Source organism: Zosterops lateralis, assembly GCF_965231275.1.
Source record: "Zosterops lateralis genome assembly, chromosome: 8".
NCBI classification, from domain to species: Eukaryota; Metazoa; Chordata; class Aves; order Passeriformes; family Zosteropidae; genus Zosterops; species Zosterops lateralis.
Window position 1 is genome coordinate 18,266,067 of NC_139768.1, and position 111,036 is coordinate 18,377,102.

The window sequence follows — 111,036 nt, forward strand, 5'->3', positions numbered from 1 at the left end:
GTTCACATAGATTCATATGACATGTTGCATATGTTTATGTCAGTCCATCTGATGGGGTAGAAACCAATGGGGAAGTTGTGACTACACAGAAAAAAAATGGGAATTCTCTGGTGAGCCTCAGCATGGCAGAGACTCTTCTCAGAAGTCGTAAAAGACTTCTGCAGCCTGCTAATTATACACTAGCCAAATCTTATTACAAACAAGTAATAAGTATAGGCACGTTTGTTGGTTTTGCTAATGACATTAATGTCCTTCTTGATGATTTGCAGATCTCCGAGGCCAGAGACTCAATTTGTACTGATGTATCTCTCACTCTGGTGAAGTCTAGGAAACGCTGTATGTTTGATAGCTTTTTACCATCTATCTTTAGACAATCCAAGGTCTGTTTTCTGTGCAGTAGTTTGAGCTGCTTCTTCTGCTGTATAGCACAGGCATTCAGAATTCTACTTAGATAGTGGATCTGTGTATTATTTTCTGGTATTTAAGTGATGGTATGTAGAATTACGTATTATTCTTAAAGGGAACTTATGCTTTTACTCCTCCACAATTTCCTTATCTCCCTCAGGAAAATGGCTGTGACACTGAATTCTGCTGTGTAGATTCATTTATCTTCCCCCTGTGGAGTCCCAGAGAGTTCAGATATCCCAGTTAAAACCACAGACTTTACAATTTAGGGTAAATCACCATGGGGTAAGGGACTGACTTGGAGCTGGTTAGTACACATGCTGAAGAATTACCAGGATTTGCCAGGCAAAGAGAAGCAAAGGTTTTTCTCTTCTCTTCTCTCTATCCACATACTTCTGTGACTGATTTGTTTTGAGTTTCCAGTGTCTGTTTGCACAGACCTGATCATTGGTCCCACTGCCCTTCTCCACTTCCTGTCTGAGAACAAATGGAGACAGTCAGCAGCAGCAATCTCACATCCTTTCGTATGAAAACCACTGAACACAATTTGTCCCGCCAGGGAAATCTGCACTTTAAGTATGTGAGTAATCCACTGACTTCATAGGAATATCTCTGGATGTTTTTTGTCAGCCTGCTCTCAATGGCTGCAGTGACAGAAGGACATTGCCCTGAGCACAGTCTTGCATGCTGCAGGCGAGTGCCAGGAGCTCTCTGTAGACACTGCTGGCCCGTGCTGCAATTTGGGGATCCCTGCTGTGCTGGGACAGCGAGCTCCTGCCCCCAGCTTTCCATCCCGCCATTCCTAGCATTACACATCCCTGGGAATACACTCAGAAACTACAGATGAGGTCATTCCCAAGAGTCTGCTTAGGTATTTGGGGCCCTTGACACTGAGAGGAGCTAAAATCTTATACTCTATGAATGGTTTTTAAAGGGAAAGTGGAACTGTTTTTATAGTAGGTTAGCTGTTTGCTAATCTTGAATTGGTAAATTATTAAGTCCTCTATAACTTGTTTATCCTTATTGTTAGATACTGCATTAATACACATTCTTCTATCTTACTTGCCTCCTGAGAAGCTTTGGCAGTGACAGTTACTTATCAAAATCCAAAATAAAATACTATTAATGAATTAATATTGTTTATGCATATTAACAAATCTGAGGCTGATTTCATTGCTGTGCTGACCTTTCAAGTGATCCATCAAATATGAAAAGCAACAGTTGGCTTAAGCAGCTCTGAATTTGACTTGATGCTCTAAACTTCAAAACATTTGTTCAGGAAATTATACCACATGCTCCTCTGTGGGCCCTGAGAACAAAAAGCACAGCATGCAAAGATACCTCACCACTGAGGATGGGGGATGACTCTATCTATATTCAATTTGTCTTGGGGTAATGAAGATGAAAGTGGAACTCCAGGATAGCTACAGAGACCTTTTTCCAGACTTGCTGACTCAACATGCACATCTACCAGCCTGTGACCTTTGGCTCCCATACCTCCACGTTCCTCTCCCCCAGGCAGTTGCACTGGGCTCCCCAGCTGGTGTGTGTCTGGTGACAGCACACCCATGTCAGAGATGGCACTTGAGGTTCAAGCCACCATTAATGTGCTGACAAAGAATCCCTGCCTTGTTGTTCAACCAACATAAACCTTTTGCCTGAGTGTAGATGGTGCTAAGCCAATAAATGTGGGTCTCTTGATGCAAAGGACATGCTGTGCTCCAAATGCATCATCAGAATCACAGATTAGTGATGTCTTTTTAAAAATGTGCTCCAAACACGAGTTTTTCCTTCCAAAAATAACTTTTATTTTGTTCATATTAGAAGAGCAGGATGTTCTTTCCTGTCCTGAAGGGATAAGGAGGAAATGAGAACTATGGGGTTCTTATACAGTATGAGCTACTATTCTTCTGGGTTAATGCTGTGAATCTCGATTTTTTTCTCTCCAGGCTTAGCATTTTATTCCCCATGGACCTCATATTGCATTCACTCATGCTGATGTTACTCCAGTGAAGCTCTCTTTGATATCAAAGGCATTCCTCCATGTTTACAACCTCTCTCATCCTAAGGCATTAGAAGGGAGGCAACCTACTAAAGACAGAGCATGCTAAATATCTCAATTCTCTTTTTGAATGAGATAAAGTCAGTTGAGAGACATGAGCGGGGGCAGAAAGCATCCTTTCCTGTAATCTGTGTTCAAGGAAAGGGACAGCAGTTTGGAGGAAGTGTGAACGTAATGGACTGTACATTTGTATCCCATTGTACCGAGGTCTGACAGGAAACACTTGGGGTTTGATTCAGGAAAAAGTAAATCGTATCCCTTTATAATATTCTCATAACCCCGGTTATCCTGCAGTATTTGACTACATCCCTGTCTTTAATGTATATATTCTCACAGCTGTCTCCAGAAGACCAGAAGGAAATCTGGTCACTGGGGAGCAGGGGAGGCATGGGAAGAGATTTTACAACATTTTCCATCCGATGGCCCTCCTGAGTGACAGCAAAAGGCCAGCAGCTCTTCACTTTTAAACCAAAGGAACTCCTGCGCAGCTGTCATTACTGACTGTCACTGTAAGCAGTTCCTTACATGAGGAAAGCTGCAAATACAAAACTCTGGATAATTTCTGAGCAGCTTCTGCCAAGTCTGTGAGAGTTTTTTGTTGCCATTGGCCTTCACTGTAATGTGTAGATGGTTGCAGTGAGTTCCCACCACATGCTCAGGGCCAGAGACTCCACAGCAGGCACTGGAGAATCCCTTGGTTAGAGGTTCACCCTGCAGCAACATGGAAAAGGTTCCAGCTCTCAGCATTTAGTACCTTTGTTCCTCATGCAGCCTGCTGAGTTCTGTGGGATCTGTGCAGGTCCCAGGAAATGCCTGTGATCACTCCCAAGGGAGCCTGCCCAGAGTGACCAGGGTCAGGGAGTGTTACAGCCCTTTGTCTGTGGGGAACATGCAGTACCACCAGTGTTTGGCATTTTGCTGTACAGCTCACAAAGCTGCAAAGATTGCAAAAGAAACCAGCCCCCCCCCATATGACCCAGAGGAGATGGATTGAGGACATAATGCCCTTGATTGAAAAGGGAGGCACCCAGGAAACCTTGTGATATATATATATATATTTTTTTTTTTTAACTAGAGCTAAAGTAATTTGGCATGTGTGTCCCCTGAGTTGCTTCCTAAACCACAGCTGCATGAGGAATTATCTAGCTCTTAGCTGAAGTAACTTCTCAAAAAAAACCCCAAACATGTAGGTCATTAAAGTGCTAATAAAAAAAAAAGTTGATGAATCTCTGAGCAGTGCTCTGATTATCTCTCTGTGGGGAATGAAGAACTCATTAACATGAGCTCCATGCCACTCCCTCCTCCTTTCTCCGAGTTTGGCATAAAGCAAGGAAACAAATGTTTGTGGTTTGGCCAAGTTTCTAATGAGTAGCTCAGCTAGGTCCACTGATGAGACACGTGGCTTTATGGAGGGTGAAAAGGCTGCTGTACAGCGTAAAGTGGCAAAGAGTGGCAAAAGCATTTCTGCCACATCGAGTTCCCGAAAAGGAAACACTTTACTTCTTGTGTGGAATTTTTTTCAATGTATTTAGTGAGAAATGTACACAGAGAAGGTTTCCCTGACATGGCCGACAGGGAGAAACAGTGTGAGGTCCAGAGAGAGTAGAAAGCCGGATGTATGTCTGAGGACTCACTCGCCAAAAATTATTGTTACAGCTTCCTATGTGTTTGGTTTCACTTGTTAAGGGGGATATTAATGCTAAGATACAGTCCAACCCCAAAAGAACAGTGCTGCCTATCATCTCTCCTCTCTGCTGTAGATGTTACCTGTCCCACTCCACAGGAGGGTGTCTGCACAGCAGCCCCCAGGCACCAGAGGAGCCCACAGGCAGAGGTCTCCATTTGCTGTGTCACCTGCAGGAGCTGCAGCACAGAGATCTGCCTAACTAGAATAGCCCAGGCCACTGACTCTCCAGGAGCTCCTGGCAGTTGTTTCAAGTGAGGGAACAAAGGCTCCAGAACTAATGGGAGAAGTCTCTTCCATGCAGGAAAGTTTCTTCTTGATCATGCTTGTAATCCATTTATAGCCTGAATCATCAGCACTTGTCAGCTTCATAATCCTTCCAAGACTAAAGTAAAACTCATCTACATGCCCAGGAGAAGAAAACTCACCCTACAATAAACCTGAAAGGCATCTGCTGGGATAAGCAACGGCTGCCTCTGACATTCAAATATCAGGGTGTGTGATCAATGTCACGCAGCACCTCAGCACTCAAATCAACCTCCTGAGACACCAAGTCTATCCCCTGCTGCTGAAGATAATGCGTTGTATAATGATTTTAATAAACTACAACTCAAAAGCAGTGAGATTTTTCCATTCCAAATACCCACCTTGGAGAAGGCACTATTTGATAACTTTAATAGTTAACAACTCTCTTCTGGTTTTCAGCTGAAATTTGTGTGTGGCCAGTTCCTATTCAATCACTCATGTGCCAGCATCCTCTCAGCTAAGCAGTTGTCTGGGCCAGAGCTCAGAGTTCAAGGCAAGTCCCAATCCACCAATTTCATTCCAATATCACCCTCACTTTCAAAACCACAACTAAAATTTGTAATTTGTAATTTCTTGGCCTTTTCAAGTTCAAAGTTCATTAAAACATGATACAGCTGTAATATTTTTCCAAAAGGAAATAAAAATGAGGGGATGAACATGGAAGGAACAGCCATGAGCATTAAACTGAATTAATAGGCAAACTGGAGAAAGCCAATTGCTTCAACCTTCATAGCACACTCCACATGTTCCTGTGCCCAAGGTAAGTTCAGATTTCCAACAGCCATCAGATAGTTAAAAGTCCTGTATTAAATAACAGATGCGGTGCCACCTCATCCCCTGATTAGTGGCCGGTCCCTGCAGGTTCCCGTGGGGCTGGTGTGGTCAGGTGGAGCCATCTCGGTGCTGTGTACAGGTTTGCAAAGTTAAAACACGTTCTGCATCCTCTCCCTATTCAAATCAAGTACCCAATTTGGTTCCTCAGGCACTTTTTTCTCCAAGGACCTCCCTAGCTCCCAAGGCCCTTGCTCAGTGTTCTGTGATGGTCTTGTAGCTCCTACACTGATGTGGTGGCAGCAGCCCCCAGGCTGGGCTGGAGCCTCTCTCTGACTCCATCAGAAGAGGGTCCTGGCACACAGGCTCTTCATCCTACCCTGCCCCAGCCCTGCTGCCTTCCCCATGGCCACACTGGCCACACTCCTCGAGGGGCTCCTGAAAAGCAAGCAGTGCACAGAATTAAAAAGTTTTGTCCCTGAACCCACATGACTTAGTCAATGTGTGTAATTTTACACCTGTAAGCGACAGTGCTGATTTCAAAGGGACCTTCTAAGACTTTCAAACTTATTTTACAAAGTTTCTACTTGATCCTGCTTATAATTCATTCCTAGCCTGGATCATGAGGACTTGTTGGACTTGAGGACTTCTGAGTCTTAGAAATAATTAAAAACATAATTTAAATACAGAGAAGTTTTTTGTTTTGTTTTTGGGGTTTTGTTCTTGTTGTTGTTCTTTGTTTTTGTTGGGTTTTTTGTTTTTGTTTTTGGTTTTTTTTGCATCAAAAGGAGAATTATCACCTAGTGCTTCTGTGACTTCAAACGTCTGGTCTGAGCCGCTGGGATGTAACAAAACCAGCCCTGAGACCGAGAAACCGAGTAACTTTGGGTGGGGAACCAAGACAGGGATGATTTCAGCTGCAAAGCAGGACAACTACACAAAGCCAAGAAAACAAAAAACAGGGAAGGGGAAAAAAAAAAAAAAAAAAAAAAAAAAAAAAAAAAAAAAAAAAAAACAACCAAAAAAAACGGAGAGAAAGAAAGGACAGCGTTTGCCAAGACGACTTTAGCATTTCGTGCAGCTTTTTTTCGGCAGGGCTGCTCTGGCACAAGAGCTTTCTCCCGAGCAGCACGAGCCATCTGGAGAAGCCGTCTGCCGCCTCTCAGCCCCGACAACTGTTTCAATGTCTCAAAATTTCACTTCCAACCCAGGGTTTTGTTGTTATTGTTGCCTGTTTGGGGGGCGTGGGCGGTATATTCATTTTTCCCGCACACACTCCCCGTGTCCCCCCTCCATGGCCCCGGCCCCGGGGATGGATGCTCCGGCCCGCACTGCAGGTACGGCACGGCCGGGGACAACAATGCACGGCGCCCGGGGCGGGGGACACCGGCGGAGCCGCCGCCCCTCGGCCGGGCTGGGAGCGGTGTAAGGGCGAGGGAAGGCGGCCGCGATTCCAACTCGGCCGAGGGGCGGCCGGGGAAGGGCGGCGGGCGAGCCCCCAGCGCTGCCAGATAGTGATCCACGGCGGGCGTGCGGGCGCGGGGGGCGGAGCCCAGGTGTCCCTTCCTGCCAGATAGTGCGCCGCCCCTCTCCCCGCCCGCCCCGCGGTGCTGCTGGCGCTGCCGCCGCCGGCCGGGATGGGCTGCGGCACAAAGGCGCGGGCCCGCTGAGGTAACGCCGCCGGGCTGGGCACGGGGGGGACGGTGGGGAACGGGAGCTCTCCTTCCCGCCGAGCGCGGGGCCGGGGCCGCCCGGAGCGGCGGTGGGGAAGGACGGCGGGCGGAGGCCCCGAGCGCTGCCCGCGGTGTGGGGCCGCCCGGGGCTGCGGGGAGCGGGGATGGGGCGGGATGGGGCGGGACGGGCGGTGCGGGGCACGGCGGGGCCGGGGGAACTCGCCCGCGGGTCTGCGCCAGCCCTCCGCCGGGGGAGATGCTGCAGTGCTGTCGTTCCGCCCCGGCGCCGGGCTGAGGAGGAGGACGGCGCTTTAAATAATGCGCCTCCGCTCCCAAACTCCGCCGATCGAATAAAACCTGCGGAGCGATTGTGACTGCGGGCTGTCCCTGCTCCACCGCAGGGCTGCGGGTTCCCTGCGCGCCTCGGAAAACTTGTTAAAATCTCCATTACTGGGGGTTTTGGAGCGGCTGGCGGTGCGGAGAGCCCGGGCGGGCTCGGCATTCCGGTCACGGCAGCCGGACCCGCGGCGGGACCGGCACCAGCCCCGCTCCCAGCGCTGTGCGGGCTCGCCCTGCTCTCCCTGGCCCTGCTCCCCCTGCCCCTGCCCCCCCTGGCCTCCCTGCCCCTGCTCCCCCTGCCCCTGCTCCCCCTGCCCCTGCTCCCCCTGCCCTCCCTGCTCCCCCTGCCCTCCCTGCCCCTGCTCTCCCTGCCCCTGCCCTCCCTGCCCCTGCTCGCCCCGCAGCTCGGAATTGTCTCCATGCTGGGCTTGTCTGGGCGAGGAGGAAATTCAAGGTTGCTGCCTTGAACTTTAGGCTCCAGAAATGAGGGTTTACGATGGGCCTTTCGGGAGTTTGTTACTCGGTGTTGGTCGGTTTTCATCTCGCATTGAAAAGCTTATTTAGGGGTTCAGAGCGAAGTTAGCAGTCGGTGTTCGCTGCGGGCTGGAGGGCAGGCAGTTGTCTGCATGGCTGAACGATGGGATTTTGGCAGGGAAGCCTTGGAGTGGCTCTGTAAAGAGCTTGCCTCAAAAGCAGCAACCCGGCCGTGGAGGTGTGTTGCCTCTGCCTTCTCAGCATCACTGTGTTACAGGCAGGTTGAGCCTGAATCTGCTGGTTTTCATTCACATGTCCTGGACTCGTGTCTGGAGGGTAGTGATGGGATACCAAGTGGAGGAGAAATGTGTAGGCATGTGCCTCATCTGCATGGTTCCACTATGTGGAGGAGTTAAGTTTAAAAAAACAAATAGATAAAATCAATGGCAATGAATATCTGGGGAAAAAAATGAATGGCCAAGGGTTATAAAAGCATGAATGTACAGAATTGCTGAATTGTGTGGGAGAAGTTGCTGCTTAAATGAGCTTTGGAAGCAGAGGAATGAAGCTGACAAATGTCAGCCTTTCAAAGAGCGCTTTGATGTGCCTGGGGCAGGTTCAGGCTGTCTCACTCACCTTCTGGTCCAGTTGCTGATGAGTGGAGTGCAGCACAGGTGTGGCAGAGGTACGGCTCCGTGTGATCTGCTGGGAAGGGATGGTGGTGGCTTTTGGGGGGAGCGGTGCAAGACGGGGCAGGTTCTCCATGTGTCTGCTTTGACAGCAGTTCTGCCGTGACAGACTCCCTTTGCTCCCTGCCAGGGTTTGCCTTGTGCCAGGGAGTTCTCAGGACTGCACACCCGGTCACTTGAGTGGCCTTGCTGGCTGGAAACCGTGTGTGAACAAACTGTACAAACCTCCTTGGTGGCATCCAGTACTTGCAGGGAAAGAGTCAGCCCGGGGAACAGCATGAGCTCCTTGGCTGTTATCAGACAAGCTCCTCAATGCTGATTTGAGTAAGAAATGCATGTATTTCTCAATGAAACAAAACGATAATTGCATGACTAATAGAGTATACCAAGTTTCAACTTTAGATGTTGTCATGTTAACGCTTTTAATGTTAGTTGCATTATTTCTCAGAAGACATCATTACTTGAGTTTTAATTTTTGCTGGAAGAATGCAAAGTTCCAGGCAGAAGTGGGTGGGCTGCTTAGGGGTTGAGTGTTTAATGATAGAGGTTAGTGCACAGTGATGATGATGATGATTAAGCATGTCCTTAATTCCTGACCAATAGATGGAGTGCTGCTATGCTTTAGGATATCTGGGGATTTAATGGTCTCTTGGTTAAATCAGTCATTATCCTTGACTCTTGCCTGAGGATTGAGGCAGCTGACATTATTTAAGAGAAAGGTGTTTTTAGAGTGGCGCATTCAAACCATCATGTACACCACAATCATCCAGCCCAAAGGGAAGGTCCAGGGGATGCCTCTGACACCCCAGGCTTTGCAGTGCTTGTAGGGTGGTTGGACTGGAGCGATCTGGGGGAATGGGGCAGTTTCACTGCCTTGGCCAACAAGGTGTTCTGCAGCCCTTGTGGTGACCCGTTGCTGGTTATGAAATAATGAGCTGTTGGACAGGGCTGGCTGAGCCCAGCTGGGCTCGGTGTAACTGTGCTGGAACGGCCCCTGTTGCATGTGATGTTAGAGGTGACATTGCACTCAGGGCCGCCTGCTTTTGTTCAGCTCCACTTGTTACAGGCCAAATGACCTGGCATAAGACTCTCTTTGCTGTGAAAATCGTGAGAAATTAACATGTAAGAGACGAGAAATGGCACTGTTTTAAGAAAGGCCAGCATTAGTTTGTTTCCTTTTGTAAGGGGAATGTTTTATGGATCAAGAACTGAACTGAAAGAAGGCAAAATGCTGCTAGTTTTTCCCTTGTTAAAATCATCATTGCCAGTTAAAACTGCAGCGCTGTCCTTGCTGCGCTGTGGATGGTGCTGGAATGTTAATGCTTAAAAAAACCAATTTTAATTTAGGGGAATAACTTGTTTCACTTTGAGATGGTACATAAAATTGCGTTTTTGCTAGCTTTTTTAAAGCTGGATACAAATTCTAGTTTCTTAAAAAAATGTCCTGTAACTCTAGCAGCATAGTAACCTCTGGCTATTATTTCCCTTGTAAATCAATTTTGCATTTTCATAGTGCTGCTGTTTCAAAAACTGAGCCGGTCATTGTTTTGGTATTGACTTAGAAGAATGCAATCTTATATTTTTTAATAGCGTTGCTTCCCATTACATCACAGGCTTTTCTTCAAGCCATGTTTTGAAATGCCTCTTGCCATATGCGAGATGGTGGTAGATGGTGGTGTGGCTTCTGGTAGGATTCTTGGGGTTTAGTTGTCTTTTGTGTAGTGTTTTTTGGCAGATGAAGATGAATAAAAGCTACTTGACCTTAGGGAACAAGCAGTAACTTACTCATTGTGTGTTAATATTAGTTCTGTTTGCCCACAGAGTCTACTCTGCTTCTATACTAATTCTGAGTTACTTGACATGTGGGAAAACACTTTTGTTTCTTTTCTGTATTGAAGATAACGTGTCATTGTACATCATCACAAATGGGATTTTGAGGGATTTCATTTAAAGATATCCTAGCACATATCTGCTTTTTTGCAGATAATTTGTGATCCAGATTATTAGTTAAGAGAAACAAATGTTAATTGGTTAGATAAGAAAGTATGTTCAGTTATGGCATGCTCTTAATTTGGGCTGGTGGCAGAGGGATGACAGTGCAAAACCGTAGAGTAAACTGGAAAATGTTGACTACTAAAAAGTTGAGATTTTCTACAGATTCATTGAGAATTTGGGTAGTGGGAGAAGGCTTGAGAACATCAGACCTCAGTGGGAGGGTGATGGCTCCCGGTGGTTTATTCCCCCCTGGATCTTTACAGTCTGGTGAATGTGATGTAGGTATCTGTTTATTTACGACTCTGGGAGCATATTAAACATAGTTTGTGTCTTATGGTAGTAATGTCAATTCTGCTTGACAAGGATGCAATCAGTTGTTACAAAGTGCTAATTAGGGAAATATTCTAATAGCCTCATTCATTGTTCTCATCTCTTAAACTGTTGTGGTCTTGGCTGGGAAGAGACTCTTTTCTTGCCTTGCATTGTCTAGCTGTTAAAACCCAAGTGACATCAAAGCAGGAGGCAGTTTTCATGTGAGTCAGCAGGCCGAGGTGAAGATCTGTAAATCACAGGCTGGTGTGAGAGCTGGGGCTTCCTTTGTAGCATTCCTTGACCCACAGCAGCTAACAGCTGGTAAATCCCTTCTCCCTTGTGCAGTTGGACTCTCCTGAAGTTGCTTCTCCAGCTGAAGTACGTGGCAGTCCTGAGCAGCACGGAGCTGACAGCAGTTCACTGCTGCTCCTATTGTCGCTGTGCTGCCCTGAACGAGTACCTGGTGTTACTGGCAGCACTTCAGCCAAGAGCTGAACTCTGCTGTGGTGGCCACACCAAGAGGATTCATTGAATTGCTTTGAAAGTCTCTGCTTGTTGTCTTCATCTATACCTCTAATAAACAATCTCAAGCTTTATATATATATATATATATATATATATATATATAAATATGCATATTCAGGTGTTAAATGATATGGGAGTTTTGTTGTTTTGCTTTTGTTTGACTTTTTTTTCTTGTAGAAAACAATTATCCATCTGCATATCATCCATCGCTGTTACCCTAAACACAGCATAGATTAGAGGCCAGGTGGACCTGCATATTCTGTTTGCAAATGCACAGTAAATGTCAGTCCTGGAAGGAGGGTGCTTACCACCCAACCTGCATGTGTCCTCATGGGAAATAGAGTGCAAAATAGGAAAGCTTACTTGATGAGTAAAACTTGCTCAACTGTTCAATACAGTCAAAACAAGGAATGAAAAATATAATTTTAACTATATATTATATCCCCCCTACAAATGTAGACCAATTTTTTTTTTTTATTTTTTTTTTTTTTTTTTTTTTTTTTGCCAGCTCTAGAAGTCTTGGCAGAATGCTGTGGGAGCAGCTTGGTACTGAAGTTGTCTGTGTGATTCAAATAAATAGTTTCTAGAGCAGTGTAAATTATAAATTGGCTGGGTTACTTGCTGGTATTAATGCAAGTAATTTCGTATAATCCAGTATCCCAGTACTGTCTTAACAACCCATATTATGTTTTAGTCTTTATGTATATACAAAAAACCTCTGTATTTATAAAGAGCATCACTAAGGCCACAAAGTCAAGTATTTGAAAGCTGGGTAGTGCTGTCCAAAGAAAATATCCTCAATTTAAAAATTAAATTACAGCATTGGAAAGTACACTTAGGAGCCCTGATGTCAGAAAGAGAGAAGTGTTTTGGCTCAGATGCTTCAGATCTAGCAGACACTTAGCAGAGGCAACCTTCGGCCTAACGTATGAAAAATTAGGTGAAATTGAAAATAGAATTTTGGGACGGAAACAGTGGACAATACTAGGCAGTGCATCCAGCTCTGTGTAGAACTGAATACAATAACTTAAAAGTACTGACCTCACAAGTACCTTTGTTTTTTCCTGACTCAGATACACAACCGTTTTTAGGAGTGTTAATGAATTGTATAACAATTGCTCCAGGCTCCTGGTCAATGCTAAAACAGGAGTAAAATACAAAATTTAAACAAGCTGCTTTTCAACATTATTTAAATTATCGCTACACACCAGGTGACATACTGTATTTGCTGTATATCCTAAATTGCCAAAACCTAACTTAAAATTTTGTTCTTGGAACATGTAAACTGTATTTGGAGGGTATTTGAACTGTATATATGAACTGGATTTGACCTGTAGAGGGTCACCTCAAGTGTTTTCAAATGATTGTTTTCAGCTGTATTGACTACAGTTCTTTAAAGGTGCTGAGATTTAAGGTGTAAGAACCTGTATATAAAAATAATACCTGGCATTTCTGTACTACATTAGCCTATGTATCTTATATCTTCTATCTGTATCTTGTATCTTCTGTCTTCTTATATAGCATTACTGCAGTAATAAATAAATACAAATCCAATATATATTTCTGTTATGGTGTTTAAATTGTGATAGTACCCACAACAAACCCATCATCCTGTTTCAGATCTTGATTGCAGATGAAGCTTTGCATTAAATATCTGGCTAAAGGATAATTGTCTTCGTAATGTTCACAGTTAATCTGTACAATTTCTGGCTTTCAATTGCAACTGTCTTTAAATACCTAAATATGTCTAAAAATATAGACCAAGGCAAAACTCTTTTGGTAACTCAAATGTTTTTGGACCCAGCCATCAGAGCAGAAGGCAAAGAGATGTTCATGGTCTTTAACTCAGCTACTAAATAGAAGCTGTTCCTCCCCTAGGGCAAACTGTGTTTTCAGGACAAAGTCTGTGGAACTTTCTTATTCCTAAAGTTACTGAGGTTGTAAAAGCATTTGTGGGTATGTGTTAATTTTTTTTATTATTGTTTTCCCCATTCTCATTGGTGGGCTAATACTGAATACAAATGAGGTTTGTTACTGATGTGCTGATTGGAATGGCTTGGCTGTGCAGAGCTGTTTGTCTTTGACACGTAGCTGACTTGGCATCCAAAGGACATGTGCATGTTCTGTGTTAAATGGCTTAAGGACTGGAGTGACACAGTTGGAGAGCTTGGCAGATACCTCTGTGTGTGCATGATTTGGAACAAAAAACTCCATCTTCTAAGACAAACTGTCCAAAGTAGATCTCTCAGTCAAATTTTCATAAATATTTTTATTGCAAAGATTTAATCCTGAGCATCTCAAGAAGAAAAAAGGACTCATGATGAATGTTTTAATAATAGCTAGTACAATGTTTTGTAAAGCCAAGTGTGTCTGTAACCAGCAAAGCCCTCTTTAGGTGTTGGTTTTGTTCCTTATCAACCTGATCAAAATCATGGGTCTGGTATGGAGCAAAAAAAAGGCAGAAGAATTTGCAAATACATTGAAATTTATGGTGTTTCAAAATAAATGAACCCAACACAAAAGCAGAAACCAAACCAAGTGGTCTAGCAGTCAGGTTCTCCCCTCCATTTTTTTTACTCTGTTTCAAACTTTGTTTAAATACTTTTGTAGCACGCAGGGAGATTGAATACATCTGTGCAGTGCTAGCATGACAGAGTCTGTGCTCAAAAACAGGTTAGTTCAAAAAAAAAAAAAAAAAAAGAAAATCTTGAAATGAATCCAGGTAGCTTCCTAGTTAAAACATATCAAATAACATAAAGCATGTGAACTCAAGACAACTCAGTTTAACTATATAAAACATTTAAGCTGTAAAGCATCAGGAGGTTTCTTTATAAGTGCCTGGATAATTTGCCCTGAGGTGGCAGAGGGGCACATTGGGTTGGTTCCCTATTTACATCAGATGTTTTCCTGTGAGCCAAGAACTTGGGGAGAAACTGAAATACTGTTTCCTCTTTAAAGGGTTGTTGCATATACCTTATGCTCTTTGTGTGTGTTTGCTTAAACTTAGATGTTTTTAAAGACCAGTGCCCCTTGTTTTAACATGTCCTAAGAGAGCTCCTGGTTAAGAGCTGGATTTCAAAGACTGCTTAGTTCTTCTCAAGCACCACACCATTCAAAATGGAAGCTTTTGCTGTCTGGTCAGCAGAAAGTGTTCTTTTTCCTTACCATTGCTAGCATCATGAGTGTTTTATTGCATATCAGTGCTTCTAATTGAATCAAGGGGTGCTGAATGTATTACCTGGTGGGATCCTGTGTCCTTCAAAGTATCTTAAGTCTGAAAGTCTCCAATTACGTGGATCAAGGCACTGTTTCTCAAAGGATGGACCCAAAGTGACCAATGGAGATTATTAAGTGTGGTTATTTCTTCTCTGTTCCAGAGAGGTGTTGCCCAGCAAGGGTGGTCAGTATTTCAGTCCAGTGCTTTGGGAAGTCTTTGCTTAGATGTGGAGATTTCCATCTGAGGAGAGGTTTGGCAAACACACAGAGCAGACCTCGGAGTGAAAGGGAGGGAGAGCTCTGAATGGAGACAGGAGGTAGGAGTGCTGTGCTCCACAGGCAGGGCCAGCAGGAGCCCGGGCTCATCCAGTAGCTCCAACGCCAGCAGCTTCATCTGCCTGGTCTTTTCCTAGAGCTGGAAGAACAGATAGCCTAGCCTAGCCATAAGTATCAGCAGAGCAATGTGTGTATTGGGCAACCCTTTCCACGAACCTCAATTGCCATATGGCTCTTGTCACCAAGTTTGGGTCTGTGAACTGTTTCACAGGAACCCACAAGACCCACCGAAGTATACTAGTCTTATTGTCCCAATACTTGTCTTTGGAGATTCTATCTCTCCACTAGGAAAAATTATCAGTTTCCTTGTTGAAAAGGGTTGAAATTCTCCCCTTTACAGGAAAAATATTTAAAATTTTAAACAAACAAATAAATAAACAACCTCCAGATGTATTGCTTCCTTTCCTATTAATATTAGCTAGTACATTGCATAAAACTAATGTACTTGCACTGTTGATTAAAAAGAATTGGCTAATGGTGAGAGTAAGAATAAAAATTTATTTATAGCCTCGGTTAGCCTTTAACAAGAGAAAATAGCTTGAGGTATAGCATGTAACACTAGTGTCTGGCTACTATCAAACATGCTGCAAATATATAGTAACAGATATTGTGTGCAGTAAATTTGTCTTTGTAGTAGAAACCTGATGTTGTTGCTGTTCCCAAGGGCTAAGTTGAATTACATTATTACCAAGGCTGAGCTAACAGAGCTTTGCTTATAGTATACATACAGACAAGGCGGTTCTTCACAGAGAGGTGACCTCTGCTGTATTTTGGTTTCAGATTTCACAGGGACCCATTTCAAAGTTTTAGCTTCAGTCCACACCCTGCTGGTAGCTAGCTATAAAACTCTCTTTGAAGCAAGTTAAAAAAAAAAAAAAAAAAAAAAAAAGTCTGTCCTTTATTACTTTAATAAAGTCAGATAAAGGTCATTTGTTTACTCCTTTTGTGATACACACTGCTGCCACTGTTCCTTGTCAATATAATTGATACTTGAAAGATGGAACTAAAGCTACAAAATTACTGGTTGCAGTGTGCAAATGCATAGTGTAAGTAATTATCTTTTTTTATGGCTCTTCTGTTTATTAGTTAACTTGGAGAATGTGCACAAGCATATTGTGCTAGGGAAGCTATTATTGGGTGACATGGCATAATGTAGTGTACTCCTTCCAAGGTTATTCCACCCTCTCTATAAACTTTTTTTTTTTGTTTCTCTCTCTCCCCCCCCCCCAAAACCAATTTAAAGAACCAAATTAAAGCTCTGTAATCCTGTTTAAGAACCCTGTCGAATAAGAAGTCTGTATGTCACCGTTGCAATAAATATAATCACCTCTTTAATGCAGTCACTCCTCTCTAGGGCTGATTTCCATCCGATTGAAGTATTTGGGTCGTACATTACAACCAAGCTAAAGGGGAAATTCTGCTCTTCCCTCCTGGCCCTGTGGTCCTGCATCGTCCTCTCTTGTGTAAGCCCTGCTGCTGGCTGGACTTGTGCAATTCACTGTGAATTGTGGCAGCAAAGCTCCTCTCTCCCCTTTGACTGCATTAACTCTCTTTAATGTGTTGAATTAACTCTAGAGAGGGATGAGTGAGCACCAGGGTGTGTGCAAGGTGTCAAAGGCAGTGGGGAGAAGCAGGGAAAAGGGGGGATAAGAGGATGGGGCACTGCCAGTGCTGGGCTGCAGGTGAACTCCAGCCCCCTGATCCTTGTGTGGTGATAGCTCTGCAGCCAGGCACTGCCTGCAGTACTGGACCTGTCTCCTGCAAGGGGACTAGGAGAGCAAGAATGACCAAACCATTTCTCTAGGCTTTGAGATACAGTATAGCAGCCCCCAGATTTCAAGGTTCCCCCTTACCCTCCCAGTGCTCTCAGAATCTGAGGGGGAACAGTCATGTTTAAAGGGAGATTCTGGGATCAATGCAATGTTTTGGGAAAATGACATAATTTCAAAAATATTTTTATTAAAATGATCTCAGCATGCTAGGCTGTGTGGCTCCCATACCCCACTGTGTGGCTGCCAGTGGGTGACAATCCTGTATGGTGTTGCTGGTCTTGGGTACCTGGTGTTGCTTTCCACAGCAACCTTCCCTTGCCTCCAGAGCCTGCAGTATCCATGCTTAGCACAAGTTGCACAACTAAATTTTCTGTAGTAAAATTCAAAGGTTTACACTACTGAGAAGTGTATACCATTGCTTCTCTTACTTTTTTATTTATTTCATAAGTTATGTGTAAGAAGTGGAGGCTAAATACTGCCATAGGAGAACTTTATTATATCAAGTAGGCCACACTGTCTATATGTATAGAACAAATTCTTTCTTTGGTGAGAGGGAAGGGTGGGGCTGCTCTCCGTTCTAGTAATGAACTTCTGCATATGTTTACAAGATACTTTTACATATAAAGAATTCAGAATTCCATTGAAGAAAATGTATACAAATAAGTTACTTAGCATATCTCAGTGAGACGCCCAAGATGTGTATTTCTAGCTTGCAGCCTCTGTGCCTTTGATAATGGCATTGCCTCTCTTCTCCTTCCATCCAGGTTCTCATCAGTTAAACGATGTGTAAGAAAAGCTAGCATTGCTAGAAACAAACTTGGCAGAAAAATTGTTTTAGAAGTGTAGTGCTGAGCTCCTAACAGCAGAAAGCTGTTTGCTGTTGGAGTTGACTGAAATTGTTCCAGTGGGTGAGTGATACAAGTTCTCAGTGTGAATAGCTGTCCTGCAGATAGCACTTTATTGTCTTCAGTGCCAGGTCCTCCCAGCTTTCTCCTGCACATCTCTTCTCCTTTTTTCTCTTTTCCTAGCTGCAGTGAAGGATTCTTTGAACATTTGCATTTTCTCTGTTTCATATGATACGCAGGCTTCAGTGTAGAGACTTAAGGAGTCTTATCAAAGTAATACTGGCTCAGTCAGAGTAAAGATGCTTTAGTTAAATAGACTATGGCTGTGTTTAAAAATAACAGCTCTAGCTGTGTCAGCGTGTTGGACAACCTGATACTGACTTCAACAAGAAAGAGCTTCTGGAAATTACTTTGCTTGTTGCAGTATTGCCCCAGCGTGAACTTGGTTTCTCTTGGCAGCATTTCAGTGTCAGATAAACCAAAACAGAGCCCCTGAATTTTAAAAGTGAGTAGCCAAGTGGCTTCAGAGAGAGCTTGTTGTAGTGGGCACCTTTTAAAGGCACTAACAGGAGTAGCAGCACTTTTGCTGTTGTTCACATTGTCAAAACAGCAGTGCCTGGCTTTGGGTGCAAACACCACCTTCATTTAAGCTCCCTTGGTTTTGGGTTTTCAGCTGTTTGATGTTTGTAGTGAAAAGGTGGTGTGGGCATCTTCCAGCTGAGATCTGTGTGTGGCTGCCATGCTTGGACACATGTAGCTTGTTGCTTTCTTGTCATAGTATAATGTGTGGAGGGGCTTTCTAGTGATTCCTGTGCAATTGTCTCATTTTGCCCCAGCCCTAGTGTGTCTCTGACTTCTGCTGCCTCTCTGGAAACTCATTTAAAGCATTGATGTTCTTAAAAAGTCTCGTTAATGAGAACTTTTTGAAAATACTTTGTGTATCTGATGTTTATTCTGCTCTTTACAGTTCTTGTCGTGTGTGAGTTTTCTGTCCTTTTTTTTTTTTTCTTGGCAAGGAATTCAGTATTACATTCTTGTACCAAGAGGAAGAGTATTAAGCCTACTCATAAAAAGAAGATTTATTATCAAATGTAGGTTTTCATTTTGTCCATTGGAAATTTTTTTTTTTTTTTTTTTTTTTTTGCTCTAACCATACCCAGATTACTGGCTTCATTCATACGGTGGTTGTATCAAGTTTGGATACTGTCTTTGTTAAATTACGGCTCCTGAGGGTTTTCTGTTACAGAGGTTTCTTCAGTCAGGGGAAATGAGGGTATAATAAAGAGGATTCAAGGACCGGACACAATGATTCCATATAACTGAAACAAACAATGCCAGATTTGGCTGATGTTGGATTTTCCGTCAAACTTTTTTATTGGTGTTCATTCATTTTACTTTAAGCAGAGTTTAAAATTGAGGCAGTTTGAGTGCCTGAAGGAACTGAGAGGCCAATAGCAGATTATTTGGGCAATACTTTTAATCACTATATCCTATCTTTGTGCATTTATTCTGAATTCTAGCTTACTCAGGAAGTTGCCTTGATTCAAATACCATTAGAGCAGTAAATCCAACAGGAGACATCCAGATTCACTGAAAGGACTATCACTGAAGCCCATGTAACAGACCTGACTGTGCCTGGGGTTTCTGAAACACTGATTCCAAGAATTGAGCTCATGCTTATTGAGAAGCAGTGCTGTTTTCTGGCAGAGTGAGTACCTGACCTTCATTTATGTCTCCTTTCACTTACTGCAACTCCCTTAGCTGTTATTGGTATATTTTGTGTTTTACTACAGTTATAAAATGTTATTAACTGTAATGTGCTAAAATAGGGATAAAATAATCAGAATGCACTTCAGGATGCAAGCAAATTTGCTGTGAGATGCTATAAATAAATTACTGTGCCTCTCAGCCAGAAATTCAGTGTGAAGCAAGAATGCAGGGTATGCTGGTAGCTTTCTCTCTTTCTCATGTTGAGCACTGCCAGAAGGGGAATGATGCTGAATCTGTTTTTCACTGCCTCTGCTGTGCCAGAATGTTGGTCTTTCAGGGTAGAGAGTTTGCACTACTGCAGTTTTCTGCAGATACTTCTCAAGGAGAGAGGAGGAGGAAAAAACATAGTTTTGATGTTTACAAACTAAGAGATACTACAGTAAAACTGAAGTCAAAACTGTAGCTGTTGCTTAAATATCCTTTTAATTATTTTGGAAGGCTTTGGGATATTTTTCCCCACTCTTATTCTCAAAACCTGCTGCGTCTTTGTGCATTGGTGAAATTGGGTGCAGTGGGTCCAGTATACAAAACTCTTTCCTCTTCCCATCTATTTCTGCATGTGCTCTTCAATATACCTTATCCAATTCTTTATTCATAGAAATCTAGGAGAAGCTTTCCTAACACTCTTTCTCTTATTAGGGTTCAATGGCATAACTTTAACTTCAGTTCCTGTATTTTTTCTACCTTTAGTGGCTTAGAAGTAAAAATGGTAAAAATGAAAGCCCTTACAGTGGCCTAACATGTAGCATTTTGAAAGATGAAAGCTGGATTCGTCATGGAGCAAAAAGCTGTCTGTGATTTGAGATTAGCACTTAGGGTGCATCAGCCCTGTGATTATGGTCAAATTTATTGGACACAGTGGTTTTAGTCCTTTTATGCCATATCTAGTACAGGAGGATTCTGCTTGATGAAAGGAAGAAAGCAAGCTGACAGAAGGAGTAAAACTACTTATTGCCCCAGGGATAAAATTTTGGAAATATTTCTCTGGATTCCAGCAATGGGCATTACATAAGAAAGAAAAAAAGTCTGCCCTGAAGTGCATAAGTTATTGAAGCATTTGTAAGAGTAGGATTTGTCTGTCCAGAAATTGTTTGCAATGTCTACTTCTGAGCAGAGATGACACGAGTATGAATGCTTTGTAAAATCCTACTCATCTACAGGAACCTGTGGGTTTTGAGGCTTGCAAGGTTGTGTAACTCAGTGTGAAAAACATAAAAGGTTGCAGCTGATATCTTCAAATTATTTATTTACCTTGCAGTTGTGTGAAATTAAGTTTCCTGAGAGGTCTGAGTGACATTATTTACTGTAAGAGGATCTGATCTTGTAGTTGTTTGTTCTTTGTGGTAAACTGAGCTAGCACAAACGACCAAAAGTGTGCAATTGTGCAGCTTTCTAATTAGATTGCTCTCTTTGGTGTATTTGACAGATCAGCACTGAGAGTTGTAAAAGCAGAAAGTAGAACTGTCTTGGTTGTGAGATGCAGGGATTTCCTTGCAGCATCTTATGGGGAGGGGTTTGCACTGCACTCGGACCCACCGCCACTGAGACCTTCTCTTGAGCCACAGCTCTTTCTTTGGCTCAGCTCTTAAGGAAGCAGAAAGGCAGGAGGTATTCACAGCACTGTTTGTGGCCAGCTGAGGCTTTCCCCTTAATCACATTCCTGCTTTGAATTGCTGTTTGGAGAACTCTCTAAGGATGCTGGAAGCCTTAAAACAAGGCAAACTCAAGTCGGGCTTGGCTGGCTAATTGAGGTGCCCCAGCAGAGCAGTGACTGGCACACTGAGGTTATTATGCCTGCACACAGATTCCTGGTACCAGGGGCCTGGATCTGTGGGTCCTCTCAGCTCTCTGCAGATAACACCCAGATAACAGCTCTCTGATAATTCTCAGCTCATTATTCAGATTGCTGTTATATTTAAATATTCTGTCTGCATTTTGGCTTAATTTCTGAGAAGACTTGGACAGCGAGGATCAGGTTTTTTTCAAACTTTTTAACACAAGCTGTGTAAATGCTGCAGTTCTTCATATTTTGAGATATCTTATCCCATACTGATGTGACAGCTGTTCATGTTCACCCATCTTGGCAACAGTTACACCCTTCATGTGAAGTAGTTGGCAACTAGTTAGATGAATGAAGGTTTTGCCATTGATTTATTAATGTGTCCAGAAAACACCCGTAAGGTTTTGGGTTCTCAAGCAATTCCATTTATTTGTCTTCCCTCTGAAGAAAGTAAACAAATACACATACATCCTCATTTATTTCTCCTACCCCCATCCATAGATATACTTCTCAAACTGGGGTTTCTTTTATGTTTAAAGAAAATGCTTTGCTGGCAAGGCTTCTGTTATAAATAATAGGTAAGTGCACCTACACATCAGGGCTCTCTTTTTAATTGAGGCTGTGGCAGTTGAAGCTTGGAGGTAATTTTTAGATACCCTGCAGATAGACTGCATGTGGGCAGAGCCTGCATCACACCCACAAACCAAAGGAGCTGGAAACACTTGGGTGAGAGCACAGCTGAGCTTCAGAGCTTGGACACTTCAGCAGCCTCTCTCACTTAAAGAACCTTTTCCTCGTGGAGCAGAAACAAGTGCTTTGCTCACCTCTGGGCTTGGAGTGTTTGTTTATCCATCCTCACCAGAGCTTCCTCTCTGAGCAAGCCGTTAGGTCTGACTGTGCTTTAAATCAATCTGATTCCCCCACTAAAGACAGTGTTTATACAACCATGCATATATATTTAATCCTGTTGAAAATGATTCTCAAAACAGATGTTTAAGCTCTTGTTAAAGGTCACTTGGGACATTTTAAATAGTTCTGTAAAATTCCAGTTGTCCTATCTTCCTGCCTCCAGAAGCAAGTAGCCATGTACCTGTTGATTAAAAATTGGCTGGTTGTGAGAGGATTTTAAAATTTCAGCTCCATTCACATTGTCTGACACAGAATTTCTTAGGTGAAAGCAGGACTTTCCCCTGTTTTGATTTTTATTTTTTGACTTTTTCATCATTTCATATGACCTTTTTAATACCTTGCTTGGAAAAGATAATCTAGATTAATCAAATATCTGAGCTTTGCCAATAAATGTAGGTGCTCCTAAGTGGTGCGGTCCTCTGAAAGAGTTACTTAGTTTTATTTTTCAAGGTCTGCTCAAAAGATAATTTGGGGAAAGGGATTGCTTTCTTTTCTACTGTTGGTTCTCAGTGTTGTCACTGGTAACTAAGCTAACTTTTTAAGTACTTTTGGACCTTCAATAAATACATTGCTAAGGAAATAGTCCTGGGAACCACTGAACATTTGAGGGGTTTACTAGTTTAACTTCATATGATCACAGATGTGGGGTGAGAGAGAGTTATATAGAGAGACAAGTTTTCTTAAGCATTGGATTCTCTATTCGTATGAATACCAACTTGTCTGATCTAATTCAGGAGTGTGTTTGTTAAGAGGACTGTTCTTAATTCAATACTTGGATATCAACTATGGTGAAAATCTCTTGGGTTCAGATGTGGAATGATGCAGTCAGTCTTTCTGTTTCCCTCCTGTTTTGAAAAGAGTTTTAGCTTTATTCTAATTTTCTTGAGGCTCTAGATAGGATTTTATAAATCAACAAGCATGAAAGAATGGAGTTCTTATTCAGACTTAATTGATTTTGAATTTAAAACTTATCTGTTGTTTCTGTTCTTTTTGTTGGTTGCTCAGGGTTTTATCAGAATTAAACAACCTTTTATACCTAAGCAATCCTAAATACCTTTTAATCCTAAGCAATCCTATAGTACACCAATTAAATCTTTATTTTATATTTTAATTGCTTTACTGAGAGTTCTCTGAATGTGTAAGAGATTTCAAGGAAGATATTATTCATCAAAAACTTTAGTATGTTTCAGTTGACTTTTTTTTTTTTTTAACTTAAACACTACAAGTAATTGCTTTGAGTGTCTACAGTTTCTGCAGTTCTGCAAGCAGAGTTGTAGTAACTATTGTTGCACTTTGAAAATCAAATTACAACTCAGGTGCAGTCCTAGCTAAGTATTTGTAGCAAGGAAGCTCAGTCTAGACTTGATTGTATCCTGCATCATTGCCTCCTCACAGCTGGTATGGCAGTGAACTGCTACAAAGCATGGTTTCCTCAGTAGAGTGCTCAGGGTTTTTTTATAAGGGTGTGCTTGAATTATTTTTTTGGTGGATTTGTGAAAGGGGAGGGCATGCAACTTTTTCAGTACTAGGAAACATATTTTTTTTGTGAGTTAGGAGACTTAGATAAAACATAGAAAATGGGTGAAATTCACACAGAGAGAATTTTTCCTTAAACATTGGGTTCAGGATGTAGGCCACATCTGTAATCATGTTTTTAGAAATGAGTGCTTATTAAATGGATTCTCTGCCAACAACATCTGGTTGCACTTTATGTACGTGTTTTCTTTCATAGAGAAAGCAAACCATATGACATAACCCCAGTCAGATAAAATTATTGTTTATAAGACTTTGTTTATTTATATAGCACCACAAGATGAAATACATCTTCATCTGAAAAACCTTGCAGCAGATTACCAAGGTGAGCAGATGACATCTGCATTTCCAGATGGCTGGTCTGGGGTGCTGTGTTGTGTGGTTTATAAGCCCTGCTTAAAGGCATATAACATTAGTAGCTGAATTTGCTAATTGAATGGGGGCTAATAATTCCAGGTGCCTTCATGGGGAGTGTCCCACATTCTTTAGTGGCACTGTGATGCTGGTGGTGCTCCTGATGCATTGCATGGGGTCAGAAAGAGCATTACTGTGCAGTGACAAACCTTCACAGACACAATGCCTTTTAGGACTGGTAGTAACCCTCTGGTAGTGGCCACTGCTATGAGTAAAATTTGAGAGCAGTGATTTGCTTTCATTAAAATAGACAGCCCTGCAGTTGCTGTGCTGAACACGAATTGTTCAGACCAATTTCAGGAGGTTGATCTTAACTGTGCTCTTAGAAGTGGCTTCTTTCCTCACTAAACAAGCTGCCTGTAGGGCTTGTAGTGGTCCAGCCTGAACTCAGCTCTTGGCTTCTGCTTGGAAACAAGCCGAAAGATAAGAATTGGAAATACCTTGCAAACATGGGAGATGTGATATCCTGTATTAAACAGTGTTGGGCTGTGATGCCCTGGGAGCAGTGGGGGTTCAGCTGTTGTAATCCTGAACAACAGATCTCCTCAGCACCTGCCTGCCAAGGTAAAGGATGTCAGTTGTGTCTCTGTCACATGAAAGTTGAGCCACCTGCAGCTGTAGAGAAAGCTGTAGATGAAGTTGTGTTTAACTGGGCATGGATGGTACTGTACTCCTGAATCTGAGATATTTGGAAGGAGCAATTTCCATGTAGGCCAGCAATTATTTCAGAAATAGCTTCATGTATCAAAAGCTCGATGGGAGCTTTTCTAGCCTGCCAGGCGCTGTGTGCCAGTGAGGGACATACTGGGGAGGGAGGCAAATGTCATCTGCTGCAGGGTTTATTTCTTCCCTGAACAGGCTCCTATCAAATGCGCCCAAGGAAAGAGCATTTTGACAATTTGTACCCAGATAAAGTATCCTAGTGTGCTTGATGATCTCAACTGAGATCCCGGGTGTGTTTCACTTTGCATTTTTTAACTGATTATTCATACACTAAAGTTGCTTAGAATATGCGGTACTCAACAAGTAATGATTTATTTGACTCTTCATTGCAACTGATCAACTTTTCTGTTAACAGCATAACTTCTTTTTTTGAATCAGCCAAAAAAAATGACAGTAGTTTAGAATAGATTTTTCTTGCATTACCCAAACAAACCAGAAATTTAAATATTGTGGCTATTAGACCTTTTAAAATTAGGCACCCTAATTAACAGAGCTGAACATGACTTAATTACTTAATGTAATTAGCAGGATATCTATTACCTTTTTAGTTGCTAAGCTAAAAGGTTTTTACTCAAGTACAAGCTTTTGCTGTGCATGATGACCCTTTAAAGGCTTTTGGGACTCTATCCAGCTGGCAGCTTGGCACTGCTGAGCAGATGTGGCTGCTCTCTGGAGAGCTGATCTCTACTGCTTAGCTTTATTAATTCCTGACATTCATATTGATCTGTGGGTCCAAACAAAAGTAAAGAGTCTCAGGTGGAAGTGGCATAATGTGTAGCTTCCTGTCGGCCTTTTCCTGCTATTTTCAGGATATATTTTGGTATTATTAGTCTTAGCAGCTCTTACTTAGTTGTATGTGCATGTGCATGTTGTACTGTTTCTTGGCTTCATATTCTGTTCTTGGTGATTCATAGAGCATCAGAATGCACAGAAATCATGTTCTCAGCACTTTGGAAGACCTCTCCAAATAATTCTGCACGCTGGTTGTTCACAGGAAGCAAGTGGGCGTGCTGGAAGAGCATTCAAGTTTCCCAAAAGTGCTCATGATCACTGAGGAACTGCTGTGCAACTCCCTTCTGAGAAGCATTCTTCACTTCTTCCAATTATTTAATAATTAAAATATTGAGGTTGGGAGGAAGTCCATTTTCCTGTAATAAGGACAGGTGGTGTTGAAAAAGCAATTGAAAATGTGTGCTGATGGACTGAAGTTTGGTTTTTCCTGAGGTGTAATTTATATCCATAAAAAGCAGACCATAGTGAGTTTGACAATCAACTCAAATTGCAAGTGACAGATTTTTCTTAGTGTGGGGAGAGTTGTAGTCAGATGTTCTGTGCATGGGAAGTGTTTGTGGGCCATCCATCAATGTATTATTATCATGGTAGTAAAATTAAGATTTTTTTTTTAAATATTTATCAAATCCAAGAGGAAACAAGAGGAGTTTATGGATAAGAAGAGTATGACCAGACATTGGCATGTTGAGGCACTGATCACAGGCAGTTGCAGACAGGGTTCTGAAGGTTACAGTGGAGCATGCCAGTGGGCTGTGGATTTCCCCCTTCAACCACACTTTGTCACAAATGAACGTGGTAATTACTGCAGCAAAGGCTCTGCACTAACGCACATTGCTGACCTCATCCCAAGAAACACACAGCACTGGCCAATTTCTGATATAGTGCGGGAAAAACATTTATTTAAATGCTTACTGAAAACAGATGTTTGGGAGTTCTGTTGGGGTATATTAAAGTCTTCTAAAAAAATTTAAATCCTGAACTGTAATTATAGTAGCTGATAGTTTATACCTTTCCAATCCTTGGTCTCTGAGGCCATGCTTTGATAATTTCTCCAAGGGAAGCACTTGCTGGTCAGAAAGTGGATTCAGATTGAGACCACCCAATAGTCACTGAGTAGAAGTCATGGCAATATGTGTGTTTTCATTTAGTATAAACATTTTTAACTTAATGACTTCCTGTTTCTAAGGATGAGAATAATCTTGCTTAAAATAGGAGGAGGAGGAGTATTAAAACAGAAAACTTGCGTGCATGACTGCCCTTTGCTAGCAAGCCTATAGGCTGATACAGACTTAGGAGAAAGCTCATGAGATGTTTTGATAACTGCAACTTGCAATTCTTAAGGTATTTGTCAAGTAATTATGGTTGTTTTCCTACAATCACACAAACTTGTGCATTTTGCCAACATGGAAATTGGACCAAGTAACACGGGTTTGTTGGATGGGAGAGCAAATGAGGAATGAGTTGATGTCCAAGAAGACAGAGAGGGGAGACGGTGTTTTGAGTAGTGTCTTAATGAAAGTTACAGTGGATAGGATTTCTGTTTAAGTAGGTAACAAGCTCCTGTTTACGTTTTGAAACCTGGTCTGGGTAGGCAGATATTACTATAAAAGAGTAAAAGCTTAGTTAAAACCTCACAAATAGACTTGAATCATTAGAACATTCAACAAATTCAAGTTGAAGGTGTCTGTCCTAGTTTTGTTCATTTTCCTGACTGAATTTGATGTACAAGTTCTCAGTGTGACTGCGACGTAGAAATAACACATGAAAGTGGCTGGTTTTTTTCTTGAGTTTGGCAGTTTCAGCATTGGAAAAAAGTGAGTTGCAGAGATATGTAAAGGCTTGTGTTGGCTGAGGTGCACATACTCAAGAAAACTTACCATTCTGTAGTGCTGTTTTATTTTAGATCTGGGTGTGGATTAATTCTGCTGGCCTTCAATGTGTATCTCATGCAGTCTTGCATCACCATTTAATGGAGTGTTCTGTTTGATCAGCACATGTTCCTTTCGGTTCTTTTAAGTAACTTTTGTTGAAGGGATCCAGGTGTGTGCAATAAATGCCTTTAGCCTAAGCTGAGGATCTTGTTAGCAGTGCAGCTACTGGGAGGTGACTTTTTAAAGTCATGCATTTATTTTCCTGTATTGTTACTTTCATAGATATTCTTCATAACTTAAAACTAATATAACCACAACATGAAATTTAGTATCTTTATCTGTAAGTGCCAAAAAGTGTTAGAAAGCAACGCCTGGGTGGGAAGTGAAAACGGTTGCACCATTCAGCAGACAGGCTCTCTTGTTGCACTTACACTTTTCAGTCAGTGTTAGCCACAGAAATTCCTTATTTTTAATTTTCAACCTCAATTCCTTAAGCTGTGGAATTGTCTCATTAAAGCCTAATTGCCCCTTAATAACATTGTCATGAAATGAGGCTTTACACTTGCTGAAATTTGTCTTAATAGCATAGACAGTGGTCCAAGGAATTTTTTAGTACCAGGAAAAGAGGGCAGCAGTGGTTTCCACTACGTCCCTGGCATGTCTAACCTGGACATCCTCATCTATTCAGTTTTAGCCCTTCCTTTGGTAGGTTGCTTTCTGCAAGGTTTAATTGCTGTGTTAGGAAGAAGGACTGAAATGAAGAAAATCCTATTTCCTAAACATGCCTGGAGTGCATGCTAGGGCTCATTCCCACAGCAGCATTAGGAGGTCAGTTGCTTACTCTGGGTATGGCTTCTTCCTCTCTCCTAAGGTGGTATGTGCTCCTCAGCACAGGAGCTTTTGTTCTCAAAAATGTGGACATTTTGGATACAAAACCAATCACACTTTGCTTGAATGAAGGTAAAACACTGAACAAGGTATTTTTGCTTTTAGTGTTTCTAGCAGGGCAGTAAGAGGCAGCATCCTTCTGTTTTGGAGGAATACAATTAATCTCTCTTGGAATAACTCATAGAGTGTGTTTGGTAAGGAAAGGCATTGAGATTCAACAGGGAAAAATCTTCGTTATATTTTTTTATATTATCTATATCTATAAATCCCACTGAATACAGAAAGTAATCTTAAGGAAATGTGTTCTTGCCAAAGATGAGATCAAAGTTACTTGATGTTTCCACATTGTGTTTACAGCTTAAGCCATTGTTCTGATTTGCATTCAGAATGATGCATGTGACAAGCCATTATCTGGATTATTCAATGTGTATAATTAGGCATTTACTTTCTTTTCCTTTCAGAGTGTCTGTGCAGATTTTAAAAATTTGAAGTAAAAATTATCTGTGCACTTTGATACAGCATTTGCATAATTAATTTGAGAGGTTGGTCAGAAGGGTTTATTTTGAAGCTTTTGTGCCTAAAATAGGTTCCATTGATTTATGGATAGAGATGAGTATTGATGTGTGTTCTGCAGTGGAATTGCATAGTGGAAATAATATCCCAGCCTGTGGTAATGTATTTGGGATTTCAGGGCTGGGCTGTCACCTCTGGCTTCCAGGCAAACAGTTTTAGAAATAGGCTCTCCACACTGAGATTTTGAGATGCATTGATGTTTTCCCTCTGAAAAGGAAAGCTGTGCAAAAAGAATTGTCACTGCCCAAACCTACAGAGCAAACCAAGGAGAGCTCCCTCTCAAGTTGAAATCAGCCTTTACTCAAGCACCTGTATTGAAAGTGCTTTCGAAACATTTTCTTTTCAATTCACAATCTGGTTTTCATTGAATGTGGAGGGGACCTAGATTTACACTGAAACATGAGTTTAAGATAATTAAAAAAAAAAACAAACAACAAATCCTGTGTATACTTAGAGATAAATTGTGTTGCTGTATTGTGAGAATGATAACAAGAATTGTTTTCCTTCTTGCAGATAGGTACACATCTGCAACCTCTGTTGCTAAGCAGTGGGTTATGTGGCTGGTTGATAGGAGGAATGTTTCATTTCAAAGTGCACCACATACCTCAGAAGTTTTAAATTCTCCAAGGAATTCTGGTTATTTTGGCCTGGAGGATCTCATCATCTTGAGTTCCCTGGTGTAGCTGCCCTTTGTGCCTGTCTGCATCCTGAGTGCAATCCCTGCACATAGGGTGCAGCACCAGCTAGGGCGAGCATCCTGAACAGCCCCATGCCATCAGGTTGGAGAAATGCTCTCCAAAGTCCAGTGCTCATCACAGCAGAGAAACCTGCTTGGCATTCATGGTGTGGAAATCTCTCTTGAAAATCAGCCCCTTTTACCTGGCCCACTTTGAGTTCTTGGACAGAAAAGTTTTCTGCCTCACTAGTTAAAGGTTTGTTTTTCCTCTGAAAGAGGAACCACGAGATGTGGGCAGTCAGATTTGCTAAAAGTCACAGCAGAGCCTCTGCACGCATGAAGGAGCAGACTATATTAAGTGCCAGCTGTATTATTTTTAGTGTCTCTTCCTGCCCTGCAGTTGAGAGGAGTAGGCTGGCAGTGGCTGTGAGCTGGTGTGTGTCCTGTTTACACCTCTGTGCTCTCCCTCAAACAGAGGAGTGCCTCAGCAGTGAGGCTGCCAGTTAAATTGCTGGTTCAGGATGCCAAAGATCCAATCCCTTAATTGGTTTGGAGGAATTTTGCTTCATGTGCCTTCTGCAGGTGATGCTGTGTTTGTTACAAAAGCAGCACAAACACAGAAATTTTGTCTTTTGGATTCTGCCCTGTTTCCTTAGAAACTAATTTCATGCCATAGCTGCAGACTGAGCATCAAGTCATTCCTTGTTCTCTGTTAGAAACATGTAATATCAAATTGAGGCAGACTAAGTGCAAATATATTAGTCCTCACTTCTTGGCAGATTCTTCTCTTCATTGCAGCAAGTATTCTCCTACTGATAATTTTTCAACTTGGATGCTCTAGAGAACAGGGCCCATTAGGCTGTGATTGGTATTCCTTTGATTAAGCTGTGAAGAGTTGTCACTGCTGGAAGTAAAACTTATTTTTAGTAGTTTGCCTGAAACGTTCAGCTTGTGTCTCAAGAAAAGGAAGTTCAGGGTTGGCTGAATGTTTGTTGTCCCTGTCTTCAAAAAGAAAAAACATTGCAAATTTTGAGGAAAATTTTAACAGCTTGAAATGGATGGGGGAAGTCCTTTTCAGTAGAAGTATTGCTCAACTGACAACAGATCTCCTGGGATTTTGTTTCTGATAAGTAATTTAGCTGTGCTTCCCTAAAGCAGAGATCTGTTGCATCTTCACATTTCAGCTACTTCTAATGACAAACCATGTTTATTCACAATGCTGGTCTCTTCTGAGTTTTGGAGATGAGGAGGAAAAAAATGGGAGGAACAATGTTGAATTGTTCTAGAAACTGGAATCCATAAAAGAAAGCAAGCAGAACGTGGTAATGTTTGGGTGAGTTATTTCAGTAGTCATTTTTTCATTGGGCATATTTGTTACATTTTTAATTCATTATTACCCCTTTGCTGTGTGTTTTCTGCTCTAATGAACTTACTGTGGCTGTGGTATGCAGCCTGCCACACATCTGTAATTGAACTTCTACTTCTAGTCCTTGGTATTCCAGAAGAGCTGCTGAAGGGACAAGAAGATACTTGACATGATCATTAAAAGTCATTATGCCTCTGAAGAGTCACTTTGTTGAATTAAATTCAAATGTTCAGCCTGAAAATAAACAACAGTAGGTAGTTCTCTTTAAGCAAACACCCCTCTAGAAAAGTATTTTTCTTCCTAGTATATGTTTTCTAGCTTATGTTATACTGTAGTTCTAAATTGGCATTTTTTCCATATACAAGTATTAAATTAGCTCATTAAACTGAATTAATATTTGAAATTAGTCAGATATTTTGGGCAGGCATTGCAAAGCATAGGAGCTCTTCAATTCCTAGTTAAAAAGTTAGCTGAATGTCAAGCATCGCTCATTGCTTTCATTAATTTTCCCTGTAACTAAGGCACCAATCTGGCTTTCATTTAAACTTGATGCAGATTTCTGGTGCATGTCAAGTGGAGCAGAGTAAATCTGCAAAATAGCTTTTAATGATAAGCTATAGTTGACTACCTTTGATCGAAAGAGATAGTGTGCCCTGAAAAATAAGGTTATAAAATAATAAAAGGCAGACTTACATTTCAGCTCAGATAAAATAAAAAATAGGTGGGGTTTAAGGACATGTGGTTGAAACTAAAACTGGTTAGAGGTAGTTTTTTGTCTTCTGTAGTTTGTGATTTTTGTTCAAATTTTCTCAGCACACTGGACCAGCAGTGTTGGGAGAGGAGTTACAGCACAGATAGTTTGATGAAAATACAGTTTAAAAGAAATTGCGTGCTCCTCTATCCTGGAGGAGCCAAGATGAAGCATTCACTGCCAGGGGGAGGAACAGCATTAAAATGGATACAAGCTCAAAAGTAAATGTTTGTCTATGTTCATTTTAAAATTTGCCTCTGATCTTAGTTTGGCAATGGTTCATTTTATTTGCAAAGCTGTCACTTTTACTGTCTAAATAAACACTTTGGTACAATTACTTCTATCCTAATCCATCATACATGAACTTTCATGCTTTTTGTAAGAACTTTTGTGAAGAGGGGTTGAAAACTGAGGGGAAAATTAGTAATTTTTTTAAAAAAATTTTTAAAGGCAGCATTAGGAAATGATAAGCGAAGAAGTTGTATGACATCAGTAGAGCTCATGAGGGAGATTGAGTGAGGTCCCCAGAGAGAACAGTAATTTTTTTGAAAAAATAAGAACTTAAAAAATAACTATGGAGACAAGACAGAAAGATAGTAAGGAGATTTTCTTTGTTCATGAGCAAGTTTGACTTTCTTCTCAGTAATGTAAATACAGTCCAGATGGCTGGAAAGTACAAGATGCTCCCAGGGGTTAGGGTGGAGGTTGGCTGAATTAAGCTTTGCAGAAGTCAAAAGTGAACAAGTAAGATACAGAGTTTAAAAAAATAAAACTGTAGTTGGTTTTTATTCTTTCTCAGGTTTGGGGGCTGAACTGACTGTTTCATGAGCAAGATTAAATAAAAGAATATAAAGAGGCAATGTTTCTGTTTATAATGTCATAATAAAGCAAGACCAATACTGATGAAAACGTATTTTTCTTTCACCAGTGGAGTTGGTCAGTTTGTAAACAAATCATAACCTCAACTTCCAAATACAGCTTGTTCTAATAAATACGGGGCTTGGTCCTGCAGAGATGAGGAAAAGTATTTCAAGATCTTTATGTGCATTATTAGCTTTGCAGCAATAATTTCAAGATCTTTATGAACATTATTAGCTTTGCAGCAATAATTTGGTGTCATGGATCCAGCCATGGCTTTATATGTAGGTTAATGCTGGAAGAAAATAATATCATATATTTGAAGTTTATGTTGTGAAACATCTTCTGATCATCTGTTGTCAGGCAAAGATTCCTTGTGGTGGTTTTGTCATGTCTTGATTCAGCTGGGCTAGTTGCCACACTAATCACCATTGGGAGCATGGGGAAAGTCCTCTCCAGCCCTTCAAACTTCAGCTGCAGGTCTTCATTTTTATTTCCACTGTTCTCTTCCTGTTTGCAGGCACAGTGTGAGGCAAGTTTTGACAGTCTCAGAAAGAGCTGCAGGATGCCAGCCAACTAACTGGAAATGCTCAGAAGTAATGTGGCTGCAGTAGAATGAGAGTAACACTTCAGCTCAGAGCAGAAAAACAAAACTGTATGCAAGTGCAGGTTGAGAGGTGCTGTGGATTTGATGGCTTGCAAAATAAAAACAAAATAGCAGTAGAGGAAAAGGTGAGAATAGAAAGGAATCAGTGTCTGCTCGGGTGATTGAAGCATCAATTTAGCAAGAATCCCTTCTTAGTTAAATCATCCTGAATGAGAAATTTGTCTCAGGGAGAAGAAAGTAGGAAACCTGTGCTAACAAAGAGTGAGAAAGGAGTCATGCTGGGCCTTCACATTTTGTTTTCTTTTTAAAAAGTAATGTAAGATATTTTTTATTTCAGGAGATACTTAAAATCTGAGATGTCTGAATACAAGAATATATTTGGAGTGAGAAAAAAGAAAAGCAATGGGGAGACAAAAGCAGGTTCATAGGCATTAAATAGCAGCTGAAAAATGCTGTGTCTTCTTCACAACTGCCCATACCTGGACATAGCTTGGAAATATTCTTGCTGGGATGGATTTGGTGTAGCTTAAACCTGTGCTTTTTCATTTTTTGCAAGGAAGGCTAAAGGAGCACTGTCTGCCTCCTCCTGACAGGCTTTTTGAAGCTGCAGTTAGCCCTTGTGTTTTGTCTGGTTTGACGTACCCATTACTGGAAGAGATGCAGTATATTACAGTATATTAACACACATCTTCTCTCATGCCAGTCTCAGCAGGGACCTCACCTCTTTTGAAGGGAGCAAGGGGAGCAGGAGTCTATAATGCAGAAACTACTTCCCTGAGGCCAGTTAGAAGGTCTGTTGCAAAACTGTACCCAGCAGTTGGATAAGGCCATTCAGATGATTTCTGACAGTGTCATTTCCCATTGCTTAGACTGTATTTATGTGGAAATTTAATAATGCAGTACTTAAAATACCCCACCTGAAACTAATTTTATTCTTGCTGAGAAACAGTCATTAAGATAGATACCAGACAGCAACTCAGCTCTCTACAACACTGAACTGTTGAGCACTGGGCATTTGTTAGTGGGGTTTATCAGATGACAAAGGTAAAATGAAATGGCTAGTATTACTATAAACAATAACCCATAAGGTAAGTATGAATTAACACCTTCATTTTCCTATGTATTTGTTTCAGCCAGAGGTCATAATTAAAGCTTTTCAGTTATTCTTCAATATCTTTTATTTGTAATATTTTTCTAAAATCAGTCTGTGCTTCCTTATGAAAAAGCTTCTAGTGATTCTAGTTCTAATTCAACTTGAGTATGAATGTTACATAAATTTTGCCTAGTAGTTTCTTACCATTCTGAACATGCATCTTGATGCAGTGACTGTAGGAAAAATTAAGAATGAACCATACATTTTAATGAAAACCAGCAAATAATTTCTTGCATCGCTTGGTATTAAAATGTTCTAATCCTGGTAATCGTGGTATGTTGTAACATACCTTGCCTTGCTTTACAGTCTGCAGAGTTGGGGTATTCTCTAATATCACTAGGGAGATTAAATTGAAAAGTTTTTGGTACATATTTTTTTCTTAGGATGTTGACAGCAATAAAAATAAAAGATGGTTTTTGAGTAGTGTTCTAAATCTCAGCACACTTCGACATATCGGCTGAAGTGGGGGTTTATCCAGTTAAGATAAAAACTGGAAAAATAAGTTTTGCTCTACTACTATAATTAAACCAAGCTGTTTCTTTGTATAATTTATGTTTGGATCTTCAAAATCAGCTAAAGAGGAGGGGAGATTTCACATGTTTGTAACTTCACAAAAGTTGAATTCTCCAAGACCAACAGTGTGCTGTGATGAGAGTTCAGTGGGCGTCCCTTTCAAAGAAATGATCAAGAGATGCAATAATTTAAATAAAACCTATCTTGAAAATTTTAGCTACTGGTTTAGTAACTCCTGGTAAATGGTTTTGTATGTGAAAATATTATGATATGTAATGGCTATTTTATCACTGATGATTTCAGAATATGAAAGTGCAGTATTGACATGTTTCATTTGTGGTGGTGACCTCTTCCTCTGTGGAGTCATTGGAACTAGTTTGCTGTCAAAGCCTTGTGGCCCTGTTTGGGACACTAGAGCCATACTCATTCTCCTTTTATAAGAGCATGAAGGCTTTTTCTGTGTTCCCCCTTGAAAGGGGAATTCCAAAATTTGAAATCTTGTAAGAGTGGTTTCCTTGACTACAAGAGTAATAATCTCTTTGCCATGGATTGTAAACACTTCCACACAATCAAAGTCTTTTTATGTCTCTATCTGAAGTTAAGACATTTGTCTGCCATTTCTACCATCCAAAATTCTTGACTTGTTTGGCAAACTAACTCCATAAAGCTTTGTCTTTCATTGGCTTTGTTTGTTTTGGTTTTTCCTTTTGAAAACAATTTGGTCCCTTTGTAGCACATTCCAGTTTTGTTCTCCTTTTGTGACTTGTTCCTCTTGCTTTCCTTCAGCTTGAATTGAGAGAATTAAGTGCAGTTGTAGCTCTGATTAAAATCTTGCCTTAATTGAGTTGCAAATTTGCAATGACATATATTGGTCAGGGTGCTGATGTAGCACCTTTTCCCATTCCTGGTGCCTTCCTGAATTCTGACAAGACTCTGTTTTTTCAGTTACCTGTGTTCATTTATCCTGTATTTCTCTCTTCACAGCATGAGGTTCAGCACAGAGTGTAAATTGCTTTCTCCATGATAGTGACTTGTTAACTATCTGTCAGGAAAATTAAGTCCCTTTTTGAGTCCTGTCTCTCCTTTTCCTTGAGGTGTCTCTGATACTTGGTCTCCTTGTGCAGGTTCTGGTAGAATGTGAGTTCCGAGTGCCATTGCTGTGCAGATACACAAACATTTCCAGCTTCCTTTGGAGGGATTGATGGTGTCAGTTGGCATTGCTCAAATAATCCTAAATGGAGAAGGTGGTGAGGGAATCTATCCGTTGGATTTACATGGGATGTCTTCTAAGATGTGAAGAGCAGCATTGCTTTTCCTTTCACTAACTCAGTTGAGTTCCAGCCCATGTTTTTGTGCCTCACTAGCCTCACCTGCCTCAGTGTCAGGAAATTCTGTGGGAATGAGTCTTGATACTGATATGCTGAGCTATAGTTGGGGATAGGGGTCTGTTTTGGGTTGACAGGGATGCTAACAGTATTCAGGGGAAATTCCACAAATAAGTAGAAAATCGCAGTTTTGTTTAGTCAAAGGTGCTAAATAATTAGCCAGAAGTTCTCTCTCTAACCCCTAGAAAATATGTTTTTGTTAAGATTCTCAGGTGCTGATTTATAGTAAAGATGTCTTGTGGCCCTGGTATGACAGTTCTGTATTCTATTATATCATCTGTTTTATATGCTGAGTGCTGAGAATGGAAAAGATGGAAACATGGTTAGATTGTCAGTTGTTTCCAATGAAGAAATCTCTGTTTGGTGGAACTGTTTGCATTCCTGTGGTCAGCAGTATAAGGAAATACCATGTTATGAAAAATTCCCAATTGTTTCCTTAAGGGCTCTTAGAGTTGCACAATCTTTTGATGGTTTTGTTTGTTAAAAAAAAAAAAAAAAAAAAAAAAAAAAAAAAAAAAGAGAGAGAGAGAAGAAAGAACTTAGTTGCCAGCTCTTCAGTTTGGAACTCAAAATTCTCTTAAATATTTACTAGAGCTTTACTTTTATACTCAAGGTTTGGATTCAAACCAGAAGTGTATTTTCCTAATGCACACTGATCAGCCATTATAATATGAGTAGCTGGGGAAGATTATAATTTCAGTCCAAGGCATGTTTCTTTGGGATATCCCAACAGTTCCTGGACTATCCATCATTGTGATTACTCATAGTTTCTGGATGCAGCTCTAAAACATTACTTCTCTTAAGAGAGGGAGAGGTAGCTCTCAAATAACCAAGTGGCTTTTGCACTTCAATTCTCAAGATAAATGGTATTTCTGACACACAAATTCTTTTGTCCTACAGGCTGGAGCCCACATTTAGCATTTAATTTGTACTTGCATTTTCAATATCCTGTTAGGATTTGTGTAGTATGTCTGATTTCTGACATACGCAGTTATTCAGATGTATTGCAAATTTTTTCAAAGCTGTTCATGTTCAATATCTATCTTACTGCTGTCATCTCTTGAGTTAAAATCTATCTCTCTTCTTAATTTATTCTAAGAATGTATATGGTTGTTGTTTTCCCTGATCTGAGAGCTGACTCTGAGTTTGTTCTTTAAGGCGTGACTGTTACTTCTTCCCAGATTTTGTTTTTCCCATTCTTGATATGATTTGCATCCTTTGTTACTGATTATATAATTTTATTTTGGGCATGGAGGCATTTAACTGATGAACAAGAGCTGAGAATGTGACATAAACAATGCAAAGTGCAGTGAAGACGTTTCCTGACCAGTGCCTGTGTCAAAGTTTCTTGCTCATACTCCAGGGATGGGTAGAATGGGATGAAAGACCCTGGTGGATCAAGCAGAGGGAATTAAGTCGTGGCACTAAATGACAGAGTGGTTTCATAATTGTCACATATTTTTGTTGTTGTTCTAATAATGAGAATTTTGAAGTGGGATGAAGAGGGATGAATAGCTTGTGAAAGTGCATTGAGTGGTAATAGGGAGAAGGGATGTGAAGAAGGAGATTGTAACAAAGAGCTTGTGACAAAGGAAAAAATTTGCTCAACAGCATATTATGTTTGCAGTGGTACAGTTTCTGGCTTTCTCCCACAGTACATCCTTCTGCTGAGAGCTGTAGGATCTCCAGCCTGTGCAGTGCCCAGAGGTGGGGACAGAGCTGAGCAAGCTGCCCATTGCTGTCCTGGGGCCACACTGGCCCTCCTGGGAGGGAGCAGTGCTCTGCAACTCTAGGGAGTCTGCAGTGGTGTCAACCACCATCAGATATGGGCACCTCTGTGTTCTGCAAACCAGTGCTATTAGACCTGAAGCTGGCAAAATTGGAGAGATTATTAAATTTTCCCCTCTGAGGTCTATCAATGCCCTCTGGAAACAGTAGCTGCTAGCCTGGAAGAGAGTCTCCTCTTGCCTGTGACAGCTACGCTTAAAATAACATATCAGGAGCTTACGTAAAAATAGCATTCTCTTATCTCTAACAGTGTGAAGTAGATGAAAAATAAACTGTACTCGTGCCAAGAATAAACAGTCACGTTAGAGTGTTTAAATTCCTGATGCTGTGGAGTACTCACGCTCTAGCATGGCATTTTGATGCCAATGCATTTCTTTCCCCAGTCACTGCCATTGCTTTGTGTGCTCTGCCAGGGAGCAATTGGCTGGACAGCAAAATGAGCAAATATGCCCAAGCCCCACATAGAGCACCTAGGTAGGGAATTCTGTCTCCTAAATCTCCCCCTAAATCTGTATTTCTGTCAGGTCTTGTGGCTGTTTACCTATATTACACCTGTAGTATTCTGTATACATTGTTCGTTCCTGAATGCAAACTTGCTGAGCAAGGCATTGACTTTGTATAAGTAACTAATTCAGGGAAAATAGACAATTTGAGCAATAACAAGATGCAATAACATCTTATTTTTACTTCTCTTGGAAGTTTGTTTTTTTGTTTCAGAATATCTTGTGGTGATGGTGTCTTCCAGTAATTTTATATAATTCTACTTGCATTATTTTTGTGCACATTGGTTTTTTTGGAAGTCAGTTCTTTACTCCTGAAATTCACAGAGCGCATTGAATAATCCAGCTTTTAGTGATGATGGGAAATGGGATAACCAGGCTGCTGAAGTGTTGAAGCCGGTGCAGTATTTGTAGTGTGATATGTTGAGAAGACCTAAGCAGTAATGCTTGAGGATACTACAGTGAAGTAATGAAAGAATAAGAAGTAAAAGTTCAGAAAGGTTGAAAGAGTCTGTTACAACCTGATAAATTAAAATGGGTAACAAGTTGGTGAAAAGTACCAGCTTTGCCTTATGGTAGGCTGAGCTCAGTGTTTTCACAATGCATAAAATGTCTAATTTGCAATGTATAGATCTTAGAAAATGTAGCATATGTTCTGTATGCATGTATGAAATGGAGGAGTCTGGCCCCTGTCTCCCAGGAAATAACTGTTTTTTCTTGGTGGAGGGGCTGAGGGAAAAAGGAAGGTAATAGAAATAATTTGTAAGGTTTGACTGAAGATAACTTGTGGTCAAAGCATGTGAAGACAAAAGATGGTAGAAGTACACAATTGCTATTTTATTTACTCATTTTACTTTCATGTTAGGAGACGAATGCAAGAGGAAAACCCATTAGTGCTCAGTGGTGGGAAGGGGTCAGAGCAGGGCAGTTGTTTCCGTTTGAGCTTTGGGCACAAGCAGTTGTCAGTTTTTGAAGGGAGGTGTTGTGTTCCTGTTCTGTGTTCCTGTCCTGGCTCCACAGCTCAGTGGCTGCTCTGGAGTTCAGCTTCCTCAGGGCTACAAGAGGAACTGTGGATTGTGGCTGATTGCTCTACTTCAAAAATGCAGCAGGTAGTCAGGATTTTCTGAGCTGTAAGCTGGTCAGTGTTGGAATTTCCAACTGGGCACTCTTAAATGAGACTTCCCTTTTAGATTTTGTTATGTGAAAAATGCATTATATGCTAACAAAATAAAATGTAATTCAATGAAAATTCTGAAAAAGAGCTCAAGAAGCTAAATGTTGTGTGATGCTTTAAGTATACAGTATATTCTAGTAGTGTTGAGAAACCTAACAGTGGTCAATCATGTCTTTTTTCTGTTTTACAGGTCAACTGTATTACTAAAGAGGAGGAGAACTGTGGAAAAACTCAAGGTACTTAAAACATTTTACTGCCTGAATTCTTGCTCTGTTCTAGTGTAAGAAATATTAAGGGGGAAGAGGGAACTGAATCAGTGAACTGCCACTTTTAAAGTGGTTTTATTAAAAACCACAGACAACTCCCATCACAATAATCTCATTAATGTTGTGCAAAATACTTTCGTGGGATGTAGTTTTACCTCAGCTTTGGTGTGTGTACAAGAGTCTGAACAAAGCTGCGTAATACTTGCTCTAAATATGTAATAGAACTGCATAGACAAAAGGGTATTGAGGTGTCCTGCAAGTTCCAGCCCCAGTGAGGTGGATATTCCTTCTTTGTACAGTGGGGTACAGGCCCCAGCTGATGATAAATGTCATGAAAGATGAGGGAATGTGGTGCTTGCAGCTTTGACATTCTTCAGGGCAGTTAGCAGACTTTGCTGACAGCAGTTAACTGCTCCATGTACAGCTCCTAAAGATGCAAAAGGAGTGGTATGAGGATGGTGGAACCTGAGCAGCAGCCTGGATTCTACAAGTTGGAACTGAGGATTCTTTTATACATTTTTCAGACACTTCTGATAATGTCTTACAAGTGTATCTGTGATATAGATAACATACATTGTGTTGTGGTCTTTATTTTATAATGCCATGCAGCAAACACTCTTACAGTTGAGTATTTTAGGGATTTGAGTGCCTCATCTCTTATCTGAAGTATTTTTTGTCTTCCACTCTTCTCTGTAGCTCCCCAAGTTTTTATTAAAATAAGACTGTGTTATAACTTGCATTTTCATGTCTGTTATGTAACTAAAAAAGACTATATTAAAATAATCCTGTTGCTAGCACTTGGATAGGGTTCTTTTGGGGGATTTTTCTTACTTGGAGAAAGTTTTTCTCCTTTCTTTGCTGTGAAGTATTACCTGTGAGATGCTACACGTACCTTGCAAATGGAACACTATGAGGCAGAAGCAAGGAAAAAGTCAAAATATTATCACTTCATCAAAATGGAAAGACAATGGCTTTTAGTAACAAAAGCTGATTTTATACTTCTGTGCGCTTCAAATTGAGAGGAGCTGGGCTGCCTTCTTCCACTAAGAGTGCATCAACTTGTTGCTGGTAGTAATGATGTAGTGAACTCTGGTCCTTTCTGTCCTGTTGATGCTGACTTTGCATTGTTTGTAGCTGTGTAGGTTGCTTGTGCCACACATGCAAAAGCAGTTTTCTGCAGATGAGAGTACAGTTTATATGGAATTAATTTCTCAAATTTCTACTGTTAATACAGCTTTTAGACATGAGTTACATCAAGTCTTTGTGATTGATAGAAAATAAAATGTGTGTTTTCTTTTTGTTTAAAGAGTGAGAATTTAAAAGAAAGGGTAGCACAACTTACAGTCCTGATAAAAACAAAATGTGTTCAGTTCTTGACCTGCTGGTGGTAGTTATCCTTACATTACAGGTGATACAAAACTACAAAACTACTACTATTTCTAGGTCCTTTCACTTATGCTTTAAGATCATTCAGATCATTGGTTCCACCTTTAAACTAAGGTCTTCTGTGATGCTTGGGGTATTTAAAATACAAGATGTTTTCCTGGGATCTTGGGAGACTGCTAGACATGGAGCTCCAGTGTGGCTGCATTCCCTGCAGTGTTGGATTGGCTTCTCCTGCAGGCTCCTGGTAAGATGAGAAGCTGGCAAAAAGCATAAAAAGGAATTAATGTGTAGCTGGAAAAAAGATACAAGGGACTCAGACATTTTATCTGGCGTCTCCAGTGCTGAAGAAGAGGTTTCTATCTCTTTGCTCATTTTAGACAAAGGATTTTACTCCTAACATTTTTTTGCCCCTCACTGTGCAGAACCTGTCAAATCCTTTTCCTGACACTTTCTCCTCCGTCAGTCCCTGAGAAAGACTTCAAAAGAGATTTTTCCCAATTGCAAAAGGAACCAGGCATGGCCTTTCTTACCCTGCATTTGAAGCATTGATAAGTAACATGTGGCTGGCTCCAAACTGCTGACTTTCCCAGCCATTTAAGAAAACACTGTTAGAAGAGTATGGTTTTAAAAGAAACTACGGGATTGTTCTCCCTGCTTTGCAATTGCTCTTTTGTGTAATGTGTCCCAAGAGGTTTGATTCTTTTCTGTCTGAAGCAGTGAGAATTCACTACTGTCTTTCTGATTAACACATATTGAAAAGAAATGTCAAATTTTTAAAACTTTTCCATATGGGAAGGTTTTCTTTATTCATAATCTCTGTCACGCTCTTTAAGTTGTAACTTTCTTTTTGTTTAATGCCTTTGGATCATCACTATTTGGAAGTGCCCTAGCAGAAAGAAAAATACTATTTTTAGAACTTGGAACTGAGTAAGAGGAGCCTGGAATCGAAATCTACTGTCTTGCATAATTGTTTAAACCTGCTACAGAGTTTGGCAAAGGTACAGACTGAGAGGTCTTTTCCATAAAATGTGGTTGGGGCTTCATCTTTAAAGGCAGGATATGCCTGAGGACAGCCCTGGTCCTTTTAATAAGAGTTAAGCTCACCTGAAGGGCAAGGCTGAAGATGAAGAAGAGTGTACCCTGCAGAATTTTGAGCTTATTCCATAACTTCATTCTGATGTATCTCATTATAATGATGGGAGAAGATGGTAAAACAATGGCCTTTTTATTTCCTGCTCTAAGGAACAATCTAGAAGTAAATTGTACAGAAATACAATAAGATGCAAGACTAACATAAATCTTTTTTCCAATCTATCAGCTGAATTGATTTTTCTGTTAAAAATAACAATAAAACCCCAAGCCCTCCCTGAAATATGGATAATGTAGCTGTATTACCCAAAACCATTTAACCTGGTCAAATAAAATTCGATGTTGTGAGGAGGGCTCAGATCTTGAAAGTATTAAAATGTTCAAAGGACTTGGGGCTGTTTCTGAAAACATCTCACGGAACTCCTAAGTTTCGGCAAGTTTGTAAAGTTGATTTTTTTAAATCTCTCTCTCTCTTAGAAGCACATTTCTAAGCTGCAGGTAGCATTACTCATTTAGACTTTTAAAATTCCCTAACACATAGTACTGAGGAAGAGGTCAGAGTAGGGCAGAGCAGGACAGTTGCCAAAGTATTTTTGCATGTTACCAGTATGAAGTGGACTAAACCTTTTGCCTGTGCCCTACTGAAGTGTCAGCCTTTAGTGTCCCATTCCCAGCAGCTGCACACACCCTGCTTTCCAGAATGGGTGCAGCAGCTCTGCTGGAGGTCACGTTCCTAACTAGGCTGCTGTAGTGTTTATGGTTTTGAGCCCCTGGGCTTTCTAATCCTTGAGAGAGGCTAGATGTGTTTGTGGGACTATTTTTGGCATGCTCTTGAGTGCTTTCCTCCCACCCTGCCCAGTGCATCTTTCAACATTCCCTCTCCATTCTCCAAACAGCCCTCACCCTTCCAGCCCATCAAGGAGGAATCGGGATTAACATTGACTCAAGATCTCTTTAGGCATGATGCTTCCTGGGTTCAAGCAAGGGAAAGTGTTTAATAAGTGTTTACTCCTGGATATACAGTATTTGATGCAAACATGGAAAGATTGTGTTCTCCATCTTCTGTCAGTTACCAGCCCTGATGGAAGCATATTTAATCCTCCTGGAAGTATGGGGTCCTCCAGCTAAATGTAGGTTTATTGTCCCGTCTGAGCCCCATTGTCAGTGAACTTCCTGATTTTGGTCAGTTTTTTAACTGGTGATGTTTAAGTTGCCCAGATGTGGCTCTTCAAACATCAGTGGCTGTAGATAATCCTGCCTGCATGAATGATGAAACAGAATATGTGACACAAGTGTTTTCTGCCTTAAATGCCTGTTTCCAGAAAATATTCATAAAAAGAAGTTGTCTTGCAATCTGATTGCAAAGACAAAATTAAACACAGATTTGGCCTTATGCACATTTTGTACAATTATGATGCCTTGTTCTCTAGTGAATCAATTTAAAGCTTTTTTTATTCCTACTATGAGAAATTTCAATGCATAGAAGTCTGAGTCTTTGATTTAATCTTACTAAATATTTGTAGTTGCAGACAGTAATATTTGTTCATGCTGTATCTACAGTCTGTTTTTTTCTTGTTTGGATTGAAAGGTAACCACATTAATTGTGAAGACAATTTGCATTTAAAGTCCTGCATTTGTTGGGCTTTTCTTTCCTGTTGAGATGAAGAAACTCTCTGGAACTCAGTTCCTGTTTACTTGGCTGTCTCAACCTTGTTCTGTATGGACGTGACAACGGTGTTGTATCTTCTCCACTTCTCCATCTTTCCCTGCTGGTGGTAGTGCTCATGCTGAACTGAGCTGTTCACTGTGACCAGTTCATCAAAGCACTGGAGCTCTGCCCAGATACTCATAACAAATTAAATAAAATGTGGGATATATTTGTGCAAGTTAAAGTAATCAAAGAGAATTTAAAAAAAAAAAAAAAAAAAAAAAAAAAAAAAAAAAAAAAAAAAAAAAAGATAAAAGGAGATACTGTTAAACATTTCTATAGTTGTTGCCTATCTCCTGAAAAAACTCCCTGCTTTGTGTGCAGCTCCTGTTGCTTTAATAAATATGTGAAAGAGCTGTGGGCTTGTTGGTTGTGTTTTTAATCATTATTTTAAAAATACAATGATTTTCAGCATAGATGGTTGTTACAAAATGGAACCTGGTTCTCTGTAACCTCAGCACCAAGGGATGATTGTCTTGTATCAAAACAGCCAAACCTAAAGTTTCTCTGGCATAAATAGACTAAGTTTGAGCACTTTTACTGCATCTCTCACTGTGATGGAAAGCCGGAGTAGCTTAGGAGTTGAGGATGAGGAAGATTAAGAAATAAAACAGGAGAACATCACTGTAGGATACTTCCAGAATTGCTGCTACTTCGATGATCCATAGCAGTAAGGAAAGCTTATCCAAATTCCTGCAACCTTTTAAATGCGAATAGGGTGCTTGAAGCGAAGATCCTGCTGCCTCCTCTGGCATGCTGCTAATCCCTGAGTTTGTACAGAATTTCCGAAGCTATTACTTCTCCTGTGGATTTAGGAAAAAGACATTCAGGCTTTCACAGCTTTCGAAGGCTTTATTTCAGTTATGTTAAAATACTGAATTGTTGGCGCTGCTTTTTTTTTTCTTTTGTCTTTTGCTTTTTTTCCCCCATGAGTGCCTGGAACGTGTTGAAGAGTGTTGGATTGCTCTTTGCCTTTTTCTCTTTCCAAGGTCCCTTTCATGGAAACAGCTTGCTGGCAGCAGATAAGTTTCTGTATCTCATTCCCTGTCAAATTCCTCAGTCCATGTGATAAGGAGTTTCATGGGAGGAGGAAGAGGACAGCGTTCATGTGAAGTCTCTGATTGCAGCAGGGAGCAGAGGAGCTTGGTGGGCACCTCCAGAAGGAATTGTAGGGAGTGTGCATTGCCAGGCATGGGAGAGAAGCATTGGAGCTCTGGCATTCACCACACAAAAACCTTTTTCAGTTGACACAAGGAGGCTGTTAAAAGTTAGGAGTACAGATTGTTTTATCACATCCTGTTAATTATAAATTAATGAAGAACAGCTCTGCAAAGAGGAGCTGATGTAATTTTTCAGTTGCTTGTGACATGGTGATCAGATTTTCAGCTCTTTCTGTATGATGGTGGAATTAAAGTTGGAAATGCTATTCAAAACTGGAGACTGGTATATTTTAACTTATCAGGCTTATAACTGCAAGAGAACAGATCTACCTTAAAATTAAATATTTTTTCCAAAAAGTAAACTCATTCTATTTTGCTAGCATTATAGCTATTAATGGAAGGCTTTAAATGTGTCTTTCTACATCTACCACATTGTACTTAATTTTTTTTAATTGTTCCTTAGTTTAGGAATAAATCTGTCCCTGATGACTTAAAATTTCTGAATCTTTGTAAAGCATAAAAAACTCAAATATGGCTAGATGTACATTAGCTCACCATTGTGTCTTCACTGTGGAGATTGTTGGATTTTACCTGGTTTGACTTTATTCATCAACTCAGTAGAGTGAATGAGGAATATGTGTTTTAAAACTGGATTTTTTTCCAAAGTAGTTATAAACCTTGAAACTCTCCCACTCAATACCACTTTAACTTCAGCAACAGCCTCTGGGTTTGTGATTTTTCCCCCCTTCACTTACTGAGCTGTTTTCAGAAATTACAACATCCTTAACAAATGTTGGTATTTAGAAGGTCAGTTTTTTGTTTCCCATCTGCTGAAGCTGGATTTGTATAACTTCTTAACAGTTCAGTTGTAGTAACATGAAGGTTTTCTTTGTCTGCTGATGACCAATGACTCTCTTCATAGAAAAGAGTCTGTTAAATGTGGAAGTAAGTTCAAGACCTGGTTTTGTAGTGTGTCAGGTTAAATTCAGTCAAGTTCTTCGCAGCTGATGCTCCTTTAATTCTGCTCCTCCTGCAGAGCTTAGGCTGCTGACTGACACTTGCCAACACTCAAGTCTCTGCTGGTTATCAGCATGGAGTGCTAGGAGCTGTGATTTGTGTTGTGTCATCTTAGGCTGAGGAGAGTCTTGGTTGAAGGACAGTGGGGTAAAAACAATCACTAACAAAGCATGAAAGTCTGATTTCTTTATGCTGCACATTCAGGAACAGTTTTGCAGTGGTTGACAATTCCTGCTATTGCCCAGTGTCTACACTTTAACGTAGAGATACAGAAGATTTCATGTCAAGAAGTTCAGTGTGAAGCTTATCTATACCAGTAATTGGAGTAACCTATAATTCTCTTAATTTAAAAATTCTCTTGATTTAAAATTCAATTTAATCATGTATTTTGGACTAACTGTAGTGCAGCTACACAAATTGGTGAGTGAACTGCTGAATGAAATGTGTTTATTCTCCATGGAAATATTTATACTTGACATAGGCTGTTATTTAAGATTGAGTTAATTCTTCTAATAAGCTAAAGCAGTCAATCCCTCAAATACTGCAATTAAACCACAAAACAAACCCATCTTCATTCTGTTTGCAGTCTTTGAGTATGTGTTCCTTTAAAAAAAGTTTTGAAACATTGTAATACACAAGAATACCAATAGTGGTTATACTACATTGGAGGTATCACCTTGATGTTTGGGGTAGCCACCTGATACCATGAAGGTATGGAAGGAGGCAATTTTGTGTTTCCAAAGCCTGTGGATACAAGTCTCAAGTTTGTTGGAGGCAGTGACTCCAGAAAGCATCAGCGTTGTTTTCAGTGTGTCTGGGATAGCAAAGCTGTTCTTACCTGGCTCCCAGCAATGCATTTGTAAGATTCAAGTTCAGTGGTCTAAGCTGGGGGACTGAGCAGTGCAATTTCCCAATCAGCCTTCTGCCTTTGCTAGTCTTAAAAATGAGAATGCTTGTTATAAGGAAGCCTGCAGGTAGTAGAGTGCCTTTCAAAAGAATGAATTAGAAGTTGGATAAAATACATACCCATCTATTGAAGACTTCAAACATTTTGTTGTGGCTACTTTTTATTTTTAAGAGGCAAGGAGGGGTTTATAGCAGGTTTTAGGAATCTCTTAGCAACAAGGAACCATCTTTCAAAAGTTGAAGTTTTTGCTGAAGAAAATAGAAGGGGGAAAAAAAAGCTCTCTCACAAATTAAATTTTAAAGTATAATAAGTCTGGCCAAAAGATATTCTGAGAAACAATTTGCTAAAGATACCAGAGCCGACAATAAATCATTTAAATTGAATCATTTCAAGTACATCAGGAATGAACATCCTGCCAGACAGACTGGAGAGCTGATAGATGACTGAAGTATAGAAGAAATATATGGTGAAGATAAGGCACAGAACAAAAGCTAAATGATTTTTATCCAAGTTGACTTTCCTGAGAGATTTTAGGGCAGAAACTTCACTTTGTAGGTCATATTTTGAGAATTGGTCTCTAATTGAAATGTTGGTAAAAAAGATTTTTAGAACATAGGGAAAAAAAAAAAAAAAGTAGCCAATTGCCAGGAGTAGATACCATTTGCCCAAGAGAGCTTACAGTAACCACCAGTGACAACATTGATCTGGCAGCTATATTCTGTTGCTTAAAATGGCTGTGAGATCAGAGGCAGAAAGATAGACAAACACAATTTCAATGTATTAAAAGCATTCCAGGAATAGTCAGGGTACCACAGACTTGCAGGTCTGTACAGGCAAGTTGGTCTGTTTCATTAGGAACAAAGACCACAAAATTGGTAAACGCGTGGGCAAATATGTGGGCAAAAACCGATCTCAGGATCTGAGGGAAGTACTCATGTGCATTTCAGATAGGTGGCCTTTAACCTTAGGGTGGGACATGCAGTTATTTAGGTCTCGTTTTCCTCCTCTTCAGCTTGCAGAGTTAAACTTGCTGTTGGTGTCAAATGCAAAAATCATTTGCTCTGTAATCATATAACTTTTTGAAAAATGTACTTACTTAAGAGCCAGGAGCAGATTACTGTATCACAATGTAACTTTGTGACAAATTAGATGAGCCTCAATAAATAACTGGATTATAGGAAACAGTGAACTGAAATCAACTAAATAAAAACCTGTGACTGCTGATGTACATTAATTTAGATGTGAATGTTTGTTTAATTTTGGTCAAGTTCTGACCATAAGATGTAGGTGAAGCTTAGTTTGTGGTAAGTGTGGCATTGTCAGTAAGTAGACTCCTATGAAAGACTCTGCCAAGTCTGAATTTTTTTCCTGTCTTTGTATGTGATTGGCACACATCACACTGAATGTTTGTGACTCTTTTTTTACATTCCTGATAACACACACTTTTCTTGGTAAGATGATACAAAATAAATAAGGTAAAGTGTCATCTTGGCATCGTACCAGGCTTTAGGAAAAAAATACTGTTTGGACTAAAAGCAGCTTCAAGCATTTTCATGGCCAGACCATCTTTAAGGTACTTAATGGTGGAATAGCTTTAAAGTGAAACAGATTTACTAGACCAGCCAAAAGGTCATCTCCAGCATCTGTCGGCTTTATACCAGTTTTGTACCAAAGAATTACAAAATGACCAAAAGTCACCAGAAAGACCAGGTTACTTCCATGGAAATATTTCTTTGACCAAATCTCTCCCTTAGATTTTGGGAACATACACTGTAGATAAATTTATGCTATTCTCTTTCAAGCATAAAAGATGAAGTTTGCACCATTGCTATTTTGCACGTTGTGTCATATGGAAGAAAGCATATGTTTGTAGGTGGGTACTGATAAGCTTGTGCGATTTAGAAAAGTATTCAAAAATCCTCTCATCTTCACCATAACTTAGTGTTGCGTGTTTGTCATGAATCATGCCAGTTCAACCCTGGCTCATCTGTCATATAAGGAGGGAGCTTAAATCAGCTTTTACAAAATACATTTCAGTGCAGTACATTCCATACATTTCACTGCAATAAACTCTTTATTGCTGTGAATACACCAAGGTGCTTGTAGTGGGCTGATGGATGCGAGGGGTTTGTTGTTGCCTTTACTCCACTTTCAACATGAACCATTAAAGGATTTCTAGTATAAAGGAGTGCTTTGTTTATTTACATGTCAATCTAACATTGAGATGTAGAGACTCTAGTACCATGTTTATGTCGAGAACTGTGAGTTGTGCAGTGCATTTGCAAACTTTTTGGCTCATTTTTATTTCTTGACAGCAGCAGTAAAATACAGAAGACAGTCTTTGAGATGCACGTTAGCTTCAAGCACTTACTGAGAATAGGAGAGAAAGCCTTGTCATTACTTTAAAAATCATTTATGGAACTTTTTAAACACTGTGTCCAATTAAACTTGTAGTCTCCATGGATGAACATTTTTGTAATCAAATAAATTTGTATTTTGATTGCAAACTATATAAAATATGTCTACTGCCTTCCCTCTGTTCCTCCTGTTCTATTCCCTACATGTTGAGATTTTATTCCTTTATATTTTTAAAGGAATTGGTCATATATTTTTACTTAATGATTGTTATGTTGGCAGCTCTTGCACCTGGTATTCGGAAACCTTGTTTGTGCCTGGTGACAGTTTCTCACAGCATATTTTAGTCTATACTCACACTTGCCAGATCTTGGGATGTTTTATACTGTGTTGTATCTCACTGCTGAGAATTAGTCTGTAATATGTGTTATTTACTTGGGCAATGTAAAAAAGACCTCTGGTTGTGAGATGCATAGAAAACTGTATTACCTGTTGTGCACATGAATTGCAGGAATTTAATGAGTAGGCTCCTATTTTTAAATCTGCCACTTGGATTTTTTTTCCCCTGGGCTAATAAAATAGTTAAGTGATCTCTTCTTACATGTTCATTTTGTCTTGCCTGGAGCTTGTCAGTGCTTTAGAGCAGCACGTGCCTTGCATAACTCGAGATCTCTGCAATATGTGGATTGTGTGCCTCCGTTGGAACCACTATGGTGCAGCCAATGATGTTTAAGTAATTATTCACTTCATGCCAAAGAGAGGTTAATTAGACAGTGAATGCAAATGGTATGTAATTATCTAAATTTAAGCAGAAAGAATTGCACTCTAGGACCTAATGGTTTCACAAACACAAATGCTGAACATGAAGATGTTAAGTTTCAGTACTTAGTATATAGATGATAAATGAAAACTGTTACTTTAGGACTTAGGAATTTTTCTTTCAGACTGGGAACTTCTAGACATTGAGCAACTTTGTTCCTGATTCACATCTCGGAGAGAAAAGAACTTAAGTCATCCCAAGTGACTCACAAATTACTTAACCATGAAGCATGAACTTCTCTTGCAAGTTCAGATGTTGCTATTTATCTTTAACCATTATGTGATGTAAGCATTTCTAGGCACAATCAAACAACTTCCATATTTCAGTAATTATTCCAGCAAATGTGATATGTGTTCATATTCAGCATAAGTAAAACAATTTGCATGTATTACAACTGGATGTGAAAATTAGAAACTTTCTAAATTCCTTTTGCACTCTTTTAGTGTGAAATTCTTTGCAGTGTATCAAATCCAAGAGTTGTGCACAGCTAAACCTCTCTATTACTCACATGTAAGTCTGGTTTGGGACCTAAGTGATACGTGGGCTTGGAACCCTCTCTGCATCTGAATTTTAGCCTTAGTGACTAAAATTTATCTCCAGCTTGAAGCATCATGCCTACATTTAAATGGTAAATCCTTAAGATAAGAAGAACTGTGACTTTTTTCTGGGATAGATCTTTTGTGCTTTTAAGGAATACATAGATCTTGGATAGGTTTGCTTCACAAGAGAGAATTTTGCTCTAGAGAAGTAGCAAATAGAAGAGACTAGTCAGTGAAAAGTTGTGTTTAGTTAGCCAGTTGGCAAATGTGCGCTTGCAAGATTCACTTGAATGATTTCTATTTGTAGTGCTCAGCTGAGTTCTACTGAAGCAGTGAAACTTACTGTTATCACTTTTAACGTCTATCAGTATTTTCACAGCCTTCTATCAATATATTGCTGAAAGCTGAGCCTGAGAAACAAATTTGAAACCAATAACTAACACCCATTCTAGATAGTATGCTGGGGGGAGAGTAATTTTTAAGCTACATAATTTTTTAAGGCATATGCAGCTCTATCACTATTCCCTACTTTGCTAAGATATCTTCCATTTTTCTTAAAAAGCTTTTAATCTTTCTGGGATTTCTAAATCCTTCTCCATGTTCTGTTGTTCAAAGATACCTTTGTCTTGTATTGTCCAGTATTTACATTAAGTAGGATGCTAAGAAACATTATTATTTGCATTGCTGAAATTCATGTGAAAAGAACTAATGGTCTTGGGAAGGTGGCCTACGTACCTTGGAGGTCTTGGCATGGCTCAGTGTGATGTGATCACCTCAGAAACTTTCTATGCATGTTTCTAATACGTGAGAAAACCAGGTTTTGCTGTGGCAGACAAAAATCAATGTAGGAAATCATCCCCCAATGGATTTGCCTCATGTTGAGTAGCTAAAAATGAAATTGTGGGAAGAATGATGAGTGCTGTTCTTGCTTTCTAGCAGCAGTGGAACTGTTCATGCAGCAAATGTAGTTAGATTGCATGCAGTCTAAACTGTGCTATGCTTCTGATTTAAAAATGTGCTGCTTCTGTTTACCCTTTATTGAGTCATTGGTTCCAAGAGAGAAAAAAGGGATGGTATTTTAAGCCATTTGTACAAATTCATATCTTCCAGTCAACCACAGGATTTGAATTTACTTTCCTTGGGAAGCTGTAAATTACTGAAAGGCCTCTGTTTTCCAAATGATAACACTGCATGCTTGTAATAATGGTTTTGGAGATTATTCCAACCTTCCAGGAGCATAGCTCTAAACTTTAGAGATTCTTTTTTGAAAAGGCGATTTTTAAATATTTTATCAATCTTGTTTGCTAGAAGGATATTTTTCTACCATTTGTTTTATTACTGTATAGACATAATATCAGAGTCTTACTGCTTTTCTTTCCATGCACTGGGGCACAAGCGTGTAGTTTTAGCAGACTCAGTTTATTCAGCAAAATACACCAGCTGGTACTTCATTGTTTTTTGTAAAGAGAATAGCCCTGTGATAGTTACTTCTTACCATAGGTACTGGTCTTGAAAATAGTCAAGTGAAAATACTTTCTTATTAGTGTCATTCTTTTCCATACCTGTGCAGTTTTGAGAGGATTGAGTGCTCCATCCAATGAAAAGATGACTTGCTGCTACTAAAAATCAAAGGAGCTAATTTTTATTGGTGGTGTTGGAGCTGAAGAAAAAAATGCCAATAATATGTATTAGAAGTGTTTTGCTGTGTGTGGCTTTACCCAGCAAGAGGGAATCAATTTGGAATTTTTAAATGTGAACTGGCTTGGATTAATGGAGGGAAAAAAGACATGTTTTGAGTTTTTAAATGTATTAGAGGAAAAAATGAGCTGTTCATGTAAACTGGTGAGTTTGAGTGGGATGAAATTTCCAGGGCCCAACAGGGTGAGGTTTGTTGATGGTACCAATAGTATTCCCCTTTTATATCCTCTATGCCTTTCCTGAAATCCCAAAGGGTGGCATGAGGGGATTTCATTCATGGGAAAGACTTTAAAGGACTGAATTCTGCCTCAAGTTCTCAGGCTTCAGGGATGCAAGCATTGGTGAGATTACTTACCAATAAGTAGTAATTTCTCACCAATAGATCTTAGTCTAGAATGGATGGAGCCAAGTCTCTGTAGCAACTTTGCTGGGAAAGCGTGATCCCAAGTGAAAGTAACAGCTTCTCTAAAGTGCCCCCAGGTCTACCTATCTGACATCAGCCAATGTGAAAACATCTGGGCAGAGCTGACACAGACGTGCAGGTTTCTGAGCCCAGCCCACCTTGTCTCTGCCAGTGATGGTTGTGTCCTGCATGCTGAGCTCCTTGGCCTCCCTCTCCCCCGGATAACTTTATCCTCAGAGCACAGATACTCAGCGCTCCAGTCTGGATTTCATTTCTTCCCCTTCAGCTCAGTGCGATCTCGCGCATTCCTGACGCGTTACCAGCACCCACATCTCTGAGAGTGCCGTATCAGCTTTCAGTGGCCAGGGCTCGGAGGGGAAACTGCCCAGTTCCTCCATGCACAAACAGCTGGGCAGTTGTGGATGGAATTAATTGCTGATATGCGCTGGGCTGTGTTTTTCTTCTCTTGTCATTTCCTTTGCAGCTGTGAAAGGCAAGGTTTTAAGGCTTTGAAAACAGCACAGACCTTCTCAGTGGGAGTAATGTAAGAGTACTGAAATATATGTGTAGATTAGGTTTTGCATGCAAAGTAAAACCTCTCCTGAGCTGTAACAACCAGCACTCTTTGACGTCAATATTCAAATTCCAGGTGCATCTTGTAAAAAAAAAAAATTCTGACTTTGGATTTCCTGCTTGAGGAAAAAAATCTGTTTGAGGAGATTTGGATTTCTGAAAGCAATAATCATTGTTTTCTGAACACAGGAGTCTGAAGTTGAGTGTTGAAAGCAATCTGTTATGAAAATGGTTGTCTTCCATATATACTCTAGGAGCTAATTTATAAAATGGACTGATGCTGCTTTAGCCAAATGTGAAACAGTCAAGCTGCTGAAAGTCATGTTCCAGGCCAGCAGTTATGGGAAATTTATCACGGGGTTGGAAAATACATATGTTATCAACAGGGCTGCATGTCTGCCTCGAGGCTTCACCCAGCCCATAACAATCCAAAAACAAACCACCCATCACAAATGAAAAAATGCTGTCAAAAGTAGATTCTAAGCCCTAATGCTGTCAGAAGCTGCAGCATGCTGGGCTTAGTTGTAAAATCAGTGGAAAAATGTGTGGTACCTATTGTTGAAGATAATATTTTGTGAGCTTCCAGTATGAAAGTACAACAGATGGTTTTTCCCCTTGTTTATTAAACTGTTTTAAATGTGCTTTTGTTTTATGGAATGGTTGCACCTCCCCTACTAGTAGGCTTGTGCTGCCATGCAGTTCACTCAAGGGAAGATCTCTAAGCTCTTTTGCCAAAATAATTACAACTCTCATAGGTATTTTACTAGTACGCAGTATTTGCATACGGTATATTTATAAATACTCTCATACCTAGAATGGATTGTTTAAACAAATGCTTGAAAAGGGTTTTGTTGTTTTAAGACCTGGTCTTAATAACTAAATAAATGAAGTTGTACAAACACTCTGAAAATGTCCCCACCAGCTTGGGTTGTGTAACTTCTTGTACCATAAGATGAGTATTTCAAAGGTCCCACTGAAACCAGGGCCATTATTTGTGGTAAGTACTGTGCAGAGTGAGGAAGGGTTGACAGACCAAGATCTTAATAAATAAATAAATAAAAATTGCACAACCCTTGAAAAGGAGCCAAGCTTTCAGTCTCAGATCAGCCAAACTTTGCAGAGAGTGCTGCAGAGAGCTGTGGGATTGTACTTCCGGCAAATACAAAGGAGTGCATCCTTACATCCTAGATTTTCAGCCTTCCATGCAAGGGATTTCCGCTGTGACCTTGTGTCTGTCACAGCTAAGAGCACGCAAGGGGACGCCAACCCACGTCTGGCTCACATGGTATGCAGGAAGTTCAGCTGTAGTAATTTGATTGTAAATCTGAGCCAGGGAGTCAGTAACTCAAATCATGGCTGTTACTTCAAAGAATGAAGGTTGCCTCCTTGATAGGCTCCTAGTTTTTATAACTATCCAAAAGTTAACTCTTACATAAGTTGTGTGTTATACATATGCATATATATGTTCTTATCTTATTATAAATATACACGTATCATAGGCACCCCGTTCCATATCTGTCATATTAAGTACTTTTTTGGCAGGTAGAAGAAGTTACGGGAACAATTAAAATTCCTCTGCAACACTGGATTACTTATTTGTTTGGAAGAGTGGGTGGTGTTATAGGGAGGGGGGAAAAGGCAGATCTCTACTTCAAAACCAAAGAGTAAAAGCATTTCTCAAGTGGTTTTGCCAAAAGGTCTTTTTGTCAATTTGTGTTTGAACAGAAAGGTCTGAGTATGAGGAATAGAGTTCTGGAGTTTGCACTCTGGTGTATCTTGTTAGAAAATGTTTAAGGAATTATAGAGCTGCAGTTGTTTTTATGTCCAGTAACCAGCTGGTGATCCTTTCAGGGCAATAAACAGTATATGAGAACAGTGTTCTTAATTGCCCTGGCGTGTAAGAAGTTGTTAAAGTTTAGAAACCGGTTGTTCTCTGCTCTGCTTTCACTTTAATCTAGTGCCTGTCTGACTGTGAGATTAAGAGTGGCAAAAAAATCCAGCCAGTTTTAAGGAACTCATATAGTAGCTCAGCAATTTGATTTCATCCAGCAGTGAGTATCTTGATGCAGACTGTCTGCGCTGTGTTTTCCTGTGGGTTACATGACAGGTTGGTGGCATGATTTGCTTTGCAAAGCTGTAAATGAGTTCATGTTTGCGAATCTTTTAGCTGTGGTTTCTTTCTCCACCCTTTTCTCATGAATAAACTTGAAAAATATTTAGGACAAGATTTCTCTGGACTCGCCATGTCTGATGGTATCTTTTTCAGCTGTGGTCTTTGTATATATGTACTTCTAAAACAATTGGGAGGTGTGGTGCAGTGTGCTTCCTTGGAGGGAGGAACGCTGTTAGTAAAGATTACTGATCTGTGAGAGGAGTCAACTACAGAAAATGCTGAAACTAACAATGTGGCTGGGAGGAGTCTGTGGCTTTGGTTTTAACTCCCTTTGGGTTTTGCTTAGTGACTTGGAGCGGGGAAGTGTTTGGTCAGCTGTGGTGTAACACTGAAAAAATTCTTGTCTTCCTGACAACTACATTTATCAATATAGTAATAAGATCAGTGTCTTAAACAACCACCTGACCTGCTACATGAAGAAATTGTTTGCAGTTAATACTTCAGATTGTTCTATATGTGACTGACAAGCCATATTAGACTAATGAAATACAGGATTTGGCAGTACTAAAGCTCGAGACATCGTTGAGTGAACTTTGTGTAAGAGTGGGTTCATTCAATAAAAAATAAAAGGAGCATTTAAAGAGCCTTTTATTCCTGTCATAAAGATGCTTTGTGCTATTGCAGTTGTGTGTTTGACAGAACGGTTGGGGATGGATGCTGCAGATAGTTGTCTTGTAATTTGAGTGTCTTCTATTTGAGACAGGCATGATTTTTATCTTCGTTGTTGTGACATGACTGGTGAGTTACAGTTTCTGTGTTTGAATGGAGTTTCCCACTGCAGTTAGTATCATGTATCCATAAATCAGTCTGTTAGCATTTGTTGTTCTGCATATTATGGGATGGGTTGGAGTTTGTTGGTTTTGTTTGGGTTTTTTTTTTTAGCAAATGAGATCTGATTTTGTTTCTGCTTAAGCCAAGGAGAATGCCAGACTCAGTAGGACTGGGCTCAGCATTTTGAGTGTTTGTTGGCAGCTTAAGTGAGGACGGCCACATGGGGCACAAGGCTGATTCTGCTGTGCTGCAGTACCATGGGTCCCTGTACCTGTGAGGTTTTAGGTCTGTGAAATAAAGTGAATCAATTATATTTTGGTTTGTGGTTGAGTTTGGGTTTGACTTGTTTTTTTTTTTTTAAATGGATGTTGGTTTGGAGGTTTTTTATAGGTGAGTAGTCATGATATATTTTAACACGTGGCTTTAAAACAGCTCATTACTGGTCCCACAGTTACAGCAATTGTTGCACTGCAGTTCCTCATCTCTCTTTACTATACCAAAGTAGTTCAACTTCTGTGAGTATGCGTGCTAATGGGGTTTTATCATGTGTGTGAGTAGTAGCAGACTAGATATTCTCCCATATTAGTCATTGTAGTGTGAGAGATAATAGAGAAGTCTATTCTCATTTAAAGCTATAGCAGAGGGCATGAGGCAGCCTTCATTGATGTATACTGCAACTGTATTGAATTTCTTTGATTACTTCAGAAGGATTCTTATGGTAAAGGCATGACCAACTAGTTTTAAATTGCCTGTTAAATTCAATTTCCTAGTATCCAAAAGCATACATGCACCCTGGTCAAAGAAAGAAAAAAAGAGCTAAATACGCAAGTATTTTAGAATATATAAACTGGGGAGAAAACATGAACAAAAAGCTTCTAATTTTCAGTAGATTAATCATTCTTTCAACATCTGGAATGGAGGTTTTTCTTAAACACAATTTTGAGATACACAGTATTAATCCCAAAGCTTTTGTGAGGGCAAACAGAGCTTAGCCTAGGAGGCAGATACTGAGTTCTGGCATTAGTTTTTTTGCATTGTTTCCACATTCTGGCACTCCACTCCATTTCCTCGCCTCACTGAGCACTGAAAGGGACATAAATTGACATAACTAGATTTTTGTGACTGGGGCAAGGGAAGCAGCCTGAAAGATAAACTTTAACCTGTCATCCTGTCAACAAATTTGCATTGTTAGAAAAGTAAGAATTTATATACCTCAGAGTTAAGAATAGTATGTAGTGACAATGCATTAAGATAAAGAAAGTGCATATCTGAAATTTTATTTTTTTTCAGCCTAAAAATAGAATCTAAACATCCTACTGTCTGATTTGCTTTTCCATTAAAAATTTTACTTTTCCATTTTTCTGTCATAGAAAAAGCTTTGAGTACTCTCACTGGCCTAAAGCAAGGAAGTCTGAACTATGGCAAAAGTTAATGGGAAAGTAATGGAAGAATTTGGTCTGTCCTTGTAGTTTTGGGACTGCTAACTTCTCTTAGCAGTCTGTATTGTGTCTTGAGCATGCTACAGTTCAGTTATGCAACCTTGGGAAGTTTCTCTCCCACTGAACGCACTGTTCCTTTATTAAGGCTAATGGGAGTCATGTGTTCGTGTCAGTGGGAAAGCAGGCCCTTAAAAATCTTTCTGGTAGATTTGGTGGAAACAGAGCTCACGTTCGTTATCGCCGTTCTGGGCAGTTGGATGTCTCATTAGCGGAATGTTAATGATGTTCAGTGAACTTCATCACTGGACAAGAGGATGTGGTGAAAATATAAAACGAGTGACTTTTCAATCTTACAGTTTCCTGTATTGTTGGATTAGTTTCTGCCTGTGGTGTCCCTTCTCCCATCCCAGTACTAGGCACCGTTACCTGGAGTCGGCTGGATGTGATGCTGGGGGTGCTTCCCCTCTCCTGGGAAACTCACAGTACCAACCATTACATTTTCAATCCTTCTGCAACCTCAGGCAGGAAGCAGGTTATAAACATCCAGCAGGCAGGAGCCGGATTTTAGCCGTGGGACTGTCAGTGCAGTATCCTTGCAGCGACAGCTGAGTGCGGAGGGAGCACACAAGGCTTTGCCCAGCCCCAAGGGGAGGGTGATGGTGAGACCCACACCGTCCCTTCCCCGAGCTGATGTTCCTGCAGGCCCCCGCTAACAAAACAACCCCACCGTGTCCCCGCCGAGCCGCAGGATGGGCTGGCCCCCCGTGAGGCCGAGCCCTTGGCCGGCAGCGGGAATTCGCTTACCCTCGGAAAACGAGGCCTTTCGTTTTATCTCGCTGAGGCAACCGCAGGGGAACAATGGGTTATTAGAGCATTGGAACAACACGGGCTTTGAGTGACCCCCGCGTTGCTGTGGTGTGCGGGCCGGGCTAAAAGGGGAGATTGGCTGCCCTCAGAGTTAATTTGGCAGCCGGTGCAGGGTGTGAGGTGAGGGCGGCCCTGAGGGAGCGGGGAAGGTTCCCCTCAGGGCCGGCCCTGGGAAAGGGAGACAAGGAAACACAGAAACAGAGAGCTGGCAAAGTTAAAAGTCTTCCGTTTGTTTTCTCTTTCTGGTGCAAAATCTTTTCATTTTGCTTCATTATTCAGCTTTTGAGACAAAACGGTTGCGTTGCTGATTTTTGTCACTGACGGTAGAAGTGGCTGGCAATGGCAGGTGAGGTGTCCTGTCCCAGGCAGGAAGGTGTGACCTCCCCGGTTTTACATGGAATGGCACGGGCAGGCTGTCACATCCCATGCAGGGCCCCAAGACTTTGATCTTAAATGCAGCCTTTGGATGACCCGGAGGGTCATCTCCCTGAAGCTGTGAACATCTATAAGCAATTAGGTAGATTATGCCATTGATATCTCAGAAATTAGAGTCCCAGAATCACAGAATAGACTGAGTTGGAAGGGAGGCACAAAAATCAAGTCCAATTCTTAGCCCTGTAAAGGAACATCCCTCATAATGACACCGTGTGCCCAAGAGCACTGTGCAAGCCCTTCTTGCACTCTGTCAGTCTCGGTGCTCTGATCACTGCCCTGGGGAGCTGCTCCAGTGCCCAGCCACCCCCTGGGGGAAGAAGCTTTTTCTAATGTCTAACTTGCTGTACCAAAAATTTGTTCTTTCAGAGGAATGATGTAGGGTAATGTTTTAGCCTACAAACAAGGTATGTATGCTCCTGGTCTTAAAGGTGCGCTTTTGTTAGAAGCACTCATATTTCAGTGGTAAAATGTGTAGAGAATATGTATATTTTCAATGGTAAAATATATAGAGCTACAGAGTGGACATGAATTTTGAGAAAATCCAGAAGGGACACGACATTTAGATGGTTGCCAGTAGCAATACTCCTCTTTTGTAAAGCAGAAACCAGTTTTTTTAGTTCCTCAGCTTTCACTTACACTCATACCTCTAACAACAACAAAAAAAGAAACCACCCCTCCTGGTGACACTTCACTGTCTTGGTTAGAATTTTCCTGCCTGCAGGGCTGAAAGAGGAGCCCATCCAGTGAGTTATCTGTAGTTCAGTTGATCTCTCTATGATGGGAAATAACAGGGTGATGAGACTAGTTTTATCTTCTGGACTGGTGTACCTATTGCATGCTGAGATTTTATGTGTGTTTTTCAATGTGTTTTTCTCAAAGCACATAATAATGAAGAATTGTAGCATCCCCTTCCTGGGTACTTATCTACTCAATATGCAAATGTATTCCCGATGTCCTGAGCAGGAGCCTGCTGGAAGCCTCCCAGTCAGTCCTCATTGAGCAGTTCCTGCATTGCAGCTGAGAGTCCAGAGCCAAAGACTTTGCTGTCAGTTTGGTGAAGGCAAAACAGGCTCTCCATGAAGGAGGAAATATTTAGTAGTTCTGATGTGCACCTATTTCTTTTCTTTTCTTTTTTTTTCTTTTTTTTTTTTTTTTTTTTTTTTTAATCAGCTGGGGAAAAACAAGCAGTGGCAGCAGCTGTGCCATGTGAGCAAGTGTGTCATGAGCCTGCTGGGCAAGGCATAGTGAAGGGCATTATTCCACTGGGAGGTTGGCACTGGCCATGGCCCTCCAGAGTTGCCACAAAGGATTTTCTGTTCGACATCTAACGCAACAAGCACATTCATATGTTTGCAGAGGGTTTCCATGGAAACCGTGTAAACTGTGATGCTGGCAGACAGAGGCAAAGGTTATGCTATTGTAGAGGCCCTTTTGTATTCTCTTTAAATGTTTCAGGGCAGCTATATTTCTTAACTGATACTCTGAGCCTGTTCAAATTTTTTGGTTTGGTCTTTTGTTTTTTCTCGTTTCCCCCCTTGTCTTTTTCATGGTTGTACTGGAGAGGTCAGATGACATGCAAAAATAACAATGAAAATGTGAGTGGGGTTTTTTTTTGTTTTGTTTTCTTTTTTTTTTTACATAGGATCACTTGGGTGTCATTATTTGAATTGACTTGTCTTTCTGTTAGTGGTAGTGATGCAACTGGAAATGGAAGAAGAGGGCACACAAAAAAATTGAACCCCTGCTAGTATATTTCTCTTTTTTGTTGAGTGCTTCTATTGCTCAGGTAGAACTAACTTGGGTCATTGCTCACTGGCACTTGGAGAATTTTGAATGCTGGTCTCCTTTCAGAATGATGAACTTATGCTATTTATAGATACCAGTTTGAACACTGTCTAGCCTTTAGTGTGCTTTGAGAGTTCATGCTGTTTTAAAATTTATCCTGCAAATTAAAATGTCCAAACATACCTATTGCTTTGTTCGTGCTTTCGGAAGTAGTCCCACCATGGGCACAAACGCTACTTATTAAGAAAGAAAATTATTGGCTCTTCTGTAGGATTATCCAAGTTCCCCTTTGATTATCCATGTTTGCAAAATTATGCTTGTTCACAGCTTCAGCTCAGTTATCATGGGAGGTTATTTTAAATGGCTGAATCTGTGTCTGGGTTTATGCTGCAGGTCAGAGAGTGGTCCAGGTACTGCTTGTTCACCTGCTACTCTATGAAAATGAGATCTTACCTGATCATGCTGTGCATGTATTCATTCCTGCCACTTAACTTTTGAACCTATTCGTTACTTTATGCCAAACTTGGTACAAAGGTAAAAATGTAATTTGCTTTACAGAAATTGATATCTGGTTAAAGATGCAGGATTTTGATGCTGAGCAGCATTCTCAGTACTTGAAGTGCAAGCTGCTCAGTTGATCTGATTATAGGGCACTGACTAAAAAAATGTTAAGGTTAAGTGTCGATAATTAATTGAACTCAATCACAAGTTTGCAGAATCAAGAGAAAATTTAAATTCACAGTTTTAAAGACTAAAACATACTTTGCTGCAAAAAGGGCAAAAACCTTTTCGGCGTATAAACTAATATGATCTTAAATGGACAAGTAACATTAAGGCATTGTGTTTCTGAACTTGTGAAAGTGTTGTCATAATTACACAAAGCAGCACTTAGTAATTACTTTTTGTGGCTACAAGTATGAAACAGCCAACTTGGAGAACTTATTGTTGTGGGTGATGGTTTCTAACAGAGAATGAAAAGGTGGAATGTGCTGTTAGCTCAGGATGGCTGCTGATTGACTTTTGGACAGCCAGGCATGCCCATGACCATCTGTGCACCATGCTAGGAGCAGCCAGGAAGGGATAGCTTTGTTTGTTTACTTATTTCTCATGTTTTGCTATTTATATATCAGATGTATAATTATTGAAGGCTTCATGTCCAGTGCCTCGTGAATGTGACAGTTAAAAATAACTTGAAAAAAAAATAAACCATCCATTTTAGTCTTCTAGAAACTACTGGTCTACCAGTCTAGTATCACACAGGTACAAACAACATGTTGAAAATGACATGAAAATGAACACAGGATAGATGTAATGAAAAGCTTTCTTCAGGTTTCATCCAGCATAACTGTGTAATTGCATTCTCTGAGGGATGTGGTTGTGTGCCAGGTAGGAGTGTTTTTCATTATGAATTCCACTTTTCTGAGTTGGAAGGCAGAAGTCTCAAGAAAATGTCTGTTCATATAACACAAAACTTTGCATGCTTTCATCACATCATACTGGCTGCTTTGCAGTACAAACTTTGATTAGTTTTGATAATTTATTACAGAGAGAGAACATGTACTCATGAGGGAGGCCAAAATCAAAATTCCTTAGCAATTTGCCAGAGAATTAAAAAGAACAAAATTATAAACCCACAGCAACCCACAAATGGCATCTTATATGCTTGTCTCAATGCAAACTGGAAGCATCACTCAGTAATTAAAATAAAAATAGAAATCCAGCTATCTCCCTGCCCAAAATGATGCAATAAGTTAGCAAGTTAGAGCAACACATCTTACAGGAAAAAAATAAATCTAAGTACTACCCAACTCTAAAAGCAGCACCTACTCCTACTCTTCCAGAAACCTTTGAGATCAAACTCCTGAGACCAGATTGGTCCTGCAGATTCCTTTTTCCTCTTTGGATTAAGAAATGAGTTCCAAAAAGAGATGTGGTTCCTCCTCATCCCCAGTGTGGTTAAGGCAAGGCTCCGGCTGCCCCGGGTCAGTGTTGTCCTCCAGAGCATTCCAGCACGTCTGTGAGAGCTGTCATGAAGGAGCCCTTGGCAGGCATCTAATCACCTATTATTCAGCACTTTATTAATCAAGTTTTGTGGTATTTTTGAGCCTGTTATTGCATAAAGATCTTTAATTATTTGAACAGTGAGAGGTTTATACAGATGTTTATAAAAACCCCAGAAAGCACCCAATACAAAAGTGGAAAAAAAACACCTGAAAGACCTAGAAAATATTTTACTTATTTTCTTACTTTACCGTACTCATCAAGCAGATGTAATCTCCATAGTCTCAGACATTTTTCTGTATCATCAATAATTTTCTTACGGTATAAGGTGAAATGCTGTTTTCCTAGGATGATTTCCATCAGTTATTCAAATATTCAGAAGAAAAAAAAAAGCATCACCAAAGCTCAGAACATAATGTCATTTTTCTTAAAATTGTTAATTAACTTCTAAATTTGTTGCTTCTAATTCTTAATGTTAAAGTTGAGAGAAGAATTAGCCGCTACATTTCAGGCTCTGGAGTTCTTCAGCCCATGGGTAACATCAGATACTTCCACTCAGTATAAACATGCACAGATTTAATCACAAAAAAGCAAATAGCATTTTCAGGCCAGGTTTACTGATGAGCTTTGGAAATTCAAATAAAATTACTCTTAAGTATTTAGTTTTGTCTAGGAGACATATCCATCTAATATATTTGTCGGCTTCAGAATATTCTTGAAATTGCAAACAAAAAAACCAAACCCAGTAGAAGTCAAAATTGGAACAATTGTTTGGGGAAGGATTTGAGGGAGAGTCTTTAGTGGTGCATATGACTGATCAAAGGCTGCACATGCCTTCAAAATTATAACTGAGAGTTTTTGCAACTGGAATTCTGTTACTGGTGCTGCAGCTCCTTCAAGTCCTTGGTTAGAGGAGAAACCAGGAAGATTTTCTTCACTTGCATGACAATGCTGTAGTATAAAATGAGTGTCTTCTGAAACAGTCTGCTGGAAAGTTCTGTTCTCAATGCATTGGACCATCTCCTCTTTAGACATGAAATATTCATGCTTCTTGCAGCTAAGACCAAAAGAGAGGATGGTTTGAATCTCTAGGACAAGTGTTCAATGTAGCTGGTTTTCCATTCTAGGGGCAATCACAGATGTGTGCAAGTCCCCATGATTTTGTGTAGCATGCATCCATGCTCTGTAACACCAGAGTAGTTTGTTGTGGAGTGTCTTTTATTTTATTCAAGTTTGCAGAGCTTACAAGTAATGATGGAGGAGGAGAATCATGGGATAACAGTAGATAATTGCTTGCTTGCACTGGAAAATAATAGTAACCTAATTATGAAATATTTATATATTCTGCTTTTGACTTTAAAAATACTGCTCTTACTACCGGGCTTGATGCTGACTCACCCTACCCCTCACTGTGTGTTTTACCAAAGCTTTTGTTAGTAAATCTTCAGCACTTGTTCGGAGATGTGCTGGCTGCTGCTCTGGGCACATCTGCTTCTCTCTTCAGTGCCGTGGTTAAGTCCAAAGTGACCCTCTGCCATTAGCTGGCTTGCTTGAAAGTCAGTGGAATAGTTTTCCATTCCTGAAGGTATAGGAGACCTTTGGCTCTCTAAATTCAATTTGCTTTTCTAATACCATGAGCAAAAGGTGGCAGAGACAAGAAGGAGGTCAAATTCAGGCCAAGTCAGTTGAGATTGATGTGCATATTTATATAGGTTAAACTTTGAATGCAAATGAAACTTTGTGCATATGTTGGGTAGTTTGTTGGGGGGGATGTAATTATTTTCAAGCGAGCTGAAGACAACATTTACCATGTGACTATACATGGAAAAAGTGTTTCTCACTACTGTAAATCCTAGGGATTTCCCTGGGAAGGATAATTAAAGCAACATGCTGTGAATGCAGCTAATAAAGTAATTGCCTTTTGAACTTTTGAGTAGGTTAGCCAGGCCCTTGTGGCCCTGCTCTGCTCCACACTTTCCCTTGCTCTCCTCCCCAAGATTATTTTTAACCCAGATGCTTCTGTGTAACCATTGGAGATCCAAGCTTCATGGAGAGATGTGCTTAGCACAATTAGGGAATGGTTATTTTCAGAGATGGGGGACTGAAACACTCTGCACTGGGAGAGGCAGGATTGCTTCAAGGGAGCCAGGAAAACATGAAAAATTGTAGCATAAGGTATGTGTAACCTAAGTCCTCTAAAGATGATAATTTCATAAGAATTAGGGATGCCAGTAACCTCCATCAAATTCTGTGTGTTTGTTAACTTTTCCCTTGTTATGTTTTGACAGTCACAAACACTTGTTTGTAAATGGACCAAGGAGGGGAAAAAATGTCACATATGCTAAGGCAAAACTAATTTTGGTAATGGAGAAAAAAGAAAGTCTTGGAGTTTTGAATGGGGTGAGAAAAGACACTCTCAGCATAATCTGTGAATAGTGCTTTACAGATTTTTGTCCCTTATGCCATCTCATGACTGATATAAGCTGTTAGTCCTATTAGCAGAGCCTTCCCTCTACACCTCAGTTTGAGCTTGCCTTTTTAAAGCATTTGCTAGAGTAAGGGGATAGCTCTTTTCTCACAATGCCTCAGGTTTTTTCACTTGCTGATGGCCAGTCAGTGGCAATGTGCCTGCTGCACAGTCATCCTGGGCTTGACTGGCATAATTTGTCTCACACTTTCATCAATCCCTAAAATTACTATTTGTAAATGATAGTTAAAAACCTTAAGACAATGATAACATTCCCACTAAGCCTCTTATTCATATGCGAAATCAATATACATAGTTGTGTTGTTTTATCTAAAATATTTTGAGTTTTTAACTACAGCTATCATAAATCAGCTTTTTGAAATGCTCTTGTTTTTTGCTTGATGTGAGAATGATGTATAAGTCAGTAAAATGTTAAAATTCCTTTTTTGTGAGGCTAGCCAATTTATTTTGACATGGTCAAGCTGACATTGGTGTATTAATGTGACTTATGTTACTGCTCTTCATATAAAATTTATGGCAGAGTGATTCAGAGATCCCAAGATGAACTGGGGAGAGTTGTGCAGGGTGTGGTGCATAATATTAATAAAGATACAATTTGTCCTGAAGACTGTATGATCGAAGACCTGGCACAATTTCATCTTTTCCTCAAGTTTCCAGTTACAATTGTCCTACTGAGATTAGCTGTTGGCCAGGTTTCCCAGTGCTCCATTGTGAGTTATGGAGGATGTTGAGCTGCAGTTCTGTACAGACAGTGCATGGTGGTGGTCTTAAATGGGGTCTGCTCTGAGCTGTTGGTGGTGCTATAGGTCAGGATTTGATGTGAAGAGATAGGACGCCAAGGGTTTGGGCTATAAAAAGGTTTGGCTGCATCCTGCCATACACAAGATCTGCTGTTCGTGTAAATATTTCTAAAATCCAGCAGTTGCCTTGTGTCGATCATCTGGATTGACCACCGTCACAGCCTCTGACCCTCCAGCAAAACCCAGGAGGCAGCTGCTTTGGCCATGACATTTCTCAGGATAATCAAAGTGCCATAAATCACAAAGGCTTTTCATGTGCCCTGAGACTGATAAGAGATTTCCCTGCTCTCCAATGTCACACGTTGTACCAGTGACCTGGAGGGCTCCTGCAGGTTGCTGGGAGTAGTCCTTGGTACTCCAAATGGCTCTATCCAAGTTGATGTGAATCAACGGATTTTACAAATAGCATTTGCATAGCAGACTTGTTTCTTCTACTCCATAACCTTTTGTAGATCTGCATATAAAGTGGTATTGTTTTCCCCTGCACCTGTGCAGGTCAGGAGCAGTCCAAGAAAAAAGTCACCAGGGGAAGCTGGAGACCTTGCAGAAGAGGGAGAGGAAGAGTGTTGTGAAATATGGAAGGCTGTGACTGCAATCAGCTTTTCCAGTTAGTTTTTTTTTACAGAGAAATTCTTAGTTTATACTGGGAGGAGCCCAGGTTTCATGTTTTTCAAGTGACACAGGGACATTGTTCAGCCATTGTCTCCGTGTGTGGGTTATGTGTGTGCCTACTTTCACAGCTTAATACGGATAAGTGCTGCCAGAACGTAATCTTTTAATTTAGCTCTCTGTTGTCTACTGACTCGTAAAATATTTTTAGGTGACTTAAGTACAAGTGATTATGTAGATAAGCAGAGGCGAGTCTTTAAAAATAAAAAAAAGTGTTTATTATTGTCAGCTGCATGAATTGTTTCACCAACAAACTCTGGATTCCTCCTATGCTACTTTTCTATAACCAGTTTGCTTGTGTGACTGGGTTTGTTCTGACTTGCATGTTTTGTGTACAGAACACCATAATCTCAAAATGTTCATATTGTCTGCACAATCTTATCTGTTCTTCTGTAAAACAAGAAAAACATTTTATGGAGTGGAGCAAGGAAACCATTGCCCTGCTGACTGCTGAGGTGTCACCCAGCGCAGTGATGGCAACATCACTGTATTGTATGTGTATGTATTGCCTTTCCTTGGCTCAGGAGGTTCCACAGTGGGCGGGGTGGATCATGCGTCTGAACTCTCAGTGTTGTGCTTTTGGGACTGGTTTTGCTTTTCATCATACTGACTCTCAGAAAAGGGTGACTGGATAACTTGCTTATCGTGGGTTCTCTCCCTTTTTTTACATTAAAAACTCACGCAGCAGTGAAGGAATAGCAAAATGTGAATGATTATAGTTTGGGTCTACAGGGTTAAGCATGCAAGTTCATTTATGCGATTCAGCGCATGCAAATAGCATTTGTGGCCATGTGGTAGAGCATATTGGATACATCAAACCAGCGTTCTAGGCTCCGGAAGTTTTCTCCCCATTTGTGCTGAAAGATGTTGGCAGGCCAGCCTGAAAAATGTGGAGGTGCAGACTGCACCTGCTACAGGCTGAGTGCATTATAAGGAACCTCCCTTAACAGGGAAAAAACATCACCCCTGCAGTTAAAGGTAAAGCTACAGGCCTCAAATTCTCATGTTCTGTGTGGTTGTCAGCAACCCACTTAGTTCTCACTTCCTGACAATAAAGTGTGTCTGGCTCAGTTCCAGTTTACACTGAGTAAAGTGTGAGTTGCACAGCTTGACTATTTGCATTGACTTTAACATTGTGCAATATAATTGGGAAAGAATAATGGTTTAGATTTAACACAGCAACACAAAAAAAAGGCTCAAATGCACTCAAGTGCTTATTTCTTAGGAAAAAAAAATCTTGCTGCTGTATAGTCCCTTAAATGTGGTGTCTGAAAAGAGATGATAATTTTATTAGCTTACTCTGTTTAAAAGCGGAGAGACTTAAATATGCAGTGTTAGATTAGACTATTTGATTAGTAACGAGTTTGGGCTGTAGTATGACAAATTGTTTATGGCTGCATGGCTACTGGAAGACATGGTATTAGACATTCCTGCATCATCATTATCTTTATTTCAGAACAAACATTTGTGTAGATGTGCAGTTAACTGGCAGGGTAACTGATACAGCTGAAAATTAATCCGTCAAAACAAAAGAAACTTAAAAACGCTTGCAAGCATTTGCTAGTATGAATCTGAAGATGTGATAAAGGTAGAAAGACTGAATGGCTGGGCAGGTTGGGAGGAGGTATGACTACTTTATTTTTTAAATGCAAATTATTTTGTGTCAGTTTAGGGGTGTAGTTTGCCTTGAGTGCTAGTGTAAGGAATTCCTGTATATTAATAAAATCAGTTAACAAAATTTTGAACAAATGCTATCTATCTAGTTATTTTCAGCTCCACAGATTGAATTTAGAAAATACTCACATCTGAACACACATCTTACTCGCCTGAACAATGTGTAAAGTAAGAAAATCCGAAATCCATTGTAACATAAATTAAAAAAAAAAAAAAAAAAAAAAAAAACCAAAAAAAAAAAAAAAAAAAACAACCTGTCAACTCAGATATTTATGGTATTTGATGTCCTCATCAGATGAATTTCAGAATTAATTTAGTTTCGAGGTACTTACCCCATTCTATTTTTTTTTTCCTTAAAAAAGTTACAATTACTCATTTCTATGTCATTACTAAAATGCATAGAAGGGAGGATGACTTTCTAGTGCCAAAAAATAGCACTGGTGACCCTCTTCTCAGTCCATATTCTCCCACGTATTTCCCCGTCCCTCTCAACCATTCCCCCGTATTCCTGAAGTGTGTCTCTTGCTGCCAGCTGACGTATGTAGCTGATGGTGTTTGCTAAAGCCAAGTCTTTGATTCAGACTGGAACCTGTTTCGTGGGGAGGCTGGAACTGAGATCAAGAGACGCCCAGTTTGCTTCCAACAAGTCTCCTGGCAGACAAGATATTGGAGGGGAGGGGTGGGGGGGAGAAAGAGCAGACTGTTCCTTAAAAACAAGCAGGCGAGAAATCGCAGGAGCAGAACAGCTCAACGTGCTGCTGAGAGGGAAACTGCTCCGATGTGGGGTGGCCCAGCTGGAGTGCTCAGACTCCAAATCAGTCACACCAGGTAATGATGCTGTGCACACACTGCTGGTTTGCAGTGCTGGGAACTCTCAGTAAGATGGATTGCACTGCATAGAGAAAATGGAGATGTCTGAATCCAGCCAGAAAAGATCAGCATAAAAGGTAGGTTAATGTTCTGTTGCTAGGTGATTTAATAATTTGGTCCCTTTTCTGTTATTCTGTCTGGTGGTATTTCTTTTTAATACATTCAGTAGATTATGAAAGATATAAATATATCAAGTCAGTGCTTTCTGGGGGGGTCTTTCTCAATATAAATTTCCTTGCACTTGGTCTCCTGCACTTTTTTTTACTTCAGTACTTCTTGTTTCTCTGACCTCATTATTATTTTTGAGCTGTTTTTGTGATTTGACAGTGAAAATAGTTACTGCAACAAAAGCAGCACAGCAGGTTACTTAGACTTTACAAAGTATCCCCATCTGATGGGGATGCTCAGGATGTAATGTTGCGACCTAAAATCAACAGTTCCAAGTTCCTGGGAAAAAAATTGAAGCTTTCATTAAAAAAAAAACAACTTACTCCTAAGTGGAGAGATACACAGCTTTCTGACAGAGAGGGTATGTTCTACTTTCTCCCTGTAGCCCAGTTACAGGTATAAAATACAGAACAGGATACGGAAGCCAAACCCATGAGCTATATAAGGCATCAAAGCAGGGGAGGACACGACCTGTTTTCTTTTGTATCAGAATTCAGTTCAGCGTGAACCAGGAGGACAGAAGGAGGAGGGGGAAGTGGCGTTAGTTTAACAAGTTACGTTGTAGCAAGACCATGTGAGCCTTTTTGTTTTACAGGCCCTTAAAAGTATTTTCGGCAGAGATGAGGATTCTGTGTAACAAAAAATTATCCATTCTGATTTTCTGTTCTTATTTTCGCCCCACATTGGAGCAGTTGAGCCAAGTGTGGGAAAACTGCTCTTCTTTAACTTTGAATCTCTTTTTAGCTGTCAGCATGTGCATATTCAAAATGTGGGTTAAAATATGTGCCTCAGTAGACCAAGAGTGATGGCTCTCACCAGGATATAATCAGATCTGTGTTCATATTTGATTTCTCTGTATATGTTTGTCTGTACTGACCAGTCTAGATATAGTGTCTTGTTGCTATAGGGTCTCTCATTTCTACCTGCCTCAGTCTCTGCTCTCATGCATAAGAAATGTTAGCTAGTACTGTTCATGAAGGTGGTACCTCACTTTTTTTAATTCATAAACAGCATTAGAGGGGGTGGAAGCCAAAAGTAGCCTTGCAGCAAAGCTGATTTCTTCTCTACGCACAAGTGTCACCCACACCCACACACAGACACGAGAAGGTGGAGGAGAGGATCCTCTATCACACATCATAGATGTTGAGATCTGGATTTTCTGTAAATACTTTTGTCTTATTGCTGGTTCTGTGCTGAGAAGGAGGTACTGATTTGTTGGTCCCCTAAAGCTGATAGCATTTTTAACAAATGTCTTCTTTATTAAAAAAAAAAAAAAAATTCAGTAGAAGATGCAAATAAATAATAAAAGAATGGTTGATTTGTTTGAAAATTTTCCAGAAAACAGTAGGGGTTATATGAAAGTCAGCCTGGGCTCAACAGAGAGGGCATTGAACCAGACCTAATAAGAACAACTGGACCCAACACTCATATTATGTTCATTAATGGAGGGGTTTTGTACTACAAGGGCTTCAATGTTGTAATCTTAATGGCTAGAGGTAACAAACCAGGCTGAAAGGAAAGAGGAAAAACTAAAGTCCAAGGCAATTAGAAAAATCTCTTTCGTGGATTTTGGGTATTGCCAGTCACATTTGTGCCATTTTTACAGATGAATGGGCTTTTCTGTCACTGTAAGAATGAATTGTAAAGTAATGGACTTGAACTAATTATGTCCTATAAACCTATAATAATAACAATAAATGTGTTTTGAAGTTCAGACATGCATGTAGTTGATCCAGCCAACTGAGTCGATCACAGCTGAGCATTTCAGGGGAAAAATGGTCGAACAAGACAACCTCGGGAAGGAGTAAAAGAGCAGGAGTCACAGCTGGTCACCAGTTCAAGCAAGGTTCTTGCTATCTGCATTTCTAGACTGCTTTTAGTTACCTGCAGGTGCTGGAAGTTGTCTGCTTTGGCTCAGATGGAGGTTCTTACCCCAACACAGATTGAGAGCGGTGAAGGCTGACAGGTCTGTCTCAAGCTCTTCATACCTTGTGGCATTTAGCCAGTGATCTCATAATCTTATGTTTTCTCCTGATGCTTTTTTTTTTTTTCTTCTTAAACCTCACTGTTTTGGGCAGGGGGGAAGGGGAAGGTGTACACACAGGGCAGAGGAATAGAGACATAATACATGGTTACATTTATAAGGGTATTTTTTCTAAGCTGAGCAGTGGTCAGATCCCCAGATGCTATCCCAAGAGTTAATTCTTCAGAAAAACTTGAACTCCTTTTATACTTCCACCAGATTTTTCCCAAACTCTCACTTCCTTGAAGCAAGGCCCTTGTTTTCTCCCCAGCATCCCCAAACTGATCACACATCTCAGGCTTTCCAGCAGTCAGTCAGCAAATGCTGAATGAACTCCCCCTGCACCCGAGCAGCAAATGCAAAACACACCAATGTGCTTCCACAGCCTCTGGAATGAAGCCATCAGAGTTCATGGAGCTTGTCTCCAGGATGTGAGTTATACATCCCAGAACATGGTATGTTCATCCAGCATGCCAGGTACCTCCTGGGAGCTCTGTGTGTGCAGCTGGATAGTGTTGCATCCCAGATGATGTTTTCTTTCTCTCTCTCTCTCTCTCTCTCTCTGGAAAAATAAAATGGCAGAAAGAACAAAACCAATTAAACCTGTAGTAACTGTTGCATTTCATCTCAATCCCAATTTTCATCATAATCTGTAATATACAAGAAAGTCACAGCTGTCGTTTTCTTGGCTCTTACCTGCTAATGCTTTCTCATCTCTGTCGGTGGTTTTTCTCTGGAGTTTCATACTTGGTTACAGGGCTGCAGTGCCCCAGGATTTCATCCTTGTGCTCTCTCTTGCACTGTCAGCAAAGCCCTTTGGGAATCAGTGTGGGAAACTGGCTGAAAACTGATTTGCATCCTCCTGCCAGCCTGGGTCGTGGTGTGGCTGAGCAGCAGAGGGTGTTGCAAGGACTGAAAGGACTTGCTGCAGGTGGGAGGAGGGCTTGGGCTCTGAAGCTGGTTTTGACAGGGGTTCCTAGTGTTTCACCTGGGAAGTATGTGAGATTACAATGGAAACAGCTGAGACGATCCACATTGGCTCACTGTTCACAGAATACCCCAATACCCCAAATGGTAACTGCAGTGACACAAATGAGGGAAGGGTGAACTGTGCCACAGAGGAACTTTGATCCACTGATACCAGAATGTCAAACCATGCTGTTGAACACTGCTTGACTTGGGCTTTTTCCCTCTGAAGATGTGAATTTACATACCAAATATTTTTGCATGCAAATATTTTTATATTAAATGTATTGTTGACTGTAGATATTTGCATGCTAAAATGTATTTTCATAATACACTTATCTCATCCTTTAAATCCTGCTTTTCTTTATTCCTCAAACCTGAGAAAGTGTCCCTCTTCAGTAGTTATTGAGGAATGGTGTTCCTGAATGTGCTTTTGAACATGATTCTTTGTATGAAAATTCAGGTGTCTGCTTCTTTCCTTTTGATCCAGTTTTGTTTGTGTTTACAAATGCTTATCAGGTTTTTTAATGAGATTTTTAAGCTTTCTACCAAGACATGAAAGTATTTTTTTGTTTTGTTTTGGTTTTTTTTTGTCTTTTCCTAATGTAGTGAGCCTAAGTGAGAGTCTGCATACAATTGCACACAACAGGAGAAAAGCTAAAGCTCAGCTGTTTGCCTCAATGCTGTGTAAACCAACATACAACCTTCTCTACAGTTCCCTCATTGTCTCCAAATGTCTCATGAAGGAGCAGGCACCAGCTGGAGCTCTGCAGAAATTCCCTAATGGTCTTTGAGTGTCCTGAAGCCTTGTCTTTAAGCTATGGTTATGAGATGCTTTGAAAATGCTGTAATTGAGGAATTTCTTCACAGAAGAGCAGATATTAAACAGGCTTTGATTTCTGGGTGTTTGCTTGAACAGCTAAGGAAGGAGAGCTGTATAAAAACCTTGGGAGGTGGCAAGCGTAGTGTAAAATGATAGAGGAAAGTTTGTAATACAATGTACAATGGTCATTTCAAATGTCACTCCTAATTTTATGCATTTTAGTTTTTATTTTACCTTGAATAGAGATAGTTGTGCACTGTCAGAGAACTTGCTCATCATTTTAAAACATTTTTTCTAGAATTTTTCCTAAATCTTCCGATTCTGATAGTTACTCACTTATTGTCCTTTCATTTTAGACAATCTGTAGAGATGCAAAGGGACATTAGCTGTGTCCAGACCTGAAGTTACGTGCACTGCCTTCCTTTGAACTAATGTTGTTCCCTCTTTTCCTTTTGTTTCAGGGGAAGCCCTCCCTCCACAGTGTTGAAGCATGAGTGCTGATGCCAGCCAGGTGGTGATCACTACTCCTCCCGCAGCCACGATGCCTCACAAAGAGCGGTACTTCGATCGCATCAATGAGAATGACCCGGAGTATATCCGGGAGAGAAACATGTCCCCTGACCTGCGACAGGACTTCAACATGATGGAGCAGAGGAAGAGGGTCACCCAGATACTGCAGAGCCCTGTGAGTGCCATTAATGGGGAGTAAAAAGGAAAGGGTGTTTTAAAAAAGGAAATCTGTGTCACGGCTAGGTAGAGTATCTCTGGATCCTCTTCTAAGAAAAGTCACTATGCAGATTATCCAGCATTTTGTTGGTGTAGTGTTTTGTCTGTGGAGAAGCAGCCTTTATTGTGTTGTTTTTTCTCCTGATATTTTTATATTCTTGTGGTTCATTGCAGTATTACAGCAAGATGTGGCTGGCTGCAGGGTTCCTAATTAAAACTTCGGGGCAGGGAAGAGTCTGAAGGAGTCACCAGTCAAATAGGAACAAATTAGGGCATTACGTGGTGTTCTGCTTTCTGGGATTGAATATTAACCTATCATTTGCATCAGGAATGTTTTAATTAACATTTATAATTGGGTTAAGTTTATTTAAAAGCTAGACTGTTCTTTTTATGTCCTTGAGGGTGATTATACCCCTACTTGGCCATATTAGCACTCATCAACTGGTTGTGTAAGTTCAGTACTTGCGTAGACTATGTATGAAACTATTAAATCTATTGAATCATACTCACACTAGTTTTAATTTTTATTTTAATACCTGTATTCTTTGTGTTTAACCTGCTGAATACATTGGAAAGTAATACTGTTGCCTTGAGTATTTTGACGCCATAGGGAGTGAGTAAGGCCTATGGAGTGATCCTTTAGGGGTTTCCATGTGTAATGCGAGTATTGAGGATAATGGGACTGGGAAGGGGCTAAGCAGCTTTACAGATCTTCTGTCTTCAGTTTCTCTGTAAATTGGGGTGCTTCTGTAATTTTTTTTTTTTTTTGAAGCTTTTCCATATGTAAAGAGATTGCAAACAGCTGTTAGTAATCACCCTATTATAGTCATCCATGAATAACAGGATTGTTTGCTAAAGTGTTGTCGTGGAGTGTCTCTTGGATCTGTGTGTTGCTTTGAGTATAATGTGAACCTGTTGACTAAGGAATTTATTATTTTTCAAGTCAATTTATGCAAGCTTGGGTTTGCAGCCAGGCTCTTTTATAAGGAAAATACTCTAAGGAGGTAGTGCATAATGTTTTAATCATGATAATTCTATGTTTTATACTCAGTTGTAAAATGTGATTGGAGTCTACTCATTCCTGTTAAAATACTCACATTATGAGTAGCCAGGACTCACAGAAAGACTAAATCTTTAGCCCAACAGATAAAATAAATTGGAGAGATCATTTGGTTTTGTATGAGAGGGTGTTTTTTTGGTTCTTTTGATGACAATATTGAATCTGATGAGTGTAACTATTTCATTAACATTTTGGGGTATCTTTTGCCAAGTCTGCCAGATGTAATTAATGTCCCTTTCCTGCAGCCTCTGTGGTGTTTTTTTTAGTAGATGCAGTGTCAGCATACAGATTTTAGGAAGGGATGTGAAGAGGGGTGTGAACCCCTAAGTTTAGGCTGCTGTTTTAACAGAAGGTTGTGAGACAGAGAGCTGCTAGGCTGCTGTCAGTGTCCTGCTGCAAGAGAAGCTGAGCCCAGCACTTTTTGGAAAGTGACTGTTCAGAGCTGCCAATAAGTTGCAAGTTTTTGTTGTGTAAGGGAACACTTGTCCAAATAAGCCAGGGGCCTGCTGCCTGCTTGGCTTAGAGAGAAATGGGAACGTGGGAGCTGTGTGGGATCAGGCATGAAAAGGAGTTGTCTGAGCTCTCACTTCCCCTCAAGTATCTTCTTTTATCCTCTCTTTATCTCATACAAAAAATTTAGAGGAACTCCGCTGTGATTTTTCATGCAAGGAAATTAAAGCATTTTTATACAGTATCCATGACCAAATGTCCATCAAACAAATTGCATCATTTATTAGGGGTGGAAAGTGCAGTATTTTTTTCCAGGCTCCAGGTGCTGTGTGCCATACTGTTCCTGGGACTCAAGACTGAAAACATTTACCTTGTTCTCCTTAATTTAAAATTCATCACATTGGCCAGGAAGTATTGCTACTGTTACCAGCCTGTGTAACACGGGTTTGGAATTGAATTGATGAGTATTGTCCATGGTGATTTTGTTCTGCAACTGCAGAATTACATTGTGTTAAAATTTTTCTTAGAACTCAGTTGCTTGTCTTGATTATTACACTTGACAGAGAGAATATAGTTTGAAGGTGTTTAGAAGAAGAGGAATTATGAGACACAGTTTAAGGAAGAGCTTGCTTTGCTGGTAAATCTTAGATATATAAATGCATATCTTCACCAAGCCTTGATAAATGCATTCAGATCAAAGAAACAGTCAATGATTCCTCTTCTGGCAAGTATTATTAAATGTGAAGTGTATCTGGCAAGGATAGTGACTGTCTTAAAAGTACACAAGCATGTTATGGACTTGAGGTGAGCTTTGAAGTTGGACTTTCTATGAGCAGAGGTGCAAAACTAAAGGGTTAATCACTGTCCCATAGTAGGAAGCTTAGGTACTAATTTAACCTGGTTTTATTAACAAACTTTTTTTCTTTCTTTCAAGTAGGAAAATCTAAGTCCTTTAGCCAGAAAATAAATTACAGAATATATTTCAGAAACCACAGTATTTTATTCAGTGCATGTTATTTTAAGGGCTACAGGCCTGACCAGACATCTTCAGACATCAAGCTGCTTGAACTCTCTGATGTGCTATTTGGTGCCCATACTAGTGTGCAATCTGACTACTCCTCTCTGATGTGCAATTTCCCTTTCCTAAATTAAATAATTTAAAAGGCACTGAAAAGCTATTTCCATTACCTCTGAAGTTTGCTAATGTCCTGGAGTCTGTTCATAATAAACCTTAAACAAATCATAGTTGTTTTCTGACCATTGCCCGTGGAGAATGTCCTGACATTATCAGTGAGTTCTCAGATGTGTTTGCCTAATACTGCATGTAGCCCCTGAGCATCTGATAGTCTGGAGAATCTGATAAACAGAACACATTTGCTGTTCTGTGTCTGGTAGAAAGGTGGAAAGAAATTAAAATCAGCTGGGCCTGAGCAGCCTGATAACATCCAGAAGCACTGCTGCCAACCTTAGCATAAAGCCATTTAGGTTTATATTAGAAATGTCTTCAGGTTCAGAGGATTCAGGTAGCTTGTTGTTACTTTTAAAGAAAGGTACTACATTAATGCAGTGGACTAGTTTTATTGCTTATTGGGCCCAAGATACTTGCTCTACAATATATCCAAAATCTGAAAGGATGGGCTGGTTGTTTGGGATTTTTTTTATATTTTCCAACCTAACTCTGCAATTAAAAACAGTTTTGTCTGTATGCTAAACAGTCATATGCTGCTTGTTACACAGAGTAACTATATCTTTCACAGAGCAAAAATATATTTGCTCTACCATAACTTCTTATTTCACTTATGGTATACAAGTCCTTCTGGCCTTTATTTCCTTCCAGCATTTCTCTGATGCTGTCACCATAGCAACCAGAAACTCTTAAAACACTTCAAAAAAAAGAAGGTAGTGGTTGTGCAGTTATGGTGTTTATGAAAACTGAACAGCCAGTTCAGCACTGAAGACCTGAATGAACATACAGACTGGGGAAGATCCCCCCAGCCATCATGAAGCAGGGAAGCTGTTGGATCTTGCTGCAGGCAGGCAGCAGTGCCACACTGCTTCCAGTGCAGTGAGACCATGTGAAACAATTACCCACCCAGCAGAAAAGGTAACTACAGGCTTCAGCTAACAGGACAGTGAGGGTAACCTAACAGCAAACTAGGATCAGGGCTTAGACTGCACTGAGGAGTGCCTTCCATCCCTTTATATTGGTGTACTGGAAGGAGAGCTATAGGTGAGGGTGGAAATGGGAGAGGATGCATTCCTGTACAAAAGATGTGCTTGTATATGAGATGTGCCTCATTTTTACTGATGGAGGAAGAAGTTGCATCTGAAGCGATGAGTTGAACAGCTGTTTTATGTAAACACAAAAATGCCTGGTTATTGGAATTTAAATGTGCACTTTAAGTTTTTAATTTACTAGTGAAGTTTTGTGTGACTTCTTGAGACCCATTGGATGTGCACTGGCTATTTTTACATATAAAACACAGCTATTTGGAGCTTGGGGCTTTTTTTCTCTAAATTGAGCTCTGTGTTGGCCGGATCCCATCAGGATTTACTTTAATGTCATGTTGGATCTTGAGAGCGTCTACTAACCCATCATGGCTCTGCAGGGTGTTCAGGGTCACTCTGGCTTGACTCTGCCATTGCAGGAAGGCTTAAGTCAAACTATCCAGACTGCAAATTTTGAGTGGTTATGCTGAGGTTAAAAATGTGCCTCTCTACTGTGCCTCCCTTCCTGCCTTACACATGCACACACACCCCTGCCTCCCACACTGGCCAGTCTTGCCCAAAAAAAAGTGGGGAGATAACTATACAGCTTAGCAACTCTTCTATTCAGAGGTCTGCCTTAGCATGCAGCATGCAGGCATATTTTTCTCCTCAAAAAACAAGCAATCCCACCCACACTCAATTTTTTTTCCTGGATATGTTATTTTCAAACCATCAGGACAGAAATGAAGGATGATTTGATTTATTTTTTCCCCAGCTTTTGCAGTTTAGCTTACTTTGTTTTGTATTGAGTGAACATCCAGTATTTTTGCAATACCACTCCCTTTTGAGGCAGTTTATTTTCTTAAAAATATCAAAGTCCTTTCAGTTCCTCATATGTTTTGGCTTTTACTGCTCTTTTCTCAGAAGTTCAAAAGCCTTTCACATCCTTCAGAAGCCTCACCCCTTGACCACAAAGGACTCACAACCTTTTACATCACCTGAGGACCTCCTCACTGGGCAGTCCTCTCGCCTTGCAGCTCCCTGCTCTGGCTTTTGTCTTCTCTGACATCCTGCTGGGAAGTCATGACTCTCCTCCCACTGCAATAGCTTATTTAATCACATGCTTTCATCATGCAACCTGTGCAGCATTTTGTTCACCCAGAGGCAAGAATTCAGCTTGGCACATCATTGAAGACATACTACAAAATGTCCCTTAAAATCCCCTGTGCACTGTGACAACATTTTAAGTGAGAGGGAATTTGTGGTCAGGGTAACATTTTCTCAAATCAAGGCCATCCCCTGGATTTCTGTGGGGGCCCAAGAAATCCCACTGCCTAGCTGTCATGTCTATAGCTGCAATGATGCACTGTAAATTCACACCAGTGTTCTGCTCTACAAGTGCACTTTGGGAGAATTTCCATGCTTTCTTACTATAAAATTGGGTTACCCTTCGCTCCTCTCTATTTCCGTATTTCTCCTTTCCACTTAGTTTGAACTGTGGTGGTTTTTTTTCATTAGATATAAATGCCAACAGATACATGTTGAGAAATACCTGGAAAACCTTGGAAAGCCATGACTGGTGGCTTTTCTCCTTGGCTGCAGGAAGATGTGTGTCCAGAGCACCCTGCAAGACCACTGCCATTCCTCCTAGTGCATCCTCACCATGTGTGCTCCCACCCTTCCAAATCCTACACTTACTGAAAACCCCAATTAATTATGCTCAGATATGCGTGAGACCCCTGACGAGCCGAAATTTGATTTCTTCTGGCATCTTACATTTCATTGTACATTCCATTTACATTCATTACATTTAATTTACATTCCATTTAGCAAGATGTATGGTATGGCTTTACTCTGTGTGAGAGCATGAGGGAGGGACCCAAACCCCCATGCAGAGCAGCAGTTGTGTGAGTGGCTGGCTCTGGGAGCTGGATGTGCTGGAGATGGGCTTGGCAAAGGAGTTCAGTGCTTCAGGTTTGGCTGTAATCATGGGGTATCTCTAGGCTGCTTATCACAGGAGTGAACACTCTGCTGCAGCTCATGGAGGAAAGCCAGAGTGCACCAGGTTAGAGGAGCCAGAAAAACTGGCACAGGCTGAGCTCTGTGTGGGGACCGCCTTGCTGTCAGCCCCGTCACTAGATCCAGCCCAAGCACCTTCACTCTTCAGTGCTAGTGAAGAGATTATTATAACTTTAGCTAATTACCCATTCTTATTACAGAGGCTACTTTTTTTTTGTCTTAACACAGAAGCCCTATCCCCCTTATTCTCTTTCACAACATCATTGACAAACACTTTTTGTGACTCTTATCTTCTCCCCGCCAGCCTTCACTCACTGGCGGTTTTTTTGTGGCCAACTCCACCCTTTTCCACTTAGGGCACTGGCTGTTTGTATCTAAACTTCAGTCTTGAAGGAGCCTGTCAGGAGCTGTGTTGGTGAAGGTCTTCCTCTCACGGGCAGCTGTTTACAGCACAGGAACCAAAATTAACGTCTCTTCACTCTCGGGGACAAAATACCAGTTAAGTTTTGAAACTTTTCTTTGGTGGTGGAGATTTGGCTTCAAGACTCTGTGTGGGCATGTTTAGATAAGTTGAATTATGTCCTTTTTCAAAAATAGATATAAGATATTAGAAACTATGATCAAAATGGGCAAAAGTGAAAATGGCAGAATGGGTTTCTTGTATTGTTCGGCAGCTTTTAGTCTAACAGCAGTGCTGCTGTGAAAGGTAGTGGCCTCACCTATCTTTTTTAGCTGCTTTCCTGTAGAATGACATGAAACTGGTTATTACTGTAATTAGTCCTAATGTGAGCATGTGCTTTCTTCTCTTAAAGGTTTGCAGTGGTATTTGTAGATGACTTGTATACCAATATTATTTGCTTATTATTTTATTTCTACTTCTTTTGAGTTGGATACATGTAGAAATCAGTGGTCAACAAAAAAAAAACCCAGCATAGATAGTCAAAATGCTTATAAGCCTGTGTACTTGTTAACACCTTTAGAGAGCTGCCTAGCAAGATGGAGAGATTAATACCAAGTTTTTTAGAAACATCATTATTCTGCACTATATATGTGTGTATCCTTGTAAAATAGGTTATTCTAGCAAGTTGATTATTCTAGTTTTTCCTGCATATGTTGACTGAAAAATACTAGTTGTTAACTGGTACATGTGAATGTTGCTTTGATTCTTAAAAGCCCAAATTACACTGTCAGCTCACACTTAGACTGTACTTCTAAAAGAAAATGGAAGTAAATGAGTCAGAACTGAGCTTGTTAACTTCACTCTCAAGTTTTAGAGAGCTGTTGCAAATCTAAGGTGAAAGATTGTTCCATCAAAACTGCCTGAGTCTGTGATGTGTACTTGGAAGATGACTGCAAATAGTTCTGGAGAAGTAATTTTATGATATTAGAAAGACCTTGACCTAATCATTCTACTAATGACTCCATCAAGAAGAGCTGTGTCTGTTCTGCAGGCTGTGCAGTGCCATGTAAGGCTGTCTAGGCTGGTGTAGAAAAAGCTGACTACAGTTTTGGAGAGAGTGGAGTTCTGGAAACAGTTTTAGGAACAGGCTGAGCTCCTTGTTCATTTTTACTGGTGAGTTGTGGGAAAATTCATGTCTCAGAGCAAGGTGGTAGAGTGGCACTCAGAAGGTGGATGAGGTGGAAGCAAGAGCAGCAGCCTGCATTCTACTAAGGTCAGGCTTCTCACTTGGGTATCTAAAATAAAAACTCTGCTCAGCATCCTCCCAGTTGTGCATCTTGTCTGAAATGTCACTGTACCTCCTTTCCAGTAGCTGTCATGGGCCCAGTTTTCATACCATGGGATACTTCCTATGCAAACCTTCAGTCTGATGCTTGAAGTGCTGTTTCAGCACAATCAAAGGGGGACAGAGATGCTTTGCTGGGCAGGTGAGGTCCCTGAAGGCAGAAGGATGGTTGTGCAAACAGGAAATGATTCCCAGCTGTGGAGGGATGGGTTATCCAGGCTACATCCTTGCTGTGTGCAGGCACAGGCAGGTGTCCGAGTGCAGCTGTGTTGGCAGGATCATGGGCAGTGGTGAAGTGCTGTGCTGCTCACCCTAGGATTTGTACCCCACTGTAAAAAGTCACTGCTCTTAGTGTCACATGTCTAAAGTTGTCGTGGTTTCAAACAAACAAACAAAACAATACACATGTACACAGTGAGCCTACTAAATCCCAGGGCTGAAACTTTCCCTTGATTGAGCAATGCTGAGCATACAGCTGGACAACATTATTTTTCATTCATCTGACAGTACAGTTTTTCCTTTGTCAGCATTTTCTTGTCAAATACTACATCTGAAATTACCAGTGACCTTTCCACTTGAAAAATATCTGCTTTGTGCCAGAGCAGCACGTTTGTCATCTCTTTGAAAGCATCTCTCTCCAGTATTACTTACTTGGATGACTTTTGCTTCATCACTGTGGGCAGTGTAATGCCACACATATATAAATATATTACAATCTCATGAATTAAAGCAAAACCAAACCACTTGGTCTCCAGGCTCTAGTTAGGTTTCAAAAGCAGGCTCCTGCTGCTCTGGTCAGATCCCAAAATCAGAGCTCTGCAAGCTAGTGGTTTTACAGAAATCAGTCTTGTACAGTGAAATAAATATCCAATAAATATAATTCATTTAATGGCTCTTATTAAAGGTAAATTGTTGACCACAAGAAAGTGGTGCCCTTCACAGGAGCCCACTGGGATTACCAGAAATGGAAAAAGGTTGTGTTAGCACATGTGGGATGGTTACCTAAGGATTTACAGTTCCAAGTTTCAAAGGTCTGTAGCACTGAATGAAATGTATTGAATTATTCATAGATACCCATGTGACAGGCTGCTAGAAAACATCATTATGCACTGGCATGTGGATAAATTGCATACTTGATTTTATGCACTTCATCCATATTCTCACCTGCTGTACAACTCATCCCAAACCTCTGCATTTGCCACTTTCCTTGCTCTTACCTATCTTCTCTTATTTCTAAAACTATTTTTAAGGGAAGCTGCTTGTTTGGTGTAATAAAGACGTTGATACAATACTGAATCTTCATTTCTAGTAGTCTCAGCAAATGTGTAATATACTACTGTTAGCATTAAGGTGCAAAATTAAGCTCAGAAGAATGAAAATAACATGACCAAAAAGCAGAAGGATTAAAAATACAATATGCAATAAACAAAAAAAGAAATCTCTGTCAAAAATTTCCCAAAATACATTATATTACCCTTTTTTCTGCTATAGAAATAATGTTACTTGTACAGGTTTAAAAAACCCTCCAGAAATCTGAATATGACTAATAAAACTATTATTAATGTTTTTGTAGATCTTTTCTGTAGTCCTTGTTGAATTGAAGGAATAATTTAATATAATGCAGAGAACTGGGCAACCTGGTCCTGTGATCTGTTACCCTTGACCTAAAGTTCTTCCTCATGTTGAGCTGGAACTTTATATGTTTCAGTTTATGGCCAATGCTCCCTATCCTCCACTTCTTTTCCCCCTGTTAGGTTCCTTTCCTCTCTTGATTTCATGTTTTTTCTTTCCTTTTCCTCATCTGCTCCTTTCTTCTGCATAGACCTTACCAACCCCAGCCACAAAAGAGAAAAATCTGACTTTTTGCTGTGCATCTTTAGGCTGGTGAGAGGTTGTTCAGCTGTTTTGGGGATGAATATTCTGGCCTACACTGAGAGTTCTGTGCAACAGATCCATGCAGAGTCAGTCAGTGGGAATTTTTAGAGGCTTTACTTATGGAAATCTGGCAAGTCTCAGGTACGGACATGATCCTGACAAAATTATTCTAAGGAAAGCACAGATGTCTGAAAAGTTGGTAATTAGTAGTCATGGAGGCTCAACTGTCTAGCTGAGGAGGCTGTATCAAGTAGAGTCTTGAGGATGTCTTTGTGGGGTTCAGTAGCACTCTCTTACTAATCAAAACCTGTTGGTGAACAGAGCCAAGGGATTGGTGGATTTTGCCCAACAGAGTGGGTGTTTTGAAGGACTGAATTAAAATTCAGTGAAGAAATTACATTTGTCATACAGAACTGTTTTCTTTCTTTAATTGAGAGCAAGTGCTCTGCCAAGGAAGGCGAACTGAAAGGAGCAATTACTTACAGGGAATAGTCTGGAGTTATAATAGGAGCCAGCTGCATGGTAAAGACACCAAATGTCTTTTTGGAAGGGACCAGGAGGAGTGTTCACAATCCACCTCAGCTCGTGTTGTGTGCAGCTTTGGGTACTTGTGAGTTTGGGGAAAAGCTGCAAGATGCTGCCAAGAAGTAATGAGAGGGCTAGAAAATGTAACCTGTAAGTCTGAAAGAACAAAATTTACATAGTCTGGGAATGTCAGGTCTGCAGTGGTCCTAGGATAGGGATGTGTTGTAGATAGGGAATAATCTGTTTATCATCTCAAAGGAACAGGCTTTGTCCACAGTGCATAATGTATTAAATTTGATACTATAAAAATTTTTCATCATATATTCTACATGAGTTTATCTTTTAGGCTTGCAGTCACTTAATTCCGGAAAAGAAGGAAGGGTTTTTCCCTTTGGGGAAGGAAAGAAATAGAGAGGAGATAGCATTCCTTCTAGTTTTTGCCTATCTGTGATACTACTTGAGCATGGATGAGCTCCAGTTTTCCAGTTGTTTATAACTTTATCAAATTTGAATGGTTTTTCAGAGGGATTACATTATTAAAAAAACATCCAGCACAGAAAGGAACACATCCGGATCGAATTTCAAGTGTGTCTTCCAAAATATGGACAACACTTTAATTACTGATAAAAATTGGTTTAATCATTTAAAAAAAATACATTTTATCTGGTTGTGTACTGGGAAATAGTACCAAACTATTGGTACTCTGTACCCAAACTCCTTCTTTCTGCCCCCCAAATTGCCAATACCTAGTGTACAAAATTTAGGTTGGATGATTAAGTCTGGCAAAGTTAAAACAGCTAAAAACAGAGTCTGTGGAGAAGTTTCATGTAACATTAATAAGAGGCAAAACTACCAACCCCACCTATAATAGAAATAAGATTATCAAGGCCAGGTTTCCTTTATGATTCTCTAATGTTTCTACAGGCTTTCAGAGAAGATCTGGAATGCCTTATTCAAGAACAGATGAAGAAGGGCAATAACCCCACTGGACTGCTTGCATTACAGCAGATTGCTGAATACATTACAGCGAGCACTTTTACAGGTTTTTCCTCAACTTCACTCAGTAAGTGAATTACACATAAACTGCTCTTATTTTTTTCTCTTCTTTTCTTTTTTTTTTTTTTTTTTTTTTAATTGTTAACAGCGCTTAGGAATGCTGGGTTCTCCTCTTTCCTTGAATAAAAATTCTGTCAGAGCTTGCTTCAGCTGTGAAGTAGTGCAGATGGTGGCCTTAACTTGCCTTCTTAGGCTTCTTTCTCTCAAATTCTTTGACTTGTATAATGATATCCAAAATGATTGGAATCCTCAACCTCAGTTATTCTATAATTTGCTAATAAAAGTTGAACTGACACAGGGAACAAAATGTTATGCCCTTTTACTATTAGGAGCTTAACATGAATATAAACTGAGATGTGAAATACATTACCATTTAGTTTCCTTATTTTTCTACTCTTGCACATAAATTGTTACTAAAAAAAAAACCCCAACTCTGAGGTGGGGAGAATACCCTGGCAAATTGAATTATCAGATAAACAGCTCCCACAGTTAAGAACAGCTTCTAGTCTGCACTCTACTTGTAAAGATGCCACTGGGATTTCACAGTTAACACCCAAGTTCTTCTTTCCAAGTCATGAAGCACTGAGACGTTCAAGTCTATTTAAGTTCTGTGGGTGGACATCGTATGGGAACTTATAAACCTGAAGTACAGTGGCAGCTGTCAGCATTCATCATCTTTGGAGATTTGGTCCCAAAATGGTACTTCAGGGTTTATTTAACAAAACGAGCGGAAGAGAACAGAGAGCCCAAATAACCTTGTGTTCAGGTCTCTGGTTGATTACTGAGACTCTGCATCCTACTGTTATCTCTGCTGTGTTTTCCAGGGACAATGGGGACAGGTCTCAAAGTCCACGGTCCTTTTGTTGAAAACTAAAATTACTTTTACCTCTTTTGGTCTTAGCTTTCCATCAAATCAAAGGTTGTGGGCTGTCAAAAGGCTGTCATGCATTCATGAAGGGGAGATGGGTATGTTTGTGTAGTCACAAGTCAAAGAGAGAAATTGATCTTTGTGATTTCTCTGTTAAGAAGTGATACCTTCTGTCTAAGGGTTTGAGAACTCTTGCAGTAATCCTAATTTCTTCATCAGGACTGAATTGAAGTGCTAAGACTGAGAAATCTCTTTAAATTCATTTTGCTGATGTCAGAAGTCCACAAGGAATATCTTCTCCTGTAACAAAAAACCTCGAAGTAACATGTGAAAATACTTCATTAGTGACAAATGTCTTAAAGCACAGTTCCAGTCCTGTGTAGGATATTAATTCAGGACACAGCTCAGGAAAACCTTTATTCAGTCTCATAAATTCTGGTACTGCTTTGCTAACGATTTAAATACATGCATTTGGAAGATCATGACATAGCTGGAAATATATTTAATTGACCAACTGGCTGTCATCTATTTTTGTCTTTTTTTCAGGCCATGGAATGATTACACCCATCAATGACCTACCTGGAGTAGATACCTCCTCGTTTGTTAAGGGAGAAAAACTTACTCGTTGCAAGTTAGCCAGTTTATATAGACTGGCTGACTTGTTTGGGTGGGCACATTTGCCAAATACCTACATCTCAGTAAGTATTTTACAGAAAAAAAACTTACTTAGAATCTCACCTATTTATTCCAATTATTTTTCCCTTGATTAATGTAAATTAGATCAGTAATCCATTTCCTGTCTCCTTTGCAGGTAAGAGTAAGCAAAGAACATGACCACATTCTAATCATTCCAAGAGGGCTGTCCTTTTCTGAAGCTTCAGCTTCTAATTTGGTATGTGATTCACCTGCTGTAATAACCAACAAGGCTCATCCTGTTTTCTAAAATACTTTTGTGGCTGCTTTCTGCAATTATCCTGTTGGTTGGGTTTTTTTTTTAATATTTACCCGCCACCAGATGAAAAGCTGATATATTGCTTAGATAGTAGCACTCTTTGTTGGCAGTATTTCTTCTTGGGTTTAGCTTTACTTTCTGTTTCTTTGTCTCCAGCTTCAATATGGAGCAGCAAAGTTTTGTTTTCCTGACTGATGAAGCTCACCAGTAGCCTCAGTGTAGCAGCAGCCTTCTATAACCCGAGAGTGTGGCAATACATGTGAAATGACTCTGTAGGAGTAGTGTTATCAAAATCACCTCTTACCTTTAGAAGTGAGGAGATAAAGTCAAATAATCTTCCCTGGGCCCAGCAAATGAGCTGAGTGAAGTTACAGGCTGGTATTTAGGTAGTGGTAGCTGCTAAATCACACATGTTTTGGTGTAGAACCTCCCATATGCTCTTCATGTCAGTGCATATTTGTAAAAAAACTGCCTCAAGGTGAAAGGGGTACCAAAATGATATTGATACTATTACATAGCAAACACAGAACCAAAATAACATGACATATGACCCTGCTGTAGTTTCTTGTTGATCCATGAATTACTATTTTAATGTTCCCATGAATCTGAAAATTCCTCGTGCATTGAGTATTCTTACTGGGAAATTGTCAGGCTCTGAATTATCTTCATATTTAAAATGTAGGAAATGTTAATGAAATGCATTTTTGAAAGTCAGAAACAAGGAAAGGTCAGCTAGACTAAGGTAGAATATATGTTGTATCAGGGTCTTATCCTTACTTCTCCCATGGCTGAATTTCCAACAGGTATCAGGGGCTGGTACAGCAGGGTGGTTTATTGACACACAGATTCATGGCTGCTCTCATACTTTTTCTGTGCTCTGAGCCTTGAATGTGTATGGGGAAATCTGGTGCTAAATAGGAAAGGAAGGGTATTTTCAAGATAACTGAAGTTGTCACAAACTTTCTGAATATTGTCTGTTTGCCTTTTTCAGGTTAAAGTGAACATCCTAGGAGATGTAGTGGACCAGGGAAGCACAGCTCTCAGTATTGACAGCGTAGGCTTCAGTCCACACCTGGCCATCTACTCCACCCGCCCCGACGTCAGATGTGTCATACACATACACACCCCTGCCACAGCTGCTGTAAGTCTTCCTTTGGCACAGACTGAAACAAAACAACTTCACCTTAAGGGCATATTTCTCCTCACAGCAGTTTTCATTTTTGTTTTAAAGTCGACTCTGCACTGGTAAATAAAAGTGTGAAGTTATCACATAGAGAGAGGGAGGGCTGGGCCACCATAGTGGAATGGCATCAGAATATACTGATGCCCAGAGATTATTATACTCAGCTTGAGGAGGTTGTAAAGCAAATAGCTTACACAGGCTTCATTTATAGCATCCTAGAAAATATAATGTGCTGTTTAAATCATCTTCATTTGCATTATGTGGCTCCATTTTTAAGTGGTTTGATTAGTAGTTACACTTAGTTTGGATTTCCCTCAGTATTTAAATGTTATAGTTAACATAAACTTCAAATGGTCTGTATAATAATGATAAAAATGGAAGGAGGCCAGAAAGAATTGGTTTGAAATAACAAAATTCTTATTATTTTATCTAGAAATGCATATATATATATATACACACATATACATTCCTTGCCTACATAAAAAATAAAAAGGAATGAATAATTTCTTTTATACTAGCTTTTTGAAGTCATAAATGTGGGAAAAGATAAACCATTAAGTAAGCTGAGAATTAAACATGAATAAAATTCACAAAAATTTCCTCCAATATATATGTCCCTAGACTGGGTAGCAGTACCTCTGTGGTGGAGGGGGTTGTTTCTAAACTCTCCATGTGGAGTTTATCTGTCTTCTAACAAAGTACACCCTGCTGCAGCTTTGGTGGGCGGGATGTGAGTTTTAAGAGTTTCATTTTTCCCTAGCTATCAGCATTTCATTTTCATGAAACAGGTTTCTTCTATGAAGTGTGGCATCCTTCCCATATCACAAGAGGCTCTGATTCTGGGAGATGTTGCTTATTACAACTACCAGGGTTCTCTTGATGAACAGGAGGAGAGAATTCAGCTTCAAAAAGTTCTTGGACCCAGTTGCAAGGTATTCAGCCTCATTTATGCTCTTCATAAACAATTTTCATGTTTTGCTCCAGTTTCTACCATTTAACATTAGTGTCTTCATTTACTAGGTATTAGTCTTGAGAAACCATGGTGTGGTAGCACTAGGAGAGACACTGGAAGAAGCATTCCACTATATTTTCAATGTGCAACTGGCCTGTGAAACGCAGGTGAGAGAGAATTTACCTGTGTTTAATTTCAAGCACTTACGCTGCAGAGTTACAGATTATATCCCAGATGGGAAGACCTCTTACATTACACAGTTTTGGAGTTGTGGAATCCAGTAATCCTGTATACCTGGTCAAAGAGAGACGGGAATAATGAGGGAATCACCGAGGGAATGGCAGAAATACTCATTCTAGGAACACTGACACAGTCTCAGTGGTGTTACACTCCAAAGGGTACAGAAGGTTTTGTTCCATGCTGTGCAGAGTGAGCCTCATGCAGGGAATCTGTCAGATAATAGATTTGCTGGTACTCACTGCATGAGGAAGTGTGACTTAAGATCTCTTGAGAGCCAGCTCCTCTACTGAAACTGAATATCGTGAAAAGAAAAGAAGCTTCTCTCTGTGATCACGAATTTCTGAAACCAAATTAAAAGATCTTTAGAGCAACAGTAATGAGTGACATATTTTTAAAAAAACTTGAATCACAAATTCAGTTGTTTCCATTCTGTCTAACTTCAGCTACCTGGTGAGGTATCCCAATGTTACCTATAACCTGTGAAGAGAGACCACTGAAAGTGTTCTCACCTTTTATAAGTTTTAAGCTCATCCTCAGCAACTTCATCACTTTGTTCTTGTTCCCCAGTGATCCTGTCCTCCCAAAGAGGCATTTGGATGTGCGAATGGTGGGCTCCCACTCCCTTCCTTCCTTGCCCTACTATTCATTTTGAGTTTAGACACTCTTTCATTTTGAAACAGCTAGAAAAATGAAAGTTTTTTAATCTTGTGATGCAGAAAGATGTTTTTAAGGTACTCTGAAAGCAACTGTTTGAAACTTCTCCTTTCGAAGTGCAATTAAAAGCAGATGATATAAAGCTTTCTGTAGCAGTCACTTGCTATGTATTTCAATACATTTTTTGGACAGTAGAAAACTAGCCTGAGAAGTAACCGCAGCATGTATTTAAGTAACCTCCTGCTGCAAATTCAGAAAAGCAGAGAATACAAAAGCTTTTACACAAGTGAAATAAGCTCCTTGATGTTTCCAGGTTCATGCATTAGCTGGAGCAGGTGGAATAGACAATCTCCTACTACTGGATCTGCAGAAGTTCAAGCCTTCCACGCATGCTGTGGCAGCAATGGGAGGAGGTGGAGTTAATATGGCTTCACAACAAAAATGGAAAGTTGGGGAGCAAGAATTTGAAGCACTCATGAGGATGCTGGACAACCTGGTGAGAGCATGTTGCTGGTGGTATCTATGTAGTCCTGTAAGGTTTTGAGTGTAGGTTTTGTAAAGCAAATAATTTTTTAGTCATACTGTTTCTGACAGCAGTGTTCTGTCTTAATAAGAATTTATAATGCTTTGAGCTTCAATTTTGTCCCACCATCTTACAAATGTATAGTAACTTAATAGTAAAAATTTTTATTTTAATTTTTTAAGCATTCTATTCTTATTTTTCTCCTCCACAGGGATACAGAACTGGCTATGCCTATAGGCAACCATTAGTCAGGGAAAAACCCAGACATAAGAGTGATGTTGAGATCCCAGCCACTGTGACTGCCTTTTCCTTTGAAGATGATACAGTCCCACTTTCCCCCCTGAAATTCCTTGCACAGAGGCAACAGAGAGAGAAGACAAGATGGCTGAACTCTCCAAACACATACTTGAAAGTTAATGTGCCTGAGGAGTCCTGGAATGGTGAAACCAGTCCCAGGACTAAGATCACGGTAGGTTGATATGTTGGACAGTCACTTTGGTTTTGCTCTACTTGAAAGTAAGTTATGCACAGTTTATATGAGGAAATCTCGAATAGGATTAGCAAATAAGTTTATTGAGCAAATTAAAGTAGGCTTTTCAGAGCCTTAATGACATTGGTACTAAGGGTCTGTCTCCTCTTTTTGAGGAGAGGGGTTGACTGTAAGAGTAACACTTCATGATAAAATTTAACAATGATTTTGCATTTCTAACCATCTCTTCTTGTTCCTGAAGTAGCAAACAGTTTTTCTACCACTTCTTCTTGTGCTATTACATAGCACAAATATAGTAAGGTTTTAAGTCACCCGTGGGTTGTTCTTTTTTTACATGAGGGAGACACGAGTTCTAATTCATCTCTTGTTGCCCCCTTTCTATTTGTGAGCCTACTGAAAACAGCTTTCGAAAGGTCTGTTCGTGCTACAGGCTTTTAATGATGATAAAGATCTTCCCCCTCCTGCAGCTCAGCAAGATGCTTACACTTAGTTTCCAGCCTGCAGAGAGGTGGCCCTCGTGGGACTACAGAGCATGTTATTGCTCTTCAGCTGCTCCCAGTACAACTGTAAAAGCATCAGCTCCTCCTGCTGGCAGGCTGGCAGGTTTCTAAACTTGAGTTAGGGAAAAACATCCTCGGAATCCTGCTTGAGAAGGGAAAAAAAAGCTGTAGTCAGTGTGTGGTCAGCAGAGGTGGAAGTTGGTTGCATGAACAAGGGCTCTGGATCCACGTGCCAGTTACTAGAAAGTATGATCCTTTCTAAACACAGCATCATTAGTACACAGCTAACACTGCATTTTTCAGGAATATATGTCAGTATTTACAAAAAGTAGTCATGTTCACGGCAACTTAAATCCTCCTGGGCAAACACACAAACCTGTAAAGGAGTTGGGATTATTTTTTAGGTGTCATGTGGAATTGAGAACCAAGTCAGAAAGTCCTTTCTTGATATCTCTCTTTAACAGTAAGACAACACAGAGAATTGTTCTTTTCCATCATACTGGGTATTTTAGCTTCTATCTTTTCTTTTTCCCCCTGTCTTTAAGTGGATGAAAGCTGATGACTCCTCCAAGACTAGTGGAGGAACGCCAATCAAAATTGAAGATCCAAACCAATTTGTTCCTCTAAACACAAACCCAAGTGAAGTGTTGGAAAAGAGAAATAAGGTAAAAGAAGTGTAATGAACTGAAAATTGTAACATTTCCAAATAAAATTATGTGTTCAAGTAATGATTCAGCAGAGCGGTAAAATAACATTTTCAAATGTTTTCATTTTATTAAGAAGGTTCTTACACTATATGTGATTTTTGGCACCAAAACCACGTATTTAAATGTGTGATATACATAAAATCTGTAGATACATATGCAATATTTATATATTTAAATTTTGAGTGCAATAGTCTGATGAAGGATGAATGTTAACTCTGGAAATTATAGATTTGGAATGGTAGTCCCTGTTATTTAGCATTTTATTTAGTAGATAATTAGGTGTCAACACCAACAGAATTGCTGTGCGTCATCTGCAGCATGATTCAATCTCAGACTCTAATCTTGTTCTGTTCTGTTTTAATTTGCCTAGTGCTTGTTAAGCTGGAATTTCTAATGGCAGTAAAAAAAAGAAAATGAGAGATTATTGTTGGACCTCTCTGTAAACAGAAATATCTCTCTGCTTTTCCCTTCCAGCATGAAAGACACTGATTATCAGACTGACCAAATATTCCACCCTTAACATAACTTTGTTGACAGATATTCAGGACACTTCTCATTTGATTGCATATTTTTTTTCTTTCTTGGAAATCACTATATCAGTGTCCCTGGCGACTGAAGTGGAGTTAGAAGGAGCAACTCCCTTCCTCAGAACTGGACAGGCACCCTCTAATCATCCAGAGATTAATAATAGATGTCCCAGGCAATGCTTGTTAAATTCATGCGTGTCACTGGTTCATAGCAAGTTTATTCCTAATTCTCTGCTGTAGGATTTTTTTAATATGTTCTGTATTGGTATTTATATCTGATCTGTCAATCTCTTAAGTTCTGACAATTAGAAGCTAAGGCTGTTAGTGTAGGGAAAACAATAAACTATTAACAGAAGGAAAAACTTAACCAACCTTTGTAACCACAGAGTTTTCTTCAGTAGCTGAACATGTGTATTTTATGAGGTGGAGAGAAGACGTGCAGGGGCTATTCCTGGGAGCTTATTTCTAAATGTTGGCTTACATGAAGTACAAGAGCTGGGACTGGGGTAAATATTTGTGAGTACTGAAAGAGCCAAACAACATACACTATGTATTCAGAGGTTGAAGAAGAGTTCTTAATTTTTAGGTGCATCAGCACACAGCTTGATTCTCCAGCCATTCACTGTTGCCTGTGTTAGTGGCTTTGTAAAGCTGATGGGCACAGGATTTATTGAAGAGAAACATCTGTTTCTAACCTGTTTTATTTTCTCTCTATAGATAAGGGAGCAAAACCGGTATGACCTAAAGACAGCAGGACCTCAGTCTCAGCTGCTCGCAGGGATTGTTGTGGATAAAAAGCCAAGTTCAGTGAGTACAACATAATTAACTGATTTACAAATGTTCAGGTTATTTGGCTGCCTGTCTTTCAAATGTCAGCTTGGGCCATTTTCATTCTAAATATTTTGTTAGAACTGATTCTTTTAATGCCAGTTTTAGAGTGTGATACATCTTATTCATGTTTCATTTTTAAGGTTTAAAAAGTTAATTTCCAATTGAGATGTGCATATTAAGTTTGTCACCATTAATATTAATGAAGTAGGATCCTTGTCTAATATCATTTAAGTGAGATAGGAAGAACTTTGGAATGCATGGGGCCAAAAATAGCCTTCATTAGTCTGTGGAAGTGATGGTTATGATAACAATCGAGTCCCAGAAATAGCTTGAGTTTAAAAGCTGGGATGTGACCATGTGGAAGACAACTTTCATTAGAAACAGGCTTCTCATTGGGAGAGAGGGTTTCCTGTTTCTTACCTGCCCATATTAACCTTTTCTTGAACAGAATATACTTCCAAACACTACAGATATCCCTAATAAGTTTATCCAACATACTGTGGTGAATTGGAATTCTGTATTTCTAAAAGTTTCCATCTATCCAACACTTAGTACATCTGTGTTTTAATTCTGTATTCCCTGCCAAAACTTTGTCACCAAACTTTGGCCAAAAAAAAAAAAAAAAAAAGAAAAAGGATAAAAAAGAAGACCTGCACATTTTGCTTGTTGTGCCTCATTTTTTAACTGTTAAATTCTGTGGCTTTGTCTTTCCCAGCCAATGCAGTTTGATGATGAGCACGCGCCGCCGGCACCGCCCAACCCATTCAGCCACCTCACGGAAAAGGAACTGGAAGAGTACAAGAAAACCATTGAGCGCAAGCAGCTGGGGTTGGAAGGTCAGCAGTGTGGTTTGGATTGCTGGGGTTTGCATTTTAATAATAAGCTTGAAAATATCTACTCTAAAAAAGTGTGTACATGTTAGTTATTAGTGTATACTGCTGGCAACTAGCTTAGGACTAATCATTTCTTGAGGTGGTAGAATTCTTTTGTTAAATGTGGTTTGTTCTTTTAGTTTAGTTGGTGCTGAAATTAAAGCAATTAAAGGTTTGCAGAGAAATGGAGTTGATGAAAACACAATTAACCATAATGAATTTTTGTGTTGGAATCATAGAATAACTTAAGGTGGAAGAGTCCACAAAGGTCATCTTAATCCAGCTCCTCCTCAGAGCTGATACTGAAGTTAGATCAACTAGCTCAAGACTGTGCCCAACTGAGCAAAAGTTTACCAAGCTGTTTGGCCCTGGCTTCTCTAATTTTACTTCTGTTCTCTCAGTGTGCAAGTCTCATCTACTTTTACTTTTCACATCTTCTTCCAATACTCCTACTCCATGGAAAATTACTAATCCAGGGTTGATTTTAATTTTTAACAATAGCACTTACTATGAATTCTTCTTTACTAATATTGTGTAATAAAACAACTTTGCTATATGTCACACTCAGGACATAGTGTAATAGCTTACTGTACCAGCAGACTGTGACAAGATAAAACCATGGGGCATGGTACTTGGAATGCAACCCTGCCACCTTTTTTAATGCTTTCTGATAAAGAACTAACATATACCAATTTTTAACAGATAAAGCAAATCCATAATTCTTCAGAGTTTCAACTGTGTATTGTAACTTTGTGCTGTTGTCAGCATGAGCAACACAAAGCTGTAGCAGACCTGTAAATCTTGTAGCACCAGCACTGACATTCTTGCTTGATTTTCACTTTTGCTTGGCTACTAACTCACATCTTGTCCTGCAGATGCTGAACAGGAATTATTCTCAGATGACGGTTCATCTGTGTCACAAATTCAGTCACAAACTCAATCCCCGCAAAATGTCCCAGAAAGATTAGAAGGTATTCCATGCAATTTCTGTATGATGCCAAGGGCTCCAATAATCCTCGACTCCTCTGCTGCACTTTTACTCTTGCATGAAGTCAACTGAGTCAAAAGGAGCCCTCTTTTGTGAAGTTTGGGTGGTAATCTGTCCAGAAAACTATTTTTCCCAATTTTTCCCAATACATAATTCTCACAAACAGAAAACAACTCAGGGCATGCTGAAACGTAGATATTAACCAGGTGAAGCAAATAATAGATATTATGCTTCATTCTACTGAAAATGTTAAGAATAGTTCTTTCACCTAAGACTTTCGCAGAAGTCTAAGTAGGCATTTTAAAAGGCAAGTTCTCCAGCGCCTTCTGTATGGAATGGCTGTGTTTTCATAAATCAGTCTCTCGCAGTAAAATGTAATTCTGACTGTGCTTGAGGCTGTGTATGCTGTGTAGACTATATTTGCACATACTCTATACAGCTTGAGCTGTGCTTACACCTGGCAGAGATAAGGTTAGATTTTTCAGCCTGTTTTCCCTTAATGACATTTTGACTCTGTTGTCTGCTTACAGCAACTAAGATTGTGGATAAAGGGGAAAAAACACATCTAAGGACTTCGGGTTTCATTCCTTGGATCACAGTCCAGACTCGCAGGCTTTGTATCAGTACTGGGGGTTTTTGCATGAAAGTGTACATAAATAATTCCAAAATCCTTTGCTCTTTCAGAAAATCATGAGGATTTCTACACCCAGGATGCCAACCTAATATCTGTGGAGATGCCAGTTGTGGTGGTGAACGGGAAGGAAGATGCACACGACCTGGAAGAAGATCTCACCACGAGGGTCAGTCAGTTAACCATGAGTACTGTGGAGAGCGTAGAGATTACCATTAAAGGCTCTGAAAAGATAGAAGAGGCCCTGTCCCCTGAAGGGTCACCTTCCAAATCCCCTTCGAAGAAAAAGAAGAAATTCCGCACCCCCTCCTTCCTGAAAAAGAGTAAAAAGAAGGAGAAGGTGGAAGTGTAAGTGCAGTTCTGTTGTGATGAGATAATTGCACATTTTAAACGTTTAAGTTGACCATTAACAGTGTAGTGTTAGGGGTGTGCAGTAACTGGACTTTTAACCTAAACAAGTAGAAACTGGAAGAGGTTTTGCTTTAAAAAAAACCAAACAAAGAGACAAAGAGACAAACAAACAAACAAACAAAAAAAACTTTCATGTTAATTGCAAATTAATTCATCTCTCACTTAGCTGTGTCCAAAATTGCTATGAGGGTTGGAAACATTGATTAGTTTCATGTAGAACTACACTGGCAGGTGCTCAATTACCGTCATAGCAAGGTCAAATACCATCACAGTATGCAGCAGCAAGTTCTGCTTGGAGTATTTTGCAGACCTGAAAATTTTCAGTACAGTTAAAGTCTTTAATAAAGTTACCGTTGAGTGACCATATGACTTTTTAAAACTGCTGTCTCATTTGGAAACCAGATCATACATTTTTGTATTGTGGTTTTTGACCATATATTTTATGTTTCTGTATCCCTATTTGAGTGGGTACATATTAACAGCACACCTTTACATCTTTTTTAAGATTAGCTCATATAGAAATATTATACACTGGCACATAATACTAGGGGAAAAACTGTGTAAGAGAAATTTTATTTGGAATTATACAAAATGTCTAAAGAATTCCATTATTCAATAACTTTTTTGCCAAATATTTCATTTTAGTGAAATATAATTTTTGAAAACTTCTTTTTTATTCTATCAGTTGGGGTGGGGGAAACCCTTATTTTTCAAGAAGGGGGATTTTATACACTTAACATTGATAATTTAGTTTAACTGGCAAAACAAAAAGAAGATTTTATATGTTCAAATGTTTGTATACCATTCAGTATAAAGGTATTATAAGCATGTGAACCAAGCATTTAATAGTTAGAGTGTATTTAAGAATGCTTGGTTTAGAGTATACTTAAATATAATTCAGGAATCCAGGGACTTCAAAATCAAAGGATAAAAGCGTATAAAACTGAACTGGATTCATGTTTAAAAATTATTTGTGGGTTGTTCTTTTTCTCTTTCATGGTATTGCTAATGAATGAAGAAAAATAATCTCTTAACATAACCAAATGAAGGAAACAAAAATGTTAAAAGGGAAAGTGAAATAGTAGGGAAATAGGAGGAGACAAAGAAAGTAAAAGTTTGGTGATTATTTTTTTTAAATATATGATATGGATTGCGGAATATTTTTATTAAATCAGCAGAGTGACATTTCCATATTAGAGGTTTTAAATAATTTGTATGGATTCATGCAGAGTGCAACACTTTGGGTTTTTTCTTCAGTTTCATTCAAATTGTAAAAGGGTCTCGTGAATCTGTGTTGTCCTTTGGATGAACCCAGAGCAAATCAGAGCTTAGTGCCATGGGTAAGGGTGGTACTGCCACTTACTCGTTTTTACTTGTATTGTCATTTTAGTACTTTTACTGTATTGTAAATACAAACTAAACATAGAAATTAACATAGAGGTTTCTTCGCTGTGTCAAATGTCTGTAAATCAGTCATCACAATAGGAAGTACATCTTTTAAGATCCTTGTGATTCCCAAATTACCGGTTGAAATATTATACCATATATAATTGTTAAATATGGCTGGAGAGTGGTTTGGCATGCAAAAATGTTGATTATAGCATGTTCTGGGGCTGGTTAGCTTTGACCGTGTAAGTGTGATAATGCAATGTTGGAATGGATCCTGGAAACAATTTTCTAGCTGTCACTAAATACTGGAATCAGTGTTTTTAATCATAGTGGAAACTTTCAGTTGCTTACTTTGTTTTTTATGTTCTACATTATTTGTGTTGTATTACAACATATGTAGAAACAGTAACCTGTGAACTACGCTTTTCATAACTTTTTTAAAAATATATCTAAATGAATGCAATGTGCATAAATATTTTTTAAACTGCAACCGTGAACTATTTGCACCTTTTGCTAATGCCTCTATTTACTTGCTTTGGCATAAAGAATGAGCCAGCCAACTCTTGTGTCCTGTGGAAAATATATAAATGTTATCTGAAATTGCTCATAGATGTAATGCTAATTAATGTTAAATCACAAATAAACAGTATTTTAAATAGATGGATTTCATATAGCAGCCTTTTGTTTATGCTCTTACCTCTCTTGCTTGTAGAGAAGATGCTTTGATTATGCACGTTGCTTCTTAAGAATTTATTCTGGAGAGGACTTCTTGTTCTGCTTACCCTGAGAGCTCTGCAAGAAAATAACCTGATCTTGCTGTTGAAGAGTTTTTGTCTCTGTCACAGGTGCTGGAGAGGAAAGAGGACAGGCCCATGGGAAAAGGCAGGGCACTGCCAGGCAGTTGTTCTGAGCCCAGGGGGGGGTCTGTGCTTGCCCATCCTGGGCTGCCTCCTGCTCTGCTGCACCATGGCATCACAGGTGACAGCATGAGGGACTTGGGTGGTTTTAGTGCTGAGTAAGTACAGAGCAAGGAAATAGCTCGCAGAAATAACCTTTTTTAAAAATTACTATTAATAAAACAAAGGTTTTCTTATAGAAAAAGCTTAATGCAAAGTTATTTGAAGATATCTCTGTCACACCCTGCCAACATATGGTATATGTCGGAGCCTCTGGGGCTTCAGAAGTTGCAGTGTTTTGTTTTTGTTTTGTTTTTGTAGCTGTATCAACTCTGTGAAATGTCTTTAAGGACTGCGCAAATGTTTATTTTCCTTGTCCTTCCACAAATCAGCCTTTTGTTTCTGTTTACAAGAAGTCAAAATTCAACCCTCTGAGTCTGGTTACAGTTTGATGAACTCAGTCCCCATGCAGTAGGATAATTTTGGTTTAGCATTTTAAATAAATCTTGACCAAGATTTTAGTATTTTTCTGACTATCATTTGTCTCCAGAAGCATCTGCAGTCTGCTTGGTGCTGCAGTAATGTGAAAGTAGACACTGTGTCAGCAAGGAGGAGCATCCACTGTAAGGCCAAGGGCATATATAATTTTCTTCTTTAGGCTCTTTTTATTCCCAAGAGTCTACAAACCACATCAGACCCTTCATTTTCACCTAAATCTTATCCCTTCACAGTGTTACTCAAAGGATCTGAGATTCTGCAAGCCAAAGCATGGAAATAAAGTAGGTGTTTGTAACAATCATAATAAACATTAAAACTTTAGTTTTGGGAAGTAGGAGCCATTGGAAAGATGAACTTCAAAATGGATCATTAATATGATAGGAAATAATTATTGTCATTAGGCTGCTTAACCCAAGAGAGAGCAATACAAAGAAGCAGTGTTTGCTGTGAGGAGTTGCATGCAAGCTACCACCCAAGAACATTAAATAGGAAAAGGATTTATAAAGCTGTACATCCAGGTGATTGCCAGTTGTTGTCTTTTACAAACTTCCAGCTGTTCTGGAGGTGTCACATAGCAAACTAGATTTTGCAGAATCTGCAGAATGAGGTGTATCAGGCTTTACATGCCACAAGGAGACAGAATAATGTGACGGTTAGGGCTGTAATAGGCCACTTTTGACTCGTATTTTCCTGCCTGCCAGTTGAGTCCATTACACACTGTTGAGCACGTGGCATAAATTGCTGTCATCTCTGGGGAAAGTAGTTGAGGGTTTTCTGTTTTCTACAGATCCAGATTACAAAACTGTTGGGCTTTCACTATTTCAGCCCATGGAAACTTCTCAAACAGGATGTACTGTGAAGTAGCCAAGGACAGTGAGAAAGGGCCACGGTGTCCCATGCTGTGCACGTGGGTCTGATGGAAACTTCTGATGTGAGCGCTGATGTTCTCTCCCTTCCTTTCTGCAGACTGGCAGGGAAACACATCCCCTCACCCATGGGGTTGCTGCGTGGGTTGGTGTTTGTTCTTTCAAAGACCCAGGGTGTTAGGAGAGGGGCAGGGCTCTGAAAGGCAGGGATTAGGAGCTGCCTGGCTGTGTGTGTGTGGGCAGCTGGAGCGTGGCCAGCCTGGCCGTGGGCGTTGCCGCGGGCACGGCAGTGCTGGGAGCACCAGGAGGGCATTCAGGGAGGGTGGGCACTTGTGGCATGCTGCCTGTCACAGCCTGCAGGAACTGCTCTGCCACAGACTTGCAGCTTGGCCAAACTTGCACAGACTCTAGGGGGAATAGTGGAAAGCCCATCCTCAATGTAAACATTGCTGAGCCCTTCACCACAGTTTCTAATCTCAGTTCCAAAGCCAGCAGTAATTCAGGTTTCTAAGAGAAAAGATTGACAGAATACAATATGAAAAAGCTCATATTTTTGTACAGCCTTGTCCTTTGGAAGTGTTGGGGTATGATAGCTGTACTTTTTACATCTACCAGCAGTATTTGCAAACACACCCAAGCGGTTTTCAGGTGGAGCAGCACCCAGCATGGACAGCTTCAGTCAAGTCTGATCAATTTAAACGCAAACAAAACAAAGTCTGATGATGGCAACTGAAGGCGAACAAGAGTCCACACACGGAAATTGTGATTGAGAGTCCCAAAGTCAAACGGAGCCTCTGGGAGGTGAAAATTCAAGCGGCCTTTAGGTGGCATCAGACCTTCGCGTTTGCTGCCTTTGTTCTCCGCAGTCGCAAAGCCACGAACAAAGCGCTTTCAAAGAAGGTATTTTTGGTGGAGATTTTGTGGGCTTTATTCCAGTTCCAGTGCAGAGAGATGAAAGCAGACATCTGGCTGCCGGACTCATTTTCTATATTGATTCATTTCAAAATCCAGCAATGGAGCAGGTTTTGTCAGGGAGACAAGACTCCTCCCCTCCATCCTTTTGCAACGAGCTAAGAATGTTGAAGGTTTTTTGCACTTTTTAACTCACTCCACTGAGCAGAATAATATCTGTTTGTTCAATATTTTCTCTCTGTCAGCCTTACCCACAGGCCAGAGACTTCTTGGTGTTTCTGGATGGTGGGGCAGAAGTCACAGGAGACCCCAGTGGAAGACCACTGCTGCCAAAGGTTCCCACACCTGTCTCACCTGCTTCTGTCATGAATTCCAGGTGCATTTCCTGCCACATTTGCAGCGGTAGCTCGATACAACTGCGTGTCTCTGGACACTGCTGGAGCTTTTGCAAATTTTTAATTTGCAAATGTTATTTGTAAAAACAAAATTTGTACCCTATGGTTATCAGGGTGGTGAGTAGTTGAACTCTGTAAGGAACAACTGGAATTCTCTGGGGTGGTGACGTGGTGCTGGGCATGGTCCTGACCGCTCCCAGCCCTGGCTGACATTGCCAGCTGGGGCTGGATTTGACCTTTGGCATGTCAGCTGCTGGCTGCTCTCTGACCTTCCAGGAACAGCACTCATCCCTCTCCTCCCAAAGGTAAAGAAAGTTCAAACATCGACTAGAGTGAGGTGCTTAACTTAATGGCCTGGCTTTTCTTGAAGGGCTGAGCACTTAGCCGAGCCAGGGAGAGCTGCAGAAGAGCAAGTTGTTTAGCCCTCAGCTTAATACAGTGAGAGCCAAATAATCCCTGAACTGCAGGGAAAATGTAGCCCCCAACATCAGCATTTTGACCAGCTCTGCTCGAGGACCTTGCAGAGGCTGGATTTCTCAGTGAACATCCTGTCAGGCCAGGCCCTTCCCTCTCCTCCATGCCCCCACGGGGATGGAAAAGGAAAGGTTGCTGCAGATGGCTGAATTTCTGTGTCCAGGGTGTTGAGAGCAACTAACTGACCCCGAATAAACATGCCATGTTGAGGGGCTCTGAGTGTTAATAGCAGTATGGGGAACTTCCTGAGCTTGTTTCATCAGCTGGTGTTTGGCACAATGGCACTAAAGCTTGGGGACACTTCAAGTCCCTGCACTGATGGCCATGTGGTGCAGACATGTACCCAGACAGGTGCTGACCTGGGACCTCAGAGGTGCTCCAGAGGACCAAAGCCACCTCATCTCCTGAGCTGTAGCTTTGCTGGGTGCCAGAAAGGACTTACAGGAAACTCATTGCAGCGGCTGCAGTTTTTACACAGTGCTTTGCCCTTGGATGAAGGGTTGAAGACTTTCAGCCCCAATCCTTCTTTAAGTGAATGGACAAGATAGAAGTTGGCTATTAAATCCACTCAGCAGAATGGGAATGTGGGACAATAACTCCCTTTCCCAAACAGGAAGTACCCATTTCTTATTCCAGTGAGTATAAGCATCCTCCCCTTTCTAGCAGGCAGAGGTACAGTGTTTTCAATACTTACTCTTTCCGTCTGGCTAGACAGCTCTCTCAAACACCAATACCTATAATTACAGATATTATGTATATTTGTATATACATATTACACATGCTAATTATATCTACAGAAGCATTAAAACATTTACCCTCTTTGACTTCAGTTTTATTTTCAAGTTGGCAACATCCAACCAACATTAGGAATATGCTGTATAAGTAAGTAGAGTTTATTTAGATTTATTCAACAGTGTTTACAACTAATAAGTAACCACATCCATTTAAATCCTGATCTCCTGGCTGGCATGTCACCTACATGTGATCATTCACCTTCAGCTGGAGCAGCTGGTTCTTCCTGGATTGATTTAATGGGGCCAGCTTCACAAATGACCTGGAAGAGGTGCATTGGGCAGTATTTGCTCTGCCACTGTCTGTCTAATGGGAGAATATTTGGGCATTGGAATAGTTTTCTTATAAACAGATATTTTGGGCTGTCTTACTCCACTTGGCTTGATTTCTGCCTTTCCAGTTGCTTTATGGTACTAGAGATGCCCCTAATGCCTTCTCAGGGTGAGGGTGAAGGTACTGTGTCAGTGTTACCTGTTCCATCCTGCCAGCACCAGGATGTCTGTGGTACCAGCTGGTCACTGGGGCTGCTGGGCCTTTTATGGATATTTCAAGAAACAGCTTTTGCTGCACGAAGCCAGGTGGGCTCTTTGAGCAACACAAGCACACGTGTGCAAGTGCCATTTTTGGCAGCTGCCTTTAATTTGATAGATGCAGTTATGAATTGATTTTAGGATTTTGGGATTTAGACAATGCAATTCCTCCAGTCCTAAAGGAATGACAGCACATCTTAGCTCCTGTGTTAAGCAAAATGCTGTGGCCAGGGGCTGGGATGCTCCAGCTCCAGTGGTAGGAAGGATGTTCCTCTCTGCCAGCCAGTGGCTGTTGGATGCCCTGTGCTGCACTTGGGGCAGAGGGATAATGTCAAGTTATTGATGGTTCCCTTCATCCCATTACTCCCCTGTTGGTGCAGTGTCCATTTCCTGTCTCTGTGACCTTGCCAGTGTCATTAATGCCGTGTGCCGCTCAGTTCATCCAGCTGTGCTTGTCAGAGAGAGCATTTAACTTGGCAAGGGAGAATGGGAGTGTAACTGAGCTTGTCTGAAACATCCCCTAGGCAGAGAGGTGGAAGGCCCCTTGGGTGGTAACATAGTGAACAGGACCTGCTCCAAAAGCACTGCCAAACCTCTGCCCATCCCTGCCTCCACCTGGGAAACACCACCAGGGTGTGATCTGCCCCTGGCCATGGCTCATCTCTACTGTCCCAGCAGACAAGACAAAGTCATTGGAAGTGAGGATGTGCAGTAAGTTACCAGCAGCTCCTGGAGAGCCAATGAGCAGGACCAAGGTTTGCTGTTGCATCACCTGCTCCAAAACATGCTCAGGACCACTGCTGCACAGGAACAGGACCTACCCCCAAACCTACCACTGATGGGTGCTCCCAACCACCCCAGGGAGGAACGTGTACTGTGGGTGCTGTGCAGCCTTTGCATTGCCCACATGGAGACTTTGGTGTGGTGGAGCTTTGGAGGAAGCCAGGAAACATCCCATGCCTGCCTGCCAAGAATACAGCTCTGCACAGGCAGTGGAGCCACATTCTGGAGACACCCTGACCCCCAGGCCGAGCACTTGGCCAGGGCTCTGCAGCCAGCCCATCCTGCCATGCTGGGGGCTGACAGACACAGACTCCTCTTCCATCTCTTGGTGGGATAAAAACCACCCACCCCATTGTTCACAGCCATCCTCTCAAAGTTTATAAATAAACCCCGTTTCCCTGCTGTCTTTGTGCTTTTCCATTTTGACGCACCCTTGATTTCCTCCTGTTCCCCAGGCCTTCAAACAAACAGCTCCTTTTTGTTGTTGTTGCTTTGCTTCCTCCCAGCCCGTGTCGGAGCAGGCGCCGGTGACAGTCCTGTGCCTGGGCGCACGTCGGGTGCCAGGTGCCAGGATGCCGCCTGCTGGGACAGGGTTATCTGACAGTTTCCCATAAATTACCCCATGCTGTAGCTGTGGGTGTTAATGTGCAACTTGGTGACCAGGCAGCTGGGTTTATTGCATGTGCATGTTAGCAATGGCAGGAGGATGATGAGGAGTCTGGGGATGGGATGTGGGAGCCTGGTGCTGTCCCAAATGAGTCCTCCCTGTACAAGGTGAGGCAGAGCAGTCAGGCTCCTTCAGATCCAAGCAAGAAGTGGGTGATCCCCAGGATTCAGACAGGACCACACCTCCATTGTCCTAAAAACACTGGAGTGTTTAAAACAACGTGATTCCCTAATTAATTTTAATGGTGATACTTAATTTCTAAGAATTTTAAAGCTCACTTCTTGCTCGTAGTTTGCAGCCCTTTAACAGTGATTCTGCTTACCAGCATCTTTTGGGTAAATATTTAAGGAACTCTAGAATCCACCCATGATCTATATAACTGCTCTTCTCTCTGTATCAATATTGGGGATTGCTCATGTAATACATGGCTGTATTAGATGTAGTCATAAATGCAGGTCTGTGCCCTGGGCTAGTACAAGGAAGGGCGTGTTTTGCTTTTTCAGTGCTTGCATTGCAGGGGCAGGCTAATTTTTAACTCTCTCCTTCTTATATTCACTGCATCTGGGTGAAATCTCTGTCCACTGACTGGAACCTGGGGTACAAGCAGAGCTGGGGAGGGCAGGGATGCTCTGAGCATCCTGATGCTGCAGGGTGAGGTGTGAGTATGAATGAAGCTTTCCCTTTTTGTTCCTTTTGGACTACTTCTGCTGAACCCAATCTCCTGAGAAACACTGAGGGCTAACTAACATAGGTGTTAGGACAGCCTTTCTGCCTACTAAGTTAAAAAAAACCTGTTGGGTTTTTAATATCCAGCTGGGTCATCCCCAAGCTGGAGTGAAGTTGCCATCTCTCCAATCTTAACCACTAAGGTTAAAAAAATAGCAGAGAGAGAAGTCTTAAAATATCTTGATACCTGAAGTTGAGGAAGAAGAAGAAAAAAAGTCAGGAAAAGGGATGTGCCGAGCTGTAACAACACGTGGGCAGCCCAACCCTGGTGACGTTGTGGGTACTCACGGTTTCACCCCGGCTCACCGCAGTGCAAGCGGGTGTCTCCAGTTATTTGACATTTCCCTTCCTCCTCCCCAAGGCCGAGACGTCTGTGTCTCCACATCCCGCCCATGTCTGGAGCCAGCAGCTCCAAAGGGGAGCAGAATCAGCCGGCGGAGTTTCCCCGCTCCGCTGCCTTTGTGTGCAAACCGGGTTTATCTGTATTGTTTGACCAGCGCCAGCAAATTACACCCTGCCTAATGCGTCGTTAGGGAGAGGCAATTAAATACCAACCCAACGAGTATTGCGGCCAGCGTGACTGGGGAGAAACAGCTGCAATCTGCATGGCAGCTGGGAGAGACGGGTGGAAAACATGAACCTCGTGGTGGATGTCTTTGCTCTACCCTGGGCCGTGTCTGTGCCCGGCTGGGGGAAACCTGCGCGGGCAGGGTTTGGCAGGAACGGGGCAGGGATTATGCCTGGATCCAGTGAGTTTTCACTGGTTTGTCTTCGGCCGAGGTGGCTGGTGGGTCAGGTCACCAGAGGTCACAGCACTTTGCTTTTGCCCTGCAGAACGTTCCTCCAGCTGCTTTGCAGCCTTGCAGCCCTGTGGGCTGTTCTTGCAGGCACATCCTGTACATCCCTCCAGGATTTAGTGCTCCAGCTCAGTTTCCCATCAAATCAACCCTGTTTTTCTATGGCATCTTCTTCAGTGCCCTTGTGCCCAAGCTCCGGACACTGAGCTTGTGTCAGTACCACCCCTCCAGCAGCCTCCTGTGCTGTCCCCAGGTGAGATTTTCTGTCTCCATCCTGCTTCACCTGCCATGATCAACAGCACATTCTCATCCCTATCCCTCAGTCTCCAATGCTGAATCACCCCAAATGTTTTACAGACCACAAATCCTGTTGCTAATCCTGGACACCCCAATGAATCATTTTTTTTCTCCCCAGATGCAGTGAGCACTCTGGGGGAGGGAGCCATTTGGCTGTGGCCTGGGGTGTTTTCTCAGTGTTGTACAAATAAACAGGGGTAGGTTTGAACCAGGATCTCTGGAATCAACTTCCTGCAGGTGCTGAGAGAATTTCTGGGTAGGTTTAGAGGGCAAACTTTGCAAACAGCATCTTTAAGAATCACTGACGTGATGTTTGTGGTGAAATGCTCTGGCACCTGGAGCAGGCAATGAGAAAAATATCATTGGAGTCTCATCAGAGCCAAGGATTTAAGTTGGCTGTGTGGACCAAGCTATCTACCACCAAGTTCAGCCATCTGAAATGTAAAGCAGATAATCTGTGCTGCTCGTTGTCATCAGCTGTGTGAGAGCAAACAGACCAGGTTTATAGAGAGAGTTTTGTGAGCCCTAGAAAAAAGGTGCATGGGAGGTTCTGGGGAAGGAGAATACCCATGGCAGGGCAGCACATCAGTAACTCAGAACAATCATGTTCCTGTCAAACCCACCACCCACAATCAGCTGCTGATTTAAGCAAGGGTATTCTGCCAGGTTGGCTCTATCAGGAACCCACAGTCACCCTTTCCTGCCCTGCACATTGGTTTGGGGCATTTTATGTGGTTTTACCCTGGAAGTTGTTTCCTCTTTGGGGGATCCTACAGAATCCGGGTCCTGGGGGTAACAACAGTCACAAGGAAGGGTGCAGGGTCAAAAGTGCAATGAATGGGTCACACTGATTATTGTCTTTACAACAGAGACTTTTCTAGGCCAGGCAGTGCAACAGATCAAATCTCTTCTTCAGACAGGTATCTGACAGCACTGTGAGAGTCGTCATCAGTGGAATCAGAGCAGGTGAGGATTAGAAAATTAATTGCAAAGTGAATAATGCAGTGGCTGAGGGGAGAAGAAGGGCTGTGGGTGTCACCCCCACTCAGCAGAGCTGGGACCTGCACAAAAGAAGAGTCAGGACCAGCAGCAGTGGGTTTTGCTGTGACATGATTGCTGTAAGATGCAGGGATCTCAGCCCACTGGAAGCCATCCGTGTGGGATTGCTGTGGGCAGCAAACCAGGGGCCGGGATGCTGAGACTTGCCCCTGGTGCTGGTGCAAAGATCAATCACAGCCAGGCTGAGGATGCCAGGCAGGATCAGCCTGGGAGGATGCACAATCCTTCTCCTTAGTTACAATGAGATGGGGCAGAGAAAGATGAGGAGAAAGCTGTAGGGAAATACTGGCGGGGGGGAAATGGCTTTTAAACCGCAGATAATGTTGGCACATGAACAAATGGGTATTAACTGGTGGGGGCTGCTGGGAGACTGGGAAATTTGTGAAGGGGATTATATGACGTGGCTGCTCAGAATAGTTGGACCAAATCACCCAGCCTATCCCCCCTGGTTTTGCCCTCCCCTTATGGCACCAGGTGCTTGGAGTAGCAGCAGGGCTGGTCTATTTGTATTTGAATATGTCAAGCAAGTAAAAATGAGAAAAACTGCATCCATACACTGATGTGCTTTTTCCGTTCTTGAGGTGCACCAGAAAACCCTCCTGCATCAGCCTCTGGTGTCAAAACCTGCCTGCCTGTGGCCTGCAGAGGCACAGTGAGCTGTATTGGAGGGAGGTGCTTGTAAGAACTGAAGGAAATCATTAGGCAACAGCAATTACATTGCAGGAGTCACGAGTTGTCTCTTGATGCATTGCTCTCACACTGAACCAGCAGAGCTGCTGCCTGGTGGCACTGGATGCTCCCAAGGTCCCTCCCGAAGCAGAGCTCCTCCTAGGAAGCATTGTCCCCTCCAAGCCATATGCTCCCTTGCCCAGCTGCTGGCCATCATTGTGGCTCCACAGCCAGGGGCTGCTTTCCCCTGCCCACTGTGGTGTGGCATTAGGGCAAAGAGCAGAGGCATCCTTGTGCTAACCAGCCTCCAAACCAAACTCAGTAGCCTCTGCCCATCAAGTTACTGCAATCCTTCCCTGGGCATTTACCCTTTCTTCTGCCTGCAGGTGAGCAGTAACTCCAGGTCTGAGCATTACCTGTTTAGCTTATGACATTTTTTCTACAGTTTAACAAATTTTTAAAGTTGAAACTTTATCCAGCCTTTTATTTGGAACAACCAGCATTCTTCCCTTTCTTTGAAGGGAAGAAAATAATTTTTCACTATTTGTTAGTTGTCCCTGTTGCTGGAGTCAAGGGTCAGCTGTGCCCTGATCGATTTCCCCACCTTAACACCAGGCCCAGGTACCACAAAGCCCAATTAATCATGAAATCCAAGGAAACTAATTTTACTGTGCAAATTTGAGGATCTCCTCTTTGTAGAAACTGTCTGATGAGTCCAAGTTGTGAAAGTTTGACAAAGCAGAAATGAGGTATTGCTGAAGAGACAGTGTGGAGGAGCCAAAATTGAGCCCCTGCCCCTCCAAAACCCTGGGCATTATTTCTGCATGTCCCATCTTGGGAGGGGGTGGCTGGAAACCTCCCAGGACACTTCCCCTTGTAAAGCCTCTGCCTTTCTTTTCCTCTGGGCTTTATCTTCTGCAGCCAGTTTGCCAAGACACAAGGCCTGAGGGGGTGAAAGGGAAAAATGAAGCACCTGAGCAGGTACAGTTTGTGCACAACCCCTGGTTCCATAGCAGTCACCGCCTCAGAAAGGCTGTCCTGAGCTAATGCATCAAAACACAGGGGGACCAGGAGGTTCTGTGCTATGGCATCAGTTAAAAGGCCAGCTGAGTGGAGGGACACAAGGCATTCAAAAGTGAGAAGAGGCTCCATTGGGAGGTGTGGGATCCTCTTTCTCTGCTCTTCCCACGGTGCATCCCACTGGGCTTGTCCTAATGGCTCCTCAGCCCTAGCCCAGAAAGCACAAATCCCAGAAATGTGTTGGATGTTGATGTGTTGGATGTCACATTACTGACTCTAACATAAAAACTCAAAGCTGAAGCATGCAAAATTGCACACTGAGATCCTCCTGCCTGGAGCAATGTCAAATGGCCCTCCCTTGATCTGCCAGCCCAGAGTAGAGGATCAATCAGTGTATTCCTAGGAGTGATGTAAAGGTTTCAGTTGGACAGACAGAGAACCAGATCCTCCACTTGGCTCTTTGCACCAGGGGAGACACTCTTGGACCTTTTGCCACATCCATCCTCCGACCTGCCTTAGCAGGTGCAATCCACTCCTTACAGAGCCACCCAGACCCACCAGGAATATTCAGCATTTAATCCACCCACCAAGAGATGTGCCTTTTTTCTGCTGGCACAAGGCAATTTCAGACCATATGTGTGCTTTCCCTTAAGGGTGGGCAAGAAAAATTCTTTATTATTTTTATATCAGAACTGCATGGCAACTACTGTGAAAGGCCAAGTGTGAACAGCAGAGAACTAAGTAGGAGCCAAGAAGAGCTTGTGCCATCTCCCAGCCTTTGAGACAGAAAATCTACTATTACAAAGATAGGGAGGGTAATTAGAAGGCTGGAAGGAAAGAAAAAAAAAAAAAAGCTTATTGTAAAAGCAGACATCATAGCTTAGGTTTGCCTGATGAATGCTGAGATCAGGGGCCACCATGCAAGATTTCAAGGAGGATCAATCCTTACAAGATTGTAAGGAGGGATTTCAAAGGAAATTAAGTAGAAGCTTTAGAGGTACTAGCGGGATGAAACTGTAAATAACAGCATCATAAATGGATCTGAGAGAAGCAGTATGGCTGGGCAGGAGCAGGCGAGAGGAACCATCACCACTATTTGTAGCTTAGTTATTTCCAGCACACACCAAAAGAGAGCATCAAGGGCAGAGAGGTGATGTGGCAGCATGGGCAGCCAGAGACACCCAGCAAAACCACAGAGCTTCCTGAGCCCCAGCAAAGGATGGGGATTGCTCAAGAGCCTGAGGACCCACCTCATGCATGACAGCTGCTGGGGCAGGCACTCAAAACCCTGGCAAGGGCCTTTCTCCTGGGGCCCCTCTGAGTTATCCTGATCTCTTGTTTAATTTAAGGAGCACCTGGGGAAGTGGAAGGCCACTGCAATGATGGCTTCAAAAGAGGGCTGGATGCATCCCCCCACTCTGGGTCTGGCCAAGTGAGAGTCAGGCTCTGACAACATCCCTAAGGACCTTGAGCCCTTGGCTGCAAACATCTACCAGCCCCACAGAAGGATGTGTGGCCCTGCTGTAAATCAGGGTCCCATGTCACGCCTTGGGACAGGTGACAACAGGCAGCGATAGCAGGTGGCAGCCGGGGGCCTGGCAGGACAGCCTGGAGCCAGTGCTCCAGGGGAGAGCTACATGTATTAATTATTGACTAGTGAAAGGAGAAATATGAGATTTCACTGACCTCTGTGTCCCTCTCTGTGCAGGCAGATTTCTGCACCCCAATTAAATCATGCTTGGGCAAGAAGAGGGGCAATACCTGCACTCGCCATTGGGCTGGAGCACTTGGCTGACCACAAGGAGTGATGCAAGAAACACTAAAAATCCCTGGGTCCAACAGCAAAATCAAGGTTTTAGGAGTCACCCATGTGCCACAAGAGATCTTCTCCCCCTGCAGGATACAGCTGCTCCAGACTGGCCCTAGCACATCATCACCACAACAACTGTGTCCATTAAAAAAAAAATATATG

The 111,036-nt window shown here is 40.9% G+C and overlaps 1 protein-coding gene across 2 annotated transcripts; it reads left to right on the forward strand.

The window, feature by feature from the left end:
- The first annotated feature begins 6,813 nt into the window (after window positions 1-6,813).
- Window positions 6,814-98,343, forward strand: ADD3 (adducin 3). 2 transcript variants are annotated; one of them, XM_083866073.1, is made up of 16 exons: window positions 6,814-6,899; window positions 39,619-39,664; window positions 73,763-73,986; window positions 84,834-84,972; window positions 86,380-86,531; window positions 86,645-86,725; window positions 87,777-87,926; window positions 88,757-88,900; window positions 88,989-89,087; window positions 90,128-90,310; window positions 90,549-90,806; window positions 91,873-91,992; window positions 93,279-93,368; window positions 94,108-94,228; window positions 95,140-95,235; window positions 95,937-98,343. In XM_083866073.1, exons 3-16 carry the CDS (start codon window positions 73,792-73,794, stop codon window positions 96,233-96,235), a joined length of 2,127 nt encoding a protein of 708 aa, XP_083722199.1. In that variant the 5' UTR covers window positions 6,814-6,899; window positions 39,619-39,664; window positions 73,763-73,791; the 3' UTR covers window positions 96,236-98,343. The 2 variants fall into 2 exon arrangements, with proteins under 2 accessions (XP_083722199.1, XP_083722198.1); XM_083866072.1 differs by lacking the exon at window positions 95,140-95,235.
- Window positions 98,344-111,036: the final 12,693 nt, after the last annotated feature.

What these genes read in the sequence shown, in the direction of transcription:
- ADD3 (XM_083866073.1), top strand. Translation starts at nt 73,792, where the DNA reads ATGAGTGCTGATGCCAGCCAGGTGGTGATCACTACTCCTCCCGCAGCC. An exon ending in AACTGGCCTGTGAAACGCAG is followed by an intron (nt 89,088 to 90,127) that starts GTGAGAGAGAAT and finishes TGATGTTTCCAG; the next exon opens with GTTCATGCATTAGCTGGAGC. An exon ending in CAAGCAGCTGGGGTTGGAAG is followed by an intron (nt 94,229 to 95,139) that starts GTCAGCAGTGTG and finishes CTTGTCCTGCAG; the next exon opens with ATGCTGAACAGGAATTATTC.